Below are 113,448 nucleotides of genomic sequence, written 5' to 3'. Positions count from 1 at the left end.
TGTTTCTTTAATTATTGATGAGATGACACATTTTCCACATGTTTATTCACTACTTGAATTTTCTCGAGTGTGAATGTTCTTGTCGCTTAGGTATACGTTAACTTGTCCTTGAAGACAGCACTGCCCAGTCTATGGTAAAGTCCATTATTGCATCTACCTTCCTGGGGTAAAAGGGTCCCAGTGAATTTCAGGGAGTTGGTAGCACTAGGTTCAAACATCCTTTTAACCGCTTCCCATATATACTAGTATAGATTAAAATGGTTGTTTAAGTTTATTCATAATCTGGCGACTTTTCCTTTGCTACCTCATTATGCCATCCCTGGACGGCTATACTGACCCCTGTAACCCCATCCACTTAGCATAAGGGTCTGACACATAATAGGTACTTAATCCATAGCAATAGATGAGTGAAATCTCTGACAGGGCTGCTTGTGGTTCCCAGAGTGCTTTTTGTTTTGCTCAAGCTATTTCTTTCACCTGTACTATCATGCTTGATTTACCCAGCTGCTCAGTCTTCAAGACAAATGAGCACCTCCTCTGAAGCCTTTCATGACACACACCCCCCTCCCTTGTTAGACATGATCTTTCTCCCCTCTGGACACAGTGTGCGTATCTTATTATAATCTTTGTTATCTGCTGTAGTTAGTTGCTGTGTGATTGTTACACTCAGTCCAATGTTACTATCTTGAGGCATTTACTTTGCTTCGTGGACACCTAGCATGCTTTGTGGTCCCTGGTAGGCACTCAGAACAAATTTGATAAATGAGTAAATGAATGAACAAATCAAATGAAGGGTTTTTGTGCCCGAAAAAAAATAAAATAAAATAAAAGGCATTCAGGTAAAAGGCAGTTGAAATTTGAGGCAAGTTGTCTATGAATGAGAACTAGGCTCAGGGGGCTTTCCACATCTCACTGCAGACCATCAGCAGGCTGTGTGTGGTGAGCTATGCTAAGGGTTAAGGTGAAATGCTACAGCAAACTGCTAAGCAATCCCTGCCCACAAACAACTGCTTTTAGAGCTTCTTAGAGAAATGAAAGCAAAAAAAAAAAAAAAAAAAGGAAGAAAAAGAAAAAGATGTTAAGGTGAAAAAGCACATGAGGAGACAATGTTTATAATCCCTTACATAGTGCTTTAGATTTTGGTTAAGTTCCTTCATAGTCACTAGCTCATTTTTCCTCACAACAACCCTGTGAGGGGCTAGTACAGGTATTAGGATCCCATTTTACAGTGGAGGAAACTGACCAAAAAAAAAAAAATAATAATTAAGTGACTTGCCCAAGGTTACACAGCTAATGTAAGACAGAGACAGAATTTGAACCCAGCTCCTTTATCTCTACATCCAGAGCTCATCACTATATATACAATGTAAGTGAGACTTAAGCACCTAAGTCACAAAAGATGCAAAATAAGAAATAAATCAGACCCTTGCCTCTAAAAACGGATCTGACTGGACATATTATAATCAACAAAATTTTCATGATTGCCTATCAGGTTAATTCCTGGCTTAGATGCTTGAATATAGTGTGAGGCAGGACCCCTACCCTCCAGACAACCACACTCTATTTGAGGTGCCAGATGCTTACCAAAAAAGACAAATGATAACACAGACACACAAAATAGTTCGCTACAATACATGCAATATGAGTAGAACAGGTAATAATTCTGAGGAAGAGTGACCATATAAGGAAAATCTATCAGGGAAAGTTCCTGGAGGAAGAGAGAGTCAACAGGCAGGCTGATCAGCATGAGTGATTGCAGGATGAAGGGCAGACCAGCAAAAGTAAAGGATTCTTGTATTTAGAGATCAAATTGCAGAAGTAGCCTGGGACAAGGTAGCCAAAAGAGGAGCTTGAAGCCTGGAGGGATGGGAAAGCCATTCTACAGAGGTGAGGTAGGGGGCGCACAAGGACTGAACTTAACATGTCCAGAGAAACACAAGCACACAGAGGCATTCTGGGGTAATAAAGACAAATGCGGAGAAAGAGAATAACTGCTAAAGACCTTGAATGCTGGACAGATTGTTTGCAGAATGTTGGGTCAATGTTTATCTTGCATTTTTTAAAGACACACCTGTGAGCTGGGAAGGGCTCCCTCTGCCAGACTCATTTAAATTTCAAGGGGAAATGCTCTGTTGTTGAGATGGGGTCCCTCCCATTCAGATCATTTATAAAGGTGGAGCTAAGCCTTCCTTCCCTCCATTTCCTACCTTTTCTTTGGTGTCAAAGCTAGCAGATCAAAGCAATACCATCTAGTGTAATACGGAGTACTATCCTCAAAAGAGCCCCAAACTCAAAGAAGATCTGGTTCAAGTTCCAACTCTCCTACCCACTAGCTTTTGTCCACAATTTATTTAACACTTCTGTGCCTCAAAGTTCTTATTTGAAAATAGGAGTGATAATACCTACTTTTGCAGGATTGTAAAAAGGATGAAATGAGATTGTGTGAAAGGGCTTTTAAAATGTAGAAACACTATTTAACTGAGTTTTATTTAGATGAGGAATATCAGACCATTATTTGTAGTATATTTAATAGTATTTTTTGAGCATCTACTTTGTGCCAAGCACTCTTCTAGGGCTACATTTAATATTGACATGTGGCTGAAAATGCCTTCCCTGATTAAGCCCCTTATCAGAATCTGCTCCTGCCCACAGACACTCTGACCTCACCACCATCACCTCCCTACCACCCCAAGACTTGGCCATACCTGATTGGGTCAAATGTGAGTACCAGACCCAAGCTGGGCAAATCATATTCCCTTCTCAGATAACTGAAATAAGAGTCCAGGAAACTGAGTCAAGTAGTAACCGTACAGAAAAGAAGCAGACTTTCATCACACTTGTCTGTATTTTATGGAAAATACACTACTTCCATAGCTGGGTCATGTACATGGTAGAGCCTAGACTGAAGATCATGAACTTCTGCCATTTAGAGCCATGGGTCTGCCCGTTCCTACACTTTGTAAAGTCTGACAGTTCATCTGTTCTTTGGTTTGTGATCTTCTGAATCTTAAAACATCTTTTGACTTGGGCAAGCTTGGATCATGTAGGGGTTGAATAGTTTCTCCTCTTCCACGTATTTCATGTCCCCCCAGAACTCAGTATGCATCCAACAGCTTTCTGGAGTGGCTGTATGATTCGACATTCCCACCAGGGATGTATGTGGATCCACTTTCTTCTCATCCTAGTCAACATTTAGTGTTGTCATTATTTTTCATTTACCCATTCTGATATGTGTGTAGTAATATCTCATTGTGATTTTCATTTGCATTTTCCTACTGGCCAATGATACTGAATTTTTTTTCACATGCTTATGTGCCACATCTATCTCTCCAGTGAAATGTCTATGCATGTTTGGGCCCATTTTCTAATTAGATTTTTTTACTGCTGAGTTTTAAGAAGTTCTTTTTTTAATACATTCTAGATATGTGGTTTGCAAATCCTTCCTCCCAGTCCATAGCTTGTCCTTCATCCTCTCAACAGAGCTTTCACCAAGCAAAAATTTGTACTGTCAATGAAGTGCAACATACCACTTTTTTTAAAGGATCATGTCTAAGGACTCCTTGCCTAGCCCTATATCCTGAAGAGTTCTCTCTATGTTTTTCTTTCCTAAAAGCTTCATAGTTATACATTTAAGTCCATAATCCATTTGAGTTGATGTTTATGTACAGTGTGAGGTTCATTCTTTTGTCTAGAGATGTACCGTTGTTCCAGTGCCGCTTGCTGTGAGGCTGTCCTTGTGGAGTCGCCAGGGGTGGCCAGGTCCCTCCACTGCAGCCCCAGCTCCTGAGAGGCAGCCCTTCCTTACAGCTCTCTCTCCAGATTCTGTTACTGCTCCCTCCCCTCACTCCTCTGCTGGCTCAGCAGCACTGCATCCTCCCTTGTGGTTCCCCCTACTCTTCCCACACCTTTGTAAGCAGTCCCTCTATTAAACACTCCTCTAAGTACCCAATTTAAGTGAGCCATCTGTTTCCTGTCAGGACCCTGACATCCTTCAAACGATAAATGTTCCAAATCCCAAACATCAGACATTTACTGTCAACTGTCACAAAGCAATACTCATTTATTTTTTTGAAAAGTTGTTTACAGGCTTTTATACGGCAAATGGATTCCCACTTTAAGACAGATAAAGATAAGAGTGTGTCATTAAAATAGCATGCAGTCAAACACTTATTTGTTGTTTCATTTTATTTTCACTGTGTCTGTTGTATCTGTAACTGCAGAATTTGCTCATCTAACTACTATACGTTACATTCAGATACTGATCATCTACGTGTACTGCTCACATCAGTTCTACTCTTTGTGACTATTTGTATCAAGAACTCTTTCTTGCCACCCAGTTATCATTTTGTTCAACCAGGATGAGACCACAGCACCACTCTCTTTCTGTTACGTTGACTAGATCACACACAAATGTCACTGATTTATACCCATGCTGACCCCCTTTATGAGGACAGATAATCACGGACTATGGTGTATGCAAAATTGAGGGAAAAGACATTATTTCCTAGTTGTATAAAAGGAAACAAACCTATCTAAGAAGCCAATAGCAGAAGTAAAATAAAAGCATAAACCTTCACATAAAAATATTAGAGTTCAGTGTGCTTGATTTCCGATGATTTCTTTCCAAAAGAAGTTTCTCATATTTTATTTAAAACTTAGCAAATATTCGCAATTACAAAGATTAAGTTGTATCTACACAGCCAAAATGACGTGGAGTTAAGGCAACTGTCTGGATAACTCAAGATGAAAAAAAAAAAAAAACCACTCTAACAGCCATATCTCGATATGCAAGGCAGATAAAGGACTGAAGCTGTCTTCTCTACTCAAAATAACCAAATCTACTTCTACCATCATTACTTACATTTTTCCAAAGTTTCAATGTTTTTGACTGAAAGTCTCCAGATCTCTGATAATCTGAATGATCTCAGTGAATACAGACAAAGACTAGAGAAACAACTGAAGTTTCCACCTTAATTATAAAGACTGGTTATCAACGTTGACCCCCAATAAATAGAAAATTTGCTTTTTATAGACTCGTGTTAGGGCTGAAATGGACCTCTGAATTCACCTAGCCCAGCTCCCTCATTTTATAGACAAGGAAACTGGAGCCCAGATGGGTTCAGCAAGTTGGTCAAGGTTACACTGAGACCCAGTCCAAGTGCTTTTCCCTACACAACACTTCATTACACCATCCATTTACAAGTGTGCCTACATGTGGCAAAACTTCCCAATTGTTTCATTCAATGTTTTCTCCCTTCTGCATTTTGTCTGGTCATATCTAGAAAAAGTGCTAAGGATACATGTAGATGGAACTCTGATTCAGTCACGGCCAATTGAGGGGATATTTCCCTATGTTTAAAATAAATTTAGTACTTTAAATAAGAATGGAACCAATTTGGAGATTGAATATGAAGAACACTGGTTTGCCATCTATTTATTATTATTATTTTTTTTTTTTTTAATGGAGACACTGGGGATTGAACCCAGGACCTTGTGCATGCTAAGCATGCGCTCTACCACTGAGCTGTATCCTCCCCCTACCACTGGTTTGTTTGCTGTCTTTTAAATCCATGCACTCATAAGCTCTTTTTTGGGGGGGTTGAGGGGGTGAGAGGGAGGGAGGAGGGAGAAATGTGATGAAATCAGAAACAACTGATAGAGCTGGCTTTTTCAGTTCGTCATATGCTGCACACAAACAGTCTACATAGCAAAGATGGAAAAACACTAGGCCAAAGAATTTGGACTCCAGTCCTTTAACCAGCAAGTGGGACAGGCCAACGAAACAGACCAGCGCTTTCAGTGGCTTCTGATTTGACTCCACTGGCATAGACACAGCCTGAATTCAACGTCCAATTTATTTTAACGCTGCCTTGAAAGAGCTACTGAACAGAAAAGGTAATAAAGTCAATAACTATTAAGCAAATTGCTTCTTATTTTTGTAACAAGGAAAACCTTTTTTTTTGGCAAATGGTTCTATAGTTATAGAATATGAAGTCACTTAGAACTAATTTCCCCAATATGAAAATGTCCCCAGATTATCAAGTTGAAAGGCACATACCACTGCCCCAGCAGTTCATTCAAGTTGTCTTTAGCATGTGAAATTTTAATTGTGCTTTTAGCTTGTTATCAATGCAACATGGCCTTAAAAAGTGACATCCGTGCATATGTATAATTTCTTTTCAAACGGACTCATCCTCCTCCCCTCTGCTGATTTTCAGTTTCTGAAGATCAATTTTTGTTAGTTCTTTGTTTTAGAAAGGACCATGATGGTCTCAGAAAGATACACTTCACAGTCTGTGCTCTAATTTATCTAGAAATTGAGTTTGAATGATCTTTGTGTCCTCATACAAAATGGACTTTCTTGAAGTGCCAGTGTGACGGTACTTCCATACAGTCATTTGCTGGAATGCAAAAGTCCTGGATTATTATCTTTTCTCACTGGTTGTTTAAGGCTTACTTCACTTCCAGAAGAGATGATTGGCAAACTATTATCCATATGGTATCTGATAAGGTGGCCCACATTATCAAATACATGATCCTTGGTCCTCACCTTGAAAAGGAAATACAAATATATTAGGTTAAATGATAACAGATCTCCTGAAAGACATAAACAATTAGGTGGGAAAAAGAGACAGACATATCCTGGAATGAGCTACTGGCTGAAAAAAAAGAAGAAAAGGTACGTTCAATTCCATATCCCTTAGTAAACAATTTTCTCATTCCCCATTACCTTTTTAAAGCAACTGTCCCTCCCAGTTAGGAAAACAGTAACACCTGTCACCCAATACAAATTTGTAACCAACCCCTTTGCCATGTTACTGTTTGATACATTCTATCATGTCACCATTCCTATATTTTGTCTCATATGAGTATGGCCACCCCTGTTTTCTTTTGGTTGTCATTTGCATGGAGTATCTTTATCCATCTTTTCACTTTCAGTCTGTGTGTCCATAAATCTAAAGTGAACCTCACAAATCTAGAAAACAAACTTATGGTTACCAAAAGGGAAAGGGGGGGGTGGGGAGGGATAAATTGGGAGTTTGGGATTTGCAGATACTAACTACTAATATAAAATAGATAAACAACAAGGTCCTACTGTACAGCACAGAGAACTATATTCAATATCTTGTAATAGCCTATAATGAAAAAATATGAAAAGGAATATATACATATATAACTGAATCACTATGCTGTACACCAGAAATTGACACAACATTGTAAATGACTATACTTCAATTTTTAAAAAAAGAACTAGTGAAAGCCAAAAAGATTTTTTTTAATGCATGATTTTTTTGGGTACTGAACTTTCTAATAAGAACTTTTGTTTGTGGTATGACCATTTTTAACCTTCTGGTTAAAAATAAAAATCAGGTAAAAACAAGGGAAAAAGTGAGCCCCCTATAAACAGTGTACATAATAGCTGGATCTTGTCTATTCAGCTATCCATTCAGCTATTCTGCATCCTTTGATTTGGGAGTTGAATCCGTTTACATTTAAAGTAATTATTTATAGAGCAGGACTTGCTATTTTGTTAATTGGTTTTTGTCCAGGATCTGTCTACAGGCATCTCTGCTCCAAGCATACATCTTTGATTTGATTTGATACCATTCTATTGCTCTGTCTGCTCCTGTAAGACCTCATGTATGCTCCCCCTTTAAAAATTCTGCCCTTTCAGGGTTTATCTTGTATGTCAGACCCTGTAAGATGCCTTTTAAGTTTGCCTCAAGCAGAGCACCCCTCTCTCCTGAGAAACACCATAATGCGTTGGTTGAACCATTCTTATGTCATTCATCCATAATTATTTAAGCATCTATTTTATGAAATATAAGCACCCTGAGAGCAAGGACTCACTATGTGATACTGAACAATAGTTAGCTGTGAATCCCTGTACCTCCATGTAGTAGGTATTCATTTAATTCACTGAATTGAATTGAGAAGGGCAGAAAGAGGCAATCCTCTCGGTGATCCTCTAGGGTGGCTCCCACTCAAACCCCTCCACCAGCCTCTATTTACCACTTCCTGCTCCAGCTGGAGGGTTCAAGAAGAGGTGAACCCTTAACACTGAACACCCTTCAAGATCAGGTTTCATACCTATCATTTAGCATAACTTTGATCACAAGATTCTGTGAAGTCATAACGAAAGGTCAGTGATACCTTGCCTTCAGGGTCCACCAGGAGAAGATGTTTTGCCTGGCCTCCCTGGAGCCCACTCAGCACATACTGGCCAGGAGATGTTGCACTCTCTCGAACCAGGAAGTCCCCGTCCTTTACCAAGAGGCTCTCTGCCGCTTTCCTGCTCAGCTTGCCGTGGTAGCAGTCTTCACTCCGCAGTTGCTGTTTAATGAGTGGCAGAGAATGCGTGCTGGCAGGCTGGGCCGTGGCACCTGGCTGAACAGTTTCTGGTGCCTCTGAAGTCAAAATATAAGGAGAGATGCCACCAAGTTATCTCCTCACCCACCCATTCATTCATTCATTAATTCACTCAGCAAATACACTTGAGGCCATACTGTGTGCCCAGCACTGTTTCAGTTATGCTATTTCTGGAACAAACAGGGGTTTTGTTTCCAGAACTTCCAACGGGCTCTAATTTAATGGTAGATCCAAACATTGCCTTTGGCTTCTGTTACCAGGAAAGCCTTGTCCAGGTGCAGGAGTTTTCCTTTCAGATGAGAAATGGAACTGACCCATGAGAACTGCTTTCATAAGTGCAGAGAGGGGCTCTTTATGTCCCAGGGGCTGTATGTTAAAGAGAAAGAGCTTATGCTCTACCTGGATTACAGATAAATTCTAAAACATTCCCAAACTCTTTGAAAATGCCTAGAGTAATGATGGGTTATGCCCACTTTTTAGCATTTACCTTTTTTAAAAAAACTACCAACATGCTTCAGAGATGCTTCTGCCCAAGAGCTTTAAAGCTATGCTGAACCTCACAGCATTCCTGTTAAATGATCATTCTGGGTTTTTTGTGTGTAATTCGCCTGCCTGGACAAAGCAGAATCAATCAGGTTAAAGGAAGGTGAAACATTAGGGAGGCATGGCCTGAGGCAGGTCCCCCAAGGCTCTGCAGAATAAATGCTATCCAGAGTTGAAAGCATTGGGGGTGAGAAGGTACATCCAGGTAGCCCTTTATAGTACTATTGATACTCATAGTGATGATAATTATTATGTACTTCTCATTTTTTTTGAGTATGACAGGTAATGCTCAATGCTTTACATAATATTGTCCTGTTTGTCTCTCAAAATCAGACAGGCAAGGAAATGGATCTTTAAAAAGGTTATGTGACTTTCCCCAAGTCACACTGCTAACATGTTGTAGATCTGGGATTTGAAATGAGATCTGGCATCACAGCCCAGGTCCTTAATCACCACACTCTAAGACCCTGGCCTTGGATGAGGAAATCTTTTAATTTTCAAAATTGGTCTAAACCATTCTACTTCTACAGAACCCACAAAGGTCCCTAAGTACACAGCAAGGCTATAAGGATGATACACAGCATTGCCAGAAGCAATAACATAAAATTCTTACGTCTGAATCCAGATAAAAGTTGTATGTCAAAAAAAAAAAAAAAAGTTGTATGTGTAATATGGCAAATTTACTAGGAAAATAACCATAGAAATCAGACTTTGTCTTTTTAAATGCAAATGAGTTTTGGCATAGAAACCAACTTCATCTTTATAAATGCAAAGGAGTGTTTACATGTCCTTATGCAAGGGTCTCACAAATAAGAAACTCTTTTGACTTTCAGTTTTACCACTTAAACCAGACAAACCCAGGAAGTCACTGATACAGGCAACCAGTGCCCTGTAGACGTAGTTCAGTTCTCCTGTCAATATGTTACAATTTCGTCCCTACTTAAGAACTTCTCTCCGCGTAGCACAATTATGGTGCAGCATTTCATGAATATATCTTTTTGAAAATATCTTTAGTTTACATCTAATGGCTAAAAATATTCTCCTCTATAATCAGATTCTATCTGTTGTTGCCAGAGAAAGGCTGAAGAAATATGTCCGGATTTGATGAATAATGTCTGTAGTTGGCCTTAGCGCTGCCTGCTTTCAGGCATAATAAGAGAACTTCTGGTGAGTAGCTGTGTGTGTGTTTGTGTATGTGAGAGAGAAAGTGTTTGTGTGAGTGTGAGGAAGATTCACGCCTATGTGCGTAGGCCCACGAATCTCAGTGAACAATGGCTTTTAGTATATTCTGAGATTGTGAAGTGCTCTTGGACGAGGACAAAACAAAAGAAAATCAGACATTATATCATCTTGAAAAGAGGCAACAGATCATTGGCCAGCCCCAGGGTATGGACAATATTTTCCTAATACAGTTTCCCAAATCAGCACAATTTCAATCATCAAAACATTTGCTGAAAACACAATTTTTCTAAAAGGAGAATATGTAACAGATTTTTTCTTAAACTTTTAATTTAAAAAGTTATACGTGTTAATTTTTTTAATCTGGTAAAAACAGAAAAACAAAGAAAATGAATCACCCACAGTCCCATCACAAAGTACAACCTCTCTTTTACATTGTGGTGCATTATCTAGTTTTGACTCCTTTTTGTCCATACTGTTGACTTCGAGAAAGCTAATCATAATTTAAATATGGTTATTTAGATCATTTCCATAGACTACTTAATAAATTATTAACTTGATATAATTATATTTTCTCACAAGTAGTGAAAGCTAAGGAAGCAACAAGGAAAAAAATACTGTTTATAAAATTAAAAATGTATACAAAAGTCAAGACAGCCATATAACTAAAGATAAAATCAGAAGAGGGATATAATCTCAGGAGAAAAGCGTCAGGGTTCGGGGACAATCCTCAATTTTCTGTTGTGGGAAGAAAAGACTACCCTTTTCTCCTCATTACAAGCCTCCGTCTCTGATTCCTCCTCCACCACGTATCCTCCATAAGTGCTCTCTCTGTGCACAGTAGTTGTATTTTATAAAGTTTCCAGAACACTGAATTAGTGAAAACGGAACCACTGCCCGTAAGACAAATGCAGGGTTAGGTTCTCCCAAGCCTCTGGTCACAACATTTCCACCAGTCCATCAACACAGAACCTTGTTTTACATGTGTTTCTGTTTGAGAATACTGTATTTAGTATATATGGTTGCTGATTCAGTATCACTGAACTCACGGGCAGCAGCACTGTAGCTCATGCTTGAACTAAGCTTATCTAATGCAGATATTTTCTCTGTCAGGCAATCACAGCCCTCTTGCACTTAGGGTCACCAGACAGCACTTCAGTACTACACTTGGGGGTCATTTTAAATAGCAAAATCATCAACAGATAGCACAAAAATGCAGGCAGTGTAGCACTAAGTAGACCTCAAGAGTTCACCTGTTTACAGCAAGAGCTGAAACAAGCAGGCAGAGTGGGGCCTGGTTTGACCTTAGCTGGGAGGTTGCACACTGGGCAACTCAAATTCTCTGTTGCTTTGCACATACCACAAAAGTGCCGTGAGTACTGATTTGGGGATTACAAATAAATTTTAGCAGGTGAGCAAATTCTCAAATTATGCAACCTACAAATTATGAGAAATTGACTATATATTATATATCAGTATGTATATATATCAGTATGCATTACTGGATGTGTGAAAATTATAAAATAGGAATTTATTGCATTATCAAGGAGAAAACTACATTCACCTCTATGAAGTGTCTAACACGCTGACAGAAAAGGATATTAACATAAAATGTTAAGCATAAGTTAAAGGGTGAGATAGCACTGAGAGAAAAATTATCTGTAATATAAAGGAAAAAGTACACATCATTAAGATATATTACAAAGCCATAGTAATTTGTATATGATAATTAATATGCTGGTATACAACGAGCAAGTAGGCCAATATAAAAAGTATAATAAAGGCCCAGAAACAGATTCACATACATATATAGGAGGAATCTGGTAAAATGGGGAGAGACATTAGAGAAAGAGGAGATTATGCAGTTAATGTTGTTTGGAAAATCAGATGACTTAACATAGACAAAATTAAGTTAGCCCCTCCACCTCCGAGAAAATATAAAGTTCAAGTGAAATAAATATTTTATTTGTAAATAAAACTATAAAGGCAATAGAAGAAAGTGTAGTACGAGTTAGATTAAGAAGAGAAAATTTAATCCAAAGAGAGTAGAAGGAAGACATAATAAAGATATAAATGGAAGTCAACGAAACAGAAAACAAACAAACAACAACAAAAAAAGAAAAAAATGAAACCCAAACTTGAGTCCTTTGGAAAGATCAATTAAATGAATAAATCTCAAAGAACACTGATCAAGAAAAAAAAGGAACAGAAATTATAAATAACAGGAAAGAGAGAAGGCATCCTCCAGGCAATAAAAAGACAGTGAAGGAATATAATGGGAAATTTCACGTGGAACTGACTCTCAGCAAACAGAGAAATCCTACAAAGTTTTTAAGGAAATTACACTGCCCAAGAAACCACAATCCCTTCTTGTCTGTGGCTTTTTGGCCTCTAAAGCAAACTCCAATCTCTCAAGCCCACATCAACAGGAAATAGGTTGTACTAGTGGGGAAGCCCCTAAGAAAGGCATTTTTCCCAACATCTCCTTTCTCTGCACACAGGAAAGACAACGGCAGGAACAAGCCAGAGGGCACAGTCCGGGCCCACAGATGACAGTGGACGAGAAGAGTCCTCTCCGAAAGCTGAACCAGAGTCCAAGCAAATCGCTTTCTCCCATTCCAGTTCAGGGAGTCTTCACAACTGCTGCCTGGCAGCACTTGGCAATCAGTCTGGACCAGTGACCACTGCGTTTCTGCACGCTTCCCTTTTGTGAATGTGGGTTCTCACTGAGGCTATTCTATTCCTCTTCCACCACTGTTTTGGGTGGGGAAGGAGCTAGATAGTAACTTGGCAAGTAGTAAGGATCCCCATCCAATCTTGATTGAGAGGATCTCACATCACCCAGATGTCACAGACTGCAGGCTGGACACTGTCATTGTTGGGGGTATTTGCAAGGTCTCCCTTTGAGAGACGGCAGATGTGTTCTATGTGAAAGGAAGGTGTGCTGCGGCAGAGACGATTAATTGTGGACCAATATCTATTCTCCCTTTCATCACATTATGGAACTCCTAATTTTCAGCTGGGCACATGCACACGCAGCTAGAGGAATGTTTCCCACTCCTGTGAAGCTAGGTATGGTCCCATGTCTAAGTTCTGCCTGTGGCAGAGGAGAACAAATGATGTCTGCCACTTCTGGGTCTCCTCCTTTAAAGGAACGTGTGTGCACTCCTCTTGCCTTTCTTGCTTCCCACTGGCTGAATACAGATGTGATGGAGAGAGCCCAGGCTCTTAGAAGGAAGATAGAAGACCTTGGACCAGAGATGGAAGCCAGCTGTTGAGAATGGCAAAGCTGTCCTACCCATCCTGCGCCACCCATCTTGGGGCTATTAGGTAAAATAAATGAACATCAGTCCTTTTTATACTTTGGCATTTAGGGGAGTTTCTTTGCTATGGCAGCTTAGACTAACACTAATAATAATTCAACACAAAGATTAAACAGTTTCAGTACTAATGATTCCTCCGGCCGTGTTAGATCAGAGTCAAGATTGGGTCACAGCTCTTCCTAGGCTGGCAGTGTAAGAGGGTGAACCGAGGAGCCCTAATGGCATGCTTGAGATATATCAGGTTTATGTCTCTAGATTTGTTTTTGTTTTGTTTTACTGAACTAACTGTAACTCACCATGATAAGGGAGGCTGAGTTTGCCTAAGGAAGCTGAAGAGAATTTTCAATGGAAGAAGGAAAGAGAGAGGAGGAAACATTAGGAGGGAAATGTTAAAAGGTGTACTTAAAACATTCTGCAGAAAATTATGTTTAAAGTTATCCCTATTCCATTTTACTAAATTTTCTCATATCAACATTATATATACTTTTGGAGTAGGAGTTAATTATTTTTTGGAGAGAATGATGGTATGCTGAAATTAACCTCAAGGGTCTAGTGAGAAGCCCAGAAGGGCTATGGTACATTAAATCCTAAACAGAAATAAAGAGTAAGAGAGGACCGCAGGCCTAAATTATTAAATATGCTGCTGCTAAGGCAGGGAGAGGGAAAAAGGACAAAAAAGAAAGGAGACTGGAATCAGTGAAAACACATTTTGACATTACAATTTTGGACAGAACAGACCTTATTACTTTCAACTAATGACAGGAATGTTATTATGGATTAATTTTGCCTTTCATATTATTAAATTGTCAATGACAAAAGGCAAAGTTTCTTTGCTTGAGTTATAAAGATTTTTAACATTGAGGATTTGCTTATAAAGGGACTGGAGTAGCAAATCAAGGAATAACCCAGATCACCTAATGTGGGCCACCCATTAAATGTATTTTCTCATAAAACATTGTTGCTTTGAAAAGTCCATGAAATGGAAGTGACTGAGTGCACGCTCTTACAAAGTGACTCTCAAAGCCTGAGGTCCAGAAACTTTTCTTCCAAAAGCTGTCCCTCTGCATTAAACAGTTAAATTCACTGCAGAAATCTGAATTCACTACATATCCCGCATCCACAACACAAGATGCCCTCTGTGGTGGACATGGAGATACACTACCCGGATCCCTCTTCAAGGAAGGACCAAGTACCCCAGATGTTTTACTGACCGCCCCTTCAGGGTCTGCCTCAGCTGCAGAGAGCTGCCTGCCCACGGGCTTGCCCTCCCTCGTGGGCCACATCCAAAGACAGAGATAAGTGGGGCAAAAAGGCCCTGCCCTCGGGCTCCATGTGGGACAACTCCAGCAGGCCCCATGTGCTCCCTGCAGGGGTGGCAGAGGCTTCATCAGGCTGGCATGGTTGCCCCACCTCTCTCTCTGCCCAAGCCTGCTTTCTTCCCCCCCTTCCTGATTCTGATCCCAACAAAGACCCTGCATGCCAGGCCCCATCTCAGCATCTGCTTCCAGAGAATCCAACCAACTTGTGTGGTTGTCAAGAGTGACCTGGGAGAGCCTGCAAGAAGACAGCCCGCTTGCCACCTGGCTGGGAATGAAGACCTTTGTCTCGGCCCAGAGAGCTCAGGTGGTCTAGAGAAGCCTAGCCTCAGCAAAATTGCCTTTCAGACTTCACCTTGTCATTGCAGCCACACCAGCCGGAAAGTTGCCCTTGGCAGTCTGGAGAGACTTCCTGGGCGAGTAAAAGGACTTTCTCAGCCACTGGTTCTCCTTCTTTAGACTGAGCCGAACTTGACACTAAGCCAATCTCGGAACCCAACAAGCTTCAGTATTTTATGAAAAGCATTTTTTGTTCATTAATTTTTCAGTCGATTGTAGGCTTTTGGCTTGTTTTGCTTTTATTTATTTACGCTCCTGTTTATGGATTTACCCCCTGGAAGCAATCTGGCAGGAAAACGATGTTTATCTCATTGTATTTTACTCACAGTATATGGCTGAAGAAAGAAGTCATCTTATTTTAATGCTGTATAGATGACTTACTAAGGGGTTTTGAAATGAATAAAATAAACACTATCACTAAACAGAGCCGAAATAGTGGCCACTGTTCCCCATGCAAACAAACAAATTCAAAATTTTCTCCTGGCTTTGACAGCCCTTCCTTCAGCAAACGCACATGCAGAAAACAAAAGTTTGGAGTCAATTTAAAGTGTTTGAAAAGATTATTCAAAATCAAAGTCCCCAAACCTTGAAATCCACAACATCTCCACCAAGTTCTAACATATATTAACTGTGGTGAGGGACTGAGGGAAGAAGAAATCCTTTTAACTCCCAGAAAAATGAGGCCAAGGAAACAGCCTTCTTGAAAATGAGAGACAGTGTAGTGAGTTGAACAGTGGTCCGCAAAGGATATGCTCAAGTCCTGACCCCTGGTACCTGCAAATGGGACCTAATTTGGAAAAAGGGTCTTTGTAGACGTAATTAAACTAAGGACATGAGATGAGCTCTACCTGGATTTCCGGCCCATCTATCAGAGAAAGGTGTCCTGGAAGAGAAAGGAGAGGGATATTTGAGACACAGGGGTAAGGTCATGTGGAGAAAGAGGCAGACTGGAATGACATGTCTCCAAGTCAAGGAATGCTAAAAACTGCTGTCAGCCACCAGAAGCTGGGAGAAAGACACAGAACCCAGTCTCCTCTAGAGGCTCCCAGAAGGAACCCACCTGGCTGCCATCCTGATTTAGGACTTCTGACCTCCGTAATTGTGAGAGAATCAATTTCTGTTGTTATAAGGCTCCCCATTTGTGGTCACTTGTTTCAGCAGCACAGGAAACTAACACAGGCAATGAGCAGCCACTTACTTTCATGGTGCCACGGGCTCCCCAGTGGGTGAGCTGAGCTTTGATTTCCGGCAGAGACAAGTGTGCTTTGAAGACCCTGCGTATTAATGTAGGAGGGGTCGTCGAAGAGATCCACTCGACACGTGTGCTTCCTCAGTGACGCCTCTCGTTGGGACTGCACCCCTCTCTCATGTGCACTACCTGTGGTGAGTAGTTAACGATCAATGTACCATGTTTTCGCTTTGTAAACAATAAATAAAATCATGGTTTTCAGCCCAGCATTGACAGGAAGGGAAAAGCCATGCCCATCTCACACAAGAACTGAATACCGACAGATCTGACTGTAAAAACAAAATCAGCGTCGGTCTTTGAGGGAAAGCACACTCTGGCTGGCCTCCCTGCCCACCCGCCTGCCCCGTCCCTCAGCTGACCTGCTGGTTCAACAGTAGACAGCAGATAAACTGGGAAGACCCAAAAGAGGAACAGCCAGGGGAGGCAGGGAGCTGACTGTCCAGCAAACAGCACACACCTGCAGGGCTCAGAGCGGCGGTCCAGGAACCGAGAAAACACACATGCCACGTGGAACTTGAATATCTACTATGTAAACTGCTTTTCAAAAACCTCATCACTTAATCTTAAATTATTAGGAGTGGAAGTCCATCTTCCCTCTGTTGCCAAGGTTTTGTTTTGCCAGACTCAGCCAGCAACTCCAGCTGCTGATGGTCATCATGTCATCTGACGGGAAGAACTCACCACCGCTCAGGTTACCACCTTCTTCCCCCGACCCTGCCCTCTCCCCTCCATTCCGTTCAATCCTTGTGGCCAAAATTATCTTTTTACGACTGAAAATCTGATCCTACTTCTCAGAGGTTTAAAAACCCTTTCACTGCCTCCCACTGCTCTTCCGATACAGCTCAAACTCTTCAATAAGCCCCAGGCCCTCTGCCAGTGCCCAGCTTCCCTTTCACCCCAGTCCTCCCCAGTCTCTGACCCGGCTCACATGGGCCTTCTCGCAGTGTAAGCGCCACCGTGAGGCCGTTTTCTCTGATTGACATGCCCTTCCCTCCCCTTCTCCATCTCCCTCATCTTGAGGTGTCAGTTTAAACACATTTTTCTCAAGAGAACCTTCCCTGACCTTCTCAGACTAGACTCTGTCTCTCTGCTTTCCTAGAAGTTTGCACTTCACCTTTGAAGCCCATATCACAAAAGTAATTCGTTCCACTATGTTATCATCTTTTTTAAACATCTGTTCTGCATCTAGACTGCATGTTCCGTGAAGTCAGGGATGCTGTCTGTCCGGTTCACAGCTGCAACCTCTGCCTCTAGCACCTGCCTGGCATATACTACAACATCAACAAACAGTGACGAAACGAAAGGATACCAGCACAATATTTCACTACCTGATGGCATGAAGTACTTTGTACCGTCCAACTGGTTCTGACCTGAGAATGCCAGGATAGAATGTTTTTGATTTTCTGTTTAAACACATACACGTATAGTCTTGGCAAGATCCCCGTGAGGCTGCACCCGAAGTAGCGACGTCGACATTCCCCTGTCTTACTATAAAACGACAGCAGTCCTTCCAGTCAATTAAACCCCTTCAATGTGGTCCAAAAGGGACCAGCTTTATACTGGATTTCACATCATGGCGAATAGTGCTACGATTCTTACGATGCAAGTATGGAAACCTAAAACACACCAAATAGGGGAAGCCGGGTCGGAAGACTACAGTCCTGCCTACTGCCTGCTCCTCCTTCACTCCTTGTCTGTCCAGTCCTTACCCGTCCCCTTGTCCCATGTCTGCTCTGTATGTGGGGTATCCTGAGGGAGCAGTGGGATTTCTACAGAGGGAGGGGCTAACAGGGCACCTTACCTCTCTGTTGCATTTTACAACACAGGACAGTTTCCGTTTGCTTCGTTAAGTGGATTCATGAACTGTATTATCCAATTTAAACTAAACTTACTTTCACAAATGGACAACTGGCTAAAAGACCACTGCCAAGAAATCAAGGACTGAAGATCACTCTTTTACTCAGTACAAGCTCCTCCTTAGCTATGTTATGAACTTATAAACAATAATGATCTGATTAGATCAAAACTTTGGCCTCCTGACAGTTAAAATTATCAAGACTGAAATGTGGATTTATGTCTATTTTGTTTATTAGTAAATGCTCTAAATGTATATTGAGCCTTGAGTTATTACCTAATGATAGTATTTAGCCATTGTAATTAGCGAGACATTTTTTGAAAATGTCTATTTATCATTAACTCTAACTTTGAAATTTTCTACTTTTGTGTGTGTCTTATAATACATGCATAATATATTAGTATCCTGCGGAGAATTCATGCATGATTGAATTCTTATTTATTTAGGAGTACCTTCCCATAAAAATTTAGTGAAAGTGGAATATGATGAAAAGTGTGTAAAAAACCAAAAACAGACTCATGGACATAGAAAACAAACTATGTTTACCAAAGGGGAAAGGATGGGGGAGGGATAAATTAGGAGTCTGGGATTAACAGATACATATTAGTTGCTATATAACAGATAAACAACAAGGATAGCATAGGGAAGTATATTCAATTTCTTGTAAATACAATGGAAATGAATCTGGAAAAAAAATATATGTATGTATGTGTGTATATGTATATGTATATGTATGTGTGTGTGTGTGTGTGTGTATATATATATCTGAATCACTTTGCTGTACGCCTGAAACCAACACTGTAAATCAACTACACTTCAATAAAAAACAAAAAAAAATTTTAAAGTGTTTGTAAGAGGTTTGCTTCTAAATTAACATGGACCTGGGTTCAGATCCCCCTGGTACCTCTTACTATTTGTGTGGCCTGAGGCAAATTACTTAACCTAAGTGTCAGTTTTCATATCTGTAAAATGGGGATGCCGAGCTTGAAACACGTTATGCGGATACAATGAGAGTGTGGGTGAGCCCCTCACTGAACTCGGTGCCTGCCTCGCTGCTCAGCTGTGTGCTTACTCACTGATGCTAGCACGCTGAGCATGGTGCTCATATCTTGCTGTAATATTCTTCCCGTCCCTTTCCTGAGCTGACTCCGATTTGTCCTGTAACATTCTGCACCTCAGGCTGGGCAAGGTGCCACTCCACAATAAACTGTAGGTCTCTATTTATTTCTCTGCCTTCCCACTGAGACCGCAAATTCCTTGAGTTCTGAGGAGAGATTAGAACCCATTTATCGTTAACTTCCACATCTTCAATGCCTGTTATAAAGCAGGTGCTCAAAAGAAAAATGTTTGTCAGGTGAATGAACAGATGACTGAATGTCTACCCAGTTTTCCTTTCTTAGCAACTGTGGCCCCACCATGTTGCGAAGACCCTGAGGCACCCTTTAGCACAGGGTGCTGACTCGTCTGTCCGCCCCCAGAGCACTGGCACGAGCCGACCACATCGAGTTTACCAGCCCACGGGGCTACACAAAAGCGTCAATGTCTAAACAGTGCCTCTTAAAAATGACCATTCCTTTTTTTCAAATGAGCCATTATATCTAAGTCATTATATCTAATGCTGTCTTCAATCCAAAAAATAAAATAAAAAATAAAAAAACCACAGAACTCACCCTGTGCCCAAATTAAAAATCTTTCTAGGGTAAAGTGTGTGGTTGATGGGAGCTTAACCACACATGCCAAGCAACATGCATTCCAAAAGTTCTCTGTGCCAAGTATTACTCTGAGAACCTATCCAACCTGCCGAAGAGAAGATTTGTGGCAGAAAATAAATACATACATGGTGTATGTACTATATGTACCAAAGTTTTTAAGTGTAAGCTCTTAGGGTTTGTGGGAAATTAACATCTTTTTTATTTAAAATATCAATATTTTCATTTTAACTTGAAGGTTGGGGAAACATTATTCTATTTTAATTATTTTTCTCCACAAGGGAATTTATTATTAAGGGCAGAACTCTTTTATACGTCTTGAAATAAATACAATTAACTCCAACAATGAGATGCCTACTGCAGTGTTTCTAATACACCAGAATTCAAGCTTTAAGTCAATATTTGAATCAACAAACTACTTCGAATAAAAAAGCCAAACCTTACTGAAAATATTTGTTTAGGTGTCCCTTAAATGCTTATGTATGAATCTCTGGGAAAAGCCATTAAAAACTGTCCATTTGTTATTCTGGCAACTTCTATTAGTTTGGTCACTGGTTATGAATTTCAGGTCACTTTTAAATACATGCCCAAGTAGTCATAGGCCCGCCCCAAGATAGGAACCCCTGATTTCTGGGTGTCTGTGGGTAAACAGACACTGAGTTAGAAAAGCCCTTCCAGCCTCAACAAGAGGGACTTCACTCGTTCGTCGTGGCCCCTGGCATGGGGGTTGAGTCTCCCATCCCTGCACAGTCTTAGTGGCTGAGGTCTGGGAAGATGCTTCCTAGCACTCTGGTTCCCACTGGAAGTTAGAACCTGCTTTTCTAAGAAAACAATGCTGTTAGCGCAGTGATCTTCAGGGGTTAGAGGATATCCAGTGGGAGGGTCTTTTCCGAACTACAAACAACATCTCTCACCTCCCTGAGATTCTGAAAGGTTCCCAGCTGTGAACTGCTACCTTAGGGTCACCGTGAGGGAAGGCAGTGTGCCAAGGCTCTGTTTGGGTCCCAGACTACCCCACAACCAGTGTAACGGAAGAACAGGTGCTTGCAATAGAATTTCCTATTGCTGTATTTGCCATCACAAAATATACATGCAAACTCCGGGACAGGAAACAAAAATGTCAGAATATGGTCACTAGTCTAGGAGACAGCCATCATGGCCAAAATTAACTCTATAGAAATAGGTTCCAGGCTCTAAATAAGTGTTTATTACAAAAGTCTGTTGAGTTTAGATCTGATAGTGTTCAGGGCATGTGGAAGCCAGGAAAGAATAAGGGGTTACATGGTATGTTGGTTTAAAGGAGAAATAACACCAAGATAAACAGAAACAGCAAATTGGATTCTAGGACAAGGTTACACTTACAAAAAGAATAATCTTGAATAAAGTTGAAATGGTACCTCCCTATCCACTAATTCCTTCATAATTGTATGCTTTGGCGGCACGGACGGGGAGGGGGAAGGCTACTTTAAAAACGTAAAATAAAAATCAAATCAAGGTGAGTGCTCCTGAGAAAAAAGGAAAAGGAAGGAAAGCATAGCCCTCCTTTCTGATGATAGTGTCATGATTTGGCACAGTCAGCATCATCCTAGGAATGCTGAGGATTTTCATGCAGTGAGTTCCCTTCAGGAGCTACGTGACTGCAGACAGGAGGGTGTGCCATGACGACTGTTTCGTGGACTGGAGGGAGATGAGCCGGAAGGAGTCGTATTTGGGCAAGGCTAACGGATTTGGAGTTCCACAGGACTCCGTCCTGGGTCCAAAACTATCTCTCTCTTCCCTGTTCTCTCTCCGTGCAATGACCAGGGAACTGGTCCCGGCACACTCAGGAATTCCAGCTCTCATTTATACTTTCTCCCTTCCCCCTTTCCCACCCTCCCTGCCCTCTCTGTGCTGGGAATTCTCCATAATTCCCACTCATCCTTCAGGTCTTGGTTTGGTTGCCACTTCCTTAGGGAGAACCTCTCCAGCCCCCCTAGATTAAGTTGGGTTTCCCTGTTATTTGTTCCCATAACATCTTGGGCTTTGAAATACTCATCACATTCGTAAGCATTGGTTTAAGGTATGTCTTTCTGGCTAAACTGCAAACTACATGAATGCCAATTGTATCTCCAGCCCTAGCACCCAGCCCAGTGCCTGCCCCACAGGAGGTCCTTATAATCACTGAGTGCCTTATTGGATAAGTGAAAATGCAGAATGAGATAAAACAGGAGCTGGAGATATTTCAAAGTGAGCTTCAGCATGGGCAGAAGGTGGATACGATACTACAAAGCGTGTGTGGTACGCTCCTGAAACTATATTCGAGGTTAGGAATTTCCAGGGGAAGGGGAAAAGAGGAAAGTAGGAAGGAACCGCAGCTCCTAGGGAACACAGTTTTTAAAAGACATTTACACTTGACATTAATTCAATTTGTTTTAGTCCTATTACTAAGAACTTGTTTGGGACTTCAAATACCTTTGAAGAATGGCATGGAATTTTAGTTTCTATCAAACAGAACCATGTTTTTAAAGAACTTATAATGCTGTCTTAGCTCACTACTTCTACTATTTTTGCAGGGTAGAGGAAGGTGGTAATCATAGCTGTAACCTCAGGTATCCCCATTGTATAAGAAATAATGAAATTAATGGATCACATTGACATAATCCCATAAGAAATATGAGAATATCCTTGGAAGTGAGAGACTACCTTCTAGGTGGCAAGTTGCTGCTAATTTAATTTAAGTTCCTAAGTGTGGTTATCAACTCCATCCTCCACTGCATTATTTATAAAGTCCAGTTACCTCCCCCTCTAAAGCGGCAAAAACTTTCCTTCCCAAAGAAATAAATACTTTCATTAACTTATAAGCATACAATGACTATCTAGCACTATAATATTTTTAGGAAAACTAATTTCCAATCTGATAGTTTATTCCCTACATTTGTGTTGTGGAAAAGTTGTCCCCAACATCAATTATCACGTGCAGTAATGAGACATGTAATGCCCTGGCAAGTATGGGGTACATGGACCTCTAATTGGGACGCTCACATTTCAGATTTGTTTTTGTTCCCTCTGCCAAGCAGAAATGAAGGTTTTCTCTTAATCCTAAAGGCTCTGACGAGCGTCAGTTTTCATATTAGCCTACTGTCCGATGTTCTTTGAAGTGGCGCTCCCTGGAGGTTTGAGGAGAGCAAACACCTTTCCAGCGAGAGGGCCTTCATGATGTCAGAGCAGTGAAAGAGACCTGAAAGCAGAACCGCAGGGTGGAAGGGCACACAGGGACAGGGAAGAACCACAGCTTCCCGACTGACACACACGGGGCATTCTGGGCTTCTCAGAAGGTGGGAGGCCTGCAGCAGAAGCACGACGTGTTTGGTTATATACCCTTGACTTCCCCACGAAGTACTTAAGAGCAAGGGCCCCACACGACCCCATAACTTAAAAGGAAAAAGGAGAGTGGCAGATGGAGAAGGGCGATTGTACCTACCCGTGGCCCTGCTTTGTTCTAAACAGTTCTCATATACACTGCTGCACTTGGAGTTTCCAGGCTGTACGAACAACAAATTGCAAAACATTAACAAACACAGAATAAGTTCAGAAGCTTTATTATTTTTTTCTTTAAAAAAAAGTCTTCATTTTTTCCCTTTAAAAAAGTATCTTTTTTCCCATGAACTTTAAAAACAAAATAATGTTCCCAGCAGAATTTAGTGGACAACTTCACTTTCTGACACAGGAAGTGCCTGACAGGTGAGAAAAGGAAACTGAGATTTTAGGTGGCGAGTACAGACGCCTTTCCTGGTGCGTTGCTTTGGCATTACAGAGAAAGGTCTGATTGGGGTGGGGGGTCGTAAATGTAAAGTCTGTATCCGAGAGTTACTGCTTCTGCTTGGGAGGTCACGTTGCAGGACTCAATCCAAGTCTCAACCAGAAAGTGTGATTTCCAGGACACTTGTACAAACACTGGCCATTGAGTAAACCACTATTTAACCATGAACAAGCAGATTGGAGCCCTACTCTACTGAGGTGTGTGCCAGGCTCACTTTTCATCCTTGAAAATCTCATGCTGTCAAAGGCGTCAATGATCCCTTATACACATAGCTCTCTTCAGTAACGGTATAGGAGTCACTGATGCCTTTGAGAAGGGCAATGTCTATCCTTCAGAAAGATTGATCTGGCAGTTTCATATATGAGGATTTAAAGGAATGAAATCAGAGACACGAAAGGGGCTTTCAGAATCATCCAGGCAAGTGGGGACCAGAACTGAGGAAGACGCAAGAGGAATGATAAAGGCTGGGTAGATTCAAGATATTTTCATGGTAGCATCCTAAGCCTTGAAGACTGAGTTGATATGAGGCCCAAATTGTGAGAAACAGAAAAGACTGAAGATCAGTGAAAGAGTAGGATTGCTATTAATAAACATGTGTAAATCAGTAAAGGAATCTGGCTTGGAGTCAAGCATAGAATGGTGAGTTTAATCTTGATATGAACTAGCAATGTAATGCTTGAGGCATTATGGCTGGAGAGGGAGGTAATGGCTGAGACTGAGAGGTTGGAGGAGTGTGCACAGAGGTGGCAGGCCTGAGGCGAGACCAGGGCCAAGGCCAGACCCCTCAGAAATGATTCCACGGAGGTGAGGCAGGGGCTCGACTTCACAGGGGAGGGATGCAAGAAAACAAGATATAAAAAGAAAAGATGCAACTTACTTTGAAACACATCAAAAATAAGATGGATTGATGGATGGCAGATAGCTACACAAGATGACAGAGCAAACAGAGTAAAAGTATAACTGTAGAACCTAGGTGGTGAGCATCTGAGTACTCACTATGTATTTCTTTCAACTTTTTTGTGACACAGAGGTTGAAGGACGGACAAGGGCACAGAGTTGGGAGGAGGGGGTGGGCTCAGGAGCTCAGTGGAAAGATTAGCCATGGAGACAGTAACTAAGGAAGAAAGTTAAGGAACACGTGGAAAGACCTGGAGATGGGAAAGGGTGAAGTTGAGGGTAACACGTTGGACAGTCCTAGTCTTCTCAGTGAAGTAAGATGTGAGGTCATCCCCTGAGGCCGAGGCTGGGGGATTAGGAGAACAAATTATTTAATACAGGCTCCGACAATGATTCACTCTCTGGCTCTGTAATGAGGAAGATGATACCTTCTCTAAACCAGCATTTGGAAATCCTCAAATTAAGCTCTCTGGTGATAAGGACAGAAGTGCATGGCTAGCTCCAATAGCAATAAAACATTACTTACCAAATAGCACAACTTTTCACACCGTATGGGACAGTAAGCCATTTGTTCTGTGGCTTGAACTTGGATCCGCACATCTGAAACACCACCAGCAGGTGGCTGCTTCCCTGGGATTTCATTGTAATACTCATGATCCCCTCTCTCCTCGGCATGGCCATCAACATGCACCTCCTCACTGTAAGGGAAAAAAGCATCCCCAAGACACTGTGTGGGAATTCAAATGCTGTAGGGGATGCAGAGGGAGCAAAACCATGTAAATCGTCCTGAAAAACTTCGCATTCGTGTTTTAAGTTTATAGCTGTGCTTAAGTGATGTCAAACATCTGGATGGAAGCAACCATATGGTTGAGTTGTTTAGCTTTCTGTAGACAATTAAAGTGGGGTCAGCCAACAAAAAGTGCCAGAGGTGATGCTTTTGTGTCTTTCCTCAGTGATAAAATATGTGTATGGGTGTGTATATCCATATACATACATAGATATGCATGTGTATTATGTATATGTATGTATGTGCATGTATATATATATAGATATATACACATATGTATCTACATATCTATACAAACTCCCTGAATGTAAGGTGTTTTGTCAATAGGATAAAAATACAAAGCTTTCCTGGGTGTCTCCAGAATGCTTTCACTGTATCATTTCGGAAATGCTTTGCTTAAAGAAAATTTAGATATTGGACAGAGGGCCTGGTCCAGTTTATTAAGCTAAGATGAAAATAACACAAGAGCTATGGCCAGCTATCTTGTCTGCACAAATCTGGAGTATATGAGATTCATAAAGAAATATCAGAACCATATGTGGCAAGTGGGTAGATTTACGTAAACATGCATTGTTTTAAAATTTGAAACAGGGCAAAAAAAAAAAAAAAGGATTTTTTTCTTCCAAATCGGAATTAGTAAAAGTTGCTTATGACAAAGAATAAATCAAGTCCATTTGGACTGAGCTGATTCCACTGACAACCCACACAGTTTTGTTGGGTTCATTACATGTCAACAAAATGACAGCACTCAGACGTAAGTGCTACCCTAGGGAAAATCCAACACCAGGGCCTGCCGCGAGCCCCTCTCCTCCGCTACCCTAGACCACCTCCTAGAGGGAGATCTCCAGACCCAGTGTTGGCCGAGACACAAAATGACAAAGTAGGGGGTTCCAGAAATGCACTTAAAAGTGCCTGAGAGTTTTGCTTCTTGGGTGTGAAATCTACTAGCCGGGGGCCTCACTGCATTCCACTCGTGGTGGATTCTGACAGGCCTGAAAGGGCTCAGCTTTCCTGGTGGACTTTCTGTGCCTCAGACAGAACCGCCAGATCCCCGGGGCACGTCGTGTTCTGCCTCTGGCATAGCTTAGCTGGAGCTGATCTAGTTGCACTGCACACCAGCAAACCAACAGGAATTCTTGCTCCAGCCATTGTGTTCTTATTATTCTGCTCGTCTTCCTTAATTTTTTAAAACGGATAACGCAAGGGATCTGGGGTTGAAACAAATCTGAGAAATGTGTTGATGCTTATTATTTTATGATACTGCCTGATTCACTCATAGTTCTGTATACCATCAGAGAAACAGGGTCAGTCCCTTCCCACTGTTAGTGTTTCCTTTAATTCTGCTACAGAGCAAGGGGGAATATCTGGACAAATATGAATGGAGGGAAAAAACAGAAAATGTCACTATTAGTTTGGACTGAAACTGTACCTGTTTGTAAGAAAAACACTACTGATTTCCTTGCTTAATTCAAAATGCTATGTTAACTTTAAAACCAAACGAAATACAGTAAGTCAAATAATTATAGAACTCCTGGCTGACCTTTCACAAGACGTATTCAAAGAAGGATTTTTCAAATACTGTTTGAACCGGAGTTCGAAGGCCTGCCCTATGGTACTTATGACGTCTTGGGCCGTTCCACTGCGGCACTCCAATATGTGGCAGGCTGCAAGAGGACACACAAAACAATTACCATCGACTGTCAGTAAGAGAAGGTTATATAAAGTCAAAACACCTGCAGAACAGGAACTGGGAACTGAATAAAAGGAAGCAGGTTTACAAGCTCTCTTCAGCTCTGAAATGGCATAAAGAATACTTCGTATTTCACATGCATCAAACAGAAGAAACATTCATATTTTACAACCAAGTATCTCAAAACATTTACAATTTTTTGCCTTAAGGTAGATATCTGGGGCCCACATTTTAATAAAGGCAGACTGAGCTTGACTAATCATGTAACTCTGATTCAGTGCTAGATCTAGAATTCCACACAGAAGATGCTTAGAGCAGCAACCTGGCGGGAAGATGAGGGGTGTTTGTTTTGTTTTGTTTTGTTTTGTTTTAATTTACTTACTTTTTATTGAAGTACAGTCAATTACAGTGTCTCAATTTCTGGTGTACAGCACAATGTCCCAAGCATGCATACACATACATATATTCTTTTTCATATTTTTGGGGGGAAGATGAGTAGTCTTGCTTTCATATGGCGTGCCACAGACGACTGAAAAAAAGGTGACTTTCTAAGCTCCCCCCCACAGAATGGGGGATGAGCTACTGGTGGAGATAGGGGCTTTACAACACTCCCTCCGCTAGCCGTCCCTTTGCCCTGTCTTTGAAATCCTACCAAAGAACTATCTCCAATAAGCATCAAAATAAAGATTTCATGAAGATGACATTACCAGAAGATGTTCAAAATTTTTACGAGACGCTTTCTTTGAGAAACAGTTACTGGAAAGGACTAATTTTCCTGAGCAAATTCAAGAAGCAAATTTTGGAGGGGGCTGCTGACAGACTCTCACAAACAAATTAGCAAGTCCACCGCTGCCGCTACGTAAAAACAGGAGCTTGTGTTTGGGGACCATAAATTAACCTCCCCACCATGAGGAATATCAGCCTTGCCTTGATTAGAGTATGGTGTTGTGCTTAGGGCCTTACCATACAAAGATTTAACTGAATTTGCAGTTTCATAAGGATGGCATAGAAAGGATCGTAAGGATGGCTTAAAGTGAGAGGCAATAAGCCCCATGAGAAAATTTTTAACAACAAATTGGTTTGTCTAGAATTGAGGGGTGAGGAAAAGCTTGATAATGGTTAAGCATATACAAGAATGTTGTAAAAACCTGTCAGCTATTCTCTGAGAACAGGAAAGGCTTAAATGAGAGCACAGGGAATCAGACACCCGGGAAGGTATGAAGCTGTGGGACTAACACGGGAATATATTACTAAAAGGGACACCCGAGGAGAGGAGAGAGCCCCCCGTCTTGATGGAATGATTTAACTGTGTTGACTTGGAAGCATGATTTTAGGCTTTGCATTATCTTGGAAAGGATTTTGTATTTATTTAAAGTAAAAGGCAATCCATTCACATCTAATGGAATTTGCAGAGCCTCTCACAGTAGATGACAGTAGAACATGCAACGGTGTTTCCTAGCTTCATGCGGATAATCATCTCAAGGAATGTCAGATAATTCTCATTTCAGAATTAGCTGAACATTTACTTAAAGGATTTATGTCTCTGAACTTCCAGAAGGGATATTTGTGTATATGGGGTGGGGTGGTATTACTAAATCAAACAACGTTAAGGTGCCAAACCTCCAAAAGTTATTTAACTTTTCTTTTTTAAAAATAATTTTGGGGGGGGTCAATTAGGTTTATGTATTACTTACTTATGTATTTGAAATGGAGGTGGGGGGGATTGAACCTTGTGAATGCTAAGTACACACTCTACCCCTGAGCTATAACCTACCCCCTACCATTGCTTATAAGGTTGTCCCTTTAAAGAAACAACTTGGATCCTGAAACAGACTTAGGAGCTAATTACAGTTTTGAAAACTCAATTAAGAAAATTTGTAACCGAAGGGAAAATGTTTGGGCTGTCTTTTATTTTATCTTATTTTTTTGAATTTTTTTTTTTGAGGGAGGTAATTAGGTTTAATTATTTACTTACTTGATGGAGGTACTGGAAATTGAACCCAGGACCTCATGCACGCTAAGCATGCACTTTACCAATTGAGCTATACCCTCCCCCCAAGATATTTTATTTATTTATTATTATATTATTTATTTTTATTTTGGCAGGGGAGCTAATCAGGTTTATTAATTTTTTGTAGGGGAGGTACTGGGGTTTGAACCCAGGAGTTGAGCTATACCTTCCCACCTGGGCTGTCTTTAGACTGCCATTATATATTGCCCCTTCTTTTTCTCTACACAAGCTTCACATAGTGACCAATGCATAGAAGGTGTTTTTTAAATATGTGTTGAAGGAATAAATACTGATTTCTCTGAATCACACCAAAAACCCTACTGTGAGAAACTGTCTTCACTTTTACTGAAATGAGACCCATAGGGAGCCCCCATCATGGGCAGGTTCTCACAATCAAGGAGCAGTACACATGATTGCTTGGGTCATTCGTGGCAATGGTCTCCTCCTTCCTGGTCAGGCCTCATATCCTTAAATCTTCAAAGTGCCCTTAGAAATGCATCGCCCAGTTGGCTCAAAAGAAGTTGTGTTATATTGTGATAAGAAAAGGTAATTCACTTGATATCTTTTCTTTCATCTCATAAATTCCTGGTCCAATTAAAAATCAAGACTGGAAATCGCATCAAAATGGAAATAATTTTTGAAATTTTGTTTCTCTTAGGATCAAGAAGATGTCTGGAGATAAAGATGGAAAACATAATGAGAGAGGCAGGAAATTCAAGCATAAATAAATAGATAAGTAAAAAAAAATAGATAGGTAGATAAAGAAAGAAAAACTGAAATGTCCCTCCCATGAGAAGGATGAGAGAACAAGGATGTTTGAAAGAACTCTATGCAGAGATTCAGATCCAAGTTCAAGTTCCAATTATGCCATGATCTATGTGAATAAGTTATTCTATAGCAAGGTCCTCACCTGCCAAGGCACTGAATGATCTTTGAAGTCCCTTCCTGCTTTATAGAAATCCTAGCCTCCCTCTGTTGCAGTAGTTTAAGGAATAAGGTAAAGCACGCGGGCACACAGGAATGAATGAATCAACCAAAGCCACCAACTGTCCTCTCCCACTTCTCATGTGCTTCTAAAATGTCTTAATTTTTCTCAACTTTTCTGATTCTGACACTTGAGGTCCTGGTCCTGTACCTGGGCTGATGTTACCAACATAATTTTCCACTTTGCCTTAGGTAACCTTGTTACTTGTCTAAGCTTAAACAGAAAGAAAAAGAGAAAATAGTGGTGCCTGTCTCCACCAAAGAAACAACTGGACAAAAAGCCTGACCTGGGCAGGCGCTCCGCTCCGCGCAGCCTCGCCACCTGCAGGGGACGCACGTGTGGATGGTGCTCTTGCTGCTGTCACGTGTTGGTCTGTGAAAATGCTCTTTGTTCTTTTTTAGACTGCTCATGAGCTAGATGAAGAATGAGCTTTGAATCACATACAAATATGCCCATTTCCCCAGTGCTAGACCCACCTCCAAAAGCTCAGATAAGTACCAGCTTGGCCAAGAACTGCCCAATCTTTAGCTAATGGTAAGGAAGAAAGACAAGTTTATAAAAGTCCCAATGACCAGAAAAGAATTTGACTTTCCAGTGATGTGATAATTTTGCATGGAGGCCTGAGCTTTGATCTCCATGTCTGGAATCAGACACAGACCTAGGTCCTTTTCATCCTGCCTTGTAACTAGACAGACCCACAGTTCTACTCTGGGTATGGGGTGCTTTATGAAGTAAGATTTAGAAGAATCTCAGATTCATATTCTCTGTCTTTTTCATTTGGTTTCCTAATTGGATAGTTATGGGCAAGAGGCTGAGAACAATTCTTAGAGAATAACAGGCCCTTCTTTACTATTTTATATTTATTTTAAATAGGTCCGTTGTTGTTGCTGTTGGCTTGTTTTTGTTTCTGTTTTTTGCTTTTATTAGAAAAGCAGAAATTCAAAAGTGCAGCTTCTCAGGTGAACCACCAGATGGAGCTGTGGGACTAAAAGTCTAGCACCCCTCATGAAGAAACCAGTGGGAAGAAGCTAGCCAGCAGTCCGACACCAGGACGAATGCAAGTATTTTATCACCACAAAGATAAATATACATAATTAGGTTGATTTAAATTGGTTTTACAGGTGGTGTTTGTTTTACTTTCTTCGGTGACTCAGGACCATGGCCTTCCTATGTCAGGTAGTCCAGGTAAACCAGGGTCAGACAGAATATTTAAACCTTCCTGTACTAGACACATTTGCGTAAGAGGTGAAGAGATTTCCCCATTGACAGCAATTACAGGGGCCGGCTGTATTAGTCACTAAGTAGACTCAACACATTCTTACTAGAACTCACCTTGTCTACAGAAAAGGCCTTTTATGAAATGAGTTCACTAAAGGGTCCTAGCTGAGATGGAAAAGTGTCAGCTTCCCTGACTTGAATGCATTAATGCTAAAAAAGTGAATCAAGCAAACAGTGGGAACATTTAGGATTATTAGCATGAAACCTAGGCTCTCTGCCTCTCAGCCAGGCTCCCCTTGTCCCTGAGGTCTGGCCCCTGCCTTTACCCAGCCTGTCAACTGCTGGGCTCAGTGGCATTTTTCATCATCTTTCCCCTTAATTCCCTTTCAGTCTGAGACACTCCCAGCTGTCTTCTCCCAGAGAAACTTGCTCTTCCTCCGTCTTCACTAATACTTATCTCTTGGTTTTGCCCCACTCCCTGAGAACCTCAGCCCTCTTCTTCCTGGGTTCTTCCTTCAGTGATCTTGCTCACCCTTAGGACTAAGAGCTGCCGTTTCCCCAGTCCTGCACCTGAAGGCCTGGGGTCTCTCCCACCCCTCCACCCACCTCCGGGCTTCTCCTCCACTGAACATTTTCCCCTGCATGAACCCAACTCACTAGGTGATTTTCTAGCATTGTCTCTGGTTTCACTATTTTCTGGTATTTATTCAAGGATTCTGAACATTCTTTTCCTTTCACAAAGGTAATAAATATTCATTATCAGAATTTTAGAAAATAAAAAAAAACTCCAAGAAGAAATACAAATTACATAAGTCTCACTGTCCAGGAGTAACTACACACTACTAATATTTTGGCATGTATCTTTCCAATCTTTTTACCAAAAAATTACCTGGGATCATACTATGCACATTGTTTCATAATCTGCTTTTTGCACTTAATAATATTGTGAATATTTTCCCCATGTCATTATTTATTCTGTAACACTAGCTTTAATTGTTGCATCGAGGGGGAGGGTATATCTCAAGAGTAGAGTGTGTGCTTAGCATGCATGAGGTCTGGGTTCAATCCCCAGCACCTCCATTAAAAAACAAACAAACAAACAAACACAATCACCCCCCCCCAAAAAAAAGCTTAAAAAATTAAATTGCATCAGAGTACATTCATTGGATTCATTTAAATAATTTGCTATTTATGAATATTGAATTTCTTTTTCCTGTTATATAAATAACATGACAGTGATCTTTATTGCTTTAATCTTCGTGCATGGCTTACTCCCTTAGAAGTTGCATTGCTGGTTGACAAGTATTTACATTTTTTAAAGTTTTGATGCAAACTGTCAAATTGCTCTCCATTTGGACCTACACCCCTACCAGCAATGTTAAGAGTTACTATTACTCTAAATCACACTTTAACTTTGATCAGTGTTTGAAACTGAAAGACAAAATATGATACCTAATCATAATTTGTGTTTCTTTGATTGCTAGTAAGGTTAAACTTTTTTTTTTTTTTAAACATTTCTTGGTGCCTTGTTAAGTGTGTACTCCAGGCCTGGAGTTGGTCCAGGTGCTTACTGGCTGGGTGAGCTTAGTAAAACCATCTTGTCTCAACTCCAGAGTTTCCTCTTATAAAAGAGAAGTAATACCTTACCTCACAGAATTTTTGTGAGGATGAAGTAAGACAGTGAAGACTATGTACGCCTGACACTGCCTGGCATGTGAAGAGCACACAATAAATGATAACGTTTTTGTCTATTTCTCTGTCGGGTTGTTTGTCTTTTTTCCTATTTGCAGAAATCCCTGTTTCCTTAGTGGCACACCACGCCACATCACTCAGGATAATAACAATAACAACAAGAGCAACAACAATAATAATAGCTGTCATTTATTGCATACTTACTATGAACCAGGCATAGAGATATTTGCATTGCATACAATAGCTCATTAAATCCTCAGGATCATCTGCTCTCGATTTCTTTATCAACTCTCGTATCTAAATAGCTCCCAAGTACTGTTAGTTCACAATTTTGTCCAAACTGTCCCTTCTTTCCCCAGTGCAGTTTAGAACATCTCTACCCCTGCTCAGGACCAATGAGATGCCCTCCAAACTGGACTCTGCAATTCCAGACTGCTTTCCTGCCCACCAGTATCACTTACACAGATATAACGGTCAGAAAAATTCTCATTTTATAATTTCAGTAGAATGGCAGAAGCCAGAATAATTTTTAGAAAGCTCAAAATCTTCTATAGCTTCCAGTGACCTTTTGGCTGGCATTCAAAGCCTCTGTCATCCATTTCTGCCCTGTCTGCTCAGCCGTGGTTTCCCTACTTCTACTCTCTGCTTTCTCTGCAACCCCACTCTTGCACACACCATCCAAACCCACAGCCCAAAGCTCCCACTGCACAGCTCTTCTGCCTGGGCCTTTATTCACTTATTCTCCAGCCCCTTGCTAGGGTCCAGGCACGGTTCTCTGTGCTCCCCGCCTTCTCCTGCACATCCTCACATCCTACAGGGTTATGTTTCTCTTGCCTATGCAAGCCAGGAAATACTTTTCTTCTATAAAAATTAGCTCAGTTCTTTGTATATTAGGATGTAATTAATAAATGTTTCTGGGCTCGAGAGCTGCGTCTGTACCTCTGTGCAGAAATTAAAGTCCAGAGGCTCAGATGAGGGGGGAGGATTTGACACAAGAGGGGTGGGCAAGCAGTGGATATGTTGTGAACATAGTGGCTTCTCATAGAGGTTTCCATAACCAAGGTAAACAAGAGAAGGGGTGAGCGGACAAGAAAGGAGCAGCAAGTGATGAGAAGACACTATATTTTTTGCCCAAGAAAATCACCCTCTGTTTCTAAGTCCTGCTTCCCCAAAGGAGAAAGAAAGATGAGAAGGGAGGAAAGGAAATGATGCTTCCCCTGTATCACCTGTTAGTGCTCCCAACGACGACAGCAAGTAGATGTTACTACTCCCACTGAAAGAAACTGAGATTCGGGATGTGAAACAACTTGGCTGAGGTCCTTGGGGAGATGCTGGGAGAATTATGATTCCCACCCTGTCTGTCTGACTCCAGCATCTTTCTTATTTCCTATACACAGGTTGGGGACTAATGAAAGAAAAAGCTGAAACTTCTATTTGAACTGTTTCTGAGTCCCTTTCTTCTCAACTCTCAAACCCCATCCATGAACTCAGTTAACAGTTCCCATAAATGCCTTTGCAGAGTCCCCATGCCAGGATCCCTGGAGGTCCCCTTCACACAGTTCAGCTTGGATGAAATACTCAGGCATCAGAACAGGAGATTTCAAAGAGAATGAGCGGCATCGTAATTTTCTCTGCCTCTCTTATTTCCCTTAAGCAGGCGGGGAGATTTGCAACCATGTGGATCCCACTCAGCCATGACCCTCAGCGGCCAGCATTCATCTTTGAACTCCTCCCACCGTTTCCTGAAGAGCACTGTCATGCCTGAGATATTCAGTGACTGATGGCAAAGTCACTAAACATTTAGATTTCCTGATCTATTTGTTCTTCCTTTCACCCCGTCCTTTTCAAGTTGAGAGAAAGGGCTTTGCTGTTCAGAGGCCTTCCCCAAATAACACATGCTTCTTCTTTAGGGAAGCGACGGCTTGATTCAAAGAGGTTGCTCTTTTCTGGTATCCTTTGTTGTGTTCCGTTCCTACTCCCCCGTTCTCCCTTCACTAGTTCCTGTCTCTCTTACCCACTCTTTGGCCAGTGTCCATTCTTCCTTACAGACTTTCAAGTGTGTCTATTTTAATAGAGTATTGCACAGTATTCATCACCTGTTCCTTCTTCTCATTGCATCCAGCCATGTACTCTTGGCAAGCATTTACTGAGCATTTACTGAACATCTACTATGTGCCAGGTTCTGTGCCAGCAGCTGGTCCTCATAATTTCATTTCTTACAATCACAAGAGCTTCCAAATGGATCTTCCCACCTTAAATTTCTCCTTGAATCCATCTACAGCATCCTGCCGCCAAATCAACCTTCCTAAATCTCTGCTTGGTAAACAGCCTTCTCCACCTGTCAGCCCACAGGATTAAGTCCTTACTTAGTAGCTCTCCCCTGTCTGCCCTCTGGATGCCTTTCTGACTTTTCCCCCTCCATACACAATCTGCATTCTAGTAAGTGTGCTCTATACATCCGCTCCTCAGTGTGCCGTGTGCCTTTCCACCTCTGGGTCTTAGAGCTCCTTGAATTTCCAAATTCCACTCCATGTGTGCTTAATAAGTGTTTGTAGGGGCAAACCCACACCCCCCTGGGGTGACAGAGGATGCTGCCCGAGCAGGAGGCTCTAGTTAAAGGGGAGAAGCAGCCCAACACTCGTCCCTAAGAGGAGTCTGAATGTCCCGGAGTTCGGGCTGAGAAGCAACACTACAGTCATGTCTGTCCATAGAGGTCCAGTGACCTGAGGAACTTCAGGCCCCTGATCCGAAGCGTGGCTGGGAGAGGAGTTCCCTAGGCAGCCTTGCTAAATCCCGGGATGAGACAACTAAGCAGCTCACCCCTCTACTCGCTCTGCCATTCAACAAAAAAGGTTACTGAGCATCGGCCGTGTGCAACTGTAATGAGTGCTTGGGAAACAACAGGGAATAAGACACACAGGTTATCTTGTCCTCTTGGAGCTTTTCATAGAAAGGACAGACACTAAATGTATCAACAAGTGAGTAAATAAAATAACCAAAATGTGGGGTAAGTGTCAATAGAAGAGAAATAGTGTTATGACCCGGGAGGGTGGGATAGACTACTGGAGACAGGAGGTGCTGTCAGTCAAAGAAGGTCTCTTTGAAGAAGAGACATTTAAACTGAGAGAAAGCCACTCAAAGAGACATGCCAGGCCTTTGAACTGCAAGTGCATGGCTCAACACACACACACACACACACACACACACACACACACACACACACACACACCACACGCACGTGGACATACCTGCCAAGGGCACTGCAGGCCAATGACCTCATTGACTTGGGTCTTAACGTGTGATTCATTTGTCCCCTGGGGAGGTGGCAGCCAGCCCTGTCTATCATAACCAAAACAGTTTCTTTTTCATTTACACAAATTGATAAGAAACCTTTGGGTGTATGGGTCTCTCAAATGACTGGGATTTAAATTCCACCTATGTATTTTTTCTACTTTGCCCTGCTAGCAGGGCTCTTTATTTCAAACTCAAATTTTCATAGTATATCTAGACCCCAACGTAGCACTCCAGGGATCCCCGTCACTTTCTATACTGAAAATAATTGCTTGTTACTTTTTGAAGTTGCAATATACCAGCTCTTAAGAAAATCTAGAAGTTGCTTTCCATACCTCGTTGGTTAACTGGATCTTTAGCTACGTAGGCAACAAAGTCTGTGGTATCCTGTAAAAAAGGAAAAATGATTGCATTTAAAATGAATGGATTGTACTGTTGAAAGATAAGAGCACATTTAGGATATGACACTCAGACTTATACTAATGTTTCTGTTTAAAAAAAAAAGGAAAGCATCCTAGTAGGGAACATAAACAGATATACATCATATATATATATATTTAGCAACTGTGGAGTCCACATTCTCTGCCCCTTGGGGAGAGGTTTGAAGATTAAAAATTTGGAGGCAGACTATGTCACTAAGAATATAAGACAATGCAGGTGTCAGGGGAGGGTACAGCTCAAGTGGTAGAGTATTCGCTTAGCATGCATGAGGTCCTGGGTTCAATCCCCAGTACCTCCTCTAAAAATAAATAAGTAAACCTAATTACTTTTCCCTCCCCCTACAAAATAAATTAATAAACATACTTTTTAAAAGAAGAGAGAATGCAGGTAGGGGATATGTTAGGACAAATATTCTTTAAAAACGATTAGGGACTGACTGTAACTCTCTTCTGTGCTGAAAGATGAAATACCAGTGTTGCAACCACAAAGATGTCATAAACTAGGACAGGGCACCATGATTTCCCAGTTGTCCAAACAGATACCATGTACATCAGAAAATAAGTCGATTAAAGAGACCAGGGTTTCATGGTTGTTAGCTTGCTTGTGCACAGTGCAACTGAAGGAATAATAAAGCAAAAATGCAAGGCATTTATTTGATCAATACCTAGAAAGAAAAGATCATTTTTGAAAAAGAGAATCCATAAAAAAACCTAACGAGTTCAAAAAAGGAATGTGTTGCTGACTTTGCAAAAACGAACAAACAAAAAGCCTCTTGGTAATTCTGACTTGAAAACAGTATGCTGATGAATGATAAGATTTTAATAATTAAAGTTGCTTTTTGTTATCTCGGTTCTCAGAAAAAATATACACACACTACCATTTGCAGATTAGAAGTGTGACTCTAGAGAGGGAAGATGCAATCAACTGGCAGGAAATAAAAGCCCATGTTTGTAATACCCTCAAGGACAATCACTTAATAACCCACAATGAATCATACGGGAAGCGGATCTCAGGGTCAGCCTAACTTGTCTTCAGTTATTTTTAAAAATAACACACACCTTAGTAAATCTGTCTTATGCAAAAAAGATAAAAGATTTGAAATATCTTGTAGATAAATAAAGTCATACCTATGATCTTTATGAGTTAGAAGCAAAGCCACAATTGCTGGGGGCGTGGCTGCTAATTGTAAAGCTGAAGACGGGGCGGGGTGTAGCTCAGTGGTAGAGCACATGCTTAGCATGCAGGAGGTCCTGGGCCTTGCAAGCCCCAGGACCTCCATTTAAAAACATAAATAAACCTAATTACTTCCCCCAGAAAAATTAAAAAAAAATTTTTTTTTAAGTTGAAGAGGTGGTATGATGCTAGCAACTTTTCTACTATGTTAGTTGATGAGAAAGAGGTCATGGGACCTCTCCAGACCTTGGTATCCTCATCTTCAAAAGAATCTCCAACATTCTTACAGTCCTAAAAGTTCTATAACTGTAAATATCTGGGAGAATTTAAAGAAGGTTAAAAGTGAAGCACAAATAGTGGGGGGAAATGTAAAAAATGCATTTAATTTGGACATACTCATAATGCATTCCTGAAATGGAGAAAGTATGTACAGACACAGAAGCACTACCAAGAACCGTCTTCAGGGCTGACAGAAGAACGACAAGTAAACTGCTTTTGAGAAGAGGGAAAAAGTGCGGGTAGCAAGGTCACGAGGTGAGGAGGCGGTCACTCAGTATTTTTTAAACTTTGGAGGGAATCTGGTAGGAAGAAGGGTACTACATTGAGTCATGGAGACTTTTGGCTTCCTACTCCCTGGACCCAGCCAGTTAGCCATGAAGCTGTAAATGATCTCAGTGAGCATCCTAAGCAAATACAGACATGCATCAGCCACAGTGGGGATGGCTCTCTCCTGTCACTCTGTGCCAGGCACTGTGATAGCAGCTTACACGCACCCTTTCACTTAATTCTCACAACACTGTGAGGCAAGAGTGACCATTCCCCATTTTACAGATGAGGACCCTGAAGCTTAGAGAGTCTAAATAAGTCAAGTTTGCTTGACTCCAGAGCCTGGCACTCCTCCATCCTACCTCCCTGCCCTGTGGGCAAAATTTCACTTGGGGGACCTCTAATGCCAATGCTTCATGGTTCTTCCAGTTTTGTATTTAAAACCAGCAGGATTTCTCCCCAGCTGCAGACTCCATTCAGTAGGTACAAACTTTCCTAGAGTGGCTACAAATTCTCTCCTGTGTGTTTTTGGTAGGCGCAGTGCTTTGGTTGGTTGAAAGAACTAAAGGCACATAAAGACAGTTTAAAAAGAATTAGGATTCTGGAGAACTAAGACACCACACAGGGCATGGCTAGGGTAAATGAGGATTCTCATACCAATTCTAAAATGACAGCAACCCTTGAAACTTGAAAAGGGAAATTTAGGGCAAACAGCAATTATTTTTCACACTACTTTTATGTAGAACTCATTACTTTGAATTGCTTAAGGAAAGTATTTGAGCTCCTTCATGGATGGTCGAGCTATAGTGAGTCAGGAAGAGAAGTGATGACTCTGCCTTTTCAGGCTGGTAGTTGATCCTCTCTACTACCAAACACACCTTGTGGTGTGGCTGCTGAGGCCAGATCACAAGACTGCATGGACGGCAAATATGGAGGGCCCACAATAAAATATACATAGATTTTTGACTTTGTGGAAGGCTGGGGCCCCTAATCCCCGCATGGTTCAAGGGCCAACCGTATATTGCAGGTACAAGAAAAATGTCACAGTGTCACAGAGGAGCAAAGTCCTCCTTCAGCTCCCTCAGTTTAAACAGGCTTGTTTCTTGGTCAGTCACAGGCATCCTAGCTTCAATGCCTCTCTCCTTCTGCTCTGGTCCCAGAAATGATGCAGTTGGGGGTCAGGGAATCACCCTCTACTCTGCCAAGAAGGCGGGGAGTGAGAGCACCGACTGGGTCCCGCACAATTCATGGGAATGGGCACCATGTGGCCTCGTGGGAGGGAGGAACTGCAAGTTCTCTCTCTCCAGTGAGCCGTTCCCACCATGTGTTCGTGCAAACCTGGTTGTTCAGTTCAGGTTAGACTTAGCTGCCTTGGCTGACCACCAGAAATGCCAAATAGGCTGCCCTTCCTATGCCAAATCCAATGGATTAAGGATCTGGCTGGAACTCTGTGTTGAAAAGAATTCTGAGAGAGGACCAGCAACACATGTATGACATAATTGTTTTTTTATGAATTTGATGTTATCTACAGGAAGCTCCTCAGATGATAACTCCATGGCCAACAGCACAATGGAGTATTATCTGTTCATCTACTAATCCAAATATTTTAAAAATCAGTGGCAGGAAATATTTTGTCAAAACCAAATTTCTGATTAACTGCTACATGTGTCTATTCACAAACTGTTGTAAGATATTTGGAAAAGACATGTAGTGACTAATATGCTTTACACAGAAGTTCTTTTAACTCTTATAGAAAGAACTTTCATGAATTCATACTTACAGGATCTCCTCCAGAGGCAAATGAAATAGACTGCATATGATGATTTGCAATAATCTGGAAAACAGAAACAAACATGTGTGATGCTATAAGTTAATTATACCTAGTTATATACCATCTAACAGTAATGGACATACATTTGTTTGTTTTGTTTTCGCCTGTTCAGCATCCCTTTGGAAATCGCTTCAGCCACGTTCTATAATAATCTCATTTAGAGCATGAGGTTCAGGTGAGTGTGACACGCCCTTCTCACGGCCCTTCTCCTTGCAGGTGGACACATGATCCAGGGCTAGCCAATCAGAAAACATCCCCTCTCTGAGTACGGCAAAGCCAATCAACATTATCTTTGTGGAGGAACTGAGAGAAATAATAGAAGAGAATGCATCTCTCCCTGCCACTTAAGACCTTAGTATAAGCCAAAGTTTCTAAGAGTCATCCTTTGCTGCCATATGGGGAAAGCCTGTTGGAAACCGAACCTTTCTCTCTTTGAGAAAATCAGAGCTGAGAATTAAAAATAGTGAAAGTCAGTGGGTAACATTTGTTTCATCACTTCAACCCATACATTTCTCCCCTCCCTTTATGTTTTTATGTATTTTTCTATTTTCTTTATTTTATGTAAGTTTCTTTGAATTGGGTTTGAGTCATTTGCCACCAAAAGTATCCTTACGAAGGCACTAACATTAGGACTTCTGATATGAAGTAAGACTATCCAACTGAACTGCAATAATTAGTCAAGAAAATTGTCTCTTACTTGAGATTCTCCGCTTGCTTGTTTGGAAACCAGAATGTAGTGATCAACTTGCAGAGATGTGTTTGTTATACAGTTTTGAAGGTTCACTAAAACAACTGTGCACCAACTGGCTAATCTTGTCTTCAGATTTGCTTAACAGGGTACTAAAGCTGCTCATATAAAATGAGCAAGCAGTTCTACTCTTAGATGTATATCCAAAAGAACTGTGTAAATACGTGCACCGAAAGATCTTCTCAAGGAAGATAATCACGGATCGGTTCATAATGGCTCCAAACTGGAAACAACCCTAATGATGATCATTGTGATATTCAAACAACGAGGGAGGGTGTAGCTCAAGTGGTAGAGTGCGTGCTTTGCATGCATGAGGTCCTGGGCTCAATCCCCAGTGCCTCCCCACAAAATAAATAAACCCAATTACTTCCCCCATAATTAAACAAACAATGGACTACTACATAGCAGTAACAGATTCCTTGGGCAAAAGAAGCCAGACACAAAGACTGTATAACTTACATAAAATTTGAAAACAGGCAAAATTCTTTTATTCTGTTTGAATTCAGGATAGTGATGACTTTTGGGGCAAAGGAAGGGGAAAGCAAGTGGCTTTCTGGGATCTTGCAAATGGTGTTCCTTGAACTGTAGTGGTTGCACAGATACATTTTTTTGTGATAATCAAGCTATATACTTATGATTTATGTACTTTTCTATATTTATGTTTCCTGTATTTATATTTCAGTTAAAAATAATTAGTAAAAACAAGATCAATACACAAAGATCAATGTTTTTCCCATATATCACCAATAGCCAATGTGACACTGTGCAGAAGAGAAGAGGGAGGTACATTTTACAAGAGAACCTAAGTATAAAATTAATGATAATCACATAAGACTTTTTAGAAAACTTCATTGAAGGATATAAATAAGACCTGAACAAGTAGAAAGTACACATATCACCTTTATCGATTAGAAGACAACATTGTAAAGATGTCAATTCTTCCCCTAAGTTAATCTATAAATTCCATGCAATTCCAATACAAATTCCACCAATATCATTCAAGGAACTTTTCAAACTACTTCTAAAATTCACATGAAAGAATAAATGCGCAAAAAGAGCTGAGGCAAGTTTTTAAAGAACAAAGAGACAAGATTTTCCTTATGAGCAAGATGTAATCTAAAACTATAGAAATTCATTAGACTACAAAGTCTGAAAAGATTCACACTTTCGTGGCCTTTCATTCTATGATAAATGTGGCACCAAACAGGAGACAAAAGGCCAAGTGATTAAATCAGTGGAGTCAGCTGAATTAGCTAACCAATTTCCAAGAAATCAAGGCTATAGAAAATGAAACAAAACACCATTAAATTGATAAAATTGTTAAAGTTCAGCAAAATCATATGTGGCAAGGGTGTGAATATTCTCAAACACTGCTGGCTAGAGCTTAAATTTGCACAGCAAGTTTGGAGAGCAACTTGACATATATTAAAATTAAAGTATGCATACCCTACAATTCCACCTTTCCACTTGTAGGTTTTTACTCTAGAGAATAATTGGCACATGTGGCTGTTCATTTACTCGTAATTTATAATATCAAGAAATAGAAAAGTATTTGTGCATAGTTGTTAACTATAGTACAGCTACACAAATAGAATACTATGAAAAAATACTGTCTATGGATACTAATGCAGTTAAATCTTCAAGATCTTGCTGAGGGTTTTTTGGTTTGCTTATTTTGTAAGTTTAAGACAATTAGGTAAGACATTAAAAAAAAATAAGATTTTTCCATGAGGACATATAAATCCATGTAAATGCAAAGAAAAGAGATTTAAAGAATACACACCAGGAAAAAAGGGATCCTTCCTACACTGTTGGTGGGAATGTAAGTTAGTGCTTACTATGGAAAACAGTATGGAGGTTCCTTTAAAAATTAAAAATAGTTACCATACGATCCAGCAATCCCACTCCTGGACATATATCCAGAAAAGACAAAACTCTAACTTGAAAAGATGCATGCACCCTAATGTTCACAGCAGCACTATTTACAATAGCCAAGACATGGAAGCAATCTAAGTGCCCATCAACAGATGAATGGATAAAGATATGGTATTCATACACACACACACACACACGCGCGCGCGTGCGCGTGTGTGAATATTACTTAGCTGTGAAAAAGAATTAAACAGTACTATTTGCAACAAGATGGATGGGCCTGGAGATTATCGATTACCATAGTGAGTGAAGTAAGTCAGACAGAGAGAGAAGTATATGATATCACTTATAAGTGGAATCTAAAAATAATGCTAATGAATTTATTTAAAAAGCAGAAAGAGACTCATAGATACAGAAAACAAATTTGTGGTTACCAAAAGGGAAAGGGAAGGAGGGATAAATTAGGAGTATGAGATTAACAGATGCACATCACTATATATAAAACAGATAACAAAGATATACTGTGGCACACAGGGAAGTATATTCAATATCTTGTAATAACCTATAACGGAAATGAATCTAATATATATAATAGAATCTAATAAAATAGAGAGCTGAATGGAGAGCTGAATCACTTTGCTGTACACCTTAAATTCATACAATATTGTAAACCAACTACACTTCAATAAAAAAAGAGAACAACCAAATTGACAATAGAGTAAAGTTACCTTATGCAAAAAGAATGGGACCAAGTATAGTATTTCTTCACTATATATTTTTTAAAGAGCACTTATAATATGCTTATTTGTGAATTTAACTTTTGTTTTTTTAATGAGAGAAACAGGAGAAATAAATAGATCAGTTTTTAACATGATCTGTGTTTGAGAACCCCGTGAAGCTTGGAGGTACGGACTGAACAGTTATTACGGCATAGATAAGGCGTAATTAAAACCGGGGAGCAGATGCGATTGCCTGGGGTTGGGGGAAAAGAGACGGCGAGGCGGGAGCAGGATTTAAGCATCATTACAGAAGACATGTAAAGTATTTTCAAGTTTAGAGCACTACAAGCAGCACAGTGGTTAAGAAAGGCGGAGGATAAGCAATGCTCCTGTATGCACAGTGTTTAGGTATGAACTGCGGACGGATAGAAACGACACCCCATCGCCTCCAGGACGGCCCCCGGGGGAGCACACAGCAGGCCAGCGCCCGCGCGCCGCGCCTAGCGGGAGGCGGTGTCTGGGGGTCGCGCACGCGCACACACGCAGGGTCCCGCCAGCGCACGGCGCCTGCGCAAGCGCACAACCGCACGGCCGCGTAGCTCCGATCTTGCTGAAAACCGCTGGCGAGAGCTTGAGCCGCTTGCACAATGTCGGAAATGCACGAGCTGTCCGAGCTCTACGAGGAGAGCAACGACCTGCAGATGGATGTGATGCCTGGCGAGGGTGACCTTCCGCAGATGGAGGTAGGCAGCGGGAGCCGGGAGCCATCCCCGAACCCCTCCCGCGCCGGGGCCCAGCCACAGCTGGAGGAGGAAGGCCCGATGGAGGAGGAGGCGGCCCAGCCAATGGCGGAGCCGCAGGGGCAGCGAGGCCTGGCCATCCGGCCCAGCCCCGGGGCGCAGCCGGGCCAGATCGCGGGCCCGGATTTCGAGAGCGAGGACGAGGGTGAGGAATTTGATGACTGGGAGGAGGACTACGACTATCCGGAAGAGGAGCAGCTGAGCGGTGCGGGCTACAGAGTATCAGCGGCCCTTGAAGAAGCCAACAAGATGTTCCTGAGAACCTCCAGAGCCAGAGAAGCAGCTCTGGATGGCGGGTTCCAGATGCATTATGAGAAGACCCCGTTTGATCAGCTGGCTTTTATCGAAGAGCTTTTTTCACTTATGGTTGTCAATCGTCTGACCGAAGAACTCGGCTGTGATGAGATTATTGATAGAGAGTAGTAAAAATGCTGTGAAGAGAGGAGGAAACTACTTGAGGAGACACCCAGCATTCCATTGTCTCTTGGGTTCATTCCAAATAGTTCGTGCCAATGAAGAACTTGATCTTAAAAAAATTTTTTTTCTTTGTTTTGCAGAATACAATAGGGTAGTGACTGCACAGTTATGAAAAAGGAAGAAAATTGTTAAAGAAAAAGGAACTTAGTACTGTTGAAACCTCTTTTCAAGAATGTCCTGAAATACCTATGGCTTTGACTTTGTTATTGATCCAGTTTCACTGCCTTGCGTTGGGGGAAATATCTTTCATATTTCACTGTAAGGGATGGCTTTGCAATAATTAAGTCATGACCAAGACAAACTGCCAGTACAACAGCCCACTGATATTAATTAATATTAAAAAAAAAAAAAAAAGCAATCAGTTTAGCAAGCTTAGGACACGAGATGTCTGAGTTATTTGGACTGAAAGCCTACTGAGAAAACTCTGAGGATTCCATGTTGTGATCTAGCCAAGCCATAGTTACCAAAGGCTAAATTTTTAGTGTAAGATAAACTGAGTACTCTTCAGTATCCTGAAAGGATAATCATGCCCTGAAAGAAGTATGTCACGTGTGCTGTATCTTAAAAAGTGTTTCCAAGAGTATTTGAGATTTTGTTTGTACATGTACCATCATTTTTAAAGCTACTGTAATCTTTAATTCAAGAAGTCATTGTCTTGACCATTTTTGAAAGTCAAAAATTGAGACGTCTTTAATACAGTTTCAAATTTAGACATTAAACTGTAGGTAAAAGTATAAAGAAAACAAATTTTCTAACATCCTTATATACTACAGAAATTTTGTTTTACTTGCTCTCTGTTTTTCATTTAACTTTACAGGCAAAAGACTTTGGTTGAACTTCATAGTGTAGGAACTGTTAAGTGAATATTGTCAAGTAAAAGGAAAACCCTGTATCTCAAAAAGACTATGAACAATTATGCTGTCAACCCCTAAAGGTTTTTAAACCTGCCCAGAAACCCACCTTAGTATCTGAAGTTTCCCTCTGTCTCCTCCTCTAATTAAACTTGTTATTGGTTATGCACCAGCATTCGAGATAATAAAAATTTCTTGTTCTGTGTATTTTGTTTGTTTGGCTAATGGCATTGCATACATACTTTCTCTAATACTACTTTTTATTGTTTTATACTGTTTTATTGTACGATTGCAACCACCTTAAGGTTTATGAACCACTCTTTACAAGGGAAAGTACCCAGCTTCAAATACCTGATTTACAAATTATTTGGTGGAAACTAAACTTAGTAAATTCCTGTAAGAATTTGCCAACCTGGGAAAACCTACCAAATCCATAAGCAAGTTGCTGTGGTTACTAAGATGCTGAAGTTCTGTGTAAATAATAGTCAAAAGGCTGTGCCCAGTAAAACTGAGTATACCTGCAGGACTTATGATTAGTAAAAAGGTACCAGATATTCTTGCTTTGTTACAGCAGTAAAGGACACATCCAATACAACAGGATGACCTGGAGCCTTACTGATGTTAAGGTCATCCCGTCTTTTAGGGAGGAGGGGTTCTTTTCTGTTAAATATAGCACTGACAAGTAAGGATGATCATAATTCAAACACTAGCTTGGTGGAGAGAGGAGGGTTAGGTGGAGACAGATTAGATAGGTTAAATGTTGGCACTTAAACATCTTAATCTTACTGCCTCTTCCCCGCCTCACTTTTCATTGCATTTTCAAACAGCTTGTAGCTGCTGTGGATAGATAATTGCTTGTGTGATTTGAATGAACAGTACTCTGGAAAAAGAATAAAAAGGGTGCCAGTACACATGGCCTGACTAGTTGCATTTACCTCCAGATAAAGATGCCTGGAAGCAGGTTCAGAAAAAACAGATCTGCAAACTGAAATAGTTTTCCTCTATTTCTCTTTGGGATTGAGCAGGGAGCAAGAGGGTCAGAAGAGAAAACCACTCCTTGTTGGATTTGAAGGCTTATTTTGGGGAAAAAGACCTGGACTGTGCAACTCATTCCCCTGATGGTTAGTTTGTTGGTCTTAAAAATAGGCAATAACCTGAAAGACCACTGAAATGAACACTTGTTAATATTTACTGAGAATGGAAAATGCTAACATAATATCCCTTTAGAGGTGTAAAATCACTTGTTTTAAATGTTACTTGTTTATCACAGACTGGAATCAGCCTACCTGATTTGAATCTGGGCTTCACTACTAACCAGTTCTGTAACTGAGTAAATTAACCTCTCTGCCTCAGGGTTTTGAACTAAAAATAAGCATAATTGAATCAACTTTATAAATTGTGAGGATTAAATGAAGACACACATATCTATACATAAATAAAGAAAGGAGTTTTGGGGTTATTCTAATCCTGATTCTGAGATGGGGAAGAGGGTGGGGATGTGAAATGGGAAGAGAACTCAAACTTATGAGTGTGTAGTGTGATTTGTGAAGAGCTTTCTGGATCTATCCATATTTACTAAAAAGGTTTGCTTAGATCAGATGTCCCATGTTGGCTGTCTTCAAGAACACAGATCTATTTTGTTTAAGCTCATGCTTATAATTTTAATTTCTTAATTAAAGACCAACATTTTATAATCCAGAGATAGCAGCAAAACTCCAGGTTTCCATCCTTTTTTTTTTTAAGTGGAAGTTCATCTGGCAGCCCTTGACCTATAGTAACAAGGGAAGCCTCTGATTTGCTCTTACATAGGGCAAGTATTCTCTACCATGTTCCCCAGTGTTGTCTCCCCAACATGGAGACCAAATGACACTCATCATTTATCCCAGTGTTTGCACCATTGTTTTTCCATGAACCTGGACAGTTTGCATTACCTGCCTGGCCTTGGCAGATACTTGAATTGCCTCCCCTCATGGATACTAAAGATGTCTCCATTTTCTGTCTGTTTTACCCTCTTCATCATCTCTTTTATACCCTTCTCAATTTCAGTAGCTGTTAAAGTTGGTGACAGGGATGTAGAAATGAGTAAAGAAACAGTGAGGGTGGGAGCTACTGAGACCGACATTTTTGCTTAAGGCCTCAAAATAATTAAAGTATGTCAAGGGTGTCTGCTGCTTGAATTTTTAAAACGAATACTATACAAAAGACCCTATAACTTGCTTTTCCAAAATGTATTTTCACATCCCCAAATATGGTAAGTTTTTAAAATTGCAACCATTATGTGTTTAATATAATCTTATCTTCTGCCTCAGGTTCTGTGAGACATTTCCTGGGAGTGAATAGTTACATTCTTGATGTTGTTCTCAGTGACTGAAGATGAATGGGAACCATCTAACCCATCAGTGCTCTGTTTTCTATGAATGGATTTATAAACTTGAACCTGTTTATGTTTTCAGTCCAAAGTATATCTTAGACTTGGTGTAAATGGGGAAAAAACTATTTGTATTTATCTTTGAACTTCAAAGGGTACTTTTCTTTAAGGAAATTTTAATTAATAAATCATTTTCTCATGCGTGTAGGGTCGCTTCTCTGCAGCCTCTATCCCTGGAACATTTGGGTTGCCTTTTGATGGGATGCATAAAGCTTGAATATAAGCCTCCGAAGTGGCACATATTTTTTTTACCACCCCCAACCCCGCCCCCTGCAGCCACTTTCCTCAGGTCTGCAGAATAGTTCAAAATTATCTTAGAAAATCAGCCCCTGGGTCTGATATGATTGAGATCCACCGAGTCCATGCCACCCGTGCAGAAAAGATGTGCATCACTCCCCAAAACACCTCATTGCTGTAACTATTGATAGTGGAAGCCACCCATGCCCACTGTCTGTCCTCCTGCTTGCCTGAAAGATTATGGACGAGTGGCAATACCAGCTCTAGCTGCAGTGGCCTAGAAAAGAGCAGTGGAGGGGAAGAGAGGTGTTGAGAATAAACTGTGTCCCCTACCATACATGCCACAACCCTATTCTTCCTAAATTCCCCATTCACTTCAGTCACCCCATGGAAAGAGCCATTTTTTTAAATGCTCATTCGATTCTGCACATAAGACTGTCACCATGATGGCTCTCTCTTTGCTTATTCTTCCTCCCCTACAAAACTGCGAGATAATTCAAGGGCTCCTCTACTCAATGAAATCTTATAACTAAAAGCATTGAGCATTCCTAGTACCATTCACATGGGTGAGAATGAAAAATAAATTTTACATCCACAAATGTCTTGAGGGCAAAGCATCTGAAAGACAATGAATGTTTCACCTTCCACCCAGAGAGGCTGCATCTTCCAAGTACAGCCCCAAATGTTCTGCTGTCATTGTACCAATGATGTCACCTCTCTTGGATAACCAACCAGGACCCGACCAGACAGGAATCGATTTTAAATTGTTTCACATTAAGCACGTTCCTCTATGGTGTTTTATACTACGGTGTAAACAATGTGTTTTGTTCTTTTTTTTAATTTAGAAAATAAAACAGCCCTCAAAATCATAAATGAATTTTTTGGCGAAAAAAACAATGGAAGTCAAAATGTGTATAACTGTACTTATGTGTTACTGACAATTTTATAATTTTCCATGTAACACTATGCTTTCCTTGCTAAGGACTGAGTATATGAAAGGCCTCAGGGAAGAATGTTTGAGTTAATAATAATAATAGGTACCATGTGATGAGCACTGTGCTGAGTGATTTACATCCATGATCTCACTTAATCCTCTATATAACCCTGTGAAACACAGTATTGTTAAATCCATCTTCTCAGAAAATCTATGAATAAGCACTATAATCCTCATTTCACTGATCAGGAAAACTGAGTGGGAGGGTAACTTGCTTGTTAGTGGCAAAGCCAGGCTTTCAACTTATATGTGACCTCAAAGCCTCTGAGTGTTTTATCATTGCCAAGTACACATTAAACCTCCCATGGGTCTCTGATCAACCGCACTCCATAGAGTAAAACCTTAAATACTGAAAACCTCAAATCACTACCTATTAGACAAAAATTAGACTCTAACATACATAAATACTCTGACACAAGGAATTTAGTTTAAAAAAATAAGAAGTAAGTCAAAAACAGTGTCCAAGTTTAAAGTATACATTTAGCACAGTGCCTTTATATCTTCCATATTTGTTTCAACAGTGCTGTTCTGTGAGAAATAATGTTTACAATGAGAACTTAGGCAAACCACAGCATCATAAATCATCAAAGACAAAAAAAAAACTGTTTACACGATAACATTTGAGAAAGCTTTTCAACCTTAAGGTTTTCTGCTTAAATTTCAGTTGGCTAGAGCATTTAACCTAACATCACCTTTCCCCTCTGTCCTTCATCTGCTCCCCACATCCACCACACAGTCTGTTAGTTCTGATCATGGAATCGCTTTCCCTTTGAGGGTGTGTGGCAGAGAGTAATAAATGATTGACTCAAAGATATTCCAAATGATACTATGGTCTTTGCACCTGAGTTCTTATTACAAAGCCAATTCGGTAGGGGCAAGCATTCAGGCAGTTAAATGCCCCAGTGATGGGTTAGTAATACTGCTGTTCCAATTACTGTTACGCATAAGCCCTCAGCAGATTTCCCCCTTGTGTTTTATTAAGGTTTAGGCTTGCTGTCTGAAACCTTATTCTCTCTGTCATGCCCAGGCTGTTCTGGAAAAGCAGACATGGTAAACTACAAACAGCACTCTTACCTGTCGGTTGTCAAGGTTCATCAGTGTGAGGCTGCACGTGGAGATGGTCAGCTTTACGTTCATTCCCGAGAACTGAAGATTACTTTTGCCAAGAACTGTTGATAGAAACTTGGCTGGAGGCTTTAAAAACAACAAAACAACCCTCTAAGTTATGGGTTTTGTTACAGAATGAATATTTATGTCTTTAAAATGTTAAAAGATGGTCAAAGCCCACATTCTTCCTCCCTATATCATTTTAAATAAATCAAATGAGATGAAATGCTTTTTTTTTTAAATAAAAACTTTTTTCAATTGGAATGCAACAAATTCTTAAGTAAGTTTAGTGCAACTTGAGCACTCAGACCTTCTCTCATACATTTCCTTCTCCCCAAGTGTTGGGAGTAGAGGCCTGCTTTATATAAAAGGAATTCCCATGAGAGTTTGGACTAGCTAAATTCTCAAGTCCTTTTGAACACAAGTCTGAAAAAAAAAAAAAAGAGAAAAAGTTGCTGTCTAGGTTTTTTGTTATGATTAAGAGCATGAAAAACACAACATACCAAAACTTACGAGACACACTGAAAGTGGTGCTTTTATATCTGTAACGTGATAAATTATGATATAATTTATAGCTATAAACACAGTAAAAGGGAAAAAAAGATCTCAAATCAACAACCTAACTTTACAACTTAAGGAACTCAAAAACAAAGAACAAATTAAACTCAAAGCTAATAGAAGGAAAGGATAAAGACTAGAGCAGACACAAATGCTAGAGAGACTAGAAAAACAATAGAGAAAATCAATGAAGCCAAAAGTTGTTTCTTTGAAAAGATGAAAAAAATTGACAAACCTTTAGCTAGATAAACTAAGAAAAAAGAGAAGACTCAAATTAGTAAGATAAGAAAGGAAAGGGGGGGCATTACTACCAATTCAATAGAAGTAAAAGGATTATAAGAGAATACTATGAACAACTGTATGTCAACAAATTGGATTACCTAGATGAAATGGACAAATTTCTAGAAATATAATATCTGTCAAGACTAAATCATGAAGGAAGAAAATCCGGATAGATCTATAACTAGTCAAAAAAAAAAAAAAAAAAAGAGAGAGAGAGAGAAAGAAAGGAAGGAAAAAAGGAAGGAAGGAAGGAAGAAAAAATAACAAGTGTTGGCAAGGATGTGGAGAAACTGAAATCCTCATGCACTATTGGTAGGAACGTACAATGGTACAACCGCTACAGGAAAACAGTATTACGGCAGTTCCTCAAAAATTAAAAATACACCTACTATATGATCCAGCAATTCTACTTCTTGTTTTATATACCCAAAAGAATTGAAAGCAAGCACTTGAAGAGGTATTTGTACATCCATGTTCATAGCAGCATTATTCACAACAGTTAAAAACATGGAAGTAACCCAAGTGTCTATCAACATATGAATGGATGAGCAAATTGTGATACATACATACAGTGAAATATTATTCAGTCTTAATAAGGAAGGAAATTTTGACATATGCTATAGGATGGATGAACCTTGAGGACATTATGCAAAGTAATGTGAAATAAGCCAGTCACAGTAAGACAAATACTTATGATTCCCCTTATATGAGGTACTTAGAGCAGTCAAAATCATAGAGACAGTAGAATGGTGGTTGCCAGGGGCTGGAGAGAGGGTGGGATGGGAAGTTCCTGTTTAATAGGTACAGACTTTCTGTTTTACAAGATAAAAAAGTATGGGGCCATTCCCATTAAATTGTTTAACTAAATTGTGTAAAATAACTTCATTGCTTAATATGAAATTACAAAGTCAAGGCTTGGGGGAAATGGGCTTTTTAGAAGCAAGCAATTCTAAGTATATTGTTTTTCAAATAAATGTCTTTTTTTTTCCTTAAAAAAAGAGTTATGGGGGTAGATGGAGATGATGATTGAACAACAATATAAATGTACTTAATATCACTGAACCATACACTTAAAAATGGTTACAATGGTAAATTTTATGTTATGTATTTTACCACAAACTGGGAGGAAAACAAATGTAAAAGATACAAAGTGCCTGGACAAGTCCCTGGAATGTATTAAGTACTCAATAAATGCTAGCAATCAAAGGATATTAACTCAAAAATTTCCTTTTGTCTTTACATGTGTACTTTCTGGAAAGATGACAGCCTGGTTCACTTTGTTTTTGTTTTGGAGTGTAGACTCCCACTATTCGTGAAATGAGAAAGTTTTGAATGAATAAGCCTATTTGTTGGGATCATCCAGTTGGAACATCCTATTCACAGAGGTTATGAGAGGCAGGAGGAGGCTAGACAGACCATGGGTTCTGTCCAAGAACTAGTAATGAGTTCTAATAGAATTCAAGGGCCATTTATCAGTTTCCCATACCAAGCAGCTCATCTGAGTCACTCTGGGTGACCATGGGTTCAGCCTCATGAAAGATAATAAATAAAGATAAAAAATGGGTGGTATGAAAATAGAGCATTAAGCTGGGAACTGAAACCCTGGCTTCTGCAGCTGGCGCTGACCTCCATTGTCCTAGTGACTCCAGGCAAGTCTCTTCTCGGAGCTTAGTGGCTAGCAAAGTAAGAGGGTTTGACTGGAAGAGCTCTAAAAATCCCTTCCCTCTTAAACAGTCTAAATTCTATAGTGTATATATATGTGTGTGTGTGTATATATATATATATAGTTAACTTAAGAGCCTTTAGCCATCCCCTTTGGACACTTCAAAACAACTAAATATTCTAGGGTTAATAGCTTCATAGCAATAATACTAACTACCATTATTGTTGAAAGTCTCACGTAGGCCAGACACTGTGTTAGGCACTTTGTACACATCACTTCATTTAATTCTTAAACAACTCTATCAAGTAAGTGCTGTTTTCTTCCATTTCACAGATGCAGAAACCAAGGACCCTGAAGGTGAAATGACTAGTCCAAGGTCACAGTTAGTAGGTGGCAGAGACAGGATTTAAATTCAAGTCCAACACCAAATCTTGTGCTTTCTTTCAGCTTGAAAAGCTCCTTCTACTCACTGATTACCCCATCTCTACCAGCACCCATGTTTCCATCTGAAAATAGGACAAGGAATCTTAAAAGTCTAAAATGTGAACATGCAGAATGCATACATTATCAAAGATTGAAACTGGAAGGTACCAAAACTGGTCGTCTGGTTGAACAACTTAACTTTACGGGAACAAGAACAGAGTCTCAGAGAGCTGAGATATCACGCCCAGAGGTAAGTAAAGACCCAGCCCGGCAACCAGATTTTCTGACTTGGAAGGAGCCAGGTGCTTTCTCCACTCTGTCACTCCAGGCATCGCCATTTCAGACAATGTCTGGCAAGTCAGAAAAATCTGAAGGACGAGAACAACTCTGAGTGCATCTCTGATACCAGGCCAACTAATAAAGGCCATTCTGGACCTTAGGTCCACTTGGTGGAATGAACTAACAACTATTTTGATATTATCTTTCCCATAGTTAGGGAAACACAGAACAAGAAAACCACACCAATATTTACCTTGCGCTTTTTAATGGCTCCATTGGCCCCAGGGACAGCTTCACACAGGCGACTTATTGCTTCCCTACAGAACAGAAACCATATAAAGACTCAGCGTACTATCCAGCACACAGGAAATGTTCAACAGAGGTTAGCAAGTATTACGACCAAAACGGACACTCCCGGAACGGTGAGTCTGACATAAATGACCCCACCCCCACCCCCATAGGAGGAAACGCTGAGCTTAGTGTCTCCACAGCTCGAACCCCACAAAACCCAGCAACACCTAATACTGACAGATTGCTTTACGGTAAGGAGTCCTACTAGTCACCTCCTCCACCTCTGTTTTCCCTCGGTTTTTCAGGTTTAGTGTGCAGTGCTGTTGATTTCTAACCAAAATGGAGCGCTGGAACTTAACCGTCTGGGCGGACTTCACAGCTTTACCTTTAGCAAAATCGTCTCTGTGGTGTTTTGAATAAAAAGCTTCATAGTATCTCAGCACCAAAGACAATTCAATACAAAAGAATCCAACACTTGAGGAAGTTGAAAAGGATCAGGGGAAAATTGAACTTCAAGGTGGTTTCAAATGGAGCCTTATTGACTAAGTTACTGCTACCAGCCATTGAGCTTTCATGTAATTTCACAGAAGAAAAGAAAATCAATAACAAATTTCCTCCTTTGCTTATTTTTCTGCCCTTACTACATATTGCACTTCCTGAGAGAAAGACACTGCTAAAAGAAGTAGTTGTTCCTTAATGGAAGTGATGAAGGAACTGGCGCCCTCCTCTCCAGAAATGCAGTTATAACTAAGAGCTTTTGTCTCTGGGACTCAGCATTCATAACCACCCAGGCCTTCACTTGGAGTAATCTGGACCTTCGCCTTGTGGCTTTCAACACACATATTAAACTTTCCACAAAGCAAATGGAAATTTCTAAGCTTCTTACCGGATCCACGGGACATCACTGTTTAAATAAGTACACTGTATTCTCTCTCGTGCGCGCGCGTGCGTGCACACACACACATACACACACACACACACACACAGACAGTTACTCACTCATACATACACACAACATTGCATTACAGTTTTTATATACATTTGATTTCCTGAAAATATTTTCTATGAGATGTTTTTGATTCCCAAAGGAAGGGAGGAACAGAGAAAGGAAAGCACACCCATGAAAGATAAATATATATATATATATAAAATACTATATATATATAATAATTTTATATATATAGTCCATTATATCGATCTATATTTACAGATCTATATATATATAGTAGTGCAGAGCCAGGGTGTCAACATAATGATCTGAACCCAATGGATAGAATGGCTTTTTGAGTTAGCATATTTTCTTTGATTTTTATATTTAATGTTTCTCTAGGATTCCAGCCTTGTTCTCTGTTGTCAAATAGGACAACTCAAAGAATTGGACTCTTTTGTTTGGTTGATTGCTGTTTTGAGTCATCTTAATGATTAGTCAATAATTGATGAGACACATCTAATTGATCCAAATTAGCTTCTAGTGTTCCCAAAATAAGTAGTCCAGACACCCAACTATGCTGTTGGTACTTAACAAAGAGGTTTTACAGGAAAGGTGTAATTAGATCCTTTACTCCATGAGAACAAATTGGGGTGCTTTAGTCTAAAAAGCTCCTTGTAAATGGCTTTAAATAAAAGTAGAAACAAAGGTGGGCATTGATGCTGCCAGGTACAATAGTTCTTATTAGAAGCTGTTACTTTTACATAGCTCCTATAGTTTTACAAAGTGCTTTCCCAGGCATTGTTTTCTTGATTCTTATTCCAACAGTCAGTATCTTCTAACAAAAAGTAATGTTGTGAATTGGAATTAAAGAGATGCTTTATAGTATGAGTTTGGAAGGATGAACCTTCCTGGCAGAGTGGCGTTGGAAAATTCCAGAAAGAGGCCATAGCATGCGTAAAAACACCAAAACATAAATTATCACGACATGTGGGGGAACTACAGTACTTTGATATTGCAGGAGCATAAAGTGTGGTAGAACAACAGTGATTAAGCGCTAAGAGATGGGATTAGAGGCCGAAAACTTTCTCTGTAAAGAGCCAGAGTACATTTTTTAGCCCTTGCTCTGTCGCACCTACTCAACTCTGCCACGGCAGTTCAACAGCAGCAACAGACAACATGTAACAAATGAGTAAGGCTGAGTTCCAGTAAAACTTTATTTCTAAAAACAAGCAGCTGGTCATATTTAGCCTAAGGGCCATAGTTTGCCAACCCCTGGGTTAGATAGTTCACACCAAAGGAGACAAATAGTTCAGTTTTAAAAAACAGTGAAAGGTTGACATTTGTTATAATTTAAAAATTGAAAATTAAAACAACTACAAGATACTCACTTCACTCTCATTAAATTAGCAAAAAAAGAAAATTACAAATCCAGTACTGGGAAAAATGGGAATAATTCCACTTCAGGTATATTTAACTATTGCTGGGGGCCTTGATTAGTATTAATACAATCTTTCTAGAGATAAAGTTGGTAAAAGATGACAAATAACATCATATTTATCAGAGCTTTTGACAAGGGAGGAAGAATTTGTATGGGAGAAACATTTATTTTAGAGTAAAAAACTAACCCCAAAGCTTGTGATATAAATATAAAACATATCAATAGAAATACTGCCACTTGAAATGTTAAGTGTGAGGACTATAGAAATATGAGGTGGGGGTCTATATAAATTAGTGGGGAAAGTAGAACTTGGAATGGTATCTACACATAGGTAGCAGCTATATAAAATTAGTTCTGTGTAAATAGGGATAAAGAAAGGGCCCATAAATAACGGCTTGGTTTAGATGTTGTGTGTGTGTGTGTGTGTGTGTGTGTGTGATTTGGTGTATCCTGTTTTTGATCCTATTAACGTCTAGATGTGAACAATGTAAACAGTGTTATGTTTTCCTTTATTGTGCAGTTGATTGGATAAATAATTTTTCAAATATTCAAAAGACTTTGAAGGTAGTTCCTCAGTTGGAGTTTTGCTCATGTACTGTGGAGATGTGAGGGCACATTCAGAATGTCCCAATGGAGTGACACAGCCTTTCTCTCTTTGGCCAACAACTTCAAAGAGATGGGACAATGTTCATGTAACAGGTAATAACAGATCTTTATTTCTCTCTCTGCTCCCGTCCCAGCCTAGCCTTTAACTCCTCCATCTTTATAGCCATTAAGCTCAGATTTACCTCCTCCGTTTATTTGGTAGATTTGCCTGTTTCCATTTCTCAAAGTTTCACAAAGAAAAGAAAATCTTGATCAGAGTTAACAATGCTCTCACTTTAGAAATCCCTCCCTTTAGATTTGTAGCAGGGAGCAGCACCTGTTTATACAGCCAGGCCCAGCGCTAAGCACCTGATGTACGTATCTCAGTCCTAACAATGTCATTTCATGGTAGGATTTTTACCTCCATTTTACAAATGAGGAAACTAAAGTTCAAAGAATTTAAATAACTGTCTCCAAATAATGCAGCAGATAGTGGGAGAGAGAGAATGCAAATCCACGTCTTACCTCAAACCTCACGCTCACCTAGGGAGGGACCATATTGCTGTACTAGGGAAGAACAAGTCTGACTCCGTATGAGATCTGTTCCTTTAGCGCTAACCCTGTGCTCTGTTTCCTGTGCTTAGTCTTACCGGTTCTGCACCTTTTGTAAAAGAAAGTTGCCTCTGGCCTGAAATACCCAGAAAAGCCCATTCTCAAGGCTGTGATCTTGAAAGGTGTAACACTTTTCCATTCATATAGAGATAAAAAGTCGCAGAATAGAGAATAACATTTGTCTTGTTGGAGGTTTACAGGAACATTGTGACCTGATCGGACAGCTTCAAGAACAAAGAATTCCAACACTAGGAAATTTGCAACAAGTAACTACACTCTCTCCCCTTTTAGTAGAAAAGGTGCCTGAATTCTGATTTGGGGAAGATGGTTCTCCAGGACGTCAGTCTGCCATCTTCTCTCTCTGCTGGCTTCCCGAATGAAGTTGTTCTTCCTTGCTCCAACACCTCATCTCCCAGTTTATTGGCCTGTTGTGTGGTGAGCAGAACGAGTTTGGACTTGGTAACACTGCCAGGTGCATGGAAAGGAGGGAGTTCCAGGCTCTGGGGACTAGGAGGAGAAATACATTGGTCCTTCCCTTGCTTACTCCCCAGCATAGAAAGGGGCTCCTTTTTGGCCAATCCTTACTCAGTGTGGCTGGGGTAACCTGCCAAGGGGATAAGACAAAGGGGTAGGGGTCAGCTCCGGCAAAAACTCACACAGATGTTCCAGCCCTTTGTTGTCCCAGCCCTTTGCTTTCTTTACATTGGCTGTTACCTCCTTAGGGAAGAAAAGAGCATTCAGCCATATGTCCTCGGGGGCAAGCACACGTGTGTGTACCGCAAACTCACTCAGAACTTTAAAATCAGCTGCCTCTCAGATTCTGAAAATCTCTTAATATACAACTCTACTCAAAAGAAAAGAGGGGAGACTTGCACTTACGAACTTGCTTTGAAAAGGAGTTATATTGTACACCCACATTCACAGCAGCATTATTCACAACAGCTAAAGTGTGGAAGCAACCCAACTGTCCATCAATGGATGAATGGATAAGCAAAATATACACACACACACACACACACACACACACACACAATGTAATATTATGCAGCCTTAAAAAGGAAGGAAATTCTCAATGTGCTACAACATGATGAATCTTGAGGATATTAAAGTAAAATAAGCCAATCATCAAAAGATAAATACTGCATGTTTCCACTATATAAAGTTCTTAGAGTATTCAAGATCATATAAAGTAGAATGGTGACTGCCAGAGACTAGGGGAAAATGGGGAGTTATTGTTTAACAGAAATAGTTTTAGTTTTACAAGATGAAAAGAATTACAGGGATGAATGGTGATGATAGTTGCACAACAGTGTGAATGTATTTAATGCCACTGAGCCACACACTTTAAAATGGTAATTAAGATGGTGATGTTTATGTTACGTGTATTTTACCATAATAAAAAAAGAAATATGAAAAATAGTCATCATTTTTTTTTGACTTGAGACTCTAAGGAGAGTCACAGGTTTCTCTCCAATAAAAGGCTTGTTTGTACAAATGTTTCTATTCAATTTTAGAGGGTCCACCCCGCAACCCCACCCCTCAGCACCGCCCACGGAAAACCATCTGTGGGCCTCTTGGGAATCCTCAGATCCCAGGTTAAGAACCACTGCTTTCAAATAATCACTAACTCTGCTTTCTTTGCTGGAATCATTGTTAACAAATCTGAAACCCCAGTCAGGGAAGACACATACTTGCCTTTCTTCACAAAGATCTTTTCTTCCCCTCAGACTGGGACCAAGAGATTAACTGTAACATTTTCGAGAACAAATAGCACTTTCAATGCTTTTCTAGAATTCCAGCCACACCTTCCGACCTAAAGCGCTGACTTTACAAATGCCGAGGAAAAAGCAAACAAAGAGATCCCCAAGCAGGGATTCCTCACAGGATAGGGGTGCCCCAACCACCCGCATTTCTGTATAACCCTTTTCGAGCTGAGGACCATGGGACATTCTCCAGCGAGCAAACATTCAGCAAACGTCCTCTCTTAGGGGAGCAGGACTTTTGAGAGTTTAAATGGCTAAAGATTTCCACCCCGGGAGCCTGTACTAGAAAGAAAGAGAGCGAGAGACCCACAGCACCAACAGTGGTCACTTTGTTTATTGTTTTGCCACATGAGAGGGAAGGGGAGAAGCGGGCTGATGTAAGAGAATGAGAATGCAGTTGAAGATTTGCTTTTAAGCATATAAAACCCTGCCTACGCCATCAGACCAAAAAAAGATATTCTGTCTCTCTTAGCAGAGTCCAAACTAATCGCTCAAACAAAGCCACCTTTCTTCATCCACCCCTGGCTGCTACAGAACTTAAGTTATAATTTTCCTGTGTCTTTAACCCTTAAACAGTTAAGCTCTTCTGGAAGTAACGTTGCCCAATCCTTGTTGGGTTTTTGTTTTTGTTTTTGTTGTTAATTTGGAAGGCAATATCCTAATACAAGACAAAGTGGAGCATTTAAGGAAGGGCGGGGGGCCTGCAAAACAGTTTCTAGTGAATGTCAAAATTCAATTCTTTGGTAAATAGGAAAGCCAGAAAACGTGTAACATGAAACCAGGCAAATGTCCCAGCAAAGCAGTGAAAGGCATCTCTCCCCGTCTACACACACACACACACACACACACACACACAGACTCACAGAAGGAGTGGTTCTGTTTTGTCCAGGCAACCAAGAATGAGAATGAATTTTAATCCCAGCAAGAGCCTTTCCAAAATAAATCTCAGAAGTACATAGGCAAAACAAAGCCACCAGGGGCGTTCCCTTACTTTTTATCTCCAACATGAATCCTTAAAGAAATCAGTCAACAATTGTCACAGAGACCAGTTGTCACCTGAATGTCTCAGATGCCTTCCTATTGATGAATAGGGGGGGGGGGGGACTTGTGAGGCATTTGGACTCCACAGCAGTGTGGTATTATGTTGTTCCAATTGTTCTAGGGAAACGAGTACCGGCTTTTTTGAAATCTTTGCCTTCAGAACATGAAGGCTCCGTGATCTATGTGTTCAATTTTGTTCAGCTTGGTGAAATTAAAGACATCCGAGAATGTGTGCAAGCCTCAGACAGGACGCTTTAGAACATGAGCCTTCCTCCACAGCGATAAGCATACAATGACTGCAGTCAATGCCCCGAGACCAGCGGAAAATGGAAAGCTTCAAACTGCCTTTGTGCTGTTATCGAGGGGGCATCGCCCATGCACTTGGGGAGGGTGGATGCAGCCCATAAAATACATCCTTTCATTTTAGAAATAGGCATTTCGGGTCCAGGGTGGTAAAATCAAACCTTTCAATGCCACCCACAGCATCTACTCTCACATGGACTTATCACACCACTCCACTCAACCTGGGTCCTATTTAAAATCTGATTATAAAGTACGTGTGCAATTCTACCCAGCTCAGGCAACCGCAGAACACAGGTTGTTCTCTCTGCTCTGGGATCCTGCCCTTTGGCTCTGAAGCAATGCTGACCCACCAACTGCACTTTAATGAAGTGAAAGGCCATCCTGTCCCTGGGACGGCCCCTCTTCTGCAAGCCTCCCCCAGTAAAGAAATGAAGGGCTGATTCTCTCCTATCCCCACAATGACTTCCCATAACAGAATCGCATATTTCAAAATGCAGATACCTGCAGCCCCCCCAAACTGATGGCTTATCCACCTTCAAATCTGAAATGACAATGGAGAAATGGGGTTGATTTCACACAAAACACACTGGAATTTGTAAATCCAAAAGACGGTTCTCCTTGACCTTGGAATCAACTAAAACAGCCCTGCTTTGGACAAAATATTCTAAAATATTATGAAGGCATGTCTTTTGGTGTCAAAGAGCATACTGATCACACAGTGTGGTCACTTAAGACTCAGCTTACACTTACCAAGGGGAAAGGGCAGGGGAGAGGGATAAATTAGGAGTTTGGGATTAAGAGATACACACTATAATATATAAAATAGGTAAGCAACAAGGATTTACTGTATAGCACCAGGAACTATAAACAATATCTTATAATAACCTGTAATGGAAAAGAATCTGAAAAAGAATGTGTGTATGTAACTGAATCACTCTGCTGAACACCTGAAACTATCACAACATTGTAAATCAACTATACTTAAGTAGAACAGAGAGAAGAAAAAAAAGAATCAAAATTCATTTTCTGAAAAACCAAAAACAGATTCAACATAATCACCCACTTTATTCACATTTCACTTCAAATGATGTCCATCTACTTCCAAAAGTTAGGCCTATCTTCAAAAAAAGGAAGATTTGGTACCACTTAAGATACTTAAAACAGTTTGCCATAGAGGAGTCTATAATACTGAGCAAGAGAGCAATTGGTGGGATGAGTGTGTGACTTCTACCACTGTTTTTAAAAAAGTAACTCGAGTTTTTATGGGCCATTTGGTATATATACTATAGATTTTATCTAGTAAGTCCTTTTTTTAAAAAAAAAGTGTGTGTACCTCTGGGAGGAATAAGTAACTGGCCTAGCCAGTTGAGCCCACTGGTAGGACAACTTCGGCCGGCACGTCTGCTAAGAACTCACTGGTATAACCATTTAGGTAAGTGGTGATCAGACTTAGAAGTTCTTAAGAATCCACTGGGATGCTGGGTAAAATGCAGATTCCTGGGACCGTTCCTAGAGGTTCTGATTCTATAGGTCTGCAGTTTAACAGACTCCTTGGTGATACTGAAGCAGATCAGTTCAAAAATCCCCCAGCAGATTAAAACTTCTAGTGGAACTCACTGCACAGGACACCTGGTTCTGGGCTCTGCAGCTTCAACCAGATGGCTGTGTTGGTGGATGCTAAGGAATTAGGGCGCCTGCTCCTAGCGGCTGCGGTGGGGAAGGCCATACCACCTGCACATTGGATGATGTTCCATTTGAGGGGAAATCTGCATTCAACTTAGTCACGCAATATGCTGGGACAAGTATTTGGTATAATCCTCTCCCCTCCCCTCTCGGCCCTTTAACCCTGCTATCTCCGGAAGGGCTTTCACCAGAGGGCATCTGGAGGTCCTCACACCTTTGCTCACGTGACCCCCGGCACACATGGGTTGTGATGAGTGACCTGCATTCTCTCTCCCATTCGGCAGCCTGGGTGCTGAGAGGCCTAGTCCATCTGTCCCTCGAAATGCATCCACGCTCTAGGCAGTGGTTCTCAACCTTGGCTGCACGTTGGGGAAACACAGGGGAGTGTTAACAAGTGCTGAAGACTGAGTCTCATCTCCAGATGTTCTGATTTAATGGGTGAGGCTGGGGCTTGAGGACTGGGAGTTTTAAAAGCTCCCTCAAGTGTTTCCAACAGAGCTAAAACAGGTTGAGAATCCCTCCACAGCAGCAGTCAGCACACCTTTTTTTATAAAGGGCCAGGGAGTAAAAATTCTATGCTTTGTGAGTCATACTGACTGAAGCTGAACTCAACTCTGCAGTGGTAGCTCGAAAAGCAGCCACAGACAATACGTAAACAAGTGAGTGTGGCTGTGTGACAATATCACCTATGGGAAAAATTGAATTCTATATAATTCCCACATGTCACAAAACATTCTTCCTTTGATTTTTTTTCCCCAAACACTTAAAAAAGTCAAAAACCATTCACGGTTCCAAAGGTGGCAAAAATCAAAATTAGGTAGCAGGTAAGATTTGGCTCTGGCTGGTTGACCCTTCTGGAGTAAACCAGAAATGAATATAAAAGGCCCTGGGCTCACAGTCCGCGGCCAGCTTGTGCGCGGCAGAAAACCTATTAGCACACAACCTTACGGACAAAGATTGTTTATATGTATTTTGGACTTGGCCTTGCTCAGTATCTTGGTGCAGGAAAACTTGTACTTGTTCAGTATCCGAGTTTTGTAAGAGATGAGTCTTCTACTACATAAATATAAGGCTGATGAAACTTCTTTTACATATTGTCAATTATCATTGTCCATTCCTTGTCTCTCCTACCAGCATTCAGTGAAAGGGGAGAGAAACTGGAAAAAAAATCTTTTTAAACATCAATTAAGCTTCATTAAGTGATACTATATGCATGATACAGAACCAAGTGGTTGGGGGAAATACAGAAAAAAAAAAACAAAATTGTAACATTACAGTAAATGTGAAAAGGGAGAGAAACTGGAGGGCTTTAATGTATCTATAACTCTTCTAATAGAGTGAAGAAGGGCTGATTGAGTAGGCTCTGCAATCAGACAGCCGACATTCCAAATCTAGCAGTCTCCTACAAGCCCTGTGACGCTGAGCAAGTTTTGAAAGCTTTCTGTCTCCGTTTCTTAAAGTTATAAAGTGGGAATAATAATAGTGCTGTGAACAATGCCTGAGTAAATGATAGCCATTATTGTTGCTTTTTCCTTAAATGTCTGTCTGCTTTGCAAACTGGGTTTAGCCCACCTTTTACAATGCCTAGTACCCAGCAGAGTACTCTGTGGTTATAACTGGATTGCTATAGACGATATGTTGCAGAAGAGGTCCAATTATCTCTAAATGCAACTAGCAATGGATAATCCAAGTTTTTATAAAGGCAGAACACCTAACTGATTTTCTTTAGATATCCCATGGCACCTAGTAGACTGCCTTAGACACACAGAGGTTCAATATGTAAATGCTGAGACAGCTCTATGGCATTGAAGCAAAGTATGATCCCCATCCCCCTGTATAATCCAGATCCCCCTTTAGAACAGAGGTACGCATTGCCCCCATTTCTGGAGTGTTCATTGCTAATGGCTCACAGCTGAGTTTCTTCCCCAGAACTTGTTCTCTCCTTAAGGTAGTGACCTTGCCCACAGATATGTCCCTCCCCATAGACAGCGGGCACCAATGACAGGTCAATACAGGGTTCGAGGGCCTGGTCTCTCTCTTTGCCATGTTGAGACAGCATGACTATTCAAGCCTCTCCACCTGCCACGTCCAGTCCTGCGTCCCTCACTCCCTCACGAGTTGATCTTGAGAACCCTCTCAGTAAACCTTCTGTATTTAACTCTCCATCTCAGAGTCTGTTGCTAGATCCAGCCTAAGTCCTGCTAATGAGCTGCTGCCAGAATTATGCTACTTTGGCATAAACACTTAACTAGAGAATGTCTTTCCTTTTAAGAATCTGTGCTGTCACAGCTGACAGTTAAAAAAAAAATCAATTTCAGAGAAAATCTTCTTAACTGGCTCTTAGATGATCTGGATCAAAAAGAGCCACCCTCTTATTGTTCAAACATACGTAAAAAGGCACATTTTCCTAAGTAGGCACAGCTCCCACAAGCTACAACACGTGTGTAAGTAAAGGGGTCAGGGCTGGCATTTATCCCATTGGGCATTTTGCAGGTTTCTGAAGGAGAATACTGATAGGAATTGGAACAAATCTGCCTGGCAGGTGGAGAGACGCGCCAACTGCCCTGCATTTCCTTTGGCCACAAAGCTCTCTTTTAATCAGAGAAAAGCCTTTCAGGCGGAGATTAGTTTTTAATGAATTTTGAGTGCTTCCCATCTAGCTCACTCTTCCTAAAAGGAGCCGTATCATCAATTTTTCCAGAGACCTATATATATAATACATACACATATCAGAATTAAAACTTGCTGCTCTGGCATTCCCCAGGCTTTGCCCTTTTCCTAAAAGCAAAAGCAAATAATAATAAAAACCTCCAGATGATTATTGAGATTTTCTGGGGGAACTACCTTTTCAAAAACAAGGGATTTCCATATGATTCGTGGTCCAATCTGGGACCTCATTTTGAAACCCCTGAATAGGGTTTCCTTATATCTGTGGTTCTCAAAGTGTGGTCCCCAGACCAGCGGTGTGAACAACACCTGGGAACTCATTAGACATGCAAATTCTTAAATTCAAAACTCTGGGAGTGGTGCCCAAGTTACAGTATTTTCACAAGCCCTCGAGGTGACTGATTCTCTTGTGTGCTAAAGTTTCAGAATCACTATCTGATACAATTTTTTTCCTTAGAAGAGACCAGAAAAGGATACTAAAAGTATCCTCACCTACATATTTATGAGCATTTTAATGAAGGCCCTTTCAGAAGGAACTCACAAACGAGGGATCTGGTATCTCAAACCCAGAACAAATTGCAGCCTGAGGTTTGAATGTTTCCTTATTCTATCACTTCTGACTGTCAGCATCTCCCTGAGTTTTGTTCCTTAAGATTCTCTCATTTTGACTGAGGCACAGTACACAGGAGTCAGGCAGACCTGATTTCTGCTTTCATCACTCATTAACTTGCTAGATGAGTTCTGCCATTTCTCTAAGTCTCGGTATCCTCACGGGCAAAATAGGATTAATAGTAAATACCTTTTATAAATGTTAATTTTTATGCTGATGACAATGCTGATAACAGTAGCTATTAATTAATAATAAATTGCTCTATAGATCACTTGCTAATAGTTGAAAACCATGTTTGAATCCCTGAGAGAGGCTGAAGTTCAGCCAGTTCCATGTGGATCAAGAAATCCTTCTCTTCATCTGAATCAACCCCTAGGACCCCCAAGGCTTTCTGAGCCAAACTGAGCATCTTCAGTTAATTTATTTTTATTCCTCAGTTCAACGACGTATACAAATGGTGTCCATGTGCCACACACTCTACTATGGAGCCAGGGACCTGATGCAACTGTCTAAGAGCTCCTCATTCTGGAATTTGGCCTAGTTCAGAATGCCAGGTTCCATGTTTGTAGACTGTCTAGGTCTTTTTTGCTTTTCTCTACCAGCAGTGACCGTGGAGCCTTCAAGACCTCCAAAGTCATCTCAAGATCTATGATCTAGGCCTGAGAAGCCCTGAAACCTCTCTATTCATCACTAAATACTTATTGATCCAACTACATCCGAAGCACTGTGGCTGTGCAATCCCCCAGGCCCATGGACTGGTTCTAGGGAGAACCTTAAGGCCCAAAGATGATGGGTAATTGAGCCCTTGTGATTGACTGCCCCACTGAAATAGGACCACAGGGACCCAATCCCTTCCAGGCCAGACACACTCTGGGGCACACCCTGGGCCTTCTCGGGAGGCTCCTATGAACTGCAGCATTAATTTTCCAGGAGCAATGGTTCAAAAGGCCTATTCTACTCACATTGTTAAACAATTCAGACCAGGAGCTGACCACTGTGTCTATCAAAATCAAAATCAGAAATCCAGTCTCTTGGTCCTAGAGAAATCTGCACAGAGTATAGTTGAAAATGCTTAGGGTGTTACAAACATTCAGTACTGACATCTAAAGGAACCCCAAAAGGGACATACTAGAATGCATTCTCATCTGGCTCTGCGTGGTAAAGGAGGCCTGGGGGGAAAAATCACTGGAGAAAGCTATTTCATTCAGCAATTGAAGCTGAAAATACTGGCGTTGGCCCAAAATGCATAGGCTTTAATATTCATCCATTTTAAACTCTAAGTTAATTCTTTCTCCTCAACCATTAGACCATCCACTACCATCCATATTTAGACTCGGACAGATAGCTAACTATTCTTACTTATGTCAGTGAATGTGTGCATATTGCCTATTAGAAAGAGAGAGTAGTCACGTGATAATATGTGCACATTGGTAAGTTTCTATAGAATTAGCAGGCCCTGATTTCAGCTGCAACGTATTTTTCAAAACCATTTCATAAATTGGGTCATATTTTCCATGGAAAAACTGCTAAAATTGGGAGTTTCATTCCTGACCAAGGATTCCTTGGCAAATCAAATATAGATACTGTAAATAGTCTGTTGTAGAACAAAACTAGTGACCATTTTATAAACTTCAATGAATACCTAAAGCACTAATACAATGCCCTAAGTCCTATAAAAAAGGCATAAACATATATAATACTTACACGTGTAGTCTCCTAGTTTCTTGAAATAGCCAAACACCACATACACATACAGCTTGATTGAACTATGTTCCAAAATTAATGCACTAACTATAATAACATTAAACATTTGATTAACAATTTGGCAAACCTTAGATTTCAGAGGAGCATTTGGGGGGTGATTTAAATATTTCCAATCTTTTTTTTTTTAGGTGTTCAAAGAAACCAATCTATTGTCTTCTTTTCCCTTTGAGGTAGAAATCTATTTTTTACTGCATTTAAACTACCTCAGTTGTGCAAGCTGCTTTTTCTTCCTCCCTGCTGTATTTCAGATCTCCAAAATTTAACCATCGTCTAAATGGAAGTTTGTACCCTTTGACTGACATCTTACCATTTCTCCCACACCCTAGCTCTTGGCAAGCACCATTCCATCCACTCTCTAATTCTATACGTTCAGATTTTTAGATTCCACATCTAAGTGCTATCATATGGTATTTGAATATACTCAGCCCTTTATCCCCTCTCTGATGCCTTTACTTTGTGTGCCAGGTGGGCTGCAGTCCCACTCCTAACCCCATGGTCTCCTCACAAGTCAACACAGAACCACACACCAGATGCTGGACAGCTTTATACACAGATACACACACTTATCCATGTACAGCTGCAACCAATCTCATTCCTCCATTCCTCAGGAAATTTAGATAAATGCAAGCCTGTTTTTAAACAAACAGGTATCTTCATTTAGCCACCTAGCATGCAGATATTTGACCTCCACAGAATACTTTGCTTCCTAATGCTCACATTTCTTACAAACCTCATGCACAGGCCTTTGCAAATGTTCAGCTGCATATTGGATCTACTTTACATCTAACGGTTGCTAACACACACACACACACACACACACACACAGACACACAGACACACACAGAAGTATGCATTTTTCTCCGAAGAACTGCCTTTAATGTCTTGTTGAAGCCAAAGAATCAAAATTCCAAGATAGTGAATTAAATCTGCAGAATCAGGGCTCAGGAGCAATAACATTACAGACAGGAAATTAGTCAAATTACAATATCCTCTGAATTATGATCTCTGCTTCCTTGTTGCCTTACCTACTACCAGTCACCCAAACAGCCTGCTTACTGTCTACAGCAGCAGGTCCAAAGAACATACTCGAGGTTTTCCTCCCCCATGGAATGGAGTGGGGCAAATAAATAAACCCCTTATGATCTTCTAGAGAAAAAGAATCTGAAGCCAAGATCCCAAAAGGGAGCACTCATCACCCGTTCTCTAACAGCTCCCCATTTTCCTTCACAGACTTGCTGCACCCAGCCCCCCCACAACTCTACCCCCACCCCTGGCACCCCCAGGGATGGCCATCACAGGAATGAGGCTAACCCACTTCGAACCGCTGCATCCCAGCTGTCCTGGAGCCTGGCATGGACAGATCCCGTGCTGGGTGCTTCACGATTAGCCCAGATGATTCTGTTCCCAAGTATGACTTACAAATGGAAGGCAGCAAATACAGGAAGAGGACAGAGTAGCGAGACAATGATCTGGAGGTCCCTCCCGCCAGCAGTGTGCCCCGCCCCTCGGGGTCAGTCATGTCCTGTCATGGTGAACTAACTGTCCCCTCCATTATTCCTATGAAGTTCTGTTCTTCTGGGTTGAAAGCCAAGCCCTGTCCCACCAGCTCCACTTTACCCTCATGGATAATTTATTCCTCTTTTGGTAACTGAGGGAGGTTCCCACTGAGACAGAGAAAAGGAAGCATCTTTAGTGGGAGAGGGAAGATTTTTTTTCTTCTTTGTGTGATGTGGATGCTTATGCAAGGGATGGGGTGGGCTTTAGATTTTAGTGACATGATTTCTTCTGTGTGTATATTTCAGATCAAATGGGGTTTTTTTTTGTTTTCTTTGTCTTTGTTTTAAAAAATCATGATGAATGGTAACTAGATTTACCATAGTGATCATTTTGAAATGTGTAGAAATACGGAATCATTATGTTGCATACCAGGAATTAACACAGAATTGCAAGTCAATTGTACTTCAAAAATAAACAAACTCGTATAAAAGATCAGATTTGCGGTTACCAGAAACAGTGGGTGTACGGAGGGGAAAGTGGATGAAGGCAGTCAAAAGGTACAAACTTCCAGTTATAAGATAAATAAGTACTAGGGATATAATGTACAACATGACAAATGTAATTAACACTGTTTATACTGTATAGCACAGGGAAATATATACAAGATCTTGTGGTAGCTCACAGTGGAAAAAAATGTGACAATGAATATACGTATGTTCATGAAAAACTGAAAAATTGTGCTCTACACTGGAATTTGACACAACACTGCAAAATGACTATAACTCAAAAAAATTGTTAAAAAAATTAACACTGTTGTACGTAATACGTGGAAGTTGTTAAGATAGTAGTTCCTAAGAGCTTTTATCACAAGGAAAAAATTTTTTTCTATTTCTTTACTTTAGTATCTATATGAAATGATGGATGGCCATTAAACTTACTGTGGTAATCAATTTATGATGTAGATAAGTCAAATCATTATGCTGTACACCTTAAACTTACACAGCGCTGCATGTCAATTATATCTCAATAAAACTGGAAGAAAAAAATAAAAATAAACAAATTATGAAAGAATAACCTTAAAAAATTAAAGAAAGAACAGCATAAAATAAACTTAAAACAAAAGGTGGAAAGATATACTGAAGATAAAGGACAAATAAATGAATTAGAAAACCAAAAACCAAGTAGATTTGAACAATAAAACTAAACCTCGTTCTTTAAAAAAAAAAGCAATAAAATAAACAACTTCTGGCAAATCTGATTTAAAAAGAACACACAAACAAATTAGAAATGAAGAAGAGAGCAGAATCACATATATAGAGGCTACTTGAAAATGAGATGAGAACACTGTGGCCAACATCATGTGATACATTTGAAAACTCTAGACAAAATGCCCAACTTTGGGGGTAAAATCTTCCAAATTATTTTACCAAATGATAGAAAATTTGAAAAGACTAATAAAAAAGAAGATTTGACAATGGAGGTTAAAAAAAAAACAGCTAACAGGCCCAGAGAGTTGTTGGGGCTAGAATAAAGACTCTTCAAGTAGCAGATAATTCCAACATTGTTTTAAATTGCTGCAGAGCACAGAAAGGAAGGAAAGGTTCTGAAGTCACCCTCAGGAGGCTAACCTATTCCTGAAACAGAAACTACATGAGTGGAGTTCAAAAAAGGAAGCTTACTTATACTAAGGATGCAAAAATTTGAAATAAAATATCAACAAGTTGTACATAACTTCTAGCTATGATGATACGACAATTAAGAAGGGTTTACAGCAGGAATTCAATGATCGTTCCATATTACGAAACCTATTAATGGACTTCTCTACAATGATAATGAAAGGGAAAAGTATATAACCATCATAACATATTATAATAGTGGCAAAGAGCAAAATTTCTTGATTCCAGTAGCCCTAGCCTAAAGTTCCATTCTTTGTACCTATTAGCTGTGTGACCTTGGGCAAGTCACTTAATCTAAATATTTTTTCCTCATTAGCAGAATAAGAGTTTTTAACGAAGATTAAATGAGATAATTCTAGTAAATGTTTTGAATCCTCCCAAAAAATAAAAAATAAAAATCATGATGAGAACATTTTTATAGGAGAGAGAAGTGGCTATGTCATCCTTAGTACGATTTTCATTTCCCTCTTCTCTTATCTCCTTTTGATACTGTTTGTCAGACATTTGATGACAACCGTCACTGTGAGTCTTTGTTTTCCTAATGATCTTGTTTCTCTTTTTTATCAGGAAAAACCTCCTCCTTTGTCTTTTTGCATGAACACTCGATTACTAAAAATTGAGATCCGGCCCTAAATCAGTCAAGTGGATAAATGCCTGGGTGAGAATTAGAGGAGGAACAAGAGTAAAAGCCACTCCAGGGGCTCCCTGGGGACTCAATCTGGAGTCAAGTGTGATGAGAGCTTTGAAAAGGGTGTAATCCAGGGAACTGCCAACAAAGTACATGGCTTCCTTGTCCTTTTCTTTTTCTCTGCTTTGTTTGAGTCTTTTCTGTGTTCTAGGTCCTGTGGATTCAGCCCTCAAACAAGTGGCAGAAAGGCCCCACATAAAGTCAAGAATTTGATGCCATCTTTCTCCTGTTTCAAACACTGATCCAACTGTTGTATCTTAACCATGACTCCTCCTTTATTACCAGGAACTTCATGTTGCTGTCTCCCTATTATCCGTAATAATGTACTAACTAGTACAGAGATGGGAAGACCAACTACCACCACGACTGGGACATCAGCCTGAACACACCTGTTTGTACCTGGAGTGGCAATTAGCTACATGAGTTTCTCAGCATTCACACTTGACTGATTTTCTGTTTGACAGTACATGTCAGGAGGTCACTGTTGTCACACAAAATAAAGTTCTTTCTTTTACAATTCTAAGTGGTCCTTTTCTTGGATTAGGTAGGATTATGAGTTAAATGAAACTTTGTGAATACGTGAAATTCACATTTTAAACCATCTGAAACCTGATTCAATAGTTGTATTAATATCATCCAAGACAACTGGTAACAAAGCACCTTGAATAGTGGCTGAAAATGAAAGTGTATGTAAGTTGAGAGAAGAAAGGAGAAGGAGACAAAGAAGAAAAAAACTAAAAGAGAAGAAGAGGAAATATTTGCTAAGTAGGGTGGGAATGAGAGGTTTTAGGGAAAGTGAGCCACCCTCAAGCTTCCACAAACCTGCCCAGAGCACAGTCCGCCATGCCTGAACCTCAAACAGACACATCGACAAGGAATACCATTCGGATGCTATGCTAGACACCTCCCCTTGGATCTGCACATCAGTCATAAGCTGAATCTTTATGGCAGAGGAAAAAAAATAGTCTTTTACCATTTATTAAACAATAGGAAAACACAGGCTTACAAATTCAAGAATATATTTTTTTAAATAGATACTAACAAAAACTAGATACATGGCTGGGAGGATACCAACTAGTACAGTTCTTCTGTAGAACAATCTAGCAAGAAGCATCTAACACCTTCAGGATATTTCTATTGTTTAACCTAGTGATAAACCTTGAAGACATTATGCTAAATGAAATAATCTACTCACAAAAGGACAAATACCATATAATTCTACCCACAGGAGGTACCTAAAGTAGTCATAGTCATAGAGACAGGAAGTAGAATGGTGGTTGCCCCAGGAATGAGGAGTTACTATTTAATGAATACAAAGTTTCAATTCAAGAGGATGGAAAAAGTTCTGGAGATGGATGGTAGCGACGGCTGCACAACCATGTGAACGTACCTCCTGCTGCTGAACTGTATACTTACAAATGGTTAAAATGGTAAATTTTATGTTATGCATATTTTACCACAACTTAAAAATGCTTGTGAATATTCAGCAACAGGAAAATGGTCAATGTGGGAGAAATAGTATCTAATATTTTTCAGATTTTCTGCAAGAATCATTGTCAGCTCCTGCATGGAAGAAAAGATCAGAAAGGTATTCCAGGGCACAAAATGTCAGCAGATAGCACGTCCAGGTGAGATTATGAATGATTTTCCTTCTCATATTTATTTGTATTTTCCAAATGTCCTAAGTAAATATACAGAGATTTCAGAACTAGAAAATAAAATAAAATGTGAAAACCCAGCCCCTACATCTCTACCCTTTTACCCTGCTTGATGACAACAGTCACGGCCCTACCTAAAGTAGATTGTATGTTTATTTGTTTCCTTGCCATAGTCTGTTTCCCCAGCTAGAAGTAAATTCCATGAGGCTTCGGCATCCTTAATTCTTGAAGAGTTTCAGACACTTAATGAGCACTCCATACCTATTCAAGTGAAGGAGCATGAGTCAACGAATGAATGAATATGGGGATAAAAAGAAAATCGGTCATCCTCAGGTAAGGACACTGTTATTCCTTTGTCCTGGGCCCCCAATCCAGGCACCTGGGGTAGCGACCCTTTTCCTCCCATCTGTAACCTGCTCAGGATTGGAGGAAGGACTTTCTCCAAATTAAGGATCATCAGAATGAAATAAAACTGGAAATGTGTGCAAAGCAGGGCTAAGAGGGTTGGAAGTAATCTAGAAACCTTGTTGCTTAAAGGATAGTTGAAGGGCCTAACAACGTGAAAGAGAAGATGTAAAAGGAGGGGGAAACAGCCTGGAAGGTGGTCAGGTGGAACCATGCATTTATTCCATAAATACCCCTTGAGCCTCTTCTAGGTGCCAAGGACTGAAATAGGTACCAAGAACACAGGGGGGGAAAAGAATTAGATTTCATCTGTTTGAGTCCTGAAGGTATACCAAGGATGGGTGAGAAATTTGGAAAGCAATTTGAATGCATCATCAACAAGTGCGTCTACAACAACACGTCTTAAAGTTCCCTTCATGGAACCCTAGAGGTAACACGGGGCGTTCATTTATGTTACATGGAAAAAGGATTCTGGGGCCAAATAAATTCAGAAAATCTTGAGATAAAGTTAGCATTTTTTAAACGACAGCACAGGACTTCTCCAGGTCTTTAATCTACTGCTGTCAACTGTGACTCTCCTAAGTGGCAGAATGATTCTTCTTCCCAGACCTTCTGGTCAAGAGGACACTTATTCTGGGCCTTGAATTCCACAGGATGAGCATTAGGAAAAGTTACCCTTTCTTCATAATGGGAATATTGATAAAGGTTATATCTGGGAGAATATTGATAAAGGAGACTATTTGGTAAAGGTGGCCTGCAACCATGGATGCAGGCAGGCTCTGTGGCTTGGCCCTGAGACACACACTGGCACCACACACAACAGGTGCCCAAGTCTTCATCCTGAATCATTCATGTTAATCCAGTCTTCTCACCTCACAATTTTGCCAGCTACCAGTCTCAGCACTCAATTATTCAAATCTTTTCATCCTTGCTTTGAACTTGGCCTTAATGAACCATGCCTTGTGTTTCTGCATCTGACTTGGACTCTGTGTAATAATGATTCTGGTTCTTTCCCTGAGCTGCCTGGGACCACCCTGGGTAAGGCTCCCCCTGGTTCAACTCTTCCATCAGCTCTCTGTACATGGAGGAAGGAGAGCCAAACAAGGAGGAAGCAGGTGCTTGTGTCAGGGAGGCCACAAATGGAGAGAGCTTGGACTTTCTGATGTAGAAAGTTCTTCCTTGTTCTTATTTTCAGCTACTTCTTCAATGGGTTTGAGACCCTGAAATGTCCCATTTCTAGATAGAATTCTAAATACTTCTAGTATCTGGGAAACCGGCTGTTTCTATGACGGCATCATCTTGTAAGTTCTCACATGAAATGCAAATTCCCCACCACACGATTGGGAAATCTTTCACATGATGAGGCAAAGCTGCTCATCCAAGGTCACCAGGCTGTGTTCTAGCTTCCAGCCATATGAATAAGAACCCACGGCGCCTTTGAAGACTTGCATGAAACTCCTGTGGGGAGAAACTCTTGTGACTTTTAAACGATCGTCCTCAAAGCCTGTCCCATTTATATTCTCTTACCTTGTAACTTGGGTTCTCTTTCCAAAATCCAGTGACCTCATTGATTGCAGCACTTCAATACAGCCCATGTACTGGAATAAGAAGAAAAAAAAAAAGAACAAGTAGGAAAAAATAGCACACAGATAGCTCTTAGCATCATTGATTTCCTGGGAAACACCTGAAATCAGCTCCTGATATCAAATTACAATCGCACACTCAGCCCACCATTCATATTTCTGACCATTAATGGACACGCACCTTGAGCTTCAGTTCAGTTATAAAACATCCAAACTCCAATATCGGGAATGCAGCTGTCATCCCTAACAAATGTGAGCTCAGTGGTTAAGAGCTTGGGTTCCGGGGCCAGACCATGTGAATCTGAATCCTGGTTCTGCCAGTGATTAGTTATGGAACCTCAGGAAATTACTCAACTTCTCTGCATCTCAGTTTTGTCACTGGTAACGTGGGGATACAATTAGAATCGTTGTGAGAGTTAAACTATTTCCTACAAAGGTTTGAAGAACAGTGCCTAGTATGTGCATGTGCTCAAATATTAGAGGAAGCAAGACTAAATGTGAGACAAATAATACAGGAATATCAAATCTTTGAAGGAGATAAAACAAGCAGATAAATGCATGTAATACAGGATTTAGTAATAAAAGTTATCTTATTTTTTTGCAAGATCATTTACTGAGGGTTCAAGAAAGGGGAAAAAAAAGTCATGTCCTACACCAGAAATGAGCAAATTAGCTTGAACGTGGGGTACTGGAAAAGTGACTTTATGACTTATAAAGCTAAAAGATGGTTTATATTGAATGTGGCAGCAGTGGGAGCCGTGTCGGGCTGCTGGTAAGAGAGTGATAGGATTAGTGTGTGTTTGAGGAGCCTTGTGTCAGCAGCAGTGTGAAGGTGGGTTAATAGTGAAGGAGTAAGTGAGGATGCTCCTGTTGAGAAGGAAGTAATGACAGCTCACACCGGAGAGGGATGGTGACAGTAGGAAGGAGGGGACCGATTCAAGTGACATCACGGAAATAGATACTACATGATTTGGCAGTCGATTTGATCTAGAGAATAAGAGAGAAGAATGAGTCAAGGATGACTCAGCCAGTGTAGCAGAGGGAACAGTGATTCCATTAACAGAAACAGGAAAGCCAGGAGAGGGGAAGATGAGTTGGTTTGGGACCTGTTGACTGAAAGATGCTGGTGGGGTATCCAGGAAATAACCAGCTGACAATTGAAAATTGGATTCTGAAATCATGGAGAGGCATTAAGTCGAGGGATGCAGACTTCAGTAGTCTTCTGTGTAGCTCTGCCCGGTGAGGCAGTGGGAGTAATCCTCTTAGCAGAGCCTCGGTTGACGAGGGAGAGAGTTTCTCTGAGAGTGAGCTCGGAAATGCTATGAGAGCCAAGTGGTCTGATTGCAAGTGATCTGTCGGCTCCTTGGAGATGGTATGCTTCCTGTTTCTCTTTCCCCTGGAAACCTTCCAGGCTTCCTCTGCTTGGAAATGACAAAAGCACTGTGGAAAGATGGCAGGAGCTGGGGGATGCCTCCCCAGACACATCTTGTAGTATTTCTCAGCAATTCTGTAGATTTCACATCCCAAGAGCAGGTCAGCGCACCAAGGGTTGCCGAGAGCCTTGTGTCAGGGAAAGCGTGCTGGCCAGGACAGTTATCTGGTGATTTTCAGTCAGACTTCTGTTGTCACATTCCTCCTGGTGGCCCTAATATTGACAACATTTTTTTTTTTGCATATTTGATTCTGTCCCAATCACAACTAACATCCCAAGGCTTGAGGACCTCAAAGAAGTTAGTGATATCTAGAGATTTCTGTTTTACAGACTTATTAGGAAAGGAACACTAGATATAGGGGGCATGGTAGTAAGCCCACCTCAAAACTGTCATGAAAGGAGGTCCCAAGGGTCCAAGATCCATGTTGAGGGTGCACTGAAAAGACCATTTTCCTGTCCTCACCAGTGCTCTGGCTTTTCCTGCCTTTCTGTGTCTCCTTCCATTCCTAGACCTTAGCTCCTGCTCCTCTTTTTCCTGCACCCAACACCCTGGAAAGAATGGACTCCCAACACAGGCTGAGGAACAGGTCTGGGCTCTAACTCCAATCCCCCCAGGAAGCCTTGCTAGTGCAGAGATTGGGGGGGGGGCATCTTTCTCTTCAGCTGTAAATTATCCATTTAAGACCAGGTGAGATAGTCTATCAGGGCACTGTTTTTGAAAATGTGACCAAGCACCTCCAGTTTTCCCACTCAGCCAGAGGGATTTGTCAAAAATAAATATCAGGCCATGTCCCTCTATTACTTAAAACCCCTGGCATTTATTATCAAAACAAGCTCGTTACTATAAACACCTAAACCCTGTGTCTTCTGGCCCCCATTTACCCCTTCAACTCCGTCTGTGTCACTGTCCCCCTGCACACTTTGCTGCCACATTGGCTTTCCTTCTATTCCTCGGATACATCCAACTCTTTCCAGACACAGGGCCTTTGCACTTGCTGTTTCTCTTCTGCCACTGCCAGCTCTGCCTAGCTTCTCCCCTACGGCTCTGCAGGACTGACTTCTTTTTGACCCTCAGGTTTTAATTCAACTTAAAACACCGCCTCAGAGGCCTCTCCTGTCACCTTGCATCACAGTCCCCCACTTGTCATTTTTATGCCACTGGCGGATTATCAGGCTTTCTTGTTAATTTGCTTGTTTATCACCTGTCTTCATTCCCTGGGCTGTAAGCACCATAAGAGTAAGGACCACGATCACCACCATATTCCCAATACCTGGGACAGCGCCTGGGCTAGGGCAGTTACTCAATAAATAAATACTGGATGAAAGAGCGAATACAGCTTCTACTGTTCAGCTCTGACAGTATCTTCAAAGTGGGCAGAGGGAGGTGAAGGTCTAACCGTTTTCTCCATCCTGGGGGATAAGTGAAGCATACTAGATAACTCAGGACTCAGGAAGAGACTCAGAGAAACTGTAGGCCAGGATGACACCTTTGGGAGGTTCCCAGATTTCTTTGTACAGTTTCCTCCGTGTCTGTGATTTTGATTATTCCCCCATCTGAGAGATTGGAAACACACACCCTAAACAAGAGGGGAAGGTGGGGAGAACGCGCCTGACTCCTCAGGCGTTCCAGGGGCCGGGGCCGGGGCCGGGGTCGGGGTGGGGGTGGGGAGGGCCGCGAATGACAAAGTCAATGGTGGGGGCTTTAACAAGAGAGGAGAGTGGACTGCACATCGGAACCGGAGGGGGATAGGCAAACAGAGTCAGCTGGGACGGAGTCGCTCCGGGGCTGCCGCGGCTCGGCGTCCCCCACCCCCCCCCCCACCCAGTGAGGGAGCGTGTCACCTGGGGGCGCTCTCAGCCCAGCGCGGTGAGCCACCAGCGGGGGGATTCCGGTTGTGAATGAGGACAGGGGTTTTCAGTGGAGAGCGGGAGCGGAGGCCAGAGAGCAAGGGACTCTCCCAAGGTTTTGTTCTTAACCACACTTCGCGGCGCGACACCCACCTCACCCCCTTCCTTCTAAGGCAACCCCAGTCGTTGCCTCGCCTCCCCTCCCTTGAAACCTCTGTTTTGCTTCACACACTTGTCTGTCAGCAGGGGTACACCTGCTGCCGGCCTCCCGGCGGTAAACTGAAGGTTCTGGAGAGAGTCCTGGCCGGAGGCGATCCTGACAACGAGCACGGACCCCACCCCTTCCGCTCTGCGCATGCGTGGAGCAAGGCGCCCTGCGCGAAGCGGAGAAAACCCACGCCCGGTTTCGTCCACGCTCAGCCCGTTTCACTCCCCAACCGCGGCTGTGAGGGAAGCAGAGAGAGGGCCCTGCATAAAAAGAGTCTGTCACTAGAACCTAACACAACATTGTAAATCAACTGTATTTCAATTAAAAAAAAAAAATCTGTCCGCGTCTTCGTTTTAGGTACCTGATGGCTGTATAAGTGAAAAGTGGCTGGATGGCCGGGCCTGAGGCAGGAGGAGTTTAGCTGGTTGATTTAAGCATAAACGGGATGATAATACCTCTCATTCACTTAGTAAATGGAGATCTGCACAAGACATGACCCAGCCCCATGAGGCTAGGACAACTATGAAAGAGATGATTTATCTTTTCTTTCCATGAGGTTAGTCATTGTTCTTAATTCCATTTAGTAGATGAAGAAATTAAGGCCTATTAAAGGAAGTGCCTGGCACAGTTTCATTTATTCAGTGAGACTGAATCAGGGCTTATTCTAGAGGCCACAGTCCATTTCTGGGACCCTGTGTGTAAGTCTCATATATCAGGAAAAGCAAAAAGAGGAGGGGTCACCCAGCTGCTCCCACTGACTGTTCCTCAGGTCTGCCCAGGTGGGTAAGTAGGTAAGGAGCCTGGGAGTCACATGGTAAGAGCAGACATGAGTCCAAGCTCTCCTGGGGCCTGCAGGGGGTGGCGCAGGAGACAGAAGACACTCCCTAATTCCTGACCCTGTGAAGAGGAGAGGACACTGAAGACCTTTATTTAAGGCATCCCAGGGTGGTGAGAACGTGGCAGGGCTCAGACAACCTTCGCATTCAGCACCTGACAGATGGCTCACCTAGCTCCCTGCTCACGCGAACCCCTTGTGCCCCGAGGCAGTCATAATATTTTGTACCATCTGAGCTTCAACCACTTGCTTCCAGCGAGAGGTGAACAGCCTATTCATGGCCTGTGTATCTTTGCATTCCAGGGAAGAAATGACTGGGGGTTTCAGAGAAAAAAATGAAAGCTAGCTTATGGGAACTTTTCATTCTGACTCTTACAGAATGATGACTTTGGTAGACCTAAAGAAAAAGAATATATAGTCTTACATCCTCAGAAGGAACGTATCTGCAGGATACATAAGATACTGTTAACAGTGGTTACCTCTGGGTATGGGAGAGCGGCAGCCTTTTACTTTTTACTTCAACTTTTTGTATTATGTTTTTAAAAATAAGTAGGTAGTATTACTTTAGAGTTAAAATTAAATAAAGCCTACTACTTAACCTCTTGGAATCACCATTTATTAATGACCAAGTAGGATTAAGGCCCTTTTTTCAATGGCATATCCCTTCCTTAGAGCATGCTTGCCCCAGTGCGAGGCGTATGGAGGAATACCGGTAAAGAGAAGGTTGAAAGCATTGGCCCTGCACTTGATAAGACAGGGAAGGATGACACTTTGAAACAATCAGAACTCTGAAGAACAGTATATCACGTATGATATGACAAGGGTATGACCTTCATGTGATAAATGTTCAACAATAGTAGAGGCCACCAACATGGCCTGAAGACACTGCAGGATTTTTCTGCCGCCTCTAGATCACATCAAGTTTTTCCCATTTTAAAAAAGGGGAGAGTGGGGAGAGGACATTCTCTTCACAAACTTGAGACATTGTCTCCACTTCCTTACTTTCCACTCAGGCTTTAACTCACTACAGTAGTTTCTAGTCTCAAGACTCTGCTGAACCTGCCTAGACAAAGCAGTGATCTCTTCCTCCACTCCGGCGAGCGCTTCTGTTCTCCGGCTCACCTGCATGGGCTTCTGCCCACCTCTAGCCACGCCTTTTCTTTCCTCTGAACCTCTCTCCTATCTTGATTTTCTTGAACATGTACTCTGGTTTCTCACCTTTATCCTCTGACTATTCCTTCTCAGTATCCTTTGCTGGTTCTTTTAATTTATTCCGTCTTTTTTTTATAAACAATGTACCTCCTCCTGGCACTCTATACCATTGGTTCTCAACCCTGACTACATATTAAACCTATCAGGAAAAAGACACAAATGAACTTATTTACAAAGCAGACACAGAAAAGAAATTTATGGTTACCAGGGGAAAAGAAGTTGGGAAGGGATAAATTGGGACTTTGTGATTTGCAGATGCTAACTACTATATATAAAATAGATGAACAACAAGTTTCTACTGTGGAGCACAGGGAACTATGTTCAATATCTTGTAGTAACCTATAATGAAAAAGAATTTGAAAAAGAATATATGCCTGTATACATATGACTGAACTATTATGCTATACACCAAAAATTAACACAACATTGTAAACTGACTATACTCCAATAAATTAAAAGAAAAAAAAACCCCACCAGGGAAGCTTAGAAAATTCTGGTTCCCAAGTTCTACTCCAATCCAGTAAACTCAGTCTCTACCACGGATACTCCTTTGACGTCCATTATTACCTGGGTGCTGACAGCACACAGATTTTCAACCCAAGCTCTCTCCTATGCTCCAGATATGCATAATCACATAAACATTCCCCCTACATCTCACCCTAGTTTGAGCACACTCTGTCTCTCAGTTGCAATGGAGTGAATTCACATCATATGCATGTTCAACTACTACATCCGTTTGCCCGGCAGAAAGTAAGAGATCAGTCCCTTTGTTCAGCTCCTTGGCCCCAAACCCTACTTCTCAAACTAGACTTTGATCTCCGCTGCACCAGGGAAAGGGGACCTCTCTGTAAATGCAAACAGGAATACGAGCCATTGATTCTGAGCCTTGATGGTCCAGGTGCACAGGTGTAAGAGATTTCAGGGACTGCCCAGTGTATTCTTTACATGTTTCACCCAAGTGCTGAATTTAGAACATAAGCCCCCTAAGAAGGAGCCTCTGGTGTCCCACCCTCTGAATTTGCCTTGCCCAGTGCAGCCAGCACTTTACTGACACGCAGGTCTAGCATGATATCACTCCACCCTCTCAAACCTTCTTCCCACTTAAAACCCTTACAGGTCCCCTTACCCCCATACTTAAAACAGAGCTCTTCAAACTTTAGGGAACTTCATAATCATCAGGGAAACATAAAGGGATGATTTGTTTAAAAACAGGTTCCTGGGGCTCTGACACATTCTGCTTCAGTAGGTCTAGGAGACTGCATTTTAATAAGCACTGGCGGATTCTGCTACAAGTGGTTCAAGTATGACACTGTGGAGAAAACATCAGTCTCCAGGAAAAGACCCTATTTGCTTAGCTGGATGCACAAAGCTATCCCCAACTATCATCATTCAAAAGTCACTTCTATGAGACCTCTCCTCTTCTCCTCCTTTCTGACCTGCATGCTTGGCCACTCCCTTCTCTGGACCCTTCTCTATACACTGTATGTAAGTCCAGCAGACCTTTCAGAAAACATTAATTGCCCATATGGCTTTATTTGGTCAATGTGTCAGTATCTCTTTTGGAAGAGGAACAGTGTCTGTTTCTTCTTTGTATCCTCAGTGTTGAGCCTCCCTCACCAATGTTCTTGAGATAAATGAGTAAAATATGGCTTTAATAACTTTTAAGACAAGATAGAATATGTATATTAAAAAATCATATTAAAGATTTAGGTAATACTTTTTTCAAACTGAATCTCATCTAACTTGGATTTCCCCAAAGAATAATCATAAAGGCCAAAACCCAATGCTTAGTAATTAAGATATAATGAGTGAATTGATTCAAAGAGAAGGTAATAGCCAGATACAGGCAAATCTGGAACCATATGGCCTACAAGAAAGACAAAATCCAAACTACTCACTCCAGCCCCTTGTTGCCATGGGGGAAACCGGTCTGATTTTTCAAGAGAAGTCAGAAATAAGACTTTGTTTATGAATTTTCCTAAATTTTAAAACCAAGAGGTCACATAACAAACAATCCAAAAATGAAATTTAAGAAATTTCATTTACAATAGAATCAAAAACAATAAAATATTTATGAATAAATTTAACAAAATAAATGCAAAATTTATACTTTGAGAACTATAAAATATTGTTGAAAGAAATTTAAGAAGATCAAAATAAATGCAGAGACATTCCATGTTCATGGATCAGAAGACTTAATGTTAATATAGCAATTCTTCCCAAACTGACGTGCCAATTCAACTCAATTCCTAGCAAAGTATCAGATGGCTTCTTTGCAGAAATTGATAAGCTGATCCTAAGACTCACATGGAAATTCAAGAGACCCAGAAGAGCCAACACAATCTTGAAGAAGAACAAAGTTGGAAGGCTCATGTGTCCCAATTTCAAACTTCCTACACAGCAACACAATCAAAACAGGTGTGGTATTGGCACATGGAAAGATGTGCAGATCAATGGAATAGCATTGAGCGTCCAAAAATAAACCCTCACATTTACTGTCAATTGATTTTTGACAAGGGCACCAAAACAACTCAAGTAGGGAAAGAACAGTGGTTTCAACAAATGGTGCTGGAGCAACTGGATATCAAAAGAATTAAATCACATATAAAAGAATGAAATTATACTCTTATTTCATACCATATGCAAAATAAACTCAAAATGGATCTAAGACCTGCATATAAGAGTTAAAATGGTAAAACTCTTAAAAGAAAACAGACAAAAATCATCAGGACCTTGGATAGGACCCAAAGTACAAGCAACCATAGAAAACAATAGATAAAAATTGAATTTAATAAAAATGAAATACTTTCATGCTTCAAGGAACACTCTAAGGAAAATGAAAAGATCACCCACACAATGGGATAAAATGTTTGCAAATGATTTATCTGATAAGGGACTTGCATCCAGAATAGATAAAGAACTCTTAAAGCCCAGTGATAAAAAGACAAATGACACAATTTTAAAATGGACAAATGATCTGAACAGACATTTCTCCAAAGAAGAGATACAAATGGCCACTAAGCACATGAAAAACTGCTCAATGTTATTCATTACTAAGGAACTGCACATCAAAACCACAATGAGATAACCACTTCACACCCTTTGGAATGGCTATAATTTGAAAAACAAACTGCAAATAGCAAGTGTTGGCAAAGATGTGGAGAAACTGGAAACTTCAGACACTGCTAATGGGCATGTAAAATGGTGCAGCCACGAGGGAAAACAACTTGACAGTTTCTCAAAAAGTTAAACTTAAAATGACTATAGGACCCAACAATTCCACTCCTAGATAGACACCCATGAAAAGTGAAAGCACATGTCCACACAAAAACTTGCCCTCAGACGATCATAGCAGCATTAGTCATAATAACCGAAAAGTAGAAACAACCCAAATAGCCATCAACTGGATGAATGGATCAATAGAAAGTGGTCTAGCAGGCAATGGAATAGTGTTTGGCAGTAAAAAGGAACGAGGTACTGATAAATGGTACAACATGGATGGACCCTGAAAAACTTATTCTAAGTGAAAGAAGATAGTCACAAAGGACCAGGTATGAAATACTCAGAAGGGATGAATCTACAGAGCTAGAAAGGAAGGTTGGAAGGATGGGGTATGACTGCTAAAGGGTACAGGGTTGCTTTGGGGGTTGATAAAGATGTTCTAATAGTGGTGATGGTCGTGCAACTCCATGAAGATACTAAAAGCCACTGAACTGTACATTTGATGTGGGCGAATTGTGTGGTATGTGAATTATATCTCAATAGAACTATTACCAAGCAACAATATAACAACAGCAATAGGTCAAACAAATCGTCTCTGCAGGCAGCGTGTGAGCCTGATATAAAGTACTCAGGAAATGCGCGTGAATGGATGAATAATGGATCTATGAATGAACTTTCAGAAATCATTATGGTCTTTTGAAATCTTCAGCACCCCTGAGGCAGAGTTCGTTGCTCTTCCCTTGGGCTCCCAGAACATCCTGGTCACACCTCAAGGTTGTACTCGCCCAGCGGTGCTGCAATTCATCTGTTTAAGTGTCTACGCCCGCCGCTGGACTGTGGGCTTCTCAAGGGCAGGGAGTGAGTCTTACTCATCATTATCCCCGGCACATCTTACAGGGCAATAAATGATTTATTTGAATGAAGTAGCCAAGAAATGATGTTCAGGAAGTCTCAAAATAACCTGCCTCCTAACTGGACCATCTGTAACGTGTTCCTTTTTAAAGAGGCATACCGCCAGTTAAAACAATCCTGAAGGGAAGCTGGTCGAAGACCTCCTGGTGCCCGGTTTGAGTGGGAATGTGCATCGTGTGCGAAGGGAGTGGAAAGTCCCTCCCCATGTAGTGCAGCACAATCTAGTGCAAACCTGGGCAGGTGGACAACGGGGAGGGGACCCCGCTTCCGGAATGGGGAGCAACACTGGGGAGCAAGTTTGGAGGGAGTCAGTGAGACAGGCCTCTATGGAAGAGGCACAAGTGGTCTGGGCAAACACTGCCCTTTTTTTACTGCACTATAGTTGATTTACAATATTGTGTTAGTTTCAGGTGTACGACTTCAGATTCTTTTCCACTGAAAATAGTTCCCTGTGCTATATAGTAAATCCTTGTTGCTTATCTACTTTATGTATAGTGGTGTGCATCTGCTAATCCCCAACTCCTAATTCATCCCTCCCCCTCCCTTTTCCCCTTCAGTAACCATAAGTTTGTTTTCTGTGCTGTGAGTCTGTTAACACTGCCTTTTCTTAGATGATCTTACAGCACCATTGATACTTCCCATCCAAGAGCACAGGGCTGCTGACACCTCCCCTCTCTCCACCACACTCTGTCCGCTTGTATTTACTTTTCTTCTTAGCACTTACTGCTGACAGCATTAAACATTCATTTGTTCGTTGTCTGCTCTATCCCCTACACCTAGAATACTGTCTGGCACACAGTAGTCCCTCAAAATAAACTTTGGATTGAACAGGTTTTTAAAAATCCAACGTCTACCCTGATGAAAACTCTTTCTGCCTAGGTTCAAAAGCCTGAAAAATCTAGATTTGTTCATTCATTCATAGGTGGGGACTTCGCAATCAGGGAATTTCAACTCTCTTGAGTCTTTAATGCTTACAAAGATGGAATCTTCTAAATGAAAGTTGTGTGTTCTGCTTTTTCTTTCAAAAGCATAATCTCTCTCTCTCCAGGGTTCCTGCCCAAGCCAGAGACAACCTGGGAAGGGAGCAAACCCTGTCACTCTGGTCCAAATCCTCATCTTCTATGCCCTTTCCCTGCTAAGCAGACTCCTTTGCTGCAGCAGGCAGAGAGAGCACCTAAACTTTTAAAGGCCATCCCCAGTCCTTCTAAAGCAAGCAGAACTGATAACATCTTAAGTATAATCTCCTGTGGAATTTTAGAATTCAATCAGGGCAGTTTTAAATGGATTCAGAAGAAAAGCTTCTCTTTGACAATGGGCAACACAGGATCCTGCAAATAGCGTGTCTTGAAGGCCTGAAGCCCAGGTCAACAATAGAGATCTTGGTCTGGCTGGCACTTTGGTGACACTCTAATTTACTAGGATATAGGCTGTCTACAAGTGTCCAGAGAAAATTCTCAATTCATCTGAAAAAAAGAATTGGTTGTCCGTGGGCAAGAAAAGTATGACAACCATCTGCATCACAGGAGGCGGCTGGCTGTGCAGGGTCTCATACCAACAGTCCTACTCACACTGAAAATCCCTTACACATGGGCATTTTTTTTGAACTGAGAGAGGTTTCATCTCTGCCTACAGACCTGAGCTCAGACAGTGTCACTCCGCTTGAGGTCATCCCTGTGGCAAAAAACATACTGAGAGCATGTGAAGGGCCATGACCTCTCCTAGGAATAACTTTACACCCGTGTCTTAGGAGACACAAGTGGCTCTTTCTGTCGCTGGGCACAGCCAGAAAAGTTGTCCTACGTGATCATGCCCTTTTGCATAAGCAGAGACTTAACACTGTCTATTCTCATGAGTGTTATTTCTTTTGGCCCTCACGGTGGAACCTGAACAGATGGATGAGACCCCTTTTACAGACAGGAAACTGATTCTCAGGGGTCAGTGCTCTGCTCAAGGGCCACAGGGCTGATAATGGAGAACCAGCTCTTTTGATGTTTAAAGCTATACTATTCCATGACACCTCCTTGACCTGGAGAAGCTGACCATCTAGGGGCATCTCCAAGCCCTACAGCTATAAAAATACAAGATAATGCACAGTGAGGTTGACCACTGATGTAAGAGACTCGAGTGTTTCATCTTATCGATGAGGCATCTGCTGACAGCAATTCCTTCATGGTACCTGGGTCAGGTGAGAGGTGTCATGCTTACCTCCCTGCAGTGTCCCATGCTCCAGTATGACATTTAAAGTGAAAATGAATTCAAGAAAGCGAAAACTTCTGAATTGAAGATACTGCATTGTATCTTTCCTCCAACCCACCCACCCAAACCCTCACGATATATATAAAATAATACATATTTTATATTATATATATATATATATATATATATATATATATATATATATATATATATATATATATATATATATATATATATATATATATTTGCATGAAGAGAAAGAGTTGGAGAAGCCAGGCACCCTCTGTATGTGGCAGACATTTGTATATTCTGTCATGACAGGAACTTCAGGACTACTTGCTACATCTATCACCTAAAACAATAAGTTCCCCACAATATTGATCACCCATTTTGTTCTCAAAAAGCAAACACTGCATCATACAAAGGCGAATCCTCCTTGAAACAATATGTTCTCAGTGTGCTCTTTACAGAAACTCTTTGGGGACCTTATATCTTATATTCAATTTTAATGCTGTTGGGATTCAAAAGCTGCAACCAGTCACCTCAAGCTAAGTCCTTGGCGGGGAAGAGCAAGTGTTGGCCCTGGGACCCAGACTCCCAGGAAACTCAGAAGAGTTTTATCACTGTGGAGGCATAATCCTAGGAGATCAGGAATGCTATTTTTGGTTGTTCTTGGGGAAGGTCTCTAACCTGGAAGACTGGCCTTCCTAATGAAAATGATAACTGGAACACAGGCCCTGCTCAGATTAAGTTACCTTTGAAATAGCAATTGACTACTCTCTCCTGATGGACCCCATGAAATCCCATGTTGTGTCAAAGCATTCATAACATTCTGAAGAGAAGAAACCTTAGCAGTACTGCTTATAGGAAGAACAATGAAGTAATCGATCCCAAAGGGTGTGTAACGGGAGACCTGTGGTCAGAAAGGCAAACTTTCTCTTACTCCCTGGAAGGTGCTCATTCCTCCAGACACTTTATCCTTCTCTTTTGTTTTTATTATTTTTTTCATTGAAGTATAGTTGATTTACAATGTGCTGGTACTTTCTGGTGTACAGCATAGTGATTCAGTCAGACATGTATCTATATATACATACACACACATTCTTTTTCATATTCTTTTTTGTTACAGGTTATTACAAGGTATTGACTCATTCTCATTTTATAGCTCCCCCACTCCTTCCTTTGCATACGTGGGAATGGTTAGCGCTGTTCCACAAGTATTTGCAGTTGCCGCCTGCCCAGCATGGAGTACGACAGCACTTCTCTTGCCCCTTTGAAATTGGCTGCAGCTCTTGATTTAGTGAATGACATTCAAGCAGACTGTCACTTTGGGGGTGATTTTCCACATTTCCTCTCTTTCAACTGGGAAAGCACAGAGATAGGGCTTCTCTCAGCCCAGGTCCTGAGGGAGAGCCGCACAGAGTAGAGCATCCGGCCAACCTGCTGTGGACGTGTGGCGTCAGCAAGACATAAACCTTTTTTCTCTAAGTCGCCGAGATGCTGGGATTTACTTATTCACACAGAATGACCGAGTCTATCCTGACCGCTGCGGCAACCTCAAAAGGGGAGAACGGACAGACCACAGAGTCCAGGCGCTGGGGCTCTGGGAGTTAGGCAGGCCGGGTCTGCCTCTCAGCTTTGCGGGTACCAGCTGTGACACCTTGGGCAAAGAACTACATCTCAAGGCCTTAGTTTCCTCATCTCTAAAATAGGGACCGTAACTTACCTGTTTCACACCGCTATTACCAGACTCAGATAAGGGAATGCGGGTGTGGTGCTGAGCACAGTGATGGAGCAGGAAGAGGGCTCAGCACAAGGCAGTGACTATCCTGGGATGCCAGTGCTCTTCTTCCCCTTCCTCTTCAGTTCCCGTCACCTCCTAGTTTGGGGAGTTGGTGAATAAGCCTCAACTACTGTGAAGGGACCTCAATCAAGAGCACTCTTCATGGGAGTGTGATAAACACCGGGATGCAAGGTGCTATGGGAGGGTGTGGGAGGGGCTCTGACTCAGCCTCTGAGAATCAGGGAAGATTTTTCAGAAGAAGGCATGCTGGTGTGAGCTCAGAAGGGCAACTAAGGGGAGGCTGGGGGAGGGATTTCCAGGCAACGGGCACAGCATGTGCAAGAGGGAAGGGCAAGAATAAACATGCTCCCAAAGCACTCAACATTCAATATGACTGAAGTCCAGAAGCATGGCTGCAGGTAGAGGCAGTGGCTAATGTTATCTATTTAATTGTCTGCCTGCGTAACTCAACGGGCTCTTGGGTGCCAGCAGCTGGGTCCTATTTACCTTGTATTCTTAGAGTCCTGCCCAGTACCTGGAGTACAGTAGGCTCTCAGTAAATGCACGCAGAATGTCTGATGATTATAACCAAACTTCAGGCCACCTAAGGTTAAGTGTGAGGCCAGTTTCTCTTCATTCTTCCGTAAGCTTCCAAACAATACTTCCACCCAGCCCACTTCACAGACTCAAATAAATACAAGCTAAAAATATAGCCCAGGTCATGAATCATAAATGAGACGGAAAAGCAGTGACTCACAGAAGTTAATCGGCTTCCCAGGAGAGTGTTGCTGGATGTCGTTTGCTCTGAAAGATGAGGCAAACTGCCGGCCCCGTTGCTACGCAGATACAGCTAATGCAATTCTCAGGCCTGCCATCGGGTGCCCATCTGGTATTCTAAGTCTCCCATTCAGAGGTGCCAATGGCAGCAGCCCCTTGCACCCCAGACAGGGCAGCAGAGGGACGAACCCAGGCACATAGGGTAACAGGTGTCTGCTCAGGAAAATGGTGTAGGGCCCTGTCTTCTGTCTCAATGGTCCAACTGTGTCCATCATCTTGTTGGTTATGGCCTTAATTTCGTTGCTGCTATAGCCAAGGTAGCACCTTTGCAGAATGGCTTAGTGGATGACTTACCAATATATTTGTTTCCTTGTCTAATTAAGAACTTAATCTAATCCAATAGTGACGGTGTGTGTGTGGTCCCTCTTGCCAACCTATAATCCACTTAAAACGTTGCCTTTGAGTTTTTGTCCTTATTTCTCAGTTCTGAGCACCTCAAAAAAACTAAAGTATACCCCACACCTCCAAATCACACAAGTCTGACTCAGCCTTGAGTACTCAGGATATAGTTTTTCATTCGAGTAAACACTTATTGAAGGAACACTTACAAGTGAGAGCGACTGGAAGTACCACCACAAGGCAGACAAGCCCTAGCAGCCCCATCAAACTCTCTCTCCTACCAGTGTCTGCACCCATCCCCCTGGAGAGACTCAAATACCCTTACACTTCTGCTCCTCCTTCTGCCTATCAGATTGAATCCCGTCCTGAACAAATAATCTGAACTCTTGGGTAGCAATATATATGACTAACTTACTATTGAAACCTGGGTACCATTTAATTGTTGCTGGAAAAGGCTAGTTGGAAAGAGCCAACATTTTTGTCATCAGTCGCCGTGTTTAGTCAAACATGATGTCCACAGTAGGAGCATCTGCCTGACAGTGGTTTCCAGCTCTCTGGGACTGTGACCAGGCCCAGTGTGTGGTCATGTCTGGAGGCCATGGTGGCCAAAGAACCTCACTCACACCACTCTCCCCACCCCCAGTCACAGCACCAGAGTCCTCCATGAATGGTCAGTTGTTCAGTCATGCTGAAACCACAAATCACATTAGCCAGTCTCCCACTTGGTGATAAACTGCTGAATGATGCCATACTAGTTTTCAGCTTTTATGATTTCTCTGAAAAAGGAGCAGCCAACAATATGCCTTTGCAGAATCGCAGTCCAAATGTTAATCATCTCTCATTACACTTCTTTGTACATGAAACACAAGAGTTCTCTGTAGCTCAAGTCAGTGAATTCTGACTCCTGATAATATGACTAAAAGGATCCTAGAGCTTGAAAGGGACTGTGAGATTATCCGTTTCAACCCCTCTACTTTTCATGGATAAAAAATTAAGTGGCATATCTGATGTCACTCAGCATTTAAAGCACAGGCAGAGTAAAGTCCACTAAAGACACAAAACGAACGTCAGAAATGTACAAGGGGAACCAGAAGATTATGACTGGGTGGACATCGAGGGAACAGAGAGTTTCACAGAGGAAGAGTTTGTTAACTGAATTCACAGCCGCTGAGAGGATGACTAGGCTAGAGGCTGGAAAATGTCCACTAGAATTTGGCAACTACTGGTTTTAACTGTTGGCATTAGTGGCCCAATATCAGTAAAGCAGAGGGGTAGAAGCCAGAGAGTGGGACATTTAGAGGGTGATCTAGAGGCAAGGAAGAAAACCAGTGAGAGTGCTTTTTTAATTTTTGTTTTGAGAACTTGATATTTTAGAGGAAAGATAAGCTAAGGGAAGAGGTTACTATAGAGATGGAACAGACTTGAACATGCTCTTATGATAGAAAGGTTGACACTTGGAGGAAAGGGGGAGAGATCACAGTCCTCAGGGAGGCAGAAGTGGAGTTTACCCAGGAACTATGTAAGGCCTGATTCAAATATATTCTTTTAATAATGAGTCAAATATATTCTTTTAATAATGAATCAAATTCTCCCAAGTGCCCAAATCAAATAGCTTTTGAAGTTGGAAGAAACACGTGCCCTCTTCATATGCCTGGACACTCTTTGGAGATTCTTAAATATTCTTTTAAATAATCAAGGCCAAGCTTAAGTTTGTGTGCTAGAAGCACTGTTGATGGTAGACAGCAGCACGATCCTACAACTTCAACCATCACAGGGATGCTTCAGCACTAAATCACAGGGGCCTTGGAATCGGATTTAGTCAATATTTTAAAAAAACAAAATAAAGCAAAACCCTAGACTCATAAAACCTTTGTATTGGAAAAGACTATTTGTCCCCAACCCCTGATTTAAATAACTTGAACAAGGTCAGGTAACATCACAAAGCTGTAAACAAGTATAGACATTTGTTAACTTGTTCTCTCTGTTACTAGTACTAAATAGTACAGCATCATTCAGCAGCTTATCACCAAATGGGATATCCCTCTATCACAGATCAAGTTCCCCACGAATTCAAACATAGCTTTGTGGCTCAAACTCAAATAATCCCTCTAGACTACTTAAAGTGATGCCTTCAGAAAGCAACTCAACAGACTCTCAGATTCAATTTGCTTACTTTATAGCTTGTATTTTTTTAAAAATCTCAGCATTTTTAGCTGAGAAGAAAGACAAGAGAACAGGAAGATCTTTCCTGTAAAGTCCATTAGCATGAGGTGGATCATTAATACTGTTAGTCATCACATTAAGTAATGACTTTCTACAAGAATATATAGTTCAGTGTAATTCATCAAAAAGATGGAACAGGAAGTAATATGTTAGACGCAAGGAGAGGTCAATTGGTAACAGCTAATAATGGGAGTCTAGTTCAGGTTTGAGATTCTCATGGAAAGCAAGAAACTTCTTTCCTTCCCCAGCTGCTGACTACACGCTGAACCTCCAACCATTGCCCTGAACATCCCTGACCAATGGCGCTCACTAAGTACACAAATGGAAACCAAGAAGCGTAGGTGACACCAGATGGCTCGAGACCAGCCACTCCCAAAACACCTGAAGAGGATCTCTGTTCCTAGCATCACTTCCTTTAACATTCTTCTAAAATCCTGTATCCTCAATAATGTCCTCTGATTCTCCGACTGAAGAACTGAGATAGACAATTCAACCATTACCAAAAATCATCCTTTTCAACATTCAAATAATAACAAAAAAAAAAAACAACCCAATCCAAAAATGGGCAGAAGACCTAAACAAGCAATTCTCCAATGAAGACATACAAATGGCTAATAGGCACATGAAAAAATGCTCAATATCGCTAACTGTCAGAGAAATGCAAATCAAAACTACAGTGAGATATCACCTCACACCAGTCAGAATGGCCATCATTCAGAAGTCCACAAATGACAAGGGGGGAGGGTATAGCTCAAGTGGTAGGGTGCTTGCTTAGCATCCACAAGGTCCTGGGTTCAATTCCCAGTACCTCCTCTAAACAAATAAATAAATAAGTAAACCTAATTACCTCCCCCCCAGCAAAAAAAAAAAAAAAAAAAAAGGTCCACAAATGACAAATGCTGGAGAGGGTGTGGAGAAAAGGGAACCCTCCTACACTGCTGGTGGGAATGCAGTCTGGTGCAGCCACTGTGGAAAACAGTATGGAGATTCCTCAAAAAACTAAAAACAGACTTACCATATGATCCAGCAATCCCACGCCTGAGTATATATCTGGAGGGAACTCTAATTCAAAAAGATACATGCACCCCAATGTTCACAGCAGCACTATTTACAAGAGCCAAGACATGGAAGTAACCTAAATGTCCATTGACAGATGACTGGATAAAGAAGTTTTGGTATATTTATACACTAGAATACTATTCAGCCATAAAAAAGAATAAAATCATGCCATTTGCAGCAGCATGGATAGCCATGGAGAATGTCATTCTAAGTGAAGTAAGCCAGAAAGAGAAAGAAAAATGCCATATGAAATCACTCATATGTGGAATCAAAAAAAAAAAGACACAAAAGGACTTACTTACAAACAGAAACAGACTCACAGACATAGAAAACAAACTTATGGTTACCAGAAGGGAAGGGAGTGGGGAGGGATAAACTGGGAGTTCAAGATTTGCAGACACTAACTACTATACATAAAATAGATAAACAACAAGTTTCTACTGTACAGCACAGGGAACTATATTCAATATCTTGTAGCAACCTATAATGAAAAAAGAATATATATGTTTGTATATATGTGACTGAAACATTATGCTCTACATCAGAAATTGACACAACATTGTAAACCGACTATCCCTCAGTTAAAAAACAAAAGCAAAAACAAAGAACAAAAAACAAAAAAAAATCTAAGCCTGCACACTTTGAAGTTATCCAGGGACGAGCAGCTGTGAAGTTGTGCACAGCTCTGTGTGGACACTGTGATGACCTGCCTTTGTCTCATCCATCTGAAACCATGAGCTCTTATGAGGCCAGAGCAGAGACTGGATTGCCTGCTTATACCTTTTCCTCCTTTTTCCTTTCCTTCTTTCTTCCATACTAACAGCCCCCATTGTATCCAGCTTAAAAAACTACCATTTCCCAGCTTCCCTTGGAGCCATGAGACCAATGAGACATTAGAGGAGGTCAGTGGGTAGGACTTCAGGAAAGCTACTTAAAAGGGGCTAACTCAGCCAAGAGGCACACCATTTTTGACCTTCCTGCTTGCCTGGAAAACAGGCATGACAAGGGCTGCGTCTTGCATGACAAGTGGCTGTACTGCAACCTTCAGTGAGTCCGAGGACGGAAGCCATGTGTTAACGGTGGCCAAACAGAAAGATGGAAGGAGCCTAGGTTACTGATGACTGCGGGGCCACTACGCAGCCCTGGCCTGCCTACTTATGGACTTCCTTCCCATGTGCTAAAAAGCAAATCTCTGTTTCATTTAAACTCCAGTTACTTGAGCCTTGGTGATGACCTGACCCAAAGTGATACAGTGGCCTTTTAACCTGTGTTTTGCAGATGGCAGCCGAGGAGTCAGGGCTCCTCGGTGGCTCCCTTCCTACCAAAAAAGAGCTCTGTGAAGAGGTTCAGGACTAGAGTCAGTTCAGCAGGTCCTAAACAGATTTTCCTGTATACAGGCAAAAGTAAGATTTTAATCCCTATTACCCAAAAGCAGAGGCTTTATACAATAACACCTTAAATGGAAGTCTCGTCCTTGACAACTTTAAATGTCCTAAACATGACTGAGAATACAGAAGAAAGTCCCCAAAGAGACTTTTTTTTTTATTATTGAGTCAACACTAAAGCTTATGCCTGTATTTTTCTCTTAGGAGAGCACCTCAGTCCTTCATTCAGAGCCCATTTACTCTTTATTTGGAGACAGTTGTAAAAGGTTGCCCTCTCGGGAGCTCAGAAGCCCAAACTGAAGTTTTGAGTTTTCCTGGAGACAAGCTCACTGTCAAAAGCAGAGTGACAGCTGGCTGAGCAGAAAATTTGTGAAAAATAGACGTATACATTTAAAAGCACAGCCATTTCGGGACTCAGAGTTCAGGACAACTAACCCACCACACTCATTCACTTCTGAGGGTCTGTCCAGAGTCCCAGCACAGCCACGACTGTAGAATGACAGCTGCATTCCCGCCAGAGGAAAAGTGAGGTGACAGTCCCATCTGCATCAACTTACAGGAAGAGACCCAAGAAAGTTGAAAACGCACGTCCACACAAACACTTACACATGAAAGCTCACTGCGGCATTATTCATAAAAATCAAAAAGTAGGAACAGCCCACATGTCTATCAACTAATGAATGGATCAACAGAATGTAGTGTATCCATACAATGGACTATCATTCAGTCATAAAAAGGAATGAAACACTGACGCATGCTAGAACACGGGTGAATCGCCAAAAGATTATGCCAAGTGAAGGAAGCCAGACACAAATGACTGCATATTATATGATTCCACTTACACGAAATGTCCAGAAGAGGCAAAGACGTAGTGACAGAAAGTAGATTAGTGGCTGCCAAGGGCTGGAGTGGGGAACAGGGAGTGACTGCTACTGGGTGTGGGGCTTCTTTTTGGAGTGAGAAAAATGTTCTCAAACCAGATCGTGGTTATGGTTGTGTAATTCTGAGACTGTACTAAAAACCATCGAATTGTACCCTTAAAGAGTGAATTTTATGGTATGTGAATTACATCTCAACAAAACTGGTGTGAAAAATAAAGCACAGATCTAGAGGGGAAAAAAATCTGGTATTTCTCTCAAAAAAATTTTTTTTCAATCAGCTATCAAGCATCTCTGAAGAGAAATAAGTATATAATCTTCTTAGGTTTCCAGATAAAATATTTTAACTTTTAGGAGACTGACTTCTAAAGGAAGAAGCTTCATTCATCTGGGAAGTTCAATGACTTCCCAGTGATGTCAACTAAATGAGCTCGACGGCGGCAGGAGTGCTACCAGTGGTGCTGACAGCATCTGCGGGCACCGCGTTCGGAAGAAACAGCCCCGCTCTGAGCTCACTTAAACAGTTGGGTGATGACTCACGGAGTTTCTGCCCTTTCTGTTTTTCAGAGCTGCTCAGTGTGTGTAGGAAGCATTAGCTCACTAGCAGGCGAGCCACCTCAAACCCTTGCTGGAAGTCAGCAGGGGATAAATCATAAATAAATAGCTCCCCCGTGAGTACGCACGCGGCGCTTCCTGGCGGCCTCCAGGATCAATCCGAGCTCCTTGCCGGGCCCCGAGGGGCCGCCCACAGCCGTGCCCACGTCCCACCTCACCCTGCCGCTGCTTTTTCCTCTCCCTTGCCTCTCCTCCTCCACTTCCTCCTTCTCTTCAGGGCTGACACCCTAGGTAGAAAAGCGGACTCTGACATCTTGTGAAGGGAGATTGGACAATTCACCGCACATTCCAGGCCAGAACGTCTCTGACTTGTGTCATGCCGGGGTTTGCTGCACGGCCATCTCCCCCATCTCTTCTGCCCCCTATGAGGTACATTCTGAATAGTCCCTCCACGAAGCATTCCTATCACCGGCCTAGGCATGATGATGCGGTGCTTGAAGTCTTAGCCGTCACTGTCACAGAACTTTGCAACCTATTCCTGTCCCTCATAAAAGATGAAGAATTTAAGATCTGGTGTTGGAGAAGGGTTTGTGTTTGAGGGAACATCTTAGAGCTACTCCAGAAGGGTTAATATGCTTTTTAAGTGCATCTCTGTACTTGAAGGGATTGAGAAGAGATACTTAAAATAACTCAGACAGGTCCTGAGAGTCCAGCCTTATGTGGACAGGCGTGCATTAGCTCCCACGAGCTGTCTATCCATGAAGTGTGTGATGGGGAGCTTGTTGGCAGGGTGGGAGGGGATGTGCAGTTAGAGCTATTCTGAAGTTTAGGCTTTTATTCCAAACTTTCAGTATTTTCAAGGGACTTTATTTTCAAATCAAAAACTTTTTCCAAGTGTAAACTCTAATTCAAACAGATACATGCAACCCAGTGTTCACAGAAGCACTATTTACAATAACCAAAACATGGAAGCAACCTAAATGCCCATTGACAGATGACTGGATAAAGAAGATGTGGTATATATACAATGGAATACTACTTAGCCATAAAAAAGGATGAAATAATGCCATTTGCAGCAACATGGATGGACCTAGAGATTATCATAACAGGTGAAGTAAGCCAGAGAAAGACAAATATATGACATCACTTATATGTGGAATCTTAAGAATGACATAAATGAACTTATTTACAAAACAGAAACAGACTTTCAGACATAGAGAACAAACTTACAGTTACAAAAGGGGAAAGGAAGGGGAGGGGAGACAAATTAGGAGTTTGGGATTAGCAGATACAAACTACTATATATAAAATAGATAAACAACAAGGTCCTACTGTACAGCACAGGGAACTATATTCAATATCTTGTAGTTACCTATAATGAAAAAGAACATGAAAAAGAATATATATACGTATAACTGAATCACTATGCTGTACACCAGAAATTAACACAGCATTGTAAATCAACTTCACTTCAATTAAAAAAAATTTTTTTTCCAATTATCTCTTCATTTAGCCAGAATAGCATCTTTGACACCCTTTCAGAAACCAAAAGAAAGCCAGCATAAAATAGCTGAGCCTCTGGTCAGGGCTCTCCTTCATCCCACCCCACAGGTTCCGTTCCTGGCTGAAGCACCAAGCCTCGTTGTGCTCCCAGCAAAGCCACTTGGGTCACTGGCAGGAGGGAGAGGACCCTGCCTCCCCAGGGATGTCATTCCCCATTCCGCACCCTCTCCCATCTGTTCAAGGGTAATCACATACAACCAGTTTTGACTTCTAGAAGCTAAGTTGAAGCTGAGTGATGAAAAAGAAACCAAGAACCTAAAATGATGTCATCCTTTCTAGCTTTAAGTAAGCTAGTCTATATACTAAGATGAACCATTTGCCAGCCACAAGTGCACAACAGAATTTATTTAATTCTGGTGTTATTCTCTCATAGAAATACATCAGACAAAATCATAGGTTCTACTCTCTAAGACAACATACACGCCCACACTGACAGACATGTTCCCACACACTGGGGTGAGTTGTTGCAAGGTGGTAAATCTTAGTTACGTCTCTCTCACTTGCCTTGGGGAAATGGTCTGTCTTCATGGATCTCAGCATCCCCAGCTGGAGAGTAAGCAGAAGAGCATGCTCCTTGACTGCAGACCAGGACCCCCTTGGACTGGGAGCACCCACCTCCCAAGGGACCGGGCTTGGGGAAGCAGCTGTGCAGGTGAAGAGAGCAGGAGAGGGACAGAAGACAGCAAAGTGAAACAGCGCAGGGAAGGGGAGGTCTCCACCCAGCGCCAGGAAGTCAGGGAATTGTCTTGCAATAGAGGAACCACCAGAAGCATGGCCCCTCCTCTGGGACACTACACTGCCACCGGGGATCAGCACGTACTGACATGCAGGGGTCCCCCAATCTACTAATCAGACACCAAAAAAGCATGTTACAGAACAGGGCACATGGTATAATCTTCATCTATGTCAACAAGGATGTTTGTGTGTATATACAAATATTCAGTGCTTAGGGGAAAAGTCTGAAAGAACACAAAACCAACTTAATAGTGCCAATGACCCTAGAAAAGAGTGTTCACCTTTTATTTTCTGCACTGTTTGAATTTTTCCCCAAATGAGTATATACTAAAGTTTGATATTTCAGAAACTCCAATAAAGAAAACATGAGATTAAACAAATAAACAAACAAAAAATTCAAAAAAGTTAGTCCTCATTGCTCTTCCTCCCTTCTTCTAGTCCTGACTTTTCCATTTTGAAAGAGTACAAATGAGAGAACAACCTTGTGCACCAGGATCTGGGAGGCCTCTGCATCCCTAGGAACACCGGGCAAATGAGTTAAAATGTATCTATTTTGTTGAGCATGGCAGATAGATAGTAAAGCCAAACTGGTCTTTGGTAGAATTGGTAGAGTATATTTCTAATACTTAATGTTATCACACCTGAGAAAGATGCATATTTCTTCCAAACGACAAACAAAAGCTACTGAGAACAAATCACATCTGCCCTTGTAACAAACTCGTTCTATTTGTTTAATGTTTACAAAATGATATGGAGATGCAAAGGGCAGCCTATAAAATGCAGATTATTATTAAGAGAAAAAAAGGGGGGCCTTCACTTAGTCTCAAGCTGGTAAATATGTTGACAACAGTGGTGGAGGGAAGACCCAAACCTTGCATGTTTTTTGGTTTTCTTTATAAAGGGAAAGGCTTAGGTCCATAGAAGAGTTTCTAAATTTAACCGTCCATCCCCAGAGATACCCTTATAGTTGCTGATTCCGTTTCATCTCCTGAAAAACAGGGTCTTGAATGGGATTCTGCCTGGGCAGTCAGGATATCCATTGTATTCCTGACTGTGTCTCTTATTTCCTAGTTTGCCTTCGGACACTCTCTGTATATCACTTCCCCTGAACAGAAACCGTTTGGAAACTAACTCCAACAGTATTCATTAAATGCTGTCGGCTCTTCAAGGGCAAGCTGTTGCTGTCAAGTTCCTTAGGGGAAAAGTAGACTGCAAAACATGCTCATCGATTACAACAAGGCCACAGAGCATTTCTGTGTGGTGACAAAAACTGGAAATGCTTTGTGAGACACATCAACAAGCCGAGCTGCTAAACTGTTAACACACAGAACTGCAATAAAACTGCTAACCAGCTGCCACTTAACCAACTTGCTGCAGCCAGCAGGTAACTGGAACGCCCACATCTCCTCTGGCACCATTCGGCATTGTGGACTCACCAAGAATACTTAATGTATTAATCATTCTTGCATAAATTCTACCCATAGTTCCCTATCTACACTCCTTTCTTTACAGTGAGGTGAGTTCTTAGAGACATCTTCCATGCAATCGGAGCGCAGAATCAGTTTCATTTCAAAAGTCTTTTGATGAGGACTTACTGTCTAGCACAGGGAACTATATTCAATTTCCTGTAATGAGCCATAATGGAAAAGAAACTGGAAAAAATATATATGTATGTATGTGTGTATATCTATATATATAACTGAATTGCTTTGCTGTATACCTGAAACTAACATTGTAAATCGACTCCACTTCAATAAAAAATAAGAATAAAGAAAACCTTTTAGAGTGTCTTAACCGCATCTAATTTAACATTCTTTTTAAAAGCAACTTGCCATGATAAAGTCTTTCTTTGCTCTAGCCCAGATGAATCTCATGCCTCTGCTTAAATATCTAAATCCCTTAGCCTGAGATTTATGGCCTGCTATACACAATCTGGCTCAAACCTCAGTTTCCTGTTCACCAGTTTTTTCCAAACAGCCTCTACTCTAGCCAAACTGAAATCAGTGCTCTTCTATGTTTCCTTATCTATGCTTCCTCCATCTGGAATACCTTTTTTTTTTTTTAATTATCCCTGTGGTCCAACCTTTAGGGACCATCTCAAATGGCATCTCCCTTGGGAGCCTTCCCTGACCACTCAGCTAGAAGCTGTCTCTACCTCTCAGAGTTCAGTACACTGATATGTTTGACAATTTTCTATAGGTCAGTATCATTTTCCACTTTGCACTATGATAATGCATCTGCTAGTTTCAACTGAAAGCTATAACAGTAGAGCTTCACCAAGTGTGTTTCATGAAATAGTTCCATAAGAAGCTTATCAATAAGTTTGAAAATACTGCCTACTATAGTCCCCACCTTGGAAACTGCAGTCGAGATGGAGAAAAATGGACGTGCATGAGAAATGTCATAAAGGTGGAACTGACAGGACGTGGTAACTGAAGGCTGAGTGGGAGTAGTTCTGACTTGGACCACTGGGAGATGCCTCTCACCAAGAGGGCAACAGGAGAGAGTGGAGGTGTGGGGTACCCAATGTGGCACTTGGTTTGCAGCAGTTGAATTTGTTTTGTTGTTTTGTTTTTTGGGGGGAGATAGTTAGGTTTTACTTATTTTTTTTTAGAGGAGGTACTGGGGATTGAACCCAGGACCCTGTGTATGCTAAGCATGCACACTACCCCTTGAGCTATTCCCTCCCCTGAAGCAGGTGAATTTGAGTATCTTAGTGGAGAGGGGGACTAAGAAGATAAAAGGTCAAACTATGGCTCTTTATCAGTTCTCATCATCCTTGAATCCTCCATGGGTTTGACACCGTTTTATCCAACCTCTCTGTGCTCCCTCTCCCGGGTGACCCTGCCGTCCCTCCATCCTGCTCTGCATGCTGCTAGCTGTGGCACCATTTCCTGCCCTTCCTCCGCCTCCAAGAACTACTTCAGTGTGCATTCCCGAAGCCCCCTTATCTCCCTGCTCTACGTTCTCCCTTTGGAAACCTTGTCCATTCCCTGGACCTTGATGCCAAAAGCAACAATGATAGTTTCTCCTCAGTCCTAACTATTCAGTTTTCTTCTGGACATTTCCACCTGGGTGTTTTGAGGCCATCTTGAATGTAGCACATGTGAAATGGAATTCACCCCTGATGTCCAAACTCTTCCTGCTCACCACCTTTCCTCTTGGAGTGGTGTCACATCTTTCCTCATTTCTATCTCCACCGCCTTTGTTCCCACACCGCTTCTCATCTGGGCTCTCTCCTTTTGGGTCCTCTCTGAGCACTGCAGCCTGTATCATCTTTCTAAAACATACCACTGAGCTGGTCATTCCCCTATTCAAATAAATAGTCAATGGCTTTCTGTTGGAAAACCCAACTTTTCAGATACGCTACAACTTTGTTACAGCATCAGTCCATCCACTGACCTATGTATACCTAACACACTGCCCAACCAAGTCAGATTACTCACTGTTCCCCAAATGCATCCTCCACTTTCCCGCCTCCACGCCTTCACCCCTGTCATTCTCTTTGTCTAGAAGGCTCTTCCTCCATCTCTGCCTAGGGGGACTCCACCCATTTCTCAGGACTCAGTTAAGATGCCTCATCTTCACGAAACCTTCTACAATCGTCTCGAATGGATGGAGTCCCCTTTCCTCTCTGAACTCCCACAAGCTTTACTTGCATCACTGCGGTGTCATTTATTATGCACTGCTTTATGTTACAGGAATTTTTGTGGCCATCTGTGTTCTCCTTTCATACTGTCCTCCTCATGCAAGAGGACATCTTATTCACAAACGGCCATGGAAAGAGCACTGGCCTGGGGGGTCAAGAGACCTGAATTTAGTCCCTGCTCGGCTGCTGATAAGCCCTGTGACCTTGGACCGCTGAACTCACTGTGAAACAGAACTTTGTAGTCAATGTAGCAGTCTGAGTCCTGAGTCAAGGTTTAAAGGAGCTGTGCTGAGAAGGGAGGACAGGGAGGGACAATGTCTCTCAAGGGCCTGGAGTTGGCACTAGGTGAAAAAAAAAATGTTTGAATTATACATTTCACCATTTCCCAATGAATGATTCATATAAATTATTCTCCGATGACACTGAGGGGAAAAATCTGATTTCTGAGGTTTTACTTTATAGCACATGGGCTTTTTGCTCAAGTTGCTTGTTTTCTGGGACTTCTTTCCCTATAACCAGAGGAAGTTTCCAACCCCAAGACAGAGTCTGTTCTTAAAATCTACTTGTAAATTAGATGTTAAAACTCTGAATGCATTTCCCTTTGGAAATGAAGATACCACCAATGGTAGGATACCAAGTTAGCCTATAAATGACGCTTAGCCCAGGGCGCACCTGAGTCAAGGTCGAATCTGCTGCCAGTGAGGACACACCTGACCTACAACTGCATCATAACAACGAAGTGCGCCCCCCTCATTCCTGCCACAGAAGTATTGTTTGGGTGGATGTGAGAGAGTGAACTACAGTTAGAGAGTCTGTGGGTGGAAGAGAGAATAAAGAAGAAAACCTGAGAAAATTAGAAGTAGCTGAGGTTAGATTTCCAGGAGTCAAATGCTGAATCAGGGGTTGAGTCTTCCATTCACAGTCACCTCCTGATGCATATCCCAGGTCTGTGCACTTCAGCCCTCTGAGTCTGGATTCCTTGACCTCAATACCACTGATGCGCTGGGCTGAGATTCTGTGTTGTGGGGGCTGCCCCGTGCACTGCTGGGTGTTTAGCCCCATCCCTGGCCCCTAGTCACTATAAGCCAGTAGCACCTCCTTCCTCTTCTCCCACTTTATGACAACCACAAATGCCTGGAGGTATTGCCAAATGTCCCCTAAGTGACAAAATCATCGCTGGCTGAGAACCACTGCACTAACTGGACTCAGCGGAAGCCCCCAACTTTTCTGTGCATCAGAATCACATAGGGAGCTTGTTTCAAATGGAGGCTTGTGGGCCCCAGCCTCAGAGATTCTGATTCAGCAAGTCCAGGACTGGGGGCCAGAGAGGGAGGGAATCTTCACTTTTAAAAAGCATTTTTAACTGATACAGTTGTCTCTCAGAAAACTTTGGGAAATCCTGCAATGAAGATCCAATGAAGTAATACATGTGCTTCCAAAAGCAGATGCTTTTTACTTTGCTGCACTGAAGGAAGAGGAATGCTGACTAGTAAAGAAATAGCAGGCAACTTCAGAGAAGAGGGCAGGCCTGCCCTGGTGAGCACCGTGGGAAAGGCTTAGGGAAGAAAGTTCCAGCAGGGTGGCACTGCTGGCCAGAAGAAAGGATGCCAAAGGGACACGGTAAAACACCAAAACCAAATTTCGTCTACCTCAAATTTTGTTTTGCCCAAAGGCACTCCTAGACCTTTGAAAGTTCATGCTCCCCCCTCCACCTGGGACCTACCATGTGACAAGCTCTGAGCTAAGCTTTTTACATCTATTTCTCATTTCCTTCTCTCCCTAACCATATGAGAAAGCTCATCAACCTTTAACGTTATTTCTCTGGGAAAATTCACTGTCCCAAAGAGGTGACGTAAAAACCAACTTCACCTGGCATGTCTTCACAAAACAGGGACAGCCTGTGCTCGTCCCAGAGCCCCACGACCCCTAACTCTGCAACTTTGTTAGGATGGGAGGGGGCTCTCTGAGTTGAGAAGGCTTGACCCCTGTCTCGTGGGTGTCCCCAGCCCCAGGACTCTGTCCTGCCGCATAAGAGAAAGAAGCCCTGGTATGCTAACCAGGAAGAAGACATTCTCAGCTTCTCTCCCAGGAATTCTGATTGGGAAAATGAAAGACAATGTCCCAGGTGGGACTCAGCTACCTTCAGGGGCAGACAGGTGGGTGGGACTGTGGTTCAGGACCAGGCTCTGGTCACCTGCTGACACGTGAGATGGCCCGCCTGGTGCTGCCAACTCTTCTAAGAAGCCAGAACTTCAGAGTTTTACACGGAAATTTTTGGTTTTTAAATGTTGGCCCTAATCCAAAAGAATTTTTTTTTCTAATTTGACCAAACAAAACCTGTCACTAAACTACTGGTTTCTGACCTCTGTGTTCCAGATTCTCTTCTGAGTAGGCACTGCCTGTCCTATGCGTCCTTTCCCCTCTCCCTCTCCCAGTCCCAGGAACCTCCCACAGGCACTTATCACACCCACAGGCAGTATCATTTCCAACTCTTCCCATGAACTGGTGGCATCTTCCTTCAGAATCCTTGGCAGCCAGTGTCTGACCCTCTCCTTCGAGCCCTTGTGCAGTGTTGTCCTTCCAGCATCACCCCTGTGGTTGCTGGCTGCTTCTGGATTTCCCATGAACTTGCTTCAGCCCTCTGCCATCCCTGTTCTTCAGGGGCATACGTGGATGGGAAGGCGATGGGTTGTGGATACTGGTGTGTCTCTGAGCTAGACCTGCATCCTGGCCAGGCTCCAGGGAAGTGCAGGGCCTCCAGAGGGGAATGGCTGCAGGGGCAGCGAGGGAGGCTGGCTTCTCAGCAAGAGGCTCCCAGAACAGGTAAAGATCTCAGTGGGCAAATGGAGGTCTAGATGCAGGGGTGCCTCCTGCCTTTAGGAGACTATCTGCCTCTGCTAATTTCCCTTTTTTTCCTAAGTTCTGGTGGTTAAAAGAGATGTCACACAAATGGGAGGAAATAATTCCAGCTAAAACTGACAATTTGGCGGTGAGGTTATTATATTTCCTTCTTGTTTCTTTCTTGAAGTAGACATAGAAGTGGCTTCTGCTAGAACTTAGGAAAATCCTGGCAGATTTGACCTGTTGTTCTTACTCTCTTCAACCTTCACACATCCCTTGATCTGACTGGTCCTTGCCCACCCCTCAGCACTAGAGCATTAACTGGAAGAAAGAGTTTTAGAGATCACCAGGTCCAAAACCTTCATTTTGCAGTTGGGGAAACAGGCTCAGAGACGTGAAGTGACTTGCCCCAAGTCATACAGCAACTTCACGATGGAACCCAAACAAGACCTCCCAGTAGTGTCTACAACACTCTATTTTTGACCTCTGTCTTGCTTCACCTTTCCTCACTCCCCAAACTAAATATGCTATGCCAAAGATGTCTACTTGATTGAAATACCGAGTGTATGTCTTTTTTTAAAGACCAGAATGAACACTTTTTTATCTAGTAGGAAAACTATCTTTAAAAAGCAGTGAGAGAAAAAAGAGAGCGAGGAAACCACAGTGCATTGGCTTTGCCAGTTTTACCCTTCTGTTTGCGGAGGTCCCTGTGGGTGGCACCTTGTCCAGGTTAGACCAGAACTTGTACAACGTGCACGGACTGGCCCCATTTCATTCATCTTCTGAAACCCTTTGGGGTCATTTCCCTAGTGTGGCTTTTCTCTCACTTCCATTTTCATATTACTTTAAAGCCAGTACCATGTCATCACCTGGATTGGACTGAGCCAACCCAGTTTCCCAGTGTGACAGTTTGACAGTTCCATCATGAGGCAGAAGGTCACCTCCATTAGCTGTGGGCACCTGATCCACACCACTCAAGTCTGCCTTTATTTTGCGTAAACTGTGGGACAGTCTCATCAGGGGTTTCCCAGAGTTAGAAATCTTCCTCTTTCAAGGTTAGAATTTACCAGACTGTCCATGTGTATGGCAGGGCCTTTTTCTCTTATCACTTTTGTCCAGAGAGAACAGAGAAGGGTTAGCTCTTGCTGCTCCTACAGACCTCAGAGTGGACGCCAAGCCCCAGCATGGTGGGATCGGCTAGACCTTGTGAGCTGTGCCGCAGTCCCAGAGTGCAGGCCGCCACCATTCAGCGGGGCCTGCCCCCCACCCCCACCCCCACCCCGCACCTGCCCGCCCTCCACGCCCCGCTGGAATCCTGCACTTGGATGCTGCTCCCCATGACTCCTCTCTCACCGCCTCTCTAGAGTGGACCACCTGTGCCCCTGCCAGTGTAACGTTTCTGCTTTGCAGCTGAAGCCAGCTCAGGGTTAGTAAGAGAATGCCAAGGACATCCCTTCTCCTCTCTACTAAGAGAAAGATGTTAAACATTATTTCCCTCAGGACACCATCCTGAATCTGTTTTCTAACCAAAAGAGATACTAAGAGAAGGAGATTTCAGACCAGTAGGAAAGGAAGGAGACCTGGAGTCTCAGGATCTTAGGTAGCATTTTGTTCAAACTTCTGGTTTTAAATATGGGCAGATGAGAAGGTGAGATGACTCAGCCCAGGTCCCACAGCTGGTCGGTGTCAGAGCCGTTACGTCAACCCAGAGTTCATAATTCCCAAGCCAGCGCTCTCCTGCAGAAGGACAGCTGGTGCAGACAGAACACTGCAGTGCCAGGGCCCACATCTAGTGGGAGCAACACAATGGCCAGGACTAGCTTAAAGGCTCAGTGTTAGGGTACAACGTCAGCCAAGGGAGGACGGATGGTAAGAATACGCTGCGAGATTTCTAAAGGAAGTATGAAAGGTCATATTTGCACACAAACCTGATGAGTCCAATACCTGAGAAAAGTCTCTGTGGGCAAAAACACTGCAATAAATGTTCGTGGGGACTGTTACAGGTTGAATTACATTGTTCAAAAAGATAAGTTGAAGCCTTAACCCCCAGAAGCTATGAATGTGGCCTTATTTGAAAGTTGAGTCTTTGCAGATATAAGCAAGTTAAGATGAAGTCGTAATGGATGAGTGTGGGCCCTAACCCAATGCCGTGCACCCGTGGACCCACAGGAGAGAAAGCCATGTGAAGATGGAGGCAGAGGCTGGAAGGATGCACCTACCAGGCAAGGGATGCCAAGGGCTGCTGGCCGCCACCAGAAGCCAGAAGAGGCGATGAAGGATCCTCTCCTTGAGACTTCAGAGGGAGCATGGCCCTGCCCATAGCTCGGTTTCAGACTTCTACCCTCCAGAACTGAGAGAGAATAAATTTCAGTGGCCATAAGCCACTCAGTTTATGACACTTATTACAACAGCCCTAAGATACTAGTACAGTCTGTGGAAATGGCTGGGCTGGGTGGGGCTGAGGCGAGGAGACTGAAATCATGCAGATGAAGGCAAGAAGGCCAGGTCTATGGGTTGGCCCTGTAACGAAGCTCTGCTGCACAGCGTGGTCCTTCACGTGTGCTACTCCGTTCACAACCCTGCAGGGATGCCGGCCTTGCTCGGAGGTAAGGTGAGAGGGTGGGAGGGAGACAAGCACTGGAGTGAGACAAACCTGGATCTGAATCTGCTACTTACTTAAGTCGTAAAGCGTGGGGTAGACAACACACTCATGGGGCTTCAGTGTCCTCACCTGGAGAAAACAGCCTCCCTCACGTTATCGTGAGAACTCCCGCGCTTACCTGGGGCAGTCCTGTCAGGGTGAGTTTCTTTGCCTCTGCTTTTTTTAGTCTTTGAACTAAATTGTAGGCAACCTGGGGACTGGATGTGGGAAAGGAAACTGACATTTAAAGACCTCCCATGTGGAGAAAGGAGCCTTAGTGCTTGAAATGCTGGTGACTGGACTGCTCTGTGTTATACACGAAAGTTAGGAGAGTCAATCTGAAGAGCTCTCATCGCAAAGAAAAAAATTTTTTTTCTTTTTCCTTTATTTTGTAACATGTGAGGTGTTCACTGAATTTTTGTGGTAATCATTTCATAACGTATGTAAGTCAAATCATTATAATGTACACCTGAAACTTACACAGTGCTGTGTGTCAGTTATATCTTAATAAAACGGGAAGAAGAGAAAAAAATGTTGGTGATGGGGACACCTTCAAGGCCATACAGACCAATTCTCTCACTTTAGAGATGGGGGCACTGGTCATGCTGCATGTTCTCCACACTCACTGCAGACACTGCCGGGCACCTGGGAGCGTCCACATGAATGTCTGGTGCTGGATGAAGTTGCCAGGCAACTGGGAAGAGCCCAGAAAGAAATGAAATTAACCTTATGGTGGGTACAAACATCACCATTTGGCCCCATTTAAAACATTTCACCCACATCACTACTTTGCCCAGACCCAGTCTGCCTGTCCATTTCTGACTAGGTATCTCTCCAGGAATGGTTTGCTAGACCACCTTCCCTGAGAGACCTTCAGCGGGTTCAAGGTCTGACCTAAATGAAAGTTACTCAAAAATAGGTGCTCAGGATTCATCAAATAGTCTCAGCTGTATAACTGATTCTACATCATGAGACCAAAAAAAGTCATTTTAAAAAGGATATTTAACCCAAAGTCAACTCTAACTTAGGGTAGACAGCAAATACAGTCCCTACTGTGAAGATGAAAGATGCAAGAAAACAAAACAAAAAGTAGCTCTAACTACGCCATTTTTACCCAAAAGGAAGACACTACCCACCATCTTCACCCAAGTAACTGACTTTCTAACTTCCCTGCTTTATTGTTCCCTTGCACTTATTTCACGTGACATATTATCTTTACTTGTTTATTCAGTCAAGGCTCATTGCCACTCCTAGAGTGTAAGCTCCATGAGGGCTCAGACCTGGTCTCCTAAGTCACTGATGTATCCCCAAGGCCTGGAACAGTTCCTGTCACTTAGTGGGTTCGCAACACATATTTGTTGAAAAGATGAGTGAATGAATAATGAAATAAACTTGGGAAAGGAGAGGAGGAGTCACATGATGTAGACAAGAAAGTAGAATATATGGCTGCTTTTTGCCTCCAGGACTTGCCCCTGTGTCCACCAGCCATCAAGAATCACTGAACACTTCACACCTGATAGAACAGCCTTTCTCAAAAAGGAAACTAAGTGTTGGTGAGGATGTGGAGAAAAGGGAAAACACATATACTGTTGGTGGGGCTGTAAATTGGTCCAGCCACAATGAAAAACAGTAAGGGGGTTGCTCAAACATTTAAAAATAGAACTGCCATACAGTCTAGCAATGCCACTTCTGGGTATTTACCAAAGAATTCAAAACACTAATTCAAAAAGATACATGCACCCCTCTGTTCATCGCAGCATTACTTACAGTAGCCAAGATATGGAAGCAAACCAAGCAGTAATCAATGGATGAATGGATAAAGAAGGTGTGGGGTGTGTGTGTGTGTGTGTGTGTATGATTATTAGCCATATAAAAGAATGAAATCTTGCCATTTGCAACAACATGGATGGACCTTAAGAGTATTATGCTAAGTGAAATAAGTCAGATCGAGAAAGACAAATACCATATGATTTCACTCATATGTGGAATAGAAAAAGTAAACTAAATGAATACACAAACCAAACAAAACCAAACAGATACAGAGAACAAAGCAGTGGTTATCAGAGGGGAAGGGGCAGGGGCAAAATGGGTAAAGGGGGTCAACCGTATGGTAACAGACAGAACCTATATTCTGGTGGTGAGCAAGCTGTAGTGTATACAGAAGTAGAAATATAACGTTGTATGCATGAAACTTAGATAATGTTATAAACCAAGGTTACCTCATTAAAATAAACATTTTAAAAAAGAATGTCTCCCTCACGTCTCTGCTCTGATTCCACCATCACCAAGCAACCTTTGCTTTAAATCTTTCTATGTGCATTTTTCCACAGATGGGATCACAATTGTGATTCACTTGGCACAATATTTTTTACTGTAAATTAATAGGTTAGCATTTCATTTTTTTAAAATGGGTTCACATCTAAAAGAATTCTGAGGAGCAGAATCTCAACCAGGATGAAAACCTGTGGTGAAAGGAGCAAAGAATAGCACAGGGGACGTGGGTTTGAGATCTGACTCTCCTTTCGACTCACCTGTGTGGTCTTAAAAAAAGTCACTTCTCTGGGCTTGTTTCTCCAGAGAGGCATTGAATTTGATAACTTCTGAGTCCCTTCCATCTTGCAAAGTTAGGGTTCTATAAAATTTAATAAAGTAGGTTCTTCCATGTATTTTGACTTCCTAACAGAGGTGTTAACTGGAGTCTCATGTCACTGTCCACTAGCAACACAGGTTGTCCATTAGCTCATGTGGGTCACGGGGTCAGCACTTTTCCCCGGGGTCAGTTACCATGGCCAGGAAAAGACAGAGGGTGTCCTCATTAAAAATCTAAAATGCCAGCGGAGACCCTCCCTGGGGAAAACAGAGATCGCACAGCAACCCTTTCACAATGACAACTGTACGGGAGTGTGGGTGTGGGGAGATGAAGGAGGTACAAGAGGGAAGGAGAGGCAAGGCACAAGGTAGAGGATGTCCAGGCAGTGGGAAGGCAGATGCAGAGCAGGGGTGTGCGGAGCCACTCGTTTTCCCATTAGGGCTTGGCAGACGCTTAAGCTTAACAAATGAGAATCGCTCATGAAATTTTAGTAGATACATGAAACTCTTTCCATTGTGGGCCGTGTCACCTTGAGAGAGGGAGGACAAGAGCTGAGTGTCCCATCAATGTATCTTCCTTGCAGGTTTTAGTTATCAATTCACCAAGGCTGCCCCTAGCCTGCTCTCCCGGCCACCCTCCCAGCATTCATTATTTGGCCTTCTTTGAGATCTTAATTGTGTGTTTGTGGCACAGTTATTGGACAATCTCTCAAATGTCTACCTTCAGGTCAGACTTCCCGTCTGAGTGCTAGTCTTATACAACTGCTACCTACAAAGCACTACCACTTCGAGATCATTACTTCAAACACAGTATGTCAAAAGCAAACTTGGCATGACCCCCTTCCCAGCTCACTCTGTTTCTGTCATGGACATCACCAATCCCATTCTGAGGCTTAATTTTGAAGTTATTTTTACTCCTCGTGACCCTTTACCAATAATCATCCACAACCTCCATAAACAATAATCTCAGCAGTCTACCCAGTGCTTAGTAAATGCTCACCATTCTGTGATTTGTATTCTGATCTGAAATAATCCCATCAGTCACCCAAGATGGTAAAGGCTTCTCACAGAGGCCCTTACATTCCTCTTTTCCCTCATCTTCACATTAAGCCATGTTCCCATCCACTCGAGCCTAAACTCCCAGAGTATCTTTCTTACCGGCCTCCCAAGCTCTAATTTTTCCCTGCTTTAATCCACCTCAAATAAATTCACAGACTGATCTTTCATCTTGAAACAGCTTTCAAGTCATAGTTGGCCTACAAACCTATGAGGGTTCCTGTTTACAAACTCCCCATTGGGCATTTTAGAGCTTTGGTCAACTGCTGCCCTCCTCCCCAGGCTACCCAAGATCTGCATTTGTCTTTATTCGACTCGTATTTGTCTGAGCACCAACTACATGCCAGACGTGCTCTCTGTCACTCACTACCCTCCAGCATTCCCCCTCTTCTTCAGCTAAGCTCAGCGTGATGCTCCCTGAAGCCCCCACAGTGACATAGGCCTTTTGGACTTTGCACATATTCTGGCCCTGCTGGGAATCTCCCCCTTTCTGCCAATAAAGATCTGATAGCTCTTCCAAGATGTACCTTCTCCTGAAGGTCTCCCATATGAATGAAGCCCAGACTACCAGCACCTCACCCTTTTTCTGAATTCCCTCAGCATTCTCACACTAGATGTCTATTGCTAAGTATTGTTCTCTTACTATTTCACATGCGTGTGTTGGTCTCCCCGATTGAAATGTGAGCTCTTAGAAGGGCAGAGGCCAAGAACAGAATCTTCTATTCTTCTTTCACCCAGATCTGGAATGGGCAAAGGCAGATGCAAGGCCAGTAAGGACCCTGATTTTGCACATAGCTCATGGACAAGGCCCAATTGCTACAGCATAGGCAATAAAGGCAAGAAAAATGTGCACCTAAGACTAGCTCCGAGCACAAGGCCAGAGACTCAGCCATGTTTTGAGAAGTGTTTGTTAAATGCTGAATTCTGTTTTAAAAAAGAATTCAAGTCCCTTACAGATCATATATTCCTCTAGCACAAAAATCTCTACTGAAATGCTATGGCCAGTATAACCTACTGGGTCTCAATCACTAATCAGATTTGAAATTCTTGAGTCTCCTTAGCCAGAATGCTCAATCCAGTGGGCACATCTCAGCTGTCTCTATCAGAGGTTGCCCCTCCACCTGGCAATTACATGCTACAGCTAACTATAAGTTAGCAGCAATTCATGCCCTTTTGTAAGCTGTGTGACTCCAATACAAGCCAGTTGTAGGCAAACCTGTAAGCCCAGCTCCCCTCCTCCCCTTGGTCTAGTTACACAATGTCTCGTGCAAACCTTTCCAAACACGATGTCTCACGCAAATGGCCAGGTGACGTGCAGCACCTTGCAGAAAGCAGAGGAGATGCCCTTGTAGGAGTGCAGAGGGGGAAATGCACTTACCCTCACATAGTAGTTCATGCCCATCCCCAGCAGGTGCTGCAGAAGGTGCCTGTCCTGCCTGCTCCCAGGGGTTGGCTCCCCAGGACCAGGAAGGGGGTGGGCATCAGGAGTTAAAGAGGTCGCCCTGTGCCCCACCGAGTCCTGCTGAGGCAGAGGTGCTGGTCCAGTCCTGTTCAGACTGGTTTCAGGGGAAGCTGGGCTGCTGGGGGCCGGGTCCTGGCTTTCTTGGAGCTTCAGCCGAGGTACCTCTTTGGTACCCAAGCAAAAGTTTTTCAGACTCAGCAAGGTGGATGGGTTGGCCAGCTTTACACTGGCCATGCGAGGGATCAAGGTGCACAGTGGGGTGGGGCTCTCCTGGGACGCCGAGGTGGCATCTTCAGCCGGCAGGTGAGGTGCCAGGGCCGGGTAGGGAGGCTGCGGCGAGCCCTTGTTCCCGGCGGAGGCTCCGGGGCTGCCTTCGTCAAGGGATGTGATGGACTCGTTCCGAAAGCGGCTGTACTTGGCCCTGTGCAGCATCCCGGGGTGCCCAAAGAGTCCTACATACAGCACGAGTCCTGCCAGGCTGTCCTGACCGCGTTCTCGCATAGCCTTGGCGGTGCCGAAACAGGATACTGTTGCATAAATCGCCTTGTCTGATAGATAAACGGAACGGAAAAAACAAATGCCTCCACTCCCCGGGCAACTCGCGGCAGCCACCTCTCTAACTCTGCTCTCGCCCTCGCCCGCCTGGGCTCCGGGTCCTCCGGGTGACAGCCTGGGGGAAAACGCCTCCAGTCCCTCCCTGGCCCAGGCGGCGGCACTCGGTGTCCTCGCCTTGGATTCCTTGCTGGGAAAGCCTGCACCCAGCCTCGCGGCAGCGGGGATCGCTCACCACCAACTCTTAGGCACGGAACCGGGCGGAGCACCGGCCAGCCGGTCCCGCCGCATCGCGGGCGGTGCAGGAGCCCTGCAGAAATATTTAGCGCCCCCCACCCCCAGCCGCCCCTTCTGCACACAGGAACTTTCAAACCTGCTCCCTCCGGTTCCCATAGGGCGGGGCAACGACTGGCCTATTAACCCTTTCTGTGTTCCAGTGATTGCTCATTTAAAAAAAGGGAAAAAAAGAAAATGTATATATGAGCCAAAGGCCCTTCTGCCTGAGTTCATTTCTTCTGATGGCTGCCCTCTCTTGGAAGATCTTGTCTTGATCCCGTCT

The 113,448-nt window shown here is 41.9% G+C and overlaps 2 protein-coding genes and 1 long non-coding RNA gene across 3 annotated transcripts; 2 read left to right on the top strand and 1 right to left on the bottom strand.

Annotated features, from left to right (window-relative positions):
• Positions 1-4,044: 4,044 nt before the first annotated feature.
• SHC4 (SHC adaptor protein 4) lies at positions 4,045-112,838 on the bottom strand. The gene is made up of 12 exons (XM_006192322.3): positions 112,254-112,838; positions 74,822-74,892; positions 53,936-53,999; positions 50,445-50,564; positions 40,194-40,247; positions 36,589-36,640; positions 26,907-27,030; positions 25,106-25,277; positions 23,344-23,404; positions 16,269-16,448; positions 8,155-8,408; positions 4,045-6,550 (listed from the first exon to the last, which is right to left on the bottom strand). The coding sequence occupies exons 1-12, from the start codon at positions 112,836-112,838 to the stop codon at positions 6,395-6,397; spliced, it is 1,893 nt and encodes a 630-aa protein (XP_006192384.2). The 3' UTR covers positions 4,045-6,394.
• On the top strand, positions 44,153-45,918 carry EID1 (EP300 interacting inhibitor of differentiation 1). Its single transcript, XM_032481227.1, has one exon. It carries the CDS (start codon positions 44,231-44,233, stop codon positions 44,804-44,806), a length of 576 nt encoding a protein of 191 aa, XP_032337118.1. The 5' UTR covers positions 44,153-44,230; the 3' UTR covers positions 44,807-45,918.
• Positions 85,823-103,068, top strand: LOC116664114. Its single transcript, XR_004320462.1, has 3 exons — positions 85,823-86,193; positions 95,549-95,554; positions 103,056-103,068. It is a non-coding gene; the product is annotated as an uncharacterized LOC116664114 (long non-coding RNA).
• Positions 112,839-113,448: the final 610 nt, after the last annotated feature.

The sequence above is a fragment of the Camelus ferus genome, chromosome 6, assembly GCF_009834535.1.
Source record: "Camelus ferus isolate YT-003-E chromosome 6, BCGSAC_Cfer_1.0, whole genome shotgun sequence".
In the NCBI taxonomy this organism is placed as follows: domain Eukaryota; kingdom Metazoa; phylum Chordata; class Mammalia; order Artiodactyla; family Camelidae; genus Camelus; species Camelus ferus.
Note: the sequence above shows the minus strand (reverse complement) of the source record. Positions and strands in the feature narration are given on the sequence as shown.

Excerpts from the sequence above, each read along its gene's own strand:
- EID1 (XM_032481227.1), top strand. The coding sequence starts at position 44,231 with ATGTCGGAAATGCACGAGCTGTCCGAGCTCTACGAGGAGAGCAACGAC.
- SHC4 (XM_006192322.3), bottom strand. The coding sequence starts at position 112,838 with ATGCGAGAACGCGGTCAGGACAGCCTGGCAGGACTCGTGCTGTATGTA. Across the intron at positions 74,893-112,253 it reads GCATGAACTACTATGTGAGG|TACATGGGCTGTATTGAAGT; the intron begins GTAAGTGCATTT and ends TTCTTATTCCAG. Across the intron at positions 40,248-50,444 it reads TGAACCTTGACAACCGACAG|ATTATTGCAAATCATCATAT; the intron begins GTAAGAGTGCTG and ends TCTGTTTTCCAG.